This window comes from Danio aesculapii, chromosome 18 (assembly GCF_903798145.1).
Source record: "Danio aesculapii chromosome 18, fDanAes4.1, whole genome shotgun sequence".
Classification (NCBI taxonomy): domain Eukaryota; kingdom Metazoa; phylum Chordata; class Actinopteri; order Cypriniformes; family Danionidae; genus Danio; species Danio aesculapii.
The window spans coordinates 49,853,167-49,997,345 of record NC_079452.1 but is presented as its reverse complement, the minus strand read 5'-3'; the positions used below and the strand labels follow the sequence as shown (position 1 = coordinate 49,997,345).

The window sequence follows — 144,179 nt, the reverse complement described above, 5'->3', positions numbered from 1 at the left end:
TTTTGGGATCTTTAGAACCCCATTTTCATTTGGAAATGCTTGTTTAAATGGACTGAAACAGTCTGTAAGGAGCCTTTTTATTTTAAAATACAGTTTTTCTATGAAACCACACTAGTCTAGTGTAAATGGCAGGAGGAGAGTTTAAGACTCCAAGTCCAGACTCCAGAAACAAAATAGGGGAAAAAATAACTTGCCATAAACTTGATTGTCAGGAGGCCTTTATAATCATATCATGAATTACAGCATCATTAATATTTACAAATTAAAGTGATACAAAATTGTCATTAAAAAATCATTAAATGTTAATGACGCTATTATAAAACCAATTAATAGGGTATTGACACTTTTACAGATTTTTAATGACAAATTAAATTTGTTCCACTGAAAAAGTGATCAGAAAAATATTCATGACACAATTATAATGGCCTCATGACAATTATGTTTATTTCAGATTTATGACAAGTTATTTTGTCTTAATAAGTGTTAGTAATGTCAGGTTGTCAAAGACACTGTTGTGTTTTGTTATATTGGTAATGTCAAGCTGTCATGACAAAGGCAAAGACAGTTTATGATGTATTTGTTTATGTCAAGTTGTCATAACAATGACATCTCAAACGATGTCATCTTTGCATTTAAAATGACAAAACTGAGTTATAGACACTTAATGACAGCTGTCATAAAATCCCCTTCATGTGTCATGTGATGATTATAAATCTCTCATGACAGATTTATGAACCCCCACCTTCACCCTTCAAGTAAAGCATTAGCAAATAATGTTCTTAAAACTGCTCTACTACCTAAAGCACAAGTAAACGCCTATATAGCATAAGCTAAAGAGATGAGTCAGTCAGATCAGAAAGCAGCACTAGTTGCTGTCTGCTCCTCATAGGATGCATGATTCGAGAGGTCTGGAACCTGAGTAGTACCTTTTAAGCACAGTCAGGAGTCTTGAGGGCCGAAGGGGGCTCCTGAGAGCCTGTGTCAGCTGCTGGTCGTCTCACAGCTGTGCAGACGCGAACAGATGACTCAGAGCCCCTAGACACAGCCAGACAAGCCTGAGGTCTCAGACAGACCAGCCTCACATCTTCCCTGAGAAACACACACACATACATTTGTGCAAACAGGGCTGGACAAATAGGCATGCACATGTATGCATACACACGTTCTGGCCTACACCAACCCCCTCTTGCCCTTTCTCGGCCTTCTCATGTCTGCTTCTGCCTTTAAAAACATGAGCGCTTACAAGTTAACCTCTTTATGTGGATTTTACACAGTGCAAAGCTGCTCATTTCAGATGCATCTCTGCCCATTTCCAATTGATCTACACTTGACCATACATCTGCGCCAAAGATCAGCTTAGAAAGATTAAGATGGATCTGTTCGCTTTCATCTGAGGAACACATTTATGCAAAACAGGCTATTTGCAATAATAAAGCAAACTGCATGCACATGTTTTGCCCCTCATGTTGTCTTCATTAGTAAGGACTGGCGCAGGTTTGGGACGGAGACAGACAGAGGCCCCTAACATGTGACAGGAGTGTGAAATGAGACAAGCACTGCAGGCCTGTTAGGTGTGAGAAACACAAAGCTGTCGAGATTTAAGAGGAAGAATTTTCCTGTCACAGTCTATATTCTTTAGCTGATTCTCTAATAAAAGTCTAATTTAAGGTTTCAACATTCTACAAATGTAAGTTTTGCAATTTGTAATCATACAAGGTGTGATGCACAGGATTTACTTTGGCTCCGAAAGCTTATGCAATTGACTTGTTGCCTTGCTGCCCTATCAGGCAGGGACTCTGGAGGCAGTGTTTATGCATGAAAGTAGAGCTTAGATTGAGCCCAAAAAATTAAACCTGACCCTACCCAAGCCACCTTTTGTCTGAGCCCGACTCGGTCCAACACATTAACTGTAATTATGTAATTAATTAAACCCAACTACTTTTTTAAATACATGGGCTGTTATAACAGTTGTTCTCAAGAACAATTCTGAGTTGTTTGAACTACAGAAATTAGATTTATCTTACCTCACTCTCAGAGGTATGCTTGAAGAAGTGACAAAAGAGGACATTGAAGGCTGACTATCATCCTTTCAGACCATCATACCTGTCAACCCTCCCGTTTTTGGCAGGATGCTCTCATTTTTTTTTTTTTATCATCCCATTTAAGCATTTTGAAAGTAGAAAAAGTAGAAAAGAGACGATTTTAAATGTGATATAGTATAATTGTAAGAGCGGTTCAAGAGAATTGTGTTTTCACTTTATTTTGGTATGAAACCACATTGAAATGAATATAAAAATGGCTGCTTTTCTGTGCAACCTCTGAGTCAGTCAATTTATGTAATGCCTGCGGGTCTTAGTACAGATAAAAAGTAAAAATAAAAGGTGTAGTATATATAAAGATAGATAGGTAACTAACAGAGATAGATTGATCTGTGCAGTGAAATGCCTGTGCGCTGCTTCTGCTCTCCATACGCGCTGCACACAGGTGACTGACGGACGCGCTCTGTATAAAGACACTGTTCTGAAGATGAGCAAAAATGAACGCTTTACGATTTAGATGTGTTTTTAAACAGACAAATACAATTAATAATATGTAAACATGTCCGTCCTGGCCTCTTTCATTTTAAACACAAATAATTTTGTCTTAAATGAGCACAAACAGTACAAAAGTAATCGAATGCTTTCATTATAGATTTGTGTATAGCACTCCACACAATTAGGCTAATTAAGTAATAACTAAAAAAAAACCAAATGCTTGATCACGGCCTGGCCCGAAGATAGTGGCAGGAAATATTGACCTTAAAGGGAAAGTCTAAGCTCAGACTCGGCAGAGAATCTAAACTCTACATGAAAGCACCTCATAAAACCAACACAGGCTCATAGATACATACCCCTGTCTATTTCTGGAGACTGAAATACTGTATGTACCCAGAGCTACATCTGGCTACTTTTTGTCTGTAAAACAAACGCTATGGGGCAGTATGACGCCTGTTCCAGTTCCTTCATTTTCATGCTAACGCTGACCTTGTACCTCTTTATGGATGGCTTTTCCACCGTTACCAGTTTGCTCAGTAGCTCACCTCGTACAGTGATAAACTCGGAATACTGAGCGGAGTTGACTGTGACAACAGGGTTTGACTCTTGCGTAGAGCGGTTTCAGAAACTAGGTAGAGGGAAAAAAATTAAAATAAACAACAGGCTGAAATTGTGGTGAAATTATGTGGCCGCAACGGCACTTCCATTTCTAGATTGCTTTTGAAATCACTATCGGTTGGGTTTTGGTAAGGGGGTGGTGAGTCAGTCAGTCAGTCAGTCAGTCAGTTGCCAACAAGCTGGCCTGGTTGGCTGAAGTGTATATTGTGCCCTCTGGTGGATTTACGCTAGAAGAGGATGTGCAAGAGAAATTTGAGATCATCAAAAAGTGTACACATCGGCCTCTGGTGGATTTGCAAAAGCAAAAACTGCAAGCAGACGTACCCCCAATTATGTATTTTGCTGTTCCCAGAAATGTAGACCTACAGTAGGTACATATCCACAGTTAGCCTGGGTTCATACAGTACAACCCAGATTTTAGACACAATTTAATCATGTACAACTAAACAGAGAGAGCTTTAATGATAACTAATGGAATATTAGCTTATCACAATAGCAGCTTCAGACAAAAAATGCCATCAAAAGTGAAAATGTTGATTAAAAACACAACTTTACACACAAAATGATACATGAGCAGCTCTTTCAGATGCCTTTTTTATTAGCTCAACTGTCAGAAATGGAGCGCACAGGATTGTGGGATATCGAAGGAAGCGAAGGACACATCTAAGCTGCGTTCAAAAATTTGATCAAAAGAAGGTACCTCCTGAGACAGGAAATGAAGCAAAATTTGTATTTGGATGTGCCTTGATTCTGTGATGCCTGCCTGCCTTTGAATGCTGCCTCAGATGGCAGAATTTGAGAGCTTTTGGATGCATGTGTTTAAGTAAAATATATTATGTTTATATATATTATGAGTACAATATATATTGTGTAAATGTACAATATTTATATTCTGTAAATGTCTGATAATTTTTTTTTCAAATGTCAAATAAAATATTGTCATTTAAAGCATTTTTTAAAAAATTACAATTGATTGAAATCACGGTCGCCATATTGAAGGTGTATTCAAAACTGGTCACTTTAGAGCAGAGCTGCCCAAACTACGGCCCGGGGACCAAAGTTGGCTCATGATAACCTTTGATTTGGCTCACCATCCCATCTGAGAAAAGAGGGAGAATTTTGGGAAGGGCTGGGGTTAATGCTTTTAATTACATTGTCATTTCTAATTAAATGTAACCTTTCACTGGTTTATTTTATTGTTAAGCTACAAAAAAAGCAAATGCTTTAATTAAATGTTGTAAATGAATCCATTTTTTTTTTAAATGACCATACTGTTGTTTAACGAATAGGGCACAATTGAGAAGTTCTCAGTGAGCAAATCAAGACAAAGGCAGCTTGGCTAGTGTATTCGGCATTAAAACCCATTGTGTTATAAATGATGGACACTTTTTTCTTCTAAATTAATTTCATTTATTATTATTATTATTTTATTTTTGTAATTTTTAAGAAATGTTATCAATAGTTTACAGAACAATACAAAATGACATTTTACACATATCCCATTAAAAGAAATTGTAAATCTATTCAAGAGTTCACACTTAGCTGATGATTCATCAAAAGCTTGTTTGGCATGCTGTCCCGGGAGAGAGCCCCGAGCTCATGGGATCCTCGAGCCCGGGGCTTCCTCCCGTTTGCAGAGCGAGAGGGGAGCCTGAGCTCGGTGGATCTCAGAACTCCCCGTCTGCAGTAGCTAAGGGAACATGTGAGGAAAAAAGGGGGCTAGACAAATGCTTGATTGTTATGCATGATGTATATATTTGAATGGTGGGAGGAAACCGGAGAACCCGGGGAAAACCCACGCGGACACGGGGAGAATATACGAACTCCTCACAGAAACACCTACCGACCTGGCAGGACCAGGGATGGCAGTGTTCTTGCTGTGGGGCTAACAGTGCTAACCACTGGGCCTCCGTGCCGCCCGATCTATAGTGAAGGAGGAGAATGGGGAGGAAGGGGGGTTTCTTCCAAACGAAGATAAAGTGGACTGAAAACTGTGGTTATTTATAGTTGCTTATGGCTCATATGATTGGATGATACTGATTAGCTTAATACGAGAACGGCTGTGATAAATCATAAGCACGTGATCCTCTCGAAATTAGTTTATGAATAAACCTCACTTTGTTTTTTTAAATCCCTAAAACTTCACTGCCAAAAATGCTTTTTGTCTTGTTTCTAATCCAAATATCAAAAAATCCTTAAGTCATTTTTTAGACATGCAAATTTTTTTGTCTTGTTTTAAGAAATGATATTGTGAATGAAAATTAAGTGAAAGGGGTGGGAAAAATAAGTAATTTTTGTCATTGCGACACAATTATTTTGCCTACCCCATTGGCAGCTTAATTAGCTTCTTTTAAGGAAAAACTCACTTCATTCAGTTATTTCTTAAAACAAGACAATATTTTTTGCTTGTCCAGAAAATGCCTCTTGATTTAAGAATTTTTAGATTTTTGGCCTAGAAACAAGACAAAAAAATCTAAGTAAGAAAAAAATTGCAGTGACATTTAAATCCCAGAAATTTCAGAATTTTCAGACCCTCAAAATCACTTTGTTGATGTAGTTTCAGACTAGTGAGAAAGTACTGTATCATATTTTTGCAGTTATGTAGTTTAACACTGCCAGATGTGCAATAGTGTCCAGTGTTGTGCTTCTGCTGAGCACTGCCATCTTCTGGAACGCCTGCTCACAAACTCCCTCCTCCCTCCTTATTCTCTCTATCTCTTTTTTTCTCTCCCTCCCTTCTCTTGGACGGCAGCCTGACATACCAGACCCTGTTCGTTAGCGCATATTTTTACCCGCCGTTACTAAATTAGGAAGCCAGTGAGCGAGAACCATGGGTGGCTGCCAAGAGCAGAATAAGGAGGGTCTGCTGAGGGCCTTGCCAGCGCAGCCACTAGCATCAAGAGCCACTTAGAGCTCTCCGAAACAAGAGCCCTGCAGGAACCAAGGCCAAGCAGAGCCTCAAGATATCCTGGCCAAAAGACCAACCAGAACAAACAAACAAATATCCTGCTTTTTAATGAACACCTTGTCTGCCGTCAACCAGGACTGTCATCACAACCAAACAAACAGCATGAATTTGTGCTAGACCAAATTTAAATAGCCTGAAAGGAGGGTTTTAATGCATTTAAGAAAAATCAGTTAGCTCATTTATTTCTAAAGATGCTCACTTGAATGATTTTACAAATATTTATTAGGAAGAAAATTTTATTTGTACAGGTTTTTCACTTTAGAATAACCTAATTAAATGCATCAGTTTTGTCTTTTATGTCAAATAATCAATTTTAATAAATTAATTAAATCAATCTGATAACTATGTTGACTACAAAAACAAACTGTTTAAAATTGTATATAATTTACACAATCAAAACAAAAGTTGCAGGAATTGATTGGAGGGTAAATCTGTGTTACAATATTATTACAAACATAATTATTGTTGATTATTGCTCTTGAAGTGATTAATAATGTCATTTAACAGAATATTTGTGTGTTTAGAGAAATTACACATCAAATCTGGCTCAAAAAGGAGTCAAATTAAATAATCAATAAACCATGGAGACCAATAAAATGTGTTTAATTTTTTCCTAAATGCATTTTGTCCCCAATGGTTTGTTTGATATTTGTTTATTTGACAAATTGTTTGTTTTTAATTTTGAATAGTCATATTTTATTTTAGTATTCAAAAAACAAACATTTTAACATTTTACAGTTGCAATTACATTTCTAAAACTGCAGCTTAAAAAATAAAATAAAATGTTTATTTGTTTTTAATCTACATATTTACTGCTAAAATGAAAACAAGAAACATTGTGTAATTCTCAAGTTTTATATATTATCTTTCCAATCTTAACATTATTATTGTTGTCACTTCATTATTGTTATTATTATTATTATTATTATTATTATTATTATTATTATTATTACTACTACCAATGTTGGAGAAAGTTACTTTACAAAGAAATACATTACATTATTGAGTTACTTGTGTAACATTACTTTTGAGTTACTTTTGCATTACTTTTATTACTTTTATTTTCTTTCTTTTTTTATTAGAACAGTTTTGCAACAATGCACTGAATAACCTACACTTACATGTACCTTGAAAAAAAAAACACATAAAAAAAATATATATATATTAGGATAATGTTAACTGAGAACTTCCTGACCCCAGAGCTATACATGCTGTATATACAAATTAGAAAGTTTAAAGCAATATGTTCTATTGTACTCTTTGTTTTTTTAAAAAATCACTGTCTACACTAAAAAAAGGATGTTTCCTGTTTGTTCAAACTACTTATTCAAAATGAGCTGAAACAACACAATTATTGAGTTTTTTGGGGGAGAACTTAAGTGTTTTATGTTCAAAGTTAACCTAATAGATTTGTGTTGGGACAACATGAAGGAATTGTGTGGAACCCAGCATTTTTTACAGTGTATTGAGACAATCACCTTTTCCTTTTTTCTATGTGTACAAAATAATGAACATTCTCTCATTGACTAAGTGATTTATTGTGACTACTTAAATTTTTATTCAGCAACTTATTTTTTAAAAGCTAATTTATTCAACCAAAAGGTAACTTGCGTTACATTTTCAAAAAAAGTAACTCAAATATTATTACTTATTTTTTTTAAAGTAATGCGTTACTTGTTACTCACAAAAGTAATATTATTACATAACTCACGTTACGTGTAATGCATTAACCCTAACACTAACTACTACTATTATTACTAGGGGAAAGCAGGGATGAAAGTACCATTTTTCATAAAAACTGCATTTTAAAAGATAATGTTTTGGCAGAAATATATATTTTGCTGTGGTATCCAACTCGCAAAAGTGGTCTATCGAAATCAATGTAGAACAACTCTAATATAACTTCACTTTAAACAAAAGTTGCACATGCATGGTTACTTTTGACCCCAAAGGCAGGGACAAAAGTAACACACAGGTGGGTCAAAAGTAACACACCAATATGTGCTAGATTTACTGGCTTAATCTTGTTTGTTTTAAATATATCTGACTATGACCTTGTTAATGTTATATGCAAACATATTTTGTCCTTTATTTTGGCAAAAAAATATTAAACTGCATTTTCATTTTAACTTTCAGCTTCATCAAATATTTCAAAAGCAATCAAACAATGCAAAATGTTAAAATTTTCCAAAAAATTTTGACTTTTTTTTATTTTTGGCAATTGCCATTAATTTTATAAAACATCTGAATCCAAACACTCTAATGTGGAATTGAAAAAGAAGGTCTGGCTACTAGAGTGGGGCATAAATAACATCCCCACAGGAACTCTTGCCATTTTAACCTGATTTACCTTCAAACTGAAAAAATCATACATTGCAAACTTAAGCATTTGTTATTGCACTAAATAACCTGCAGATTGATGATTAGTGCGACACATATAAAGAGAACAACTTGTAACAAGGATGAACTGCTACAATAATTTACTATTTACACTTAAAAACAGAAATTTGGAGCTAATTGAGGGACATGCTCATGAAATCACTTGATATTTGGCAGCTCCATTAAGGATCGCATGCTGAATATCCTGTTATATCCTGGAAAGCAAATGTTGTCATGTTGTCAATTCCACTCTACAGTACAATTTCTTAAATTTAAACCATATTTAAATAAAAATAAACCATATTTTATTTGATTTAATATTACTCCTGTCTAAAAGGAAATCAAAAATAAATAAGTCTTCTGCATAATCTCTTAGTATCTCTTCTGCATTTTGCTGCATATTAAACTAAATTCTCAAGTGTGCAAAATTCAGAAAGCGTATACACTCTTCAAAAACCCAGCATGTTATCATGCAATCCATCATATATTTAGTTTAATTGTTCACCTCCCTTGTCTTTGAAATTGTACAGCATTTTTTGGCATTCATTGAAAGCAAAAATGCATTCTGCAATTGAAGAACTTTGACACTAACATAAACACATCAACACGCCAACAAGTAGCCAAGCATCATCAGCGAACCTCATTACCATTCTGACAAATGAATACAGTCCATGGTCATTATGTAAGTTGGGGGTCCAGTTGACAAATGAGGCTCTGACCCTTTAATTCCCAAAGAGCTGAATACAAGTTCCTGCTCATCTGTTTTTTTTTTTTCGTTCTCTCTCTCTCTGTATCTCTCTCTCGGTCTGTGTGGGCGAATCCCTTCAGTGCAAATCAATACCTCTTCACTTCCCATACATTCACTCACTCCCCACAGGTAAAACATGCTTGTGTTTCAGGTCTTTGGAGGCGATGGAGACAAGACTCTGAACATACTACAGGAATGACCGAATTTGACACTTGACGACCTGAAAAAACAATAAAATAAAAGCAGTGCAACATGATATGTTAATACTTTTTTCTTTAATAAGGATTGATGATTGAATGATGTAATAAGAAATTATACTCATGTTTAGTGAATGATGTTTTAGCATGACTTGTAAATGTTTAGCTAACTACTAAACTTACTGAAATAGCACATCCTTCATTGTGGCCAGTGTTTTTGTTGATCTACTGATCTGTTGTACAAGGGTTATGCTACTAATTTGAAACCTTCAACTAGCTTGCACGCACCATGTTCAAAGATCAAAATATCTGAATATTCCCCTCTATCGATATTCCGCTCATATACATGTATGCACACTGTATCTAGGCATGAACCTCTCACCAGAAAAAAGTCTGCTTAAATAAAAACACAATTGTTTTTTTCATTAAAATATCCAAAATCTGCTAGAACAGTGTTTAATACTGTGATAAATAGCTGATTATGTACTTACACTCACCGGTCACTTTATTGGGTACACCTGTCTAACTGCTCATTAAAGCAAATTTCTAATCAGCCAGTCACATGGCAGCAACTCAATGCATTTAGGCATGTAAACATGGTCAAGACAATCTGCTGCAGTTCAAACCGAGCATCAGAATGGGCAAGAAAGGTGATTAAAGTGACTTTGACCATGGCATGGTTGTTGATGCCAGACGGACTGGTCTGAGTATTTCAGAAACTCCATATCTACTGGGATTTTCACGCACAACCATCTCTAGGGTTTACAGAGAATTTTCCGAAAAAGAGAAGATATCCAGTGAGCGAGTTCTGTGGGCACAAATGACTTGTTGATGCCAGAGGTCAGAGGAGAATGGCCAGACTGGTTCCAGCTGATAGAAAGGCAACAGTAACTCAAATAACCACTCGTTACAACCGAGGTATGCAGAAGTGCATCTCTGAACACACAACACGTCTAACTTTGAGGCAGATGGGTTACAGCAGCAGAAGACCACACCGGGTGCCACTCCTGTCAGCTAAAAACAGGAAAGTGAGGCTACAGTTTACACAGGCTCACCAAAAATTGGACAACAGAAGATTGGAAAAACATTGCCTGGTCTGATGAATCTCAATTTCTGCTGCGACATTCGGATAGCAGGGTCAGAATTTGCCGTCAACAACATAAAAGCATTGATCCATCCTGCCTTTTATCAATGGTTCAGGCTGGTGGTGGTGGTGTAATGGTGTTGGGGATTTTCTTGGCACACTTTGGACTCATTAGTACCAATTGAGCATCGTGTCAACGCCACAGCCAACCTGAGTATTGTTGTTAACCATGTCCATCTCCATGACCCCAGTGTCATATAACGCACCGTCATAAAGTGCGAATCATTTCAGACTGGTTTCTTGAACATGACAATGAGTTCACTGTACTCAAATGGCCTCCACAGTCACCAGACTCAATCCAATAGAGCACCTTTGGGATGTGGTGGAACGGGAGATTCGCATCATGGATGTGCAGCCAACAAATCTGCAGCAACTGCGTGATGCTATCATGTCAATATGGAGCAAAATCTCTGAGGAATATTTCCACTACCTTGTTGAATCTATGCCAAGAAGGATTAAGGCTGATCTGAAGCTGAACTGTTGTGCTATCATCACATTGCTGGTAAAATGATACCTCTTGACTTTTACATTTATAAAATGTGGACATTTGTTGGCTTTTTAATAAAATCACTATAATTTAGAGTCAAATGTTTAAAGTCAAGCAAAACTGCTTTATATTATTTAATACTTTATTAGTTAATTACATTATTCATTATTTTATTATTTAATACTTTACAACATTTAAAAACAACTCAGTTTCAATTTCAGTTTTCCATCAAGTACATCCATAATTTTCTGTTTTGGCCCTGAATTTTTTATTTCAGTGCTTTTTTTATCCATCATAAAAAAAAATTATGTTACTCTTGGAATTTTAACATGGATTAGATTAGATAGATTCAACTTTATTGTCAGCACACATGTACAAGTACTCGGCAACGAAATGCAGTTTAGGTCTAACCAGGAGTGCAGTAGCAGCAAGTGCAGGATATAGGTATATGATATGAAGTACAATTATAGAAAAACTATGGTAATATTTACAGATGGATGTACTATGAACATTATATACAGGCCTTATTAGCTGTAAACAGAGATTAACAATAGATGAATATATGTACAGGTTGCTATTAATAATCAGAAGTATGCAGACAGATACGAACATAATTACAAATGTGGATATGTGCAGTGGATATGTACTATTTAAATGTTCAAATATTTAATAGTGCAGTTATTATGATCTATGTATCAAACGCATTAGTATGACAAGCATTTCCCTCGCCAAAGCTCTTTTGAATTCATTGTTATGTTTCTTAGGACTATTTTCTCTTTGCATTCCTTAACAGCACATTGCGATAAAGTAAAACTGAACATGTCTATAATATGTCTATATAATTATTTATTGTGTGCTGAATCTAAACTGTTAATTTTAATAAGTTGTCTTTTGAAATTGGCTAAATTAAAATAGTCACCTCATTTTACATTGTTTCATACCTGTCAACATTGGGATGTATAAATACATATAACCCCCATATAACTATAAACCATAAGCCAAGTTAAAACTGTTACAAATATGGGGAGAAAATTAGCTTCAAATGATAGAATACATAACAAACATGAGAACACATATATGAAAATAAAATAAAATAAAAGGTTTAGCCTATTAAAATCAATGGCCTTTAGAGAAATTAAATCAAGCCATAAAATCTCGTTCACCTTTATTCACTGTATTTAAATATTGATTAAAGTTACTATAGTTAGTAAAGAGCAGCGAATCTCTCATTTTGATCCACCGTTTTGTTAGATAACAGAGGAGTCACATTAGGTATCCACAGATCTAAAATGAAAGCATTTGATTACTTTTGTAACTGTTTGTGCTCAATAAAAGCAAAACTATTTGTGTTTAAAATAAAACACCCCAGGAAGGACATGTATACATATTAATAAGTGTATTTGTCTGTTTACAAACACACATAAATCCAAAAGTGTCCATTTTCGGTCCTCTTCAAATCGCTGATCTGGGAACAGTGTCTTTATCACTACGGAGCGCGTCCTTAAGTCAGCATCGATACATGACTGGACTGATTTGGAGATTGCCAACATAGGCTCATTCTAAAAAACGTAGCCCTATATACATTTCTGGAGATCGCGAATTATGTAGCCAGAGCTACGTATGGCTGCATTTTGTCTTTAAAATGAACACTACGGGGCGATATAACACCGTTCATATTCTCGCTTACCAGCTGACCACTTACCTCCATGTTGACAGATTTTCCGCTGTTACCAGATTGTCCGGTAGCTCGAGAAGCACAGAGGAGCTGGCCGTGACAAAGGGGTTAGAGTCCGATGAACAACGGTTTTATAAAGCAGGTAAGACAAAAGACAAAAATAATAATAATACGCAAGTAAATAACAGGGTAATAATGTGGTCAAATCTGAAAACGTGGTAAAAATCAGGCTGCCGTGAGGGCTTTTCTTTTTCTGGATTGCTTTTGAAAACACTAGTTGGGTTTAGGGATTAGGGTGCGCGAGTCAATCTGTGCTTTTTAAAACACTATTGGTTGGATTTAGGGAAGGGGGAGGGTGGGGATTTGGTGGGTTGGTGAGTTAGTCAGTCCACAGCGGCCTCTGATGTATTTACACAAGAACAGCAGGTGTGAATGGCAAATTTGATCTGAAAAAGCATTCATGGCAGCTTCTGGCAGATTCGTGAAACAAAAACTGCAAAAAATAGTACCCGCTAGGATGTATTTTGCTCTCTTCAGAAATGTATATGTAATCAGAATGAGCCTGGGTTGGAGATAGCATAGGAAGGGCGATGGTGGACGCATCGTATGGAAATGAAGTGAATGCTGGCGTTTTGATATTCATTTCAACGTGTCTTCAAGCTGAGATAAAGCACAATTCTCTTGAACAGCTCTTGCAGTTATATCATATTTGAGATCAGCTCTGTGTTGATGGTACTTTCACTTTTCATAGAAAGATTAAAAATGAAATACGGTAAAATACTTAAACGGGATGATTAAGCGGGATAGAATGGTAAAATACGAGAAAATCCCTTCAAAAACGGGAGGGTTGACAGGTATGCCTTTTTTAACTTCAATGATTGTTTACAGCTTAATAGAGATAACTCCCATAATTCAGCTAAACATCATAGGTCATAGAAAAAGGTGGAGAATATCTAAATCTGGCAACATCTGCACTATTACAAGCTCATTCACTCTGCTGTGACCTTAGTTTATTCAGCGATATGATTTTAAATAATTTTCATTTGCAAAACTTCACATTTTATTTTTGAACATGAAACATTTCAGTGACCTTGGTGACCTCACAGCTCTTGAGCCTCAGCATAAATGATATGAAAATGTATATATCTTTGCATGTTTTGTCACTGAATGTTGGAAACTGGAATAGCTGACATGATACACTGAATATACTATACAGAAAACTGAGGATGATTCATTCCGTTGAGAGGAAGAGAAAGAACCAAGGACAGATGGAGAGCGAGAGGAGGTTTTTTTTTCTGCTCCTCTGTCCTAGAACTGTGTCACTTTGCTATTGGGTAACAAAATGCTACGGTGAAGACAAATAAACAGGACAAAATAGACTCCATTGTGATCTATAAATATCCAGAGAGCCAGGTCCACGGATTTGCTTAATGGATCAGGAATACTGTGCTATATGAATCACGGGCACTTACAGGATACCTGCAGCGCTCATAAAAGCTGGAGTCATAATCACTGCGAACACATTGACATCTAGTGGTCTGTTACAGTAATGCAACTCAATTCAAATGTCCCTTTGTTTTTTTTAATAATATAATATAATATAATATAATATAATATAATATAATATAATATAATATAATATAATATAATATAATATAATATAATATAATATAATATAATATAATATAATATAATAATCTTAATTTTTCTTAAGTCAATGAAATAATGTTCCATCATCATTAATCATCCCAGATATACTTCTAAAGCAATGTAACAACATTTGTATTGTCTCATTTTAGTCTGTTTAAAAAAATAACACCATATGTATCATCATCTGTTCATATTTTTTTATATTATACCTAGATTATAAATATAGGTACAACTTTATGATTTAAAGAATAGTGCATGCTAATTCTTTACAATTAACAATTATAATTAATACACCACTTGAGCACTGCACTATGATCCCTAAAGTGTTTTTATTATTATTATTATTATTTTGTTGTAATATGTTATCAAATTATCGTTGGCTTGATTAAAAGATCATCTGCAGCTTTGCAGCATCAATTATCACAATTCTAGGCCATTCCTAATAGATCAGGCTGCACAACTTTTTTTGTCCTTTTTTTGAAAGCTTTTGTCCTTTCCAGTGGAGTATTGAAAAATCCTACGCAAGTAAAAGTAATATTAGTACTATTACTAACAGTAGAGTAAAACTATCTGTTGTAAATATTACTCTGAGTACGAGTAAAACGTAGCCCTTTTAAAAGTACACATGGGTAGTGAGTATTACACTTGGTTTATGCGTTTACATGCAATTTGTATGTGAAAACGTAACATTCTGTAGTGCCTTTAGTTATTGTTTAAGGCCGTTTTAGTCATTATACTGTAAACATCCGTCATGTTCTCATCAGTGACATGCGGTCTGAACAGTCTCAGTGTGACATCTTCTTGGACATTTTCCAATTATGTATTGAAATTGTTTATTATGATGCAAAATTATTATTATTTGATTGGACTGGAATCGCAGGACTGTTTTTTCTACTTTAGCCAATCCTCATAGACAAGAATAGTGACTGCAGGAAATAGTAGAGTAAAAGGTCCGATACAGCACTAAAAATTTACTCAAAGGAAAGTAAAAGTACACCTTTTTAAATCTACTAAGCAAATTACAATTCCTGATAAAAAATACTCAATTACAGTCATTTGAGTATTTGTATTTTGTTACTTTACACCACTTGTCATTTCTAGACTGGATTATTGCAATGCTCCTTGCCACCATGTGCAATCAAATATCTATAAGTTTTTACAAATTCATGTAGCATGACCGGTCGTCGACAAGCCCAAGAAATCCCACATTACAACTTTATCTCTACTGCACATGCTAGTAGTTACACTGAGTTCAAAAATGAACAGATTACAGAACAGCTCTTACCAGTCCACTCTGGTCGCCCGATGTTGCCTCATTGTAGCACCATGCATAATATCACTTTCTAGAACCTTCGCATTCATTGTTCCTTGCTGATGAAAACCCATCTCTTCTGATAGCACTTCACCGCATCCTGCAAAATAATAATAATAATAATAAAAATAATAATAAATATGTATGTATGTACACTCACTGGCCAATTTATTAGGTACACCTGTCCAAATGCTCGTTAATGCAAATTTCTAATCAGCCAATCACATGGCAGCAACTCAATACACATAAACATAGTCAAGACGATCTACTGTAGCTCAAACCGAGCATCAGAATGGGGAAGAAAGGCGATTGTTGGGGCCAGACGGGCTGGTCTGAGTATTTCAGAAACTGCCGATCTACTGGGATTTTCACGCACATCCATCTTTAGGGTTTACAGAGAATGGTCCGAAAAAAGAGAAAATATCCAGTGAGTGGCAGTTCTCAATCCTCTGAAAGCACATTTGGGATGTGGTGGAACGGGAGATTCGCATCATGGATGTGCAGCCAACAAATCTGCAGCAACTGCATGATGCTATCATGTCAATATAGACCAAAATCTCTGAGGAATATTTCCACTACCTTGTTGAATGTATGCTATGAAAGATTAAGGCAGTTCTAAATGCAAAAGGGGGTCCAACCAGGTACTAGTAAGGTGTACCTAATAAAGTGGCCAGTGAATGCATATATATATATATATATATATATATATATATATATATATATATATATATATATATATATATATATATATATATATATATATATATATGTGTGTGTGTATGTATGTATTTTTATGAATAAAAAAATGCATATTTGTTAATGCAAATTCTAACTTTTTAAATATCTGACACTTTTTATTTTGCTTCTTTATAACGAATTTCTCTTTTATAAGTTGCTATGTGTCCAGTGAATTCAGAACTGTAAACACAAGTATTTTAAACATATAAAAAGTCTCATGTTGCAATACTGCACAAACATCACAAAGTTTTGATTACAATAACACTGGAAATTTGATAATGTTACATATATACATTAATGTTATACATATGCATTATGTTTAGGACTAGTAAAGGTTTCTGGAAAAACACCCTGAAAATGAATCCTTCCTTGTCTCAAGATCAGCCCCATCTAACAAAGTAGCTACACTCTTACACAATGATGATCTTATTATTAAAAATATCATTAATTTCAAATATGCTTTGATGGTTATTGATTGTTTGATGGTTTATGGTTATTTTCGATCTCTTTCTCTATCTGTTTGAATTCACTACGATGTCGGTATGTTTACAGCTCTTAGAGAAAAGGTTATGATGACTGCAGGCACTGAAGTGGCTGAACAAAATCAGTTCCAGTCCATAAGACAAATTATGACTGTTTTTGTAAGAGCCAAAGAACAAAGACTCAAAAGCTTCTGTTCCCCTTTGCAATATTTACTGGCTAAAAGCTTTGTCAGAGGAACAAATTGCACAAATCACATTGGTTCAAAGCTGGATGAAAATCGAGCAAGACTGTTTGTTGACAGGGGTTATTAAGACTGATCAAAAACATGGATCTATATTTTAAAATGCTAGCCATATATTTCACATTCACAATAGAATATATTGAATAATAGACACATATATTGTGTTTAAGTGTGTTCTAATGCTTAGACTGTATGGTTGACTCACCAGAGGCAGGTTGCTTCAGGCCAAAACGAAGGACCAAGGTTTTCTGGACTTTGACCTTGATAAACACCATGGGTTCCTGGATGAATTCCCTAGCCTGGCATGTTTATTTTCTTCTGCTGAGATAATGTTAATTTCAGAGGTAGCCAAAGCTACAATTTAAAGTCAGTGCTATAAAAAATATAGCTTGTATGTCACACATCATTGAAGGCAAAGTTTATTTCTGTTTCTTTTTGTAACAATTTTATTGAATTCTGAATTAGATTATGATTAAAATAAGTTATTCCACCATCCACCATTCCACCAATAATTTAAGCATCTGAAAATTGTCTTTATTGGACATTTCTGCAACACATTTAAGTAGCCTAGGTCACAACTTCAGAAATCGAGACTCAGAAAAAAGTAAACTTCATTATGTAGCCTACAGAATTATATCAGGTCCATAAATACTGGGTCATCGACTTTGGCTCTATACCAATACAATGGATTTGAAATTAAACGAACAACATGTGCTTTAACTGCAGACTGTCAGCTTTGCATATGTGTCTCCCACTTGTTAAGGGACCAAAAGTAATGGGATAGAATAATAATCATAAATCAAACTTTCCTTTTTAAATTTTTTTTAAATACCTTTAAATAGAGTTTATTAATTAAGTTTTTCACACATTAGCATTTGCACCTAGTCAGGATTTGTAAAGGCACAGAGAAGCATTTCTCTATCTACTGTTCTGTATATGGAATGCTAATGCACGCTCAAATCATTCTTTTTTTTTTTTAATAGGCAAATATTTGAATCTTATAGAATATTTATAGAATATTTGAATGATTTGAATGATTGAGCAAATATAAATATTTAATATAATTATATAAATATAAATAAATAAATATATAATAGAGAAAATAGAGAGAGAGAGAGAGAGAGAGAGAGAGAGAGAGAGAGAGAGAGAGAGAGAGAGAGAGAGAGAGAGAGAGAATAGAATTATTAGCCCCCCTTTTAATTTGGTTTTTCTTTTTTAAATATTTCCCAAATGATGTTTACCAGAGCAATAAAAATTTCACAGTATGTCTGATAACATTTTTTTCTTCTGGAGAAAGTCTTATTTGTTTTGTTTCAGCTAGAATAAAAGCAGTTTTAAAATGTTTAACTATTAAATATAGCCTCTTTAAGCAAATTCTTTTTTCGACAGTCTACAGACCAAACCATCATTATACAATAACTTGCCTAATTACCCTAACCTGTCTAGTTCACCTTATTAACCTAGTTAAGCCTTTAAATGTCACTTTAAGCTGTAAAAAAGTATCTTGAAAAATATCTAGTAAAATATTATTTTCTGTCATCATGGCAAAGATTAAATAAATAATTTATTAAAAATGAGTTATTAAAACTAATATGTTTAGAAATGTGCTGAAAAAAATCTTCCCTCCGTTAAACAGAAATTGGGAAAAAAATAAAAATAAAAAATGACTGATGAATGGACGGATATACAGTAAGTTGGATTGCTGCAAACTGGTTCTTTCTCATCATATATCTTATCAGCATAAGGTATATGGAATTTTAAACAGGTATTGTGCTGTTGTTCAACAACATAATGGTGGTTCAGCAGCTTCCAAAGACTTTCAACAGCCTAACATGCAGTTTTGAAATTTATGTTGAAGTTGAGCACAGCATCCATTTTACCCGCTATTTTCTAATGCACTTAAGGTCAGCAGCGTATAAGTCTGCAGGGCATCCTTCTGCCTTCTTTTCTTTTCACTTCTCGACTCAACCATTTTTGCAACAGTTGGTACCCAGAGTTCTCTTCCATTCACAGTGTGCTTTTAAACCAACCTTTTAAATCTTTTCTGTTCTTCTCTCTGGAAATGACCTCTCCTTCTGACCCTTGTCTATTACTTAGTTCCACTAAATCTAGTGGAAGACTGTGCTGGAGGACCCTAAAACACAGCATTTCAAGCTTCATAAATTCCCAGCTGCACTCAAACATCAGCCCTTATGAATTACATGGCAATTTTACTGTCTTTATTACAAACACACTCTGTTTTTAAAATGTTTCAAACTTATAAATCTCATTCTTGAGGTGCAGCTGATCACAGAGAGTTGGAACAGATCTTTTAATCCCAGTTTCTTTGCAAATGCTGTTATGTGGACATATACTGTACATGGACGCAGAACTACAGAGACATTATAATAAGCTCCTGTCAATCAGTTGGTGGATGAGGAAAACCACATTCCTACGTCACGTTGAGGTGGGCCACAAAATCACTGGGATTTGGATCCTATTTAAACCAGGAAATGTTAATAAAGAGACTTCTTGTGTTTATATCACTCCAATATGACAGTGGACACACTATACCTACACACAGTTCTGTTGGAAAAAATTCCAAAAGTTGATTTTGCATCATAGATGCCCTTAAATCAACATCTATGCTTCATGTTTGTTTGAATCGAGAACATCTCTAAATGTGATCGTCTGGTTTACCCCAGTATCTGGATGCAGGCTTTATGATGCAAGCTAAGATTGCATCTCTCAGGGATGCATTGTCAGACACAATGCACTTAATGGAGCTAGTGATGTCAATGTGAGGGTTAGGGTTAGGGGTGGGGTTAGGTGAGCCTATTAAAAAGCATTGCATGCAGCTCAGATTGCATCTGCACTAAGGCTGCAGCCAGACCCCTCTCCATTAACCTTCAGCTGGTGAAGCTACAAAATGCAACATCTGCATGTGTGTATTGTTTACATACTTCATATTGTTTGGTCTCTACATGAAGAATTGCAGTTGTATTCTGCTAGTTTTTTACAATCTCTTTTTAACAAGCCTTGTTGACACAAGGCTTACTTGTTTGTCATTTGCACGAAAAGCTATTTATAGCAAATAATAATGTTTTTGAACCAACCTATAGTAAAGTAGGCTGTACTTGAATAAATCTGTTGTGCTAAGTCTGTAGTTGCTTTGAAATAAAGCAAATAGGTCATGTAAACAAACATGTAATACTGTATTGTTTTCTTCAACTATAGCATATATTATATTACAATAAACCATAGTTTACTATTCTCTCATTCACTAGTTAATGCTACTCACCTTATTCTCCGCGTATGAGCGGGCGCAGCCATTTGAATCTTTTTGGCTCGAGACTTCCGGTCTCATTCACGTCCATTCATTTTTAGAGGTTAAAACAGCTCGTATTGCTGCTTTATGTTGCAAACTAATCTTTTCTTATTATATTATTCTACTTTTTATGTATAATCATGCAAACACTTGTTTGTAGAGCGAGAAGTTTGACCGTTTTCTGCCGTTTATTATTTCTAGTCATTTCTCAAACAGGCAACTGAATCGGAAGTTCTAAAACAATCGCAAAAACGGGCGCACTTCCGCATTGTAGAATAAGGTCATTTTGCCACAGCATTCTTTAACAATGTTTCAAATACTTCAATAAACAGTATATTTACACACTGTAAGTAATCAGTACTTTACTACACTGTAAAACCCAACAGTCAACTTTATCAAATGAAATAAGTGTAGTTAACTCAAAATTTACTGAAAGTTAATTGTACTCATTTAAAACGTTTTGAACTCAGTGTTGAAGGTAATGAGTTAATTAAACACCTCATTACTTCAACCTTAATGGAGTAAGTTCACAGTATTCATATAGATTAGTTTTTTTTAACTCAAATGCTTTGTAGCAATCGGTTTCCTCAAATGGTTTGAGTTACCTTAATTTTCTGGGTTTTACAGTGAATAGTACGGTTCGAACACACTATAGTATGATACATTTACATTTATGGTAAATGACGATGCTTAAACCTGAAACACATCTGGATATTATTAATTGCACTCTCGCTCATTTCGATTTTAAAGTTAAGCTACCTTCTTAATATTGCTCAATCTGTCCATTATGAACAAAATAACAAGAAAAATGTCCAAAATAATTTGGAGGAAAAATATACAATTAAAAATACAAGTATATCCTAAAATAGTTTCAGTAAGTGCAATGCATCTTTGTCCCTCAAGGTGGCAGTCTCTGATACACAATGATGTAAGGGTGTTTTACTCAACTTATTAAAGACACAAACTTAAAGAAAAGTTTGACTGTAGCGTAATACCTCAAATAGCTTTACAGCAGAGCAATTACTGTATCAAATCTAATAATTTGTTGTCAGCTGTCAACATATTGATGTGAGAAATATGAGCCGGAAGCTGAATAACCTATATTGTGTGTTTGTGTGCTCTGAGTCTGACCAATGGCTCTGACCTGCTCACACTGAATCTTAAAAAAATTCCAGGGGGTTTTAATTTTTTAGATTTTTGTAAATACCAGAAAAGATAGAAATCTACTTGTCTGGGTCACTATAGACCCAAGTAGTTTTATAATGATTGACAAGACATTTCTAAATTCAAGACAATTTCTTCAAATTCAATTCATATATTTTTTTCTGGGGGTGGTGCGGTGGCACACTGGGTAGCACTGTTGCCTTACAGCAAGGTCACTGGCTCGAGCCTTGGCTGGGTCAGTTGGCATTTCTGTGGAGTTTGCATGTTCTCCCCGTGTTCTGTGGGTTTCCTCCGGGTGCTCCGGTTTTCTTCACAAGTCCAAAGACATGTGCTATAGGTGAATTGGGTAAGCTAAATTGTGTGAATGTGAATTTATGGGTGTTTCCCAGTGATGGGTTGTAGCTGGAAAGGCATCCGCTGTGTAAAACATATGCTGTATAAGTTGGCAGTTCATTCCGCTGTGGCGACCCCTGATTAATAAAGGGACTAAGCCAAAACTAAAATAAATGAACATATTTCTGGCTTATTTTTTAGCTTTCAGCCAAAGACCAAGTGTTATTGTTAAATCTTCAAGTACTGTAAAATGATGCCTTTTAATTTATGAGTGGACATTGAGGACCAGCCCATATTTCACTCAATTAAATTACTTGAATATACATTAATATACTATAGCAATGTACAGATGCGGCCATTAAAAATGTGTATTTTTTTACAGCGGCTCACCTCATTTTGTGCTGCGGCTTGCAATGGCTTGTTGTCAAACTCTCCTTGGAATTTAAATAAATGTGTTGTGCATCACATAATGTCAACCCAACTAGCAAGAATTCTGACCCAGATTTGGCATAAAGCAGGCGTTCATTTGGCACTGGCATACAGCATGTGGGCCAAATATGGCCCTGGTTTGGCAGAGGTTTTACCGTCTATAAGGCGGCACACAATACACTGGCTTGCATGGTTTGGGACTCGTAGGGCTTTGCATCGATGGATTTGCTCTTCAGTGTTTGAACTCTCAGCAGTGAATATTAAACCACACTGAACGCTACACAGAACTGAATTTAAACTCTGAAAACTGAACAGACACCATTTCAAATCACCATAATCTTGTATGTGAAGCTGCTTTGACACAATCTACATTGTAAAAGTGCTATAGAAATAAAGATGAATTGAATATTTGGGCCAAATGTAAAATGTAATATTTGGTCCATATGTTAATAAATGATATGGGGGCCTTGTAAGTTTGGCCTATCTTTACCCATATTTAAAATACATTTTTATTATTTTTGAATAATAAAAAAATTCTACCAAGCAGATGGCTTAGAGAAAAAGCACAATGCTTCATGGTTTTATCAATTTCATTGCAGTTGTAAAGCACCAACATATGTGGCCCAGTTATGGGTTATTAACTTGGCTGAGACTTGGCCCAGATATGGTCCATGTTTGGCCATTGTCTGGCATCCAGACCTGGTCCAGTCATGTACCGTAATTCACTGTGGCATATGGGCCAAGTAAAAGCTGATTGTGTGGGGCAGAGCAGGGCCAGAGAAATTCTGCAATGTGCGAAGGTTATCTAATTATTCTGTTGCTCCAAATTTCACACCATTTCTAACCATAATAGTTTTAATAACTCATTTCTAATAACTGATTTCTTCTATTTTTGCCATGATGACAGTAAATACTATTTTAGATATTTTTCAAGACACTTCTATACAGCTTAAAGTGACATTTAAAGGCTTAACTAGGTTAATTAGGTTAACTAGGCAGGTTAGGGTAATTAGGCAAGTTATTGTATAACGATGGTTTGCTCTGTAGACAGTCGAAAAAAATTTGCTCAAAGTAAAATATATATCTTAAAGTTATATAAAATATATGTCTTAAAGTTTATCTGTCTTAAATATAAAATAAATACATGATCAAAATTACAGTTTAAATGTAAACCTGCATATTTTAAAACAAGGTATATAATGACAAACAAGATATATATAATGGGATAACTTTTATCATGTCTCTCCAAAACTTACTATTATAAATAAAAAACGAAAGCTAAAGCGCACTGAGTCGTCAGATTGAGGGTTGTGGCAGCCTGTAGTAAACTCGCGTCTGCTACGGAGTCTGTGAATTTGCGACATCTCAGTGTTTTTAAGGCGCATTTTCAAAGGCCACATCTGTATTACATTCATGCAAGTACAATTTGCGACATAAAATGTTCTGCTCTGCAACAGATAAAGCAAATGAGTTAGCGACTGGACTGCATTCAAACATACACATACACGTTATAATTGTTTGTAACAAGTTTATTAAGAAACAGGTCAAACATAACACTTCAGTTAACAGTCCTCCTCGCTTAAAATTAAAAACAGAAAAAAGAGCTACAACCAAAGACCATGGTAACATCCCACAGTTCCTTATGGGGCCAAGGGAGAAAAAAACGAAAACAATATCAATACAGAAATACACATTTCATCATAGCGGAACCTGATAATGAAACAAAAGTATACCTGCATCAATAACTTAAAACAATTATGAAAATAAACATTTTATTTATTCATTCATTACAAAAAGAGCCATCCACTACCTGTGTATTTTGCCTTAATGCCAGCATTAAGTAAAGGGGTGTAAAAGAAAGAGGGCCAGCAAAGGTTTTTATCTATACACAGTGTAAGACACACATAGAAAGCAGAGAGTTGGACTAATTAAAGCAGGCCTGTTTTTGTGGACGCTGGTTTGGTCAAGTTCTCTGTCTCTGGCATCTTAAAAATACATCCAGACCTTAATAAACTCCTGGTGCCCATTTCTGACCACTGTGTGGTTTAAAAGCACACTCCAACTATATAAATCTTTAACGTTCTACTAAACCAACATTCGTTTTTCCTCGACACTCAAGACAACCTGAATCTGCTCTCTATAAATAACCTCTTACTTGTGTATATTTGGTTTAAGCTAGAGGTAGGCCGTAACTTCTGACTTCACCATCCCACCGATCATTCTTGGCCCTTAAATTTTTACCATTGACTGTGGTAAAAAAAATGAAATGAAATGCTGAACGTTGACAATTGTGTTAAACATGTACTGTGTTCAAAATCAAATGCATCATTTTTTGTTGTTTATACACTTTAATGTCTGTGTGGAACAAAAATACAATGCTTATTTTGCTAGTGCACATTGTTATCCTTTGGATCACAGGTGTTAAATCCAGTTCCTGGAGGGCCGCAGCTCTGCACAGTTTAGTTCCAACCCTGCTTCAACACACTAAAGCTACGGTCAGACTGAACTTTTCTCCCCATAGACTTCTATTCATACGCATGCAAATGCATCAGACCGGAAATGCAAGCTCGCACAACAAGTTTCACAGTTCGCTGCGTTGCAAAGTTCAAGATTGGTGAACTCTAACCTGTGAAAACGCATCACTTGACTGCATGAGACCAATCAAGGTTCAAAACATGACATCTCTGGACAGAAATTTAAAATATGGATCTATCTCTCTCTTTTTAAAATGTCTAACCACCTTGCTTAATTCCACCCCTTTTTGCAGTGCAGTACACCAGAATTTCGCAAGCTCAAAATCTAGAGAGACCGCAGCGTTACCTGTAGGTTTCAAGCAAGCCTGAAGCACTCAATAAAGTTGGTCAGATGTGTTTAAATAGGGTTAAAGCTAAACTGTAGTTGCGTTCCAAACAGCACACTATACAGTATGCACTTATGCACTATGTACTTATGAATCTACACACTCAACAGCATAATATGGAACAGTTTTATTTTACCAAAGCAGAAATTCAAACCATTTCCCTGATGACGTTTGATGGTTGCTAAATTAGTGAAATAAATGACCAAACTACCAAATAATACCTCCCATGAGTATAACCGCATTCGCCATCAGGAGGCGGTATAATCACTCTCGTAGCAAAATTTTGCTTTCACAATCCTAAATAGAGTAATCCAACATGTGTGCCCGGTTGCTCTGCCCCTTCCACTATGTATGCTACAATCGTTGAGTGCGTGAAGTGTCCATCATTCCACACTTCATTTTAGTGGTTGAATAAGTGCATCATCTTATTATTTTTAGAGTTTTCAGTGTGAACGCACTACTTTTACACTATTTATACTACAAAATGGTCTAGAATACTGCAATTTGGGACACACCTTGTGTCGAGCTGCTGCTCTCCCTGTACTGGATTTGACACCTGCGCTTTAGATGAACAATTATGGGCAAGTTAGTCCACACACAAAAAAAGTTTGTTTTGGTAATCTTCAATCAAACTCTGACTATTTATGTCCTGGTTTGGAGTGGCAGTCTTTCTCTGTTGACGTTTAACCACAATATTCTTAACCACGCCTCTCTCACTGTTAGTTTTCTATAAGGGAATGATGCACAAAGCCCCGCCCCCTACTCAGTATTCTGTTTCAGTACATCAACATACTGTAATGAATGTCACAGCAGCTTTAAATTGTGATTTTGGAACATTTTTGTGTGCAAAAGTGATCACTTTATCACTTCTTTTTTATTTTCTTACATGAAAATGTTCCAAAATAACATTTCAGATGTGATTTTATTGTGAAGCTCTGCTTTTTTGAGTCATATCTTGTGCATATTGTATTTACTGATTATTTAATAATTATATGTGAATTTATGATTTCTAAATATAAAATAATATATTGTATATGATTTACAAATATTACTGTCATATTACAGAAGTGTTGATTTGACGTTCTGAGTTAAAATGATGTTGTAGATAAGAATGAACTCTGATAATCTGAATAAAAATCAAAGAAAACAAAATAAAAATGTAGGCGGTAAAGAAACGTGATTTTTGCTGAAGTGAAACTATTTGAAATGATTTTTAAAAGAGTCTACATTTGAAGAACTCCAGAGTTAATTAGATTATGTGGAAAATCCTGCACTGAAACAAAATGAATGGGTAAATGGCTAACATTAATGAAAGCAAACAAGGGTGAAGAACCAGATCTCTGCCTCATTTTGTGTAGAATAACACTGACCTCAATATTCACTTCCTGCTGCTCGCTTCACCTTCAAAACTCACGTCTGTAACAGGAAGAGAGCGGAAGACAGAGCACGTGGAGAAGAAAAGACTTCCTCATCCACAGCATCACCAGCCTCTTTCGAGATCGGCCTTTTTAGACGTAAAAAAAGCACTACTCTAGCACGCTAATCTACCTAGCGACATTAACTATGAAGCACAAAGACAGACATGTTTATATATATATATTTATATAGGAAATGAAAATACAAAAAAAGTAAACATCCTGACTTTCACACACATAATAATTAAAAAATGCCATTTCATGAACAATAGGATAAAATAAGATGCCTTGCATAGGGGTGGGATAAAAGGAACGCGAGCAAAAAACATAGGCAGGAAAACCATGCATACCGAAAGGCGACACGGGGACTTTAAACTGAACGTTATCACATAGTGCAAAAATCCCAAGAAGAAACAAGGGACTAAATCAAATGCGAATGAAATCTCACATCAATACCAGCCCAGCCCAACCCAACCCAGCCCTTTCAACGGGCCGCTTCCCCCAAAACTCCCCCAGCGGTGTGGACTTTGGTGTGTCCTGTGATAAACAAGGCATCAGGAGATGAGATTGCTGTGGTGATGGAGGTCTTGTGACCCTTTCCCGGCCCACTTTGGTGAATGCCGCTAGCGCATCTTGTGATCATCAGTGTTGCCCATGTTGGAGCCAGGGCTGGGGTCCTGCTGTCGCCTGGGCTGGGTCATCACACACACGCGCACACATGCAGATACATGCACAAATGCACACACACCAACACACAAACCGAGACAGAGACAGAATATAGTTAAAACGGTTGCACTGGGATTGAGTCACTAACATGTTAGTTGTCAAACTGCAAACACAATAAGAGTAAAAAAAATCAAATGCAGCCTACATGCAACAGAGTGAGATGTTGAGCCTTCAGGAACTGTAGATCAGTCTGAAGTGACAGGGGTCAGTTCTATTAGCACTCTAAAGTTGAATTATGTTCAAACGTTTATTTGAGTAATGTATGTGTGAATTTATGTGATTTTTTTTATTACAAACTCTAACCAAACCTGAAGAAACCGTAATAGCCAATATGTGCGGTGGCAAGTTTTTTTGTGTATGTGTTTTTGTTATTCTGCGAAACTTTTAAAGTGCTCCTTTTATGAAATTTAAATGTTTTTGATTTAGTTTTAGACGTACTGAAGGTCTCAAAAAGTACTTTGAGTTTGAGGGTCAATATTGACATTGTTCATCTGCAGAGGGTGAAGACCAAAGGTAGGCATTATGGAAATATTTTACAGATATAAAAGCTTATATATAAAAGATATAAAAGGCGAGGTGAGGTTGTGGGAATTAGGACTTTCTAAGGACTTCTAAGGATTCTAAGGGACCACACACTTTTTGGGTGCCCAGAAATACTATTAGGGGTCTAAACACTTTTCCTTTCTGAAGCGGGTCACACACCGGATGCATTGCTGCAGAAATATGAACTGTCCTGAGTCATAGCTGGGTGCTGTGGACAGCGCCGACTTACAGTGCCGGTGTGTGTGCCCTGATAGAAACTTATATGTACAATTCTAAAATGCATTATGCTGTGTAGCGCGGCGCCAAGCGGCGCATCTGGTGTGCAACCCCCTTAAGAATGTGAGGCGCACTGCATTGCCTTTTTTTTGTTGACAAGAAAAAAAGAAGTGTGGTGTCTTTTTTTATATAATTATTTTTTAGGGGGGTTTCACCTTTTTTAATGTGATAGGACAGTGATGGGCAGACAGGAAAGCACTGGGAGTAGAGAGAGGGGAAGGACTGGCATAGGACCTAGAGCCAGGAATCGGACTCAGGTTGCTGTGAGCACCTTGGCGCTATATGTTGGCACACTTAACCACTAGCCTATTGGCGCCCTTTTTATGATGCTTGGCACCCACTAAATCAGCTGTGCATGGACCCTTTTCACAAGACTGTTATGATGCCTTTAACGTCATCATATTCTTTAAATCATTGAAAGTTTAAAAAAAAAAATTAGGTATGAACATTTTTATGCATTTATGAATGTATTATATCATCTTTGCATCAAATCACAAAAAATGAATGACCACTTCTGCAAGGTGTTTGTAATGCAGTGTCTATGGGGCTGTGAGTAAATTTGATGCTATTCTCTCCTCTGGCTGCCGTCATCAGTCACACACAATTTTTTTCCTTTTTCTGAAAGTCTTGATAACACCATTGTGGAGTTTTTCTTTTATTATTTCAGCAAATAGGATTGTAAAAAATGATTTGGTGTATTTCCCATTCACTGTGGTCTAAGTTTACCAAATCCTAATCCCTTCTGCTACTGAGAATCCTGGAAATGTGAAAAGGGTCTATTGTACATGAGTATTGCTGTTGATATTGTTAAGAATTGTAAGATTTAATAATATTGTTATTTTCACAATTTGTGAAATCATACAGCTCCGGATAACTCGAAACAGGAACTACTAGTTTCTCCTCCATCTTTAAACATCATCATAGTCATCTTAACAACACAAATACTGCTGTCACCTCAGCGGACACCCTGTCTTTGCTTTCATTTGATTGGAGAATGAAAAGATGGCACTGATGTAGCTCAATTTTTATACTCAAAGTTGACTTTTTTTCAACTGCAGGCGCACAGTGCGCAACGGCAAAAACGTGAGGCGCAGCAAGCAGTAAAAACGCTAAGCACACTGGGTGCATAAGCAGTGCACAAAAATAGAAACTATTAAAAAAAAAAGTGTCTCTCAATGCAAAACGTGTGTTTGTGTGATCAAGGTCTTAGGGGGCCCAAACTCTCAGCTTCCAGCTCCCAGCTCCCATGTCCCCCTTAAACATATGCATAGCCTAGCCGGGGAGGTTCAGGCGTTTCGAAAGACCCACCACCCCTTACTTTTATAGTTCAAATTTTGTCCCAAATATAAGCTCATTTGTCCTATTTTGAATGCTATGCCATCATAAATAGCGAAAATAACCAATTGAAAAAGGCTTTAACACCAAGCGGAATCCTCTGTTGGCTTTCGCTTCAGTGTGATTTCAGCTAATCAATTGTTTTTAAATGGAGTAAACATTTTACAAGTAACTTTTATTCTAAATCTTGCACCTTTTTCTTACAACAACAGAAAAAAAAGATGAATAAAAAGGTGTGAAGCACCATAGTAAAGATATGAAGTGGCCCACTTTAAAATTTATTTGAATACTAATTTGGCTACTGTTGTTAGCATGAATTTTCAAATGTTAATGACAATAGGCCACATACTTCTCTTACAGAACAGATTCTTATTTTTTTCTGATGATATATGATGTAATAAATTTGTATTTTAAAAGTTAGTATATTTTTATATTTTTATTTTAAATCTATAGAAAACATTTTTTGGTACATCAGAAAGTGTGGTTAAGATGACCATCCAAAAAACTAATTCAGCTAAAAATTGTGCTTAAAATGTCACTAAAATGCAGTATTTAAATGTCATAATTAAATAGAAAATGAGGCGTAACTGCAGAAAGGTCCACTTGTTGAGAAAAAAAGAACCACCCCTTTCACCAGGATGGCTACGGGCCTGCATACACACTAGGACCAAAATTGCTAGCGGTTCCCCTGGGTAGATATAAAGAAAGGGTGGAATCTCTCTGGAGTCCCTCCCACAAACACATATGGACAGTGAGATTGGCTGTGCCTTTCCCTGCTGTCAAATGGTAGGGTGCTACAATATGTTTATATGTTCACAGCGCCAAAACTATAAGGAAATTTTCTGAACCAGACTCAGGTGGGACGTGGACATAAGGAGCTACTTTTCTAAGAAAAGTAAGTCACTTGAAGTCCAGATAGCCAGACCACCATAATAATAGTAGTAACCATGGCTAAGGGGCTAATCCTTTTTTTGTTTGTTTTTTTTTTTATTTTAGCCTCCACAACGATAATAAAAAACAACAATCAAGATATGGTTATTGCGTCACATGTCTTCCCGTTTTCAAAAGACAAAGTAAAATCGTGTCACACTAAAATCGTGTGCTGTTCTGGTTACTTTCAGATGGAACAGAACATCATGTAACGTCTTCTTTTAGCTGAAAGGGCATAAACTACCATATAGTCTACATGCAAAAATCTGATATGCCCTTGTAGACCGAGACGCTCAGTATACGAAAACCTTTATTATTGTAGGGGTGGTGGGAGGGCAAATCTAAAGCAAAGGTAAATCAATGCCCTTGGATGGACCGCACAAATTTACGTGACGTTATAAGACGTTATAAGGAAATGTAGCATTTGAACATTCTCCATTTTGAAAAATAAAAATGTAGTTATTTTAAAGAAGAACTGTCAGCACAGCACTTAAATAGTAATAGCTAAATAATAAATGTGATGTGTCTGGATCACTGACATCCAGTCTCAATCGCAACACGAGTGAGAGCCTGCGGTCCACATGCAATGTACCTTCATGTCCAGCAGGGGCCGGCAGAGGTCAGCCTCACCACAGACGCTAAAAATTGAGCAGCTTTTTTTGGTTGAAGTGGTAGACATTAGTCATTAGTCAGGGGCAAGTCTTCAAATCACTAGTCTTAAAAATAAAGATATGACTGATGGCCTTGTCACAGATACATATGTTTACGTGCCTATGTCTAAATCTCTCCCTGACATAGATGTCTGAGCACAGACAGACACACAGACGGACAGACAGACAGGCAGACGGCGAGGGAAAGATAGACGGACAGGCAGACAGTGTGTATCTCATACAGCGTGAGCTCATCATCCGTGGAAGTGGTGATTATAGCACACTCTAACCCTGTTTTTACACCACTCGACGCCTGGGATCCCATCTTTAAGTGTGCGCATTAGCAGATGAAGCTGTTATAGCTGCCATAGCATGGCACAAAGCAGAGCGATGCATAAAGCTGTTGTAAATAATCAGCATTAGAGATGTAAGCTAGCTGTAGACTAGCAAACATAAGCATAAGTGTTTGTATAGTGACGAGATGTGTTTGTTATTTATAAACTTCTTCTAGGCCTGCATACAGCAAGGAAATTTTCACAGTATGTCTGATAATATTTTTTCTTCTGGAGAAAGTCTTATTTGTTTTATTTGGGCAAGAATAAAAGCGGTTTTTAATTTCTTAAAAGCCATTTTAAGGTCAAAATTATTATCCCCTTTAAGCTTTATTTTTGACGATAGTCTACAGAACAAACCATCATTATACAATAACTTGCCTAATTACCCTAACCTGCCTAGTTAACCTAATTAACCAAGTTAAGCCTTTAAATGTCACTTTAAGCTGTATAGAAGTGTCTTGAAAAATATCTAATAAAATATTATTTACTGTCATCATGGTAAAGAAAAAATAAATCAGTTATTAGAAATTAGTTATTAAAATTATATAATTATATATATATAATTTGTAGTTGTGAATTCCTTTTAAGAAAACAAATGCTGTTTTACATATTGTTTATATTATTTATTACAAAATGTGGAAAAGGAGAATGATTTATTTTGCTGTTTTTTTCTTCTTCTTATATTACTCAATTAAAAATAAATGAAAGTACAAAAGGTGCAATTTACAGTACCTATCCCGCATGTCTTTGGACTGTGGGAGAAACCAGAGCACCCCAAAGGACATGGGGAGAACATGCAAACTCCACACAGAAATGCCAACTGATCCAGCCGAGGCTCGAACCAGCGACCTTCTTGCTGTGAGGCGATCGCGCTACGCACTGCGCCACCATGACGCTATATTATGACATATTATAGTGTTACAAAACGGTTATTTCGTTGCTGTTCTTCTGAAATTAATAATTAAAATGCAGAACAAAAACTATCACAGTTTTTACTAATATATTAAGCAGCTAAACTGTTTTCACTAATAAAAATTATTATTTGATTTAATATTTATTAATTTATTATTTCACAACATTACTGTTATATATATATATATATATATATATATATATATATATATATATATATATATATATATATATATATATATATATATATATATATATATATATTTATTTATTTATTTTTTTATTTTTTTTCGTTCAAATAAGTGATGTTTAACAGAGCAAAGTTATTTCTTTCCACAGTGTATATATATTTAGCTAATAATAGCTAATATTATTGACCTCAGCAGTTTTTTTTATGTTTTATTCCAGCCAAAATAAAAGAAATAAGGCTTTATTCAAAAGAAAAAAAAAAATATATATATATATATTTCTTATATATGAATAAAGCCTTATTTCTTTTATTTTGGTTGGAATAAAACATAAAAAAACTGCTGAGGTCAATAATATTAGCTAATAATAGCTAATATTATATATATATATATATATATATATATATATATATATATATATATATATATATATATATATATATATATATATATATATATATATATGTAAACCAAAGAAATTAGTTATTAAACGTTTTCGGTTTAAAATTGTGTTGGAAAAAATCTTCTCTCTTTTAAACACCAATTGGAAAATGTTTATTTTAGAGAATTAATATTTCACAGGAAGGCTAATAACTTTGTCTTCAACTTTATACTGAATTTATAATATTTTAAAATAGAATAAACCTGGTATAATGTGTTTTGTTTTATATATTTTAATAATTTTATTAAAAAAAAGTATTATAATTATTACATAAATATTTTCAATCTAACAATCAAACACTATTTCAACCATATTTTGACATTTTCACAGTAATTATTTGAAAAATTAAGTCAACATTTAACATGAAAGTCATCTTTATGTAGAGGTCTTTATTTAAAAGATCTTTAAACTTTCTTTTAAAAATAAAAATATATGAAGTTTACAATACAATTAATGTTAAATAATAGAAAACAAGGCAAGCAAAACCTACATAAACATTTTTTTTTGGTCCTAACTGATTTCAGCTGGTTTCTAAAAGTTATTAAGCTGGTAAGCCAGATGGTCTACCACCCTAACCAGCTGAAAAAACCCAAACCCTTGTAAAAACCAGTCAACAGACCAGGCTGACAAGGAGAAACCAACAATGGCATTAAGATTTTTTTAGGGTAACAAAATGCAAACGATGTTAAACACAACTATATTAATTCTAAGTTTGCTTCTCCGATCTAATATCTATATCTACAGGACTTTGAAAAGCCCAGAAATAGTTGTTCTGTTTGGTCTGTATATTTGCGCTCTGTGTTGTGTGGATGAGAGGACGCGGCATCGATCATCCGGAGCGCAGCTGAAGCACTCTCCTGTACCACAAGTCAATAGTGCTTAGATTCTGCTGGCCAGACAGCGCTGCTAATGAAAAAGATCAATACTAATGATATATTAATACTTTCACTGGCCTAACATCACTCATGCGCTAATCCCACCTGCAGTAAAGGCCCGGGGTTTCATGAAAAATGGCCTATCTATTTTTCATCCATCTATCACGCAGAAGGCCATTACACTCTTCGATATCTTTCAGCTTTGATTCGCCCCTTTAGACTCTCTGCATACACAAGCAGTGACAAAACCGCATTAAGACCCAACGAAAGAGGACAAATAAGTGTGTCTACTCTTCTTTGTCTGTTTTAGATTGTAAAAAAAAAAATTTAATCCATTGTCTGCATTTCGTAAAACAAACCTGGCCCACTTTCCCAGAAAACACCGACCCAGGCTGCTATTGTGCTGCTTTTTATCCAATTACAGATGATGGAGTTTAAGATTCAACCACAGCTATGTGACCGTCGTGAACGTTCGATCTCAACAAATACTATTCGCTTTCCAAAATAAAGCCGTGGAGCTCGAAAACAAGCTTCGAACGAGGGTCAGACTCCACACCGCCGGGATGAGAAAGCATGAATTATAGAATAATTACAGGGTTTCATTTTTCCAGCGCTCAGAGTGACTTTGAGCTTTGAGGGGAAAAAAAAAACAAAAAAAAAAACATTTGGCCCGTGAGTCACAGATCGCCTGACTGCAATGAGTAAGAAATTTGATTTTCATAAGCAGCCAGATCTATTTAAAAAAGAGACCTTGGCGTGATTGATTTTGGAGGAGCGGATGAAGAGTGTGTAAAGGAGCGCCTGAGGGTGTAGATTAGGAGGGAGGAATATAAAGGCGGCGGTTCATAAGGGGAATCTTTCTGGTCATGTGCTGCCAAGCTGTGCCTGAGAGCTCCCAGAGGGCTTTGCAGTGGGCGGGGCACTGAGGAATCTTGGGATAGAAGTCTGGTCTCCATTACAGAGGTCTGAGGAGAGTGTGTTGGGGGTCTCTTTTGGCGTTTACAATATAAGACTGGCAGTCATATGCAACTTATAGAAGTTCACTTTAGTTTTTTTTTTCTCTCGAATGCATCCTTTCATGTTGATAGTGTTAGGTTTAATTAGTTATAAAGTAACCACTTACTGCATTTAAATAATTTTTCTGCTAAGAACAGTAAAGTAATGGATTACATTTTCAGGTATTATTGTTAATTATAATGTACTTGCCTTAAATATTAAACTTAAGTCCTGTATAAATCAATTGAGAGAAGCAGAATCATTGTTCTTTTGTTATACACAATTTTTTGCAGAATAAATCTATTTTCCAACTATAAAGGTTACATTTATGTTTGCACCAAGCGGCAACCTCCTGCTCTCCCCCGTGAAGCAAATACAGAAGTAACTGAAACTGCAGTTCATCGAAATTCTGCTAGTCCTGCCTCCATAATAGAGCAGATTTCTATTGAGCCCAATGTTAAAATGGCCGACTTTACAGCAGAAAAAAGGGTGTTTACAGCCTGGTACAAAGAATGATTTTGGTTCCTATAGCTAACATTACCCTTCATGACAACTGTGAGGGGGGGAATTTTTTTTAAAAGTCATCAGTTTCGTTTTTATTAAGTTATATTAAGTTTGCATAATTAAGGGCGTGGCTATAAGAATAGTCATCTAAAACGTTCACATATAGTGTTATACCTGGATTTCATCAATAGCCTTTCATTTACTAACAAAGACTATATTTTCAGTGTTTAGAAGTAATTTGCGTTTTCCTCCTATAGAAAAACATCATAAGAACAATGCTTAGTGACTCAATGTATTACAACAGTGTTTTTAAAAGATTGATATAGTATACAGCCAAGCACATGTGATCAGAACACAAACGAGTCGCAGGTAATGAAGTATTAAGCGTTTCTCCCAAAGACAAGCCAGTCTAAGTAAAATGCTAGTAGGTGTCTGTAGCTCCACTCACGCTCCGCCTCTTTCAGCGTATTTTGTTACCCCCGGTTGGAGCGAACAAAATGGCGCCAATTGGCCACGCCCACTTGTAGCTTCGTTTGTGCCCTTCAGAAAAATAATAATAAAAAATAAAAATAATAAAATAATAATAACAATAATAATAATAAAAAAATAATTGAGTAAATAATTAGTTCAAGACAATATAGGGTATACATTTAGAGAAGCAAAGCAATTGTTTGCATACTGTATGAACTGTATACATTTTTCTTATTCATATATTTTGCATAATAACCAGATTTTGTTAAACTAAAGAATGTTAGATTTGTCCAATTATTGCACATGCCTAAGAAACAATGAAATATTTTCATTTTTCGTAATCAATATGGTATGTATGAAACGTGGTGTCATTTTTTTATTATAAAACTAAAAGTTTCTATTTAACTCAAATTAAAAGAGTTTAATTTCTATCGTCTACTGTATGTGTTGCTATTTATATGGATTTTAAGAAGTGTTAAGTAAAGTAATTAAATTACTTCTTGAGAAATGAAGTTAAATTTCAGACAACGTAATCAGAAAAGTAATTTAAATACAATTCTAATGAATAACAGCTAGTAATTAATTACTTTTTGAAGTAGCTTATCCAATGCTGCATGCAATGTTTATGAATGTACAGGGTCTGCAAAATGTCAAAGTTCAAAGAGGACTCTTTATAATGAGTCTTCAGTAATTTCAGTCTTCCTGCAGAAAGTCTGGAACAAATTTACATAATACCAGCCTATGCTTTTCAATGGCTGCCATTGAACACCTTCCTCTTTTACCCTCAAACTCTGTAGTTGCAGTTTATGGCTTGGAAGAGTGATGCTGTAATGATAAGCAGTTGTTTTTTTCTGCTACAGTTGCAGTTTGTATCACTGTGAAATTCAAATGTGATTTTGTGTTCAAGGCCCTATTGTTAATCTGATCACAAGGTGAGGACACTAAATACAGATAAGGCTGGGCATTAAATCAATACATCGGTGAATATTGATAAGAACCATGGTACAGTAAATATCAAATCTGTTTCTTTCCCATTTAAAGGCAGATATTTGCTCCTTAGTCAAAACTGTAGAAGCCAGGCATTTAATTTTTGATTTACATGTATCTTTTATTGTCAGAATATGACAAAAACTTGTCAACCAGATGCATATTTTGCAAATCTGAATTACGACACAATATACCATTTGAAAAAAAAGGTAAATAATTTGTCTTTCAAAATCATGCGTGTACATAACCATAATCATATAGGTAAAACCTAAACATTACCCTGTTGAAAAGTAACAATGTGGTTTCAAAAATATGAAAAATAATAGCTTACCCTAAGCTACCATCAAAACAAATATTCATTTGTAGAATGTTCACCTGTTTGGTCATTATTAGTTCAAAAGAGTAATATCATAAGGAAACCATCATTAACTGTCCGGTTTCTTAAGCTTTTACTCAGGAGCAAAAATCTGCATTTAAACAAAAACAGATAAGACCTTTATATCATGATTACTGATACAAAAAGTTGATTGAGCTATTTCTTTGGTCATATCACACATACAATACATACAAATAGGATGAGGTGTTTTGAGTTTGTCCACTTTTAACCACTACCAGAGCAAGTTGAAAATGCATTTGATTGGATTGCTTTCATAGTGTATATGTTTAAATGTGTTCAAACTGTTTCAAAAGACCATCTACTCTCTGCCTAGCGACTGAACATGTCATCGTTATGGGATTTGTTGTGAAAAAAGATTTTCATTATTAACAAAGTACATAAATTATGATGGAAACCGTCTCATAATAAGCCACAAAAAAGTTACAGATAGATCAAATATAAAACATCTTAGATTTAATATAATATCTTATATAATAGGTATTCATCCAAATTAGCTTTAAGTGGTAGACTAATTACTGGGTTATCGGAATAATCAGAGCAAAGCATACTCTTGGATAAGCAGGGTTTAGAGGAGAGATACCCAAACTAAGGCCCACAGGCCAAAGTTGGCCCATGGTAACTTTTAATTAGGCCCGCCATCCGATCTGATGATAGAGGGAGAATGATGGGGATGATTTAGAGAGTGTCATTTCAAATTTAATGTAACCTTTTATTTGTTTATATCATTGTTAAGCTACAAAAAAGCTAACTGAAATGAAATATTTCAATTTAAATGGTAGAAATGAATCAAATTTAGTTGTACATTCTGTCACCCAATGAATAGAGGACTTTGGTGAGCAAATCATGGCAAAGGCAGATTATGCTTGACTAGCGTATTTGTTTATGTACAGTACTATTGATTAAATTGACAGCAATATTGATTGTTTATCTTTTTATTGTAATAAATTATAACTAAAAGAGTTACACTGCATGAGTTAATACGATTGAAATAATATTTTTAAGTTAATTTTTAAACATTGCAAAATGGTTTAGGAAATTACCCATAGCAACTTTAATGTAAAATAGTTTGGTATGTTTACCTTCGGTCCACGGCTATCAACAATATTTGGTTTTTGGCCCATCATAAGAAAAAGTTTGAGCATCCCTAGTTTAGAGAGACCATCAGTGCATCCAAAATTGCATACTTCCCTACTACATAGTATGTAGAAAAAAGTAAGTAAGCTGTATGTCTAAATTTATAGCATTGGAAAACAGTATGAAAACAGAAGTTTCTGGATGTCCTACTAATTTCGGCGATATTCTGAAGCACGCAATGGACACTTTACTGTCTTATAAGGCCATGGGGGAGAATGTATAAATGGGAGCAAACTCGCACAAACTGACGCAACTAACATGGTTAGGTCATGTGATAATGATAAATGACAGCTGTAGAACATCCAAATTCTATTTACACTACTCATATTCATACTATACACGTAGAACATACCTTTCTAACGTCCGTAAAGTAAATTCCAACTTAAATGTAGTACCTACCAGACTACTATGTGATTATGACGCAGCCTGGATCTTTAAATGAAGTGTTTCAGACAATGTGAGGGGAAAAAGGTGATAAATGTAGTATCTTTCAACATTAATCTGATTGTAGATGACCTCCAAAACCATTTTAAAATAGCATATCAGGGGCACTTTAAAGAAACACACACACAGTGTAGACACAATAAACACACACACAAAGGAATACATGAGGTGCTCTTCCATGCACATGCTCTTGTGAAACACACACACTCACGTACACACACTTACAGACACAGACACGGTTTAGTGCATGACACAAGGATAGAGAGAAGCAGAGGAGACAGACCCTGGTCCTTGAAGGCCATCACTCCCAGATTTTTGATGCCACAGGGTCCTAAAAAACACAATTTGGTTTTCATCTTAAGAGCGCAGTTTGGATTGATTGTAGAATGATTATATTTGAGGACTTACAATGCAAAGACACTTCATGCACTAAGCCATGAGTAAACAAGTAAAGCACTTCAATAGCTTACACGTACACAAAGTCACACAAGAGTACATGAATGCATGCATGCGTACAGTTCCAAAATTCTACCAAACACACATGCCCTCCTTCATTATGCTTTGGCTCTGAATGATTTACAGTAAACAGAAAAAAAAATCAAGGCAGCAGTTCACTACATGAAATCCTAAATTGTTGTCTTACCTCCTGAGTTATTAAATGATTGAGCTGTGCCATCGGCATCTGCTAAATGACAAGTGATCAAATCAGTAGCGCCCCAGACAAGCTGTTTAGCCACGTCAAGAGCTCTCAAGACATTAGAGAACAGACAAAAACGCACGTATTTACCTGGTCCTGCAGTGCAGTTTCGAAAGGAGACACAATGCACAACTACTTTCTGATGTAAATAAATAAATAAATGTCAAAGAAAAAGATGAAAGTAGAAATAAAGTTTGATAATGTATCAACTTTGACTATTTTATATGAACTCTTTAGGTTAAAATTATAATTAAGTTTCATAAAGATAAAAAAACAGTTCCATGACAATTAAGCACACAATATTAAAATAAATTGTATATATACATGGCTGTAATATGTGAATATGTTATATGTTACATGTAATATGTTACATCATAAGGAAACAAAATGCATGAAGCTTATGAACATTATATACTTAAGTCAAGATTATGATAAAGTCGAAATTAAGATTTCAATTACTTACTAAATAACAACTTACTGTCAAAAATATACTATTTAAATTCATAATTATAATATTTGATCTTCAAAATGACCTACATGTTCCTCAATGTTATGACATAAATATGAGATAATGTTGGAATTATGTTAGAATTATGACCAAGTTTACATTATGACTTTAAGGGCCCTATCATACATCCGTGCAAGATGTGTTTGGAGCGATTTCTTCTATTTTCAGACCAATGCAACCCTAATTATTCCGCTTTGCACCACATTGTTTAAATAGTAAATCCATTTGCGCCGCTTTGTGGACTCATGGGTGTTCCGGTCTAGAAAGGAGGTGTGTTAAGACGCATTGTTGGCGCAATAAGTCCGGCGCAGAGGGCGTTAGTTGTGCACCTTAAACGCATTTACATTGCTTAATATACACAGGATGTACAGCAATATGTTAATATCTTACATGAGAAAGATATTTAAATATCTTAAACATTTTACAAAAGAAAAATAATAAAAGGATTAAAATATTACAAAAATTATTATGTTCTACATAAAAATACTTCTTTATATTTGTTTTAATAAAACCAAATTTAGGTTTGTCCACCTGTCTGGTTTTGGAGACGTATGCATCACTATATAGGGCATAAGAATAGGAACAAAGGAAATATGTAGGCTTATGGATGTCTTCAGTGGAGTGAGTACAACACCGTTTCTTTATCCACGAAAGTAAAGAAGTAAAGTAAAGAGTAAAAAAAAGTAAAGAGAAAGTAAAGAGGCTGAATGGAGAAGGCTCATTCTTTATCCTCGCGCTGCAGATGGTCTGTTTAACTGTTTTCTCACTAGTGAACAGTTTTTCCACTTAGTTCCACCTAATAGCAAATGCACCATGGCGTGATGCAACTGACTCCTAAAGAGAATGGGAGATGAGATTTTGATTGCTTTTTAATGCACGTTATGCTCAAAACACCCATAGCTCATTAAGAGAATAAGCACAACCCTGTTAGACCATGCGCCGGGGCGCAAACGTTATTTTTCCATCCTTAAAATAGCAAAAGTGGATTCAGACATGCCCTTAATGCTTTTGCGCCCTTCGCTTTAGACTTTGCGCCTAGATTGCTAAAATAGAGCCCTAAAAGTCATAATGAGATAAAACGTGAAAATATTAAATTTCAAAATACAGAATTGTCATAATCAAAACGTTTTAAGACTTCTAAAGGCATAATCTCAACATAGTGTATCATAATTATGAATTCAGCATGTCATAATTTTAAATATATATATTTTTTATATGGCAGAAACAGGCTTCAATGGTAATGTTTAAAATTAATAAATTAATTAATAGTTTATTAATTCTTTAATTAAAAAAATTTGACACATACTTTGTATTTTGTTACAACAATTTTATACATACATGACAGGACCAATGATAATAATTATAATAAAAAGAAACTCCCCTAAAAGTAAAATGTCCAAATGCATTATAGTAATAATAACAGGTTTCAGAGAAAAAAAAAATGTGCTTAGTTGTCATGAATAAATGCTGAAATGTCCTAAAAATAGGCTTCATTTCTTTACACAAAGTACTACAGGTATGTTTATGAAGGATGATCTAGATATGATTTTGTGAGATTCACACTACCACTTCAGCTTAGACTGATAACAAAAAAGAAAATATCAAAAAAAAGAAAAGATGCCGATGGCACCACATCATCTCCCGGCTCAGGAGCTACCAAAACATTGTATTATTATTCTTTTTTATTACATTTTTTTGTCAGTGAACTGCTCCTTACAGCATCAGACATTTTGGTAGTGGCTGTCAATCAAAATATTAGCAAGAAAAATTAGGTAAAGATTATGCAAAAAAGCACATACAGAAGTATATCATACATGCACAAGTGGAAAAAAACACATGTATACATACAATATATAAACACAAACACACACTCAACAAACATTACAACTAAAACAAAAGTCTGTACTGTATAGTATATTAAGGCAAGACACTGCAGGTGAATAGGGTGGAATCAATAACTTATGCTTATCACCATACCTCCATAGATGATTGATTATATTAAAGGGTTAGTTCACCCAAAAATGAAATTGTACTCACTTATTGACTCTCCCTCAATGCGTTCCAAACCTTTATGAGTTCTTTCTTCTGTTGAACACAAAGAATATATTTTGAAGAATGTAATGAAATCAGTAACCATTGACTTCCATAGGAAAAACAAACACTATGAAAGTCAGTGGTTAACGGTTTCTTACATTTGTTAACTTGTATTGTGTTCAACAGAAGATGTTTGTGACAAGTGAAGTGTAAATGATGACAACATTTTTGGTTTCGGGTAAACTATCCCTCTAAGAAGTTTTTTAAATGATATGTTTTATAAATTTCTGTCAAAAAATTTGCAAACAATATGCATCACTTCAGTGTTTCTCAACCACGTTCCTGGAGGACCACCAACACTGCATATTTTGGATCTCTGCTTTGTCTGACACACCCATTACAGGTCTTTCAGTCTCTGCTAATAAGCCAATGATCTGAATCAAGTGTGTTTGGTTAAGGAGACCTGAAAAATGTGCAGAGCTTGTGGTCCTCCAGGAATGTGGTTGAGAAGCACTGCATTATTTAATCAAATTTACACTCATTTGCATACATTAGTAGAACAAATATTGAACACTGGATGAAATTAGGCAGCTTGTTCTAACTACTTATTTAAAATTAGCTGAAACAACACGATTATTTTTGGGACAACTATCAAATTGGACAACTTAATTTTTTATGTTCAATCCACATAAATTTGTTAAAAATGTAAAGTTAACTTAATCAATTTGTGTTGGGACAACATGAATGAATTGTGAGGAACCATGCATTTTTTACAGTGTAGGCTCAAAATTCTTGTTTCATTTACTTGTTTGACATATTACAGTCAAATGTTTTTAAAGAGAGCACTTTAGGAATCCCTTTTTATCCACATATAATTCAGAAAACAAACATTTTGAGCATAACCCTAAATAAAAAGCTTCATAATTAATGATGTAATGATTTGATTTGATTCACGATACTAATCTCACGATTCACATTTTAGTCACGATTTTTTAACAAAATTTTTCATTCATTTATTCATTTTCTTTTCGACTTAGTCCCTTTATTTATCTGAGGTCGCCACAGCAGAATCAACCGCCAACTTATCCAGCATATGTTTTACGCAGCGGATACCCTTCCAGCTGCAACCCATCTCTGGGAAACTTCCATACACTCTCATTCACACTCAATATACTTCAGACAATTTAGCCTACCTAATTCACCTGTACCACTAATGCTGCACAATTTTTGCTAAATGTAATATATTTTCGGCCATAACCAAATTGCTATTTTAAAAACAATTTCCAAAAAAAATAAATAAATAATACAAACTCCTTACTTTAAAAAAAACTAAAACTGTGACTGTGCTGTGATTATACATATTTTTTGTAAGAAATATCAGCATATCTTCTATCTATAGAAAAAAAACTATTTCACTGGGGACTGAGATGGCTGGTGTGGAGAGGAAAGCCTTTCCTAAACCAGAGAGCAGTCTACAAAGGTGGTCAATAGGCCCTCTGCTCAAGGGGACTGGCCACTGGCGTAAAATACTGATTATAAAACTACTAATTATATATTAGGATAGAGACAGGAGTTGAACATGATTATTAAGATGAATAATTATTATTACTTGTACAAATAATTAGTATAAGTATCAGTGTGATACATTAAAGAAGAGATAATCTTGACAATTTTTAAATATTCAAAAATAAGCAAATTATTAAAACATGCAAAAACTAATTTGAAAATGAGAGGGTAAAATAATCTAATACCTGCTTCTGTAACAGATCAACTTTCTCTTTGAGCCTGAAAAACATCTTCACACTTTTGCTATAAAAACACTGATGCACCGTGTGATCTTCATAACACTCATCGGAGCAAGCGGAGCAGCAAATCATCCGGTCTGAGTGGTTTGGCATATTAATAGTTTTTTGCGTATAGACATCTGTGACAGTAGTTTTTCACTGTGCTGACGGTTTATGTGCATCATATTCGTTGTTTTGTTAGTGTAAGTAAACTTCTATCTGTCTGCGTTCCGTCTAGTGCACTTCACCACTGTCATTTTACTCTGCTCACCGCTGATGTGCAGTATAGCGAGATTGCGCCTGTAAACACAGCACACCCCCTGTTCAAAACATGTATCATGATTCATTTAACATTTCAACTGGTTTGAATCATTACATATTTAAATAGATTTTCAACCGGCTCACAGTGAATCGTTACACCCCTATTCATAATATATGGTAGATATGCATTAAAATGATAAATTCTGCTCTATTTATGTGCAGCTGAAATGAAGATTTATTCTCCAGTACAGGTGAAGCTATGTATTTTCAGCCTTTTAAAAAAAGACATCTACAGACACAAATGAAAAAAAGTAAAACAAAAAAAAACACTCATAACTGCATTTCATATCTCTACATAACACTTTATAAAATAAATAAATAAATATAAACAAATAAATAATTCATTCATTCATTTTCTTTTCGGCTTAGTCCCTTTATCAAACAGGGGCCGCCATAGCTAAATGAACCGCCAACTTATCCAGCATATGTTTTACGCAGCGGATGCCCTACCAGGCGCAACTCAGCACTAGGAAACACCCATACACTCTTGCATTCACACACATATACTACTGACAATTTAGCTAATTCAATTCACCAATACCGCATGGCTTTGGACTTTGGGGCAAACCGGAAACCCACGCCAACATGGGGAGACAAATAAATCATAAATAATAAATTCAATAAAATCTTAAACATGAAAGGTTTTAAACAACAGTGTTTTTCCTGCAGTGTCTCGCCTTAAACATGCATTACCCAATCAAAACCTTCACTCATCCTCACTCACTCACTCCAGCTCTCACCTCCAAGTCCTCTCGGTGCGAGCGATCCCTGTCCTCGAAGTCACGGGTCCTCCTGCGGGCTTCCTCAAAAGCGGCCTGGGCTAAAGCGTCCTCATGCTGTGTATGAACACACAAACAGACACAAAGCCGGGCAGGGCTCAGTCATTTCTGATGTACATGAGAGGTAGATTGACAGCGCGAGGTATTTCGCTGTACCTGTGCTCTCTCATCATCATATTCCAGACAGCCCATGCCATCCAGTCGGTGAAGATCAAGCCAGCCTCTCCAGATCACACACACTCCGTTTAGGATCATAGGAGCCTTCAGGTACACCTGCACACATACATGTATACGTATTCTTGGTTATTGTGGTTGATATGATGAACACACACAATACGATAATAATCAATACTGATAAAAAGAATAATTAGATGGAAATTCTGTTTTGTTGGGGAAAAAAGTTGGGAAAATAGTTAACTGAGTGATGTCTGGGTCAGAAGTCTGGGTCATTAATCAGACACTTACTGGTTTAAATATAGATTAAATATATAATGGATAAAATATAGATTGTTATTAAAAAGTTGTTGACAATGTTATTAGTGAATTAACTAATTCATTCATCCATCCATCCATCCATCCATCCATCCATCCATCCATCCATCCATCCATTCATTCATTCATTCATTCATTCATTCATTCATTCATTCATCCATCCATCCATTCAACAATGTTTTATTATCATGTCTTCACAAATTGAACTAAAATGTCTCTCCAGAATATAAATAAATGATAAAATAGTAATAAATAAATGCAATGAAAAATAAAATTATCTACCTAGACATTCATTCATTCAATTTCTTTTCGGCTTAGTCCCTTTATTAATCTGGGGTCGCCACAGTGGAATGAACCGGCGCCAACTTATCCAGCCAATTCACTGGGAAACACACTCATTCACACACATACACACTCATTTACACACATACACACTCATTCACACACATACACTACTGACAATTTAGCTTACCCAATTCACCTGTACCACATGTTTTTGGACTTGTGGGGGAAACCGGAGCACACGGAGGTAGCTCACGCGAACACGGGAAGAACATACAAACTCCACACAGAAATGCCAACTGCCTAGACATATTTAATTCATTATCCAGGTTTTTAAATGTTTAATTAAATCACAATTGTTTTTTAAATGTTATTATTTTAAAGAATTTTCTATTTCTTTATCTTACAAACATATTTTATTACTTATACATGAAACAATTACAACATTTAGCAATTACAATGAACTCTCCCTAACTCTAGTCTGTCCACACAGACAACACTGGCCCTTGAAACAGGTGAAATGCCATAACCACCAACTCCACATTTGAAAACCCCCTCTCCACGTCACAGTCGGCTGGACAATGGCTAATTTGAATTGTAAAACACTTTGTGAGTTGCTCAGTCAAACGTCTGGCAGAGAATGGCTTCAAAACTGAACATACACACACACACACACACACACACAAACACTGAAGGCAAATTTTTTTTTTAAAAGCACCTTTGAATTTTGAAAAGCAGTAATCTTTTTGTTTAATGATAAGAAAACATACAAAATAGACTTTTAAGCATTTCATTTATGCAATTAATCAATTTTATGTTTTCTCAAAATGAGTTTTTTTCTTCAGTACTGAGCCAAAAACCTCCCCTTAACCAGCACTTGCATACACTAAACTTTACGGTGTCATTCATATCTATATTCTGAAAGGGTTTACAGAGAGATATTATCACATAATTTGTCAGATTTTACAAAAAATATATACACTCACAAGCCACTTTATTAGGTACACCTTACTAGTACTAGTTGGACCCCTTTTTGCCTTCAGAACTGCCTTAATCCTTCGTGGCATAGATTCAACAAGGTAGAGGAAAAATTCCTCCGAGATTTTGGTCCATATTGGCATGTTAGCATCACACAGTTGCTGCAGATTTGTAGGCTGCACATCCATGATACGAATCTCCCATTCCACCACATCCCAAAGGTGCTCTATTGGATTGAAGTCTGGTGACTGTGGAGGCCATTAGAGTGCAGTGAACTCATTGTTATGTTCTAGAAAGAAGTCTGAGATGATTCACACTTTATGACATGGCGAATTATTTTGCTAGAAGTAGCCATCAGAAGATGGGTACACTGTGGTCTTAAAGGGATGGACATGGTCAACAACAATACTCAGGTAGGCTGTGGCATTGACACAATGCTCAATTGGTACTAATGGGCACAAAGTGTGCCAAGAAAATATCCCCCACACCATTACACCCCCACCACCAGCAGCCTGAATCATTGATACAAGGGAGGATGGATCCATGCTTTTATGTTGTTGACACCAAATTCTGACCCTGCTATCCGAATGTCGCCGCAGAAATTGAGACTCATCAAACCAGGTAATGTTTTTCCAATCTTCTGTTGTCCAATTTTGGTGAGCCTGTGCGAATTGTTGCCTAAGTTTCCTGTTCTTAGCTGACGGGAGTGGCAACCGCTGTGGTCTTCTGCTGTTGTAGCCCATCGGCCTCAAGATTTGACATATTGCGTATTCAGAAATGCTCTTTTGCATACGTCAGTAGTAAGATGTGGTTATTTGAGTTACTGTTGCCTTTCTATCAGCTGGAACCAGTCTGGCCATTCTCCTCTGACTTTTGGAATCATCAACTTGATATTTTCTCTTTATCGGATCATTCTCTGTGTGCAAAAATCCCAACAGATCAGCAGTTTCTGAAATACTCAGACCAGGCACTAACAACCATGCCACGTTCAAAGTCACTTACTGTAAATCACCTTCCTTCCCCATTCTGATGCTCGGTTTGAACTGCAGCAGGTCGTCTTGACCATGTCTACATGCCTAAATGCATTGAGTTGCTGCCATGTGATTGGCTGATTAGAAAATTGCATTAATGAGCAGTTGGACAGGTGTACCTAATAAAGTGGCCAGTAAGTTTATTTTTCTGCCTGTTTGTAGAACTTTCTGATCTATAAAAAGAGTGTCCCAAAATCCAGTCAGTAACAATCTTGGATGTTATTATGTCAAAACTAAATAAATAATAAAAATAATCCTAGAAATATCTAACAAACATCCCATGTTCAGCCTTTTGAGCTTCGGATGTATGCAAATGGACAAATAAATAAATAATTCCACATTTTCTGATTTAAACATTTCATAAAAATTTTAATACAAAAGAAATGTTTAGAATCCTTAATCAAATTAATAAACGGGAAGTACCCAGTTAATAATTTGTAATTTTTTTTCAACCCTGTTCACCTTCAGTCTTGCCATAACCATTACGTCCTGTCCTCCCTCAGCCAAAGACTGTATGGCAGCCTCCAGTGTTTGCTTCCTGTGATGAGAGTGTTTATTTATAGAGGCCAGCGTAGTAGAGTAAGGGTACACCGATGCAGAGACAAGCAAAGCCTGTCTGAATTTATTTATACTGACGAGTGCACATGATTGCATCCGTGTGTGAGACTCAGACCATGAGAGGGACTATGTATAAGACAAGGTGGACAAAGAGTGAGAGAGATGTTGAGAATGTGGAGACAGGGGGGTATATGAGCGTCTGTCTGGCCCCGAGCCACAGGAATATCACATCTCTGCCACTGAGGAATCCGGCCTGAGACAAAAGCGTGCAGTCTGTCGGCCTGTGGGTGCTGTTTATTTCTGTAACTGCAGTGAAAGAGGCCAGCTATAAATGCAGACACATATTCACGTATCCTCTGCGTAACCCGCCAAAAACAACGCCGGTCGCCAAATAGGAGCGAAGTTCCAACGTGCCGAAAAACACAGGAATATTGGCTAGTGGTGTTGGATAGTCAAGTGACCGGCCAGACAAACACACTCCAGCCGAGCAGACACAACACCAGCTTTGTCTGACTTTACTGCCGTCCTTTAAACGTTAGTGTATGTGTGTGTGTATGTGCGTTGGCGTCAGTTCAGAGGGTGTTTGCCCTGGTTTCATATCCACTAAATTCACCACATTGACGTGAATGCTGTCTGCTATATAAATAGCTCTGCAGTTCATTTATTGAACACTAATTTTCATATGTGAGAATAAAAGGTACTTTTAATAAACGCATGCTATGTACAGAAGTGTGTAATGCACGTCATGGATGCATTACACTGAAAACAAATGACACAAAGATGATTCCAAAGATGATTTACTAAATTTGTTTAAGTTAAGTGGTTGTAAACAATTTATTTGGGCTGAATTTAAACAAACATGAATTTAATATTTGACTAGATATTTTTCAAGACACTTCTATACAGCTTAAAGTGACATTTAAAGGCTTAACTAGGTTAATTAGGTTAATTTGGCAGGTTAGGGTAATTAGGCAAGTTATTGTATAATGATGGTTCTTTCTGTAGACTATCGAAAAAAAAAAATGTTTAAAGGGGCTAATAATTTTGACCTTAAAATGGTTCATAAAAAATTAAAAACTGCTTTTATTCTAGCCGAAATAAAACACATAAGACTTTCCCCAGAAGAAAAAAATATTATCAGACATACTGTGAAAATTTCCTTGCTCTGTTAAACATAATTTGGGAAATATTTAAAAAAGAAAAAAAAAAATCAAAGGGGGCCTAATAATTCTGACTTCAACTAATATATATATATATATATATATATATATATATATATATATATATATATATATATATATATATCATTAAAGTTTTTTTCCACTATTTAAGTTTGTTCACGTTTTTGTTACTACTGTCCCTTTTAGAATTTTTGTATATTAATAAAATGGCCTTATTTTATGACTATCTGCCTCAGTTTAATATACTGTAGTTTGCAGTTGTTGCACTTTATCAAAAGTGGTTTGACTCTCAAATAATAAAAAAACTGATGTTGATATATAATTAAATGAGTGGGTCACATGTTAACATGTTCATGGTTACATCAACAATAATGATGTCTGAATGGCATGGTGTTTCCATTAATGAACCAGATCTGCCCATGTTATGTCTACACAAATGTCTGTGTTACTGACGAGAGATTTGGAACTCCCTATGAATGAAAACAAAAGTTTTTTTTTTTTTTTCCTTAAATATCCAAGTGGACTCACCACAGATGTATAAACACAATTGCAGCTCTTGCCTGGATATGTTTGCTGCTGTATAACCACTAAAAGGCCACTATTATAAATGACACTGATGAAATGTTTACCAAAATCAAAAGATAAACCACAACCTCTCTGCAGGTCTAACTAACAAAGACACGAGGCAAAGAGTCTTATTAGAATCAATGGTTCAATAAACCACTATACTGTTGGAGTCATGGTGTAGTGGTAGCATTCACAGCACATTATACTGCAGCTGAGGTGCTGTCATGCACTCTGACACTAATTTAAATCCTTTTAAGCCATAAATAAACAAACAAACAAATGCATACATAAACAAATAATCCAGCTTCATATCATTTTATTGTTTTTTAACTATTAGGGTTACTAACTTACTTTCAGGGCCATTTATATCGCAGTTGATATTTAGCCGCACCATATTGGTGTTTCGTAACATCTAGTTTTTTATGACGTCAGATGTTATCTCAACGTTCAACCTCCATTCTGGAGGAGCAGAACATACACACATACACTACAGAAAATTTAGTTTACCCAATTCACCTACCGCACATGTCTTTGGACTGTGGGGGAAACCAGAGCACCCAGAAAAAAAAAACCACCCACGCGAACATAGGGAGAGCATGCCAACTCCACACAGAAATGCCAACTGACCCAGCAGAGGCTTGAATCAGTGACCTTCTTGCTGTGAGGCAACAGCGCTACCCACTGCGCCTAAAACATATATACATTTTTATAATGTGTATATCCTCAGGTGTACAAACATAAAGAGGAGCTACTGGATATATTGAAAATTGTGATTATCTGTTTAAAAAAGAAATCATGACCCATTCTGAATAGTCAAAATAAAATAAAATAAAAAACATTTAAAAACTCTTATAAAACATCTTCAATTACAAGAACAGGACAGATTGTTAATTGCTGTGGTCTAATTAAAAACTTTTTTATACTAATGACTTGAATTAGTAATTCAATGACTTAGTCAAAAACATAAGTGCCTGCCCACATATCTTTTTCAGCATAAGGACTTTGAAAAAGTATTAGTTTAAATGTTATATGCAACTTAAACACCTTTGAGGTGAATTGCAACTTTCCAATCTTGGTTTTCATCTTAACGTGAAGTGAAGTTTACAAAAATAAAAATTAAAAACAAGTCCAAAATGTGAATTAGATGCATTTACATTTAGTTGTTAAGAGTGGCTCTGTGTAGTATTGGTAACCTAGCAACCAACAGTAAACAAGGCAAGCCTAATGGAGACAGCTGATTAGCCCCATGAGTGTATTGTTCATTATGTCAGTTTATTCTGCAAATGCATTTCTTTTTTCATTATTCCATTTCCATTATTCATATTAACCCTTTTCTTCGCACGAGTCCAAAACCAACTCAACTTTTTTGTGAAGTTGATTTTAAAAGAAATATTTGCATAATTTATTTTCTGAAACTTCAACAAGTGCATTAAAACAGGGTTAGACACTCCGCTACAGATTTGATAACTGGACAAAAAACTGCTTAAAAATAAAAATAAAGTGTCTACATCTGAACTATAAACTTTTATCTCAGAAATTCATGATCATTTTTGTGACAGAAATAATGATACTGTATAAGACTAAGTCATGAATGCAGAACTGAATATCTGAATACACTTTTTTGTCATTAAGAAATAAGATTACTTGGGCATTTAAAATAAGATTGCAATCTTATTATCATAAAACAATCAATTATGTTTTTCTGAAGAAAACTAAATAAACGTGATATGAAAGAAAATCTGTTTTCACAGCTGAAGAAACAGCAGCTATCCTGTCAGCAGTGAAGGACTTTTCTGACTCTGTTCCCTTTCGAAACAGCCTCTCTCTGCCTCTTCCACCCCCACACCTGCCCTCCCAAAACTCCTTCCCCATGTTTCCTTACAGGATGTGCTGTAGGCTGTGATCTGTGTCCCCCTCAGCAGTAAAACACAGGTAGGAAAAATAAAGCACAGCTCAGCTCAGCTCTGCGGCAGTTTGACTAAACATCAGTGAAGCCCACAAGTCAACGGTCTGACTGAAATCATATCCTCAACCACACTGGGCTTTTACTTACAACATGAAGTTGACTGTGCATACTAAAATACAGCTATGGAAAAACATGGACAAAACTATAGATTTCTTAGTTTCTCTGGATTTTATTATCGCTAGTATGAGTAAAATGTTAATATTTGTTTTATTTGAAAAAAAAAAAACCTCAGACAACATTTCTTTCACATTTGAAATAAAAATTCTATAATAAAGCTTCTTTTTCATCAAATATTAAAGGTGAAAAAAATAACAAATGTTTCAATACTACGAAGCTAAGAAAATAAGTGTGATGGTGCATTCACACCAGACGCGGATGAAGCGTCAAGCGTGAGTGATTTACATGTTAAGTCAATGCAAAGACATCCTGTGGTGTGACTCATGCAAATGAGTCGCCACGAATGATGCGATTCACGCGAATGAAGCAGCGTAAGTTGAGCGTTTTGCTCGCTCGATGCGTGCTTGATGCGCGAATCGATTGAGTCTAAACTTCAGCAGACATGTGTGCCGCATTAACCAATCTGGAACTTGCTCATGTAGGGGCATGATTATGACGTAGTGCCTGTTGTTGGTGTCTCGAGGGGAAATCCTCATCAAACTGGACTAGCACCGCTGAATGCCTCCATCATCCAGGTACATTTTCTAGAGGAGTTGATGAACTTACAGAGCTGGGTGCATCTCAGAAAGGATCTAGTGCACTCAGACACAGCACTGATTTTCACTACTCTGTTTTTCAGCCTTCCTAAAACACATAAAGCACAGCTACTGTCTCAATAAAATCCATGTTAGCCATGTAGCAATGAAGCTAGAGTCACCGAACAGACAGAAGCCCTGCCCGTGACGCGAATCTGCGTCTACTGTGAAGCAAATTTGACACACAAATGTAAACTTAAAATGTTCACGTGTCTATTTACATGCAAAAAGTGCAATTTTTTGTCACGTGCCACGTCTGGTGTGAACTCAGCATGAGTCTTAAATAAAAATATTAATATGTTACTGTCTAAAAATAAATATAAAAATGTCTGAATACACAGCAGTTTTTTTGTTATTTTATGTAAATAATAATAATAATAATAATAATAATAATAATTGTTCTTAAAGTTCTAATTGTTTTTTTGTTTGTTTGTTTGTTAAATTGTTGAGCTACAAAAAAGCAAGCTGAAATTACATTTTTCAGTTAAATGTTTTGAATGAATCAGGGTATTTTTATGTTAAAATGTAAATACTGTTACTTGATGGAAAGTGGACAATGCACAAGACATTGTGTTCTAAATGGGATTGTTGATGATTTTATTGTAAGATGTTTATTGTAAAATAATAACAATAACAATAATAATAATAACAATAATAATAACAACAACAACAACAACAACAACAATGATAATAATAATAATAATAATAATAATAATAATAATAATAATAATAATAATAACAATAATAATAATAATAATAATAATAATAATAATAATAACAATAATAATATAATTTTAAATATTGAATAAATTAGGAATTTACCAGGCAAACTATAATGTATTACAGTTTTGTTTATTTACCTTTGGCCCGCCAACCTCAATCAAGTTTGGTTTTTGGCCCTTCATAAAAAAATTTTTGGCCACCCCAGCTCTTTACTCACCCTTAAGTGGTTATGAACTTTTATAAGGTTCAATCTTCTGTTGAACACAGAAAAAATTGTTTCTATTTTTTCTATTTAGATATTTTGAAAACCTGCCACCATTGACATCCATAGTAGGAAATACTACAGGAGTCAATGGTTTAAGGTTTCTAGGTTTCTTCAAAATATCTTTTTTTGTGTTCAACAGAAGAAAAAAACTCAAACAAGTATGTAACAAATGAAGGGAGAGTAAATGATGAACTATAACTGGTGACCTATTGTTATGAAGCGGACAGGAGACAGAGGTAAGGAAACGTTAGGGTGTTTATTGAATGACAACAAGGAGCACATGAAGGATAGCCAGGAGGATCAGGAATGATGTTGGGGTCTTTTCCTCCGTGGCTGGGTAACAGGAATACACGAGGATGGACAGCACACACCAGATACAGCTGACAGAGGATGACACAGACTTGGAAGGACTGGAAGACAGGACGATTCGGGAGGACCAGGAAGACTAGGAGGAATACAAAGAGAACAGGTAAGTAAATCGTTTGTTTAGCTGAGGATGACTACGCTGAGTGGTCGCTCAGTTGTCCGCTTTCGTCGAGACGAGCCCGGACAATGAGCGACTGGAGTGCTGTGCTTTTATCTGGTGCTCGTGAATGTGATGCAGCTGTGTGCTCATTAGAAGTCAGGTGATGGTGATCTTCGTGAGTGGGGGTCGTGAGAGCCTGACCAATCCATGACAGTACCCCCCTCCCCAGGGCCCGCTCCTGAGGGCCGACACCTCCGACGCCGTGGTGGTCTCCCTCTGCCTCTAGGCGCTGGGAACTCAGGGTGGCTCTCATGAAACTCCACCATGAGACTAGGATCGAGAATATCAGCTCTGGGAACCCATGTCCTTTCTTCGGGGCCGTACCCTTCCCAGTCCACCAGGTACTCCAACTGGCCACCACGACGTCGGGAACGCAAGATCTCCTTCACTGCGTAGACGGCTCCTTCTTCTAGGAGCAGTGGAGGAGGGGGTTCCTCTTCGTGGTCAGGCTCTGTGGAGGGAAGAACAGGATCGTGATAGGGTTTCAGGAGTGATACGTGGAATGTAGGGTGAATACGGTAGTGAGAGGGTAATTGTAGTTTGTAGGTGACGGGGTTAACCTGTTCCACGATGGTGAAGGGACCAACAAATCGGGGACTTAACTTGCGAGAGGGCAGTCGCATGCGTATGTCCCGGGTGGATAGCCACACCTTTTGTCCGGGTGTGTATCTGGGTTCTTCAGACCTTCTTCTATCGGCGGTTACCTTGCTTCGACGGACTGCCCTCTGCAGATGTTGATGAGCCTCGTCCCAGACTCTCTCGCTCTCCCGGAACCAGTGATCCACTGCGGGGACATCAGATGGTTCGCCATCCCAGGGAAAGAGCGGTGGTTGGAAGCCCAGGACGCACTGAAATGGCGTGAGTCCGGTGGAGGGTTGCCGCAGTGAATTTTGGGCATATTCTGCCCAGCCCAAATACTGGCTCCAGGAGCTCTGGTGACCACTGCAGAAGGTCCTCAGGAACCGTCCCACCTCCTGAATCTTCCTCTCTGTCTGCCCGTTGGTTTGGGGATGATATCCAGAAGAGAGGCTGACGGCCACACCTAGGAGCTTGAAGAAGGCTTTCCATAGACGTGAGATGAACTGTGGACCTCTGTCCGACACAATATCTTCTGGAATACCAAATGACCTGAAGACTTGATTAAAGATATTGTCGGCTGTTTCAAAGGCTGTGGGAAGACCTTTCAGAGGGATTAGTTTGACAAACTTTGAGAATCTATCTACTATGACTAGAATACAGGTATTACCTTCTGACGAAGGGAGATCAGTGATAAAGTCCACTCCTAGGTGTGACCAGGGACGGTTCGGAATCGGCAAGGGATGGAGCTTTCCAGCGGGTAGATGACGTGGGCTCTTGGATTGGGCACAGTCCTTACAGCCCTGAACATATTGCCTCACATCCCTTGCCATGTTTGGCCACCAGAATCGTTGGGATACTAGCGAGAGAGTATTGTTGATCCCTGGATGTCCAGTGCCTAGCGAGGTATGTAAGGAGTGGATCAGATCTACCCGGTGTTCAGGTGGTATGAACTGCCGATGAGGAGGGCATCCCGGCGGAGCAGGGGCTTCCGGAGTGGCAACGACTGGAGGAGCGTTCCAGGTGATCGGACAAATGGAGATGTGTTCGGGAAGAATCTTCGTTGGGAGTTCTTCATGATCGTGATGCTCGTGTAAACGAGAGAGAGCGTCTGCTCTTAGATTCTTGGGTCCTGGACGATAGGAAATGGAGAAATCAAAACGTGAGAAGAAAAGTGACCATCTGGCTTGACGTGGACATAGTCTCTTGGCCTCTTTGATATATTGGAGGTTTTTGTGATCTGTGATCACCTGGAACGGATGTTTGGCTCCCTCCAACCAGTGACGCCACTCCTCCAAGGCTAGCTTGATTGCTAGCAGCTCCCTGTCTCCTATGCTGTAATTCTGCTCCGCCGGGCTCAACTTCCGAGAGAAATAGGCACAGGGATGCAGTCGGGGCGGTGTATCATGATGTTGAGATAATACTGCCCCGACGCCGGTGGTGGATGCGTCCACTTCCACCACGAAAGGAAGATTTGGGTCAGGATGAGTCAGGAGTGGGGCCCTTGTGAACTCCTTCTTAAGAAGGCGGAAGGCTGCGGCTGCTTCTTTGGTCCACTCCAGTCCTTTGGGTTTACCCTTGAGGAGATTAGTGAGAGGTGATGTAATCCTGCTGTAGTCCTTGATAAACCGTCTATAAAAGTTAGCAAACCCAAGAAACCTCTGGAGCTCCTTAATGGAAGTGGGTTCTGACCAGGATAGAACAGCCTCAATTTTCTTCCCATCCATACGTATACCGGTTTGATCAATGATGTATCCCAAGAAATGAATCGACTTCTGGTGGAATGAGCATTTCTCCGCTTTGAGGTAGAGGTGATGTTCTCTCAATGTGTGTAGGACCTCCGCAACGTGTTGGCGATGTTCGGCCCTCACTCCGGGAGTAAATGAGGATGTCATCTATGTACACTATTACAAAGTGGTGAAGAAACTCCCGGAGGACTTCATGAATGAAGTTTTGGAATACGGAGGGGGCGTTGACCAGACCGTAAGGCATGACCTCATATTCATAGTGGCCAGTAGGGGTCACGAATGCTGTCTTCCATTGGTCCCCCTCACGTATTCTTATCAGATTATACGCGCTGCGGAGGTCCAATTTAGTGAAGACTTTAGCTTCTCGGAGCTGTTCCAAAGCGGCTGGTACCAGAGGAAGGGGATATCGGTATTTTACTGTACCGTTATTTAGGACCCTGTAGTCGATGCATGGACGCAGCCCTCCGTCCTTCTTGGCCACAAAGAAGAAGCTTGAGGCGGCTGGTGATTTTGAGTGACGTATGTACCCCTGACTCAGAGCCTCCCTTATGTAATCTTCCATTGCCTGATTCTCTGGAAGCGAGAGCGGGTAGATCCTACCTCTTGGCAACTGGGCATCTGGAACTAGGTCGATCGCGCAGTCCCATGGCCGATGCGGCGGTAGCTGGGAAGCTCTCTTGGGGCAGAAGACATCATGAAAGGAGCTGTACTCCTTAGGAATGTGGATAGACTGCTTCTCAGGAGGGCTCTCGACCGATGTTGCAAACAAAGAAATGGGGTTCCGACCTTGAAGAGGGAGATTTGGAAAACAGGTAGGTGTACATCCAGATCCCCATTTCTTTATCTCTCCTGTGCCCCAAGAGATGATGGGATCGTGCTTCACCAGCCACGGGCGCCCTAGAATGATGTCCATATTTGCACCCTCCAGAACCAGAAATTGAATCCTCTCTTGATGTAACAGCCCCACTTGAAGAAGGATGTCTTCGCATTGTCGATGGATACGGGTCGAAGATCGAGTGCACTGGGTTATCGGTTGTATCTGGTATATATGCGAGGACGCCTCAGTACGGAGGTGGAGTTGACGACAGAGGGATTGGGAGATGAAGTTCCCTGCTGACCCGGAGTCGATGAGGGCTGTGACAAGGAGAGAAATAGAGGCAGTAGTTATTTGTACGGTGGTAGTAAGTGGTTTACATTGTTCAATATTCGTACTGAATACACTCACTGAAGTCCGAATGGGACGAAGGGGACACTCCATACGGGTGTGTCCACTGACACCGCAGTATAGACACAGACCCCGGTTCAGCCTCCTCTGTCGTTCCGCTGATGTCAGTCTTCCAGACTCTATTATCATGGGTTCTGGTTCTGGAGAGGCTGTTGACTCAGGCGATTGGAGGAGTGCAGACGAGGGGGTGATGGTGTCCTGTTGATAGGAACGGAGACGATCGGAACATCGGAGAGAATGTTGGATGAATCTCTCCAGACCCATTGTATCATCTAATGTGGCCAGCTGGATTCGGAGAGTGGGTTCCAAGCCGAGCCGGTACGTGGTCAACAACGATCTCTCATTCCATCCACTTGCAGCTGCTAGAGTGCGAAACCGGAGAGCATATTCCTGTGTAGATAGAGTACCTTGCTTTAGATGATACAGCTGCTCTCCAGCGGCTACTTCCCCATCAGAACGTCCAAACACCTCTTTGAAATACTCCGTGAAGGTAGTGATGGAATTCATGACCGGCCCGGCTTGGTTCCAGATCGTCTCAGCCCATTTAAGTGCAGGTCCAGAGAGTAGTGATACGATGTAGGCGATCTTTGACTTATCTGTGGGATATAGAGAAGGTTGCATTTCGAATATGAGGGAACATTGTAACAGAAAACCATTGCACTCCCCCGCTCCGCCTGAGTAGGGCGCTGGTCGGGCCATGGGACTGGAAGGAAGGGCCGAAGAAGAAACTGTGGAGGCGGAAGTGCTCGGTGCTGGTGGTGCGTTGGAAAGTGGAGCTGGTGGCTGTAGAATCCGCTTCAACTGGTCCACCAGCTCTTGAAAGTGATCGAGGGTGCTCATGTTGTCGTCGTTATAGGTCCGGGCTTCTGTTATGAAGCGGACAGGAGACAGAGGTAAGGAAACGTTAGGGTGTTTATTGAATGACAACAAGGAGCACATGAAGGATAGCCAGGAGGATCAGGAATGATGTTGGGGTCTTTTCCTCCGTGGCTGGGTAACAGGAATACACGAGGATGGACAGCACACACCAGATACAGCTGACAGAGGATGACACAGACTTGGAAGGACTGGAAGACAGGACGATTCGGGAGGACCAGGAAGACTAGGAGGAATACAAAGAGAACAGGTAAGTAAATCGTTTGTTTAGCTGAGGATGACTACGCTGAGTGGTCGCTCAGTTGTCCGCTTTCGTCGAGACGAGCCCGGACAATGAGCGACTGGAGTGCTGTGCTTTTATCTGGTGCTCGTGAATGTGATGCAGCTGTGTGCTCATTAGAAGTCAGGTGATGGTGATCTTCGTGAGTGGGGGTCGTGAGAGCCTGACCAATCCATGACACCTATGCCTTTAATATTTTATTTTAAATGTTTATTTCTTTTGTTTCGCTCTCCAACACATAACTATAAATATAAATCCATAGAATTTTAAGGCAGTCTCTTAATTTTTTTCAAAGATGTCAACATAATAATCAAAGAACCTACAGTAATTACAGAGCAAAAATGTAAACAAACTACTGAGAAATCACAATCTTCCAAACACACACCAAATTTAATATCCCAGAGAAACGAAAAAGCAAAAGAAAATCACCCGTTTCCTAAGAACCACAGTACAATGGTTCCATACATCGGAAATAAATGCTGAATATGAATCTCAACCTACATGTATTTTTATCATTTGGGGATTCTTTTTGCTGTCTCATTTGTCCAACTCAAACAGTTTCTCCTCCCAACAAATACAGGCCTTATAGCCATTAATAATATATTTAAAAAGCCTTTCTGGTCCTCATCCAGAAAGAACATTCATAACTCCATCAGCCTAAACACACAGTTTATATTGGGGTTGAGCCAGCAATGCAGACATATGAGAAAAGCAGTTCTTTTGCTTTCTTCCACTGCTGTTTTTCATTATGTATTTCTAGGTGATGACGAGTAGTCAAGTCACTCCATGAGGACTGGTGAAGACCCAGGTAAAAGAAGCTGGTATGAATGGGTAGCTACATTCGTGTTATGGTTTACATTTGTGGATGTTCGTTCTGGTATTAAATTAGTATCTTAGTAAAACTGCAAAGCTTTCTTTCACAGGTAAAGTCAACATGGCTTGCTGTTTTGTAAGCCATTTGTTTGCGTAATGTGATGTATTTTTGAGTAAAACATTATTAAATTTGGAAAATGCCAGAAGAGAGCCGGACATAATGTTGATTTACTCAAAACAGCAAAAATGTTTATTACTTTTAATTACAAAGCAATTATTGTTGAGTAAATTAGTATGTTTATTTAATACCATATATGTTCAACCATCCCAAAGTTTTGAGTCAAAAGTTTTAGGGCAGCTTTTATTCAGTAAAATTGTTAAATATTATTATGGTTCAAAATAATTGCTTTGGCACTCGTCAGCCATCTTTGAAACACCTCTCAGGATGAGTGGCCTGAATGGGGAATTCTCCAAAACTGCCAAGCTTATGATGAAATTACATATTTGGAACCACTAATAAAATAAAACATAAACTCCCTTATAAGTTTTGTTTCGAAAAAATCCAAATGAAACAAAATTGGCGTAATTTCAGGTTGTCCAAGCTAATGTGCATGCGCACTCAAAAGCATCGAGATCACGACACCTCAGTTATGGATATGGCCCCTGTGAATAATGATCGTCTGATCGCGTTGCTCTTCTGAAGTAATTCACAACTTGGTCTTGATGGCGAATCTCCTCCAGAAATAAAAGTTACTCTTTGTTTACAAGGTTGTGGGCGTTTGAGTAGCTGCTGTCATGTGATGTGCGGTAAACTGTATCTCGCGTTTATTTCATACCGATCACAAAACCTTTTGTTTTAAAATGCACTTGGTTCATTTACTAGTACAGATTTCAAGCTTTATAATACATTTCTTATATCTGTGAAGCAAGTATTCGCTGAGATTCCAGTGTGTTTGTTGACCACCAAACCGTCGTAAAAACACACGCCTGCTTTAAGCTTTTCCCCCGGAGAAACGTCAGTCTTTATCGATTTCTGATTGGCTCTTGTACTAGTAGGCGGGGCTTCATTCGCCATATTGACCTTTACTATACGAGTGACATGACTTATGTATTCTATAGTCTTTGACACTACTCAATGTTACTTTGTTTGTCAAAATGAGTCAATTTTGTAAAGTGTTACCAGTTTGCTATAGACTAAAAACAAAATGCTGGATTCCTTCATGTTGTCCCAACACAAATCGTATTTAAGTGGATTGAACATAAAACAATTAAGTTGTCTCCAAAAAACACTTAAGAATTGTGTTGGTTCAACTCATATTAAACAAGTAGTTTAATCAATTAGTAAAAGTAATTTTGAGCGTAGAAATCTATTATTATGAAATCACTCCACAAAATTAAACAAAGCCAGACTAATTTAGTAGACTAAACGCTGCATTATTAAAGTAAATGTGGTAATTCTTGAATTAATCCTGCTTTTAAACTGAAAGGACATCAATCAGGAATCTTCAGGGAGGCATTTACAGTATTTACCATATAAACGTGTGTGAGGGATGAAGACTGGAGCTATAGCAGACGGCGGCTGAGGGTGCGGCGACTGTAAGGATAAGACACAGAGGATCTGTGTGTATGTGTGTGTGTATGTTTGTGGAGTTGAGCAGAGGCAGGAGGGGGTGCGAAAGCACGAGTAAACACTGGGATTGAATTCAGCCGCCGAGGCTTTTGATTCAGACAGCCAAAACAATCCCGGACCCTGCACACAGCCTACAGGCCCCAGACAAGACAGACAGGTTTACACGCATCTGTTCATCTACCTCTTTCTCTCTCTCTCTATTGCTCTCTTTTCCTCTGTGTCAATTGTTAGATCAAGTAAACAATCCCTGCACCTTTTGCGCTTTATAAATGTGGGTCTCACTGATGTCTTTTATGTGTCACTACTATGCCATGACTAAGTCAGAGCGACTTCAAAGTCTGTCTCTTTTTTTATAGAAACAAAAGCGCAGTCAGAGAGACGTCTGAACTTGTTCATCCCCTGAGTTTACATGTACGTACCCGTGTGTTGAGACTCATGAGAGAGATGATGTGCACAGCAAATTTAGTTTATTAACTACAAATGCGCACACACACAGACACACACCTTTTCCTTGTGCTACAGGGAAATCTGTGAGTAGGGAGTGTGTGTGTGGGCTGATTCTCAACATGGCTGTTTCTCAATTCCAAGAACGGACTTAGAGAACGGACTTGCGTTCTTGTGGAGACCGGTCTTGCCAGGTGTCCTCGGAAGAACGAACTCGGGAGACCACGAGAACAGAGAACGCGTCCTATGAGAAATGAGATGCTGCGTTCTTCCTGATGGTCATGTGACCTTAACTCATTTTTTAATGGAAAATTATTTAAACATTACAGCATATATATACAACGATTTATTGATTTTTCCCTTTTCAAAATATATACTATGCATAAAAACATTATAAATATATGTTGCACAATACAAATAAAACAGATTTTAATACGAATTTCAGCAAACAAACACCCTTAATATGTTTATTCCTTTATTAAGATGTTCATGGTTGTTTACTTTCACCGTTTCCTTTAGGGAAACTCCTGAGGTAAATAAGTTATATCTCTGAACTTTAATAATAAATCTAAGAAAAATGCTGCACTTCCCACCACCAGTTGCAATGACTTGTGGGATTTTTGAGTGGAACCAGTGCTCAAGCATGCATCGGTGCGTCCTCGATATCAAGAACACATCCGGGAAGTTTCACACATCCTCCGTTCTTGCAGTCTTGAGTATTGGAACTGAACTTTGGCAGCTGATGATGACGTTACATGAAAACATGAGGACGCAAGACCGCTGAAGAACGCATATTGAGAAGCAGCCCATGTGTTGATGATTATTAGCATTTGATTGTCAGCTGCTCAGTCACTCCCAGCAGATAAGCGTATGGCATAAGACAACATTCAAATATTAAGGGTTTGTTGGTATATTCATACGGTAATTTTGAAAGCGGATGAAACAAGTAAAGAGGCTTGAAAAGATCAAAAAAGGCAGGTTTAAATGACCTCTAAAATGCATTGAAGACAGATACAGTATAAATCTGATCACTCAGACCACTTCATAAGGTGGTCTGGGACGCAGTGCATCTGGTTGTTGAAACAGCATATGTAAATTCCCCCTACCCCCAAAATGGAGAGGAAAAAAAACATGTGAAAGCGTGTTAGATAAATACTACCTGACAAAAGTCTTGTTGCCTATCCAAGTTTTGGGAACAACAAATAGTAACTTGACTTGAAAGGCAAAGGCCCCTAGATTACGCTTATTTTACCAAAATAAAATATGATAATGCCTTGATTTTTAACTATTTAATTAGGACATTAAGGTCTGACTTTGCCTTGACAAAAGTCTTGTCACTTAACAGAAATAATGTAGAGTACAATATGAAATCATGGTGTAGTAGAAAAATAATTAATATTGTGTATTACTCCCATGAGCTTGGAGGACTCCATCCATACATCTCTGCAATGACTCAAATAACTTATTAATAAAGTCATCTGGAATGGCAAAGTAAGTATTCTTGCAGGACTCCTAGAGTTTAATCAAGATTCTTTGGATTCATCTTCAATGCCTCCTCCTTCCTCTTATCCCAGACATGCTCAATAATGTTCATGTCTGGTGACTGGGGTGGCCAATCCTGGAGCACCCTGACCTTCTTTGCTTTCAGGAACTTTGATGTGGAGGCTGAAGTATGAAAAGGAGCGCTATCAGGCTGAAGAACTTGCCCTCTCCTGTGGTTTGTAATGTAATGGGCAACAGAAATGTCTTGATATCTCAGGCTGTTGATGTTGCCATCCACTCTGCAGATATCTCGCACACCCCCATACTGAATGTAACCCCAAACCATGATTTTTCCTTCACCAAACTTGATTGAGCACTGTGAGAATCTTGGGTTCATGTGGGTTCCAATAGGTCTTCTGCAGTATCTGTGATGATTGGGATGCAGTTCAACAGATGATTCATCAGACAAATCTACCTTCTGCCACTTTTCCCAATGATCAACTAGAAGTCAAGTTATTATTTGTTGCTCTCTTACAACTGGGACAAGACTTTTGTCAGGTAGTGTAAGAGTCAGATATAAAACCACAAATGCAATAGGCATCGCAATGCAACAGATGACAGTTTTTGTTTCATTCTATTTTTGTCCTGGTCATCAACCATTAAATGATATACATAAATTACATAAATAATGTTTAATTAATATCAAAGGGCAGCATAAAAGATGAGACAGAGATGCATGATGCATATGTACAGTAGTGATGGACACAATGGATTTACAGCGTTCTCCAGCCTCCGGCACCTAGACTGCAGCTCTGCATGAAGTTTGGCCAGAGGAGAAATGGCCGAGCCAAACTGAGCCTGGTTTCTCTCTACGTTTTTTTCCTTCACTTTTGTCAATTGGTGAAGTGTGTTCCTCGCTGCTGTCACCACTGGCTTGCATGGTTTGGGACTTGGAGCTGTGCATCGATGGATTTGCTTTTTAGTGTTTGGAATTTCAGCAGTGAAAATTAAACCAAACTGAACTGAACTAAACTGAACTTCAAATCTGGAAACTGGACTGACACAGTTTCAATTTATTAGAACTTCTATGTTAAGCTGCTTTGACAGTTTACATTGTAAAAGTGCTATAGAAATAAATATAAAAATAAAGTTCCCCTATCTCTTTGATTGGTGAGGAAAAATAATTAAAAAATGTATAGTGATTTTTTTATTTAGAACAAAGCTTTATTTTTTGGTTATAAACAAATCAATGTGAACATTTGCAGTTTTGAATGATGTGATGCAAGCATATGTACAAAAAAGATGTTATATATAGACTATCATGGCTGTAATAGCAGAGCTTGCTTTGTGCACTTGTGATAATGTTTTACTGGAACAAGAGTGAAGTAGAAAGCCTCGTGTCTCCTACATATAAAATTATTTGTATGCCAAATAAGTTAGAAAGCTTGTTTTCTTATTCATTAAATTTTTTTAATTAATAAATGACAGAGTGTATCTGACACTTTCGTCGATGTAACCAATTTGAATGTGCACATAGTTCATGATTTAAAGATAGGAAACACATCCCTTTAGCGCAGACATGCTTATGTGGCTGAATGTAAAATGTACCTATTTTCACCATTTTTAAAAAATGCACATGAACAGTAAACAGGCCCAAAGTGAACAGGAATATTTTTGCTTCAGACTTTTCATTGAAGTTGCAAAACAGACAAAGCAAAACTATTATTGTGCCTAAAATGTTAGTTAATCACTATTACCATCTTGTTTGTTGCAATTATGCTCTCTGAATTGTGGTGTAAAACTATTATAGCATACATCATTACCTCCAACCCCCCCAAAAAAGAACTGTTATTAAGTTTTATGCTCCTCTTTCTTTCTTTCTTTCTTTCTTTCTTTCTTTCTTTCTTTCTTTCTTTCTTTCTTTCTTTCTTTCTTTCTCTCTTTCTTTCTTTCTTTCTTTCTTTCGGAAATATGCAATATACACACAGGCATTATTAAGAGCAGTGAGCCAGACTAAGACCAAAAAAGGAAACTAGTGTATAAAATCTATGTCATTTGCAATCATGCTGATAGACAGTTCAAGAAAAAACTGCTCTCCAGCTCGTGATATCTAGCTAAAATAAAAATGACTGAAACATGACAATTGAAGGTTGCTTGAAGAACACAATGTGTACTCTAAATCTTAAAACCTGACTGAAAATGTGTTTGTGTAAATCTTAAACTACAGAATAAACTGTTTAAAAAATCTAAACTGGTGTCGAAATGTAGTGAAATGTAGTAATGCAAACAAGAAAACAAAACCAATGAGTAGATCTGGATCAGCAGATTCATTACATATGCGTTTAACTTGCCGTGGTTGCACCTCAGCCCATGAACAATCTCTCAGGCTCCTATGCACACCCCTGATACAAACATACACATGCCAACTACTAAGAAAAACTACTATACAAAGTTTAAACCGAAAGTTCATTAGGAGCTTGTTTATCTAGTTTGCCAATCAACTTTGAAATGCATAAGCGCTTGTATTCTCACTCACATGACTAGTCCTCCGGCATCCCGCACACACTCCATCTCCACCTTTATTTTAATTTCGACTGTGTATTAACCAACTTCATTAACCATCCCGGGGGTTATGTAGAGGCATGCAGCAAATTTATTTGTGCTTTCACAGCCAAATATCTGCATGCTGACTCATATAAAACCTGTCAGCGGGGGAGCAACTGACAGACAGAGCTTGTAATGTGGGTCTAAAATTATATATAAAGAATATTCTGATTATTAGACGGTCCCCACTGTCTGCTTCAGCTCAAAATATGACAGCAACCCAATGGGGAGAGCTGATAAACTCCACCTGAAGGTTTAATCGCTGTAGGAATCTTCATTAAACAGGCTGTAAAAACACTAGATAAGACAAAAACAGAGATAGGGAGATCAAGAAAACAGGAAGTGCAAAGTCTAACATGCCACCTAGTGGGTGACATCCTGTTTCCCAGCATGCACCTCTCTAGGGAAACAAGGGGGGGAGGGGACGCATCAGTGGCAGATGTGCAACCAACAGCCATGTGGAAATGATCAATGCGACCAATTAGAGGCAGAGAGGCGCGATACGCACCCAGTACGCTTCCTTCGTGCTATTATACACGCTTGTGCACTACTTAGGCAACACACAGTGTACATTTCCAGTTCTGACGTCCATCCCACTCGAAAGTATTTCTGCAAAGGTAAATAAATAATCCGGAATATATTAGAAAACGAAAAACAGGAGCTGAAAGGCGTTGCCAGATGTGGAGCGGAGCGAGTTTGTTTTTCTGCTAGATGCATGAGCGGTCCCACGTTCTTGCAGTTTTTGCTGGGCTATTTCTAGCCTGACTAGCACAGGGGTTTCATTTACGAGCGGGCCAAACCCGAGGCCTTCCCAGGGTGCTTTGGGGCAAGGGGAGGCTTCGGCGCGCTCTCATATGGACCTGAATCCCACGCTTCACAAACGAAGCCCTGCCTCCCACACACACACACACTCTTTCTCTAAAATGATTTCCACATCTGTAGAGACAGCCAGACGTTTTTTTTAAGTGCAGCTACACGGAGAAGGAAAAAAAGCAGAGGGGAGCGTAGAAAACGGCTTGACCACAGACTTCCTCCTCAAAACGAAACGTCAGCTCCCACATCCCCCACACCCTGGTGTATGACACTCAAAAACGCATGCACTGCCAGCCCCCGATACACGTTTACCAATAAAAGGAAGATGTTTGAAGTGAATAAATGGACCCGTTAACTCATAACATGCTATTATGCCAAAGTCACATAGCGCTACTGATTCTAGGCTACTTCATTGTCCGCACATCTACGCAGGAAATGAGATGAAACCAGCAGAACGTTACTTGCACAGCGGCCAATAGTGGCAGCCAAGTGCCGTCTTCTATTCAGAGAGAAAAATAGAGTGAAAGGGAGAGAGAGAGAGAGAGAGAGAGAGAGAGAGAGAGAGAGAGAGAGGGAGGAAAAGAGGCCTTCATTAGACGTGTAGGCCACACACAGCACCCCGTCAGATCGACTGGGACTGTTTAGGCACACACACATTGCTGGTAGGCCTAAACAAATGCTTTTAATTGGAAGGCACTAATTGAAAGGAGAGTTTAAAGGACTTTGAAGGGAATTACTCTGATTGAGGATTTGTTTACCACTGTTACGGCATCTGCTGAAGGCTTAAAAGAAACATATTGAGAGTTACTGGTACAACGCTCACACAAGACCAGATCACTTCAATTTCTACTTTAATTTCTACTTTATTCTAAAGATGTTTCTTTAAAACCCGTTTTAAGACCTTTTAATCTGTTAAATCTTAATACTTGTTTCTTTTATTCCTGTTTATGTAAAGCACTTTGAATTACCATTGTGTATGAAATGTGCTACAGTGCTCAGCATATACAGTTGCAATCAGAATTATAAAACCCCATTTGAATTTTTTTTTCTTTTATAAATATTTCCCAAATGATGTTTAACAGAGCAAGAACATTTTCACAGTATGTCAGATAATATTTTTTCTTCTGAAGAAAGTCTTATTTGTTTTATTTCAGCTAGAATAAAAGCAGTTTTGATTTTTTTTAATAAACATTTTAAGGTCAAAATTATTAGCCCCTTTAAGCTATATATTTTTCTCAATAGTCTACAGAACAAACCATCATTATACAATAACTTGTCTAATTATCCTAACCTGCCTAGTTAGCCTAATTAACCTAGTTAAGCCTTTAAATGTCACTTTAAGCTGTAAGAAGTGTCTTGAAAAATATCTAGTCAAATATTATTTACTGTCATCATGGCAAAGATAAAATAAATCAGTTATTAGAAATGAGTTATTAAAACTATTATGTTTAGAAATGTGTTGAAAAAAATCCTTTCTCAGTTAAACAGAAATTGGGGGGAAAATTAAACAGGGGGGCTAATAATTCAGGGGGGCTAATAATTCTGATTGCAATTACACCCCTCACAAATCTTTCTTTTAAATTCATATTTTTATTAGGAAGCTATACAATATTATATCTGTGCATATACATTAGATTAGTCAGTACTGAAGCCAAATCTGGAGCTTATCTAACAAAATAACTTACGATAACGGCCCAAAAACTAGTACACCCAAATGTATATGTTATAGAAAAATATTAAATACACATTTTAAAAAGAGGTAAAATCAAGAGAAGCAAAAAAAAAAAAAAAAAAAAAAATGGAAACATTTAGTTTAAATTTTGTGTGGTTGTGTTTATTTATTTATTTTATTTAATTGTATTATCTTTTCAATTTCTAAAATGTTTGGCAGCTAAAATATTATTTAAATAAATATATCTGTTTAATAAATCTGTTTTGTTTAATTGCACCAAAATACATTTCCTATATTCACTGAGAAATGGATAAAAATATTCATTTTCAAAATGGGGTGAACTCAATTATGCTGAGCACTGTATATAAATAAACTTGCCTGGCCTTTAATAGAATTTTATAAAATTATGTACATTATTTAAATTTCAACTCAAGAACGATAGCATTTTAGTGCCATTAATTTGATTTTGTGTACAAATCATAACTTTTGCAACTAAAGTAAACAATTTGAGAAGAAAGTTATAACATTAAAACCAAAAATATTGATTCAAAGTTTCAGATTTAAAAATGATCATGTTTAACATTGACACATAAATTATTCCCAGGACATTAACAAAGCTAAGTCAACTTCATTTTAAATTAGTCAGTTTTTACCAAATATTATTTTTTCCTTTGACAAGAAACTGAAACTTCTAAGAACATACATTACATGTTTCCCAATGCAAAGGCATTTAATACTATATTTTAAATATAATAAATGCAGATTTTGTGAGCAAGTTATTTCAGAAACATAAAAAGTCTATGGAACTCATATCCAAATGTCTGGTTTTTGGCCCTAAAATGAGCCTCTTTCTACTTTCCATTAATTTATTTTATTTCCTTAAGGTCTCAATATTCTATCAGAACCCACAGGTTTTAATACTGTTTTGCATTCATACAGTTTATACATTTTTGACTCTCGAAGTCCCGGTAACCACTGACTCACTGAGGAAAAAACGTATCTTGTATGGCCTGAGGGTGAATAAATTAACAGCAGGCTTCATTTTTTGGTGAATAATCCCTTTAAACAAAAGTTCTGTTCATGTAATCTCCTTGATGTCTGACTTTAACAAGTCTCACTTTATTGGAAATTCACAGCTTCAGCTGGGACTAATATGCATCTACTTGTTCAACAATATACTTGACATTACCAGAAATAAAATGGACATGAAACCTGAAAGTTCTAATGACTTAACCAAAATGTGAACCCGAAAGTGAAGTGAATTGAATGAGTGGGGAGTGGGAGACCCATTTCTGGTCGCTGTGGCAACAGTGAGCTGTGTGTGGTGCACTGGCAGGCTGCCCCACGTTCACACACGTGCCAGGCCATCAGCAGCAGATCTGCACCATGAGATGGAAAAGAAAACCAGCAGAGGAGCATCTGAAGCCAAGGGACGAGGACGAACAACACACACACACACGATCACTGACAGAGGAGCATTGTGTCCCCACACCTCATGAGAGAAGCTTTTTGTGAATAAAAGTGTGTGTGTTTGTGTGTGATCCCACATGAGTGCTAATTATGCAGCGGTTGTTGATCACTGGATCATTCACGCATACAGACACAATGTGTCTGACGAAAGTGCATGTGGGTGTTTGTGTGTGTGTTTGTGAGTGTAAATGTATGTGTGTATTTGTGTTTGTGTGTTTCTCAGGCATCTCTTTATATGAGTCAATGCCTTCAAAAGGTCTTTCCTGGACTTTCCCTCTTTGTTTTCAGAAGAAGAGAAAGACACTTTTCACATGTGACAGAGTAAGTGCTGTATCAGCTGTGTGACTGATTTGTGTGAGTCAGAAAGCTGTGGTAAATCAACAAAGACAGGTCATGGCTGTGACCATATCTTCTTAAAGCCATTATCTTATCTTACTAATGTTCTGAATGTATTTTTCCTTCCCGCTTAGCTTATCCACTGACAGTAGGACACATTGGCCGAGTCTATTTAAGCACACTTAAACTCTCTCTTGTCCACACAACAGCTGCCTCTCTGCCAGTCTTATGACTAAGCTACTGAGGAAGAGGAAGTGACACGACATTCCATTGGCCAGTTTCATGTCAAATGACCCAAACATGACCAAAAAGGTTACACAAGCTGCACATGTCTAGTCTACCAACTAGGGGGAAAAAAGCTAATTGAAGACAAGCCTTGCATATGTTGATTGGTGGACCAGCTGTTAGGTAATTGGTTGACCAATAGTTGGTTGACATAAGAAGTGGATCTTTAACAAAATTTGCTGATGATCAGTTATGCAGATTTAAGTTTTAACAAACAAACAAACAAAAAAATACATATTTTATATTATCATTTGAAGGTTTTAAAGGTTGTACTGTCACAATCACCAGCAATCCAGACTTGTAGATCGCTGAGAATCATTCACTTTCACTCAGAACTACAAACCACCAAAAGAACTACAAATCCTGTCATGCACCACACACTCACACCTGTTCCTGTTTCACCTTGATTACACACACATACACACGCACAGCCAGAGGAGCATTATGAACTGATTACTTGGACTTTGAAAGCAGCACAGACACACACACACACACACACCCGTTGGTGAGTCTTGTTTATCTGTGAGCATTACGATGCGTTTTCCTTGTTTAGCCTAGCTGTGTTTTGACCGTTTGTTTTACTTTGTTTGGTTTGTTGGACTGCTCTACATGTACCTGTTTGATCCTGTTGACCATTGCTTGCCTGACCATTCTTGTAATAAACTGCACATGGATCCTCAACCCCGTTGTCAGTGTCCATCACATTACAGTTACATTTTTAGGCTAGGCTCCCTCATTTTAAAGTGCATTCATCAACAGTGTTGGGGAAAGTTACTTTAGAAAGTATTGGTTTATAATAATGAGTTACTCCCCCAAAAAGTAACGAGTTGTGTTACTTAGTTACTTTTAATGGTAAGTAATGCATTAAGTTACTTTTGAGTTACCTTTACTCACCTGGCTGAGTAAAGTCATTAATTATCAAATAATATATAACAATTTAGATAATTTCGGATGTTTTACTTCTAAAAAACTACCTGACTCCCTTTAGCTCATACTGTACATGTCGTATATGCAGATTAACGAAAGTTTAAAGCAATGTATTTGCTACCTTTTGTCTTATTTGTAATATTACTGTCTTTTGAGACAGTCCCCTTTTCTTCCATGTGTTCGAAATAACAATACTTCCCTCACAGAAATGTGACGTTCTGCCATCCTGGTTTCTCTCTGTAAGTGCATGATTCAACGTGACTATGCTAATTTTATTTGTAGCAATTTATTTTTTAAAAGCTAATTCAATTAAAAAGTAACTCGCATTACTTTATTTAAAAAGTAACTCAGATATCAATATGATCTCAGTACATCATTATTGCATTGACTAAGCTGGCCAATCAATCAAAGAATGCTGGACTTTACTGTTCTCAGATACCAAACATGATTATCAGCAGCCCAAAAACGTAAAGATCAAATGCCACTGAATATTGGAATGATGATCAGTGACAATTCTGATTTATATTATCAAATATAACAAAACTGAAATTGAAAGTATGTATATTTTTAGGCAATAAATCTCTAATAAATAAAACTTGTAATATTGAAGTATATTCAAATAAATTTAAAATAAGCCCTACAATCAAAAATTTTTGTTGCGTTGGGCTGCCACATTGCCATAAGATTCAAATCTGAGTGCCAGCAAAAGCACCATAGCCCAATAGATCATTAGCATATGTGCAGAGACCCCCTAGTCGAGTACTGGCTGATCGGTGTGAGACTGGCCTGACTCACGGCCCTGAAAGCAGGATCCTCCTCCTTAACAAAGACATGACATACGACTCTCCATCCAGACTGACTCATATCACTGTGTGTATGAGCAAGAGCAAAAGGCAGCTGTTCTTTCAATAAAGATATACTAACAGGCCCCAAGGACACACACACACACACACACACACACACACACACACACGCACGCACACACACACACACACACACACACACACACACACACACACACACACACATACAAACAGATACAAAGCAAATCTAGAGGAGGGAGAGAGTGAAGGTTAACATTTAGAAGGAAAAACTGACACACACATCCATCTCCCTCTATTCTCTCTTATTCTATGTGGAATACCCAATATATAGTTAGTATATAGTACAATATATAGTATTACCATTGTCAATTATTATCCATTATTGGCCATGCAAATGTACAGTATGTGAATTATTTTAAACATCCATCCATCCGATTAATAAATAAATAAATAAATAAATCACTATAAATAAATGTATCACTATAATACCACTGAATGTGCCATATGGATAATATCTATCTATCTATCTATCTATCTATCTATCTATCTATCTATCTATCTATCTATCTATCTATCTATCTATCTATCTATCTATCTATCTATCTATCTATCTATCTATCTATCTATCTATCTATCTATCTATCTATCTATCCTTCCATCCATCCATCCTTCCATCCCTCCATCCTCTAGTCCATTCATCTGCCACTGCTTTTAAAGTTTTTCAGTCTTGGTGTCATTGTGCAGATTGCACATGCTGCAAATGTGAGTGAAGTCGAGCTCCTACAGACACACCCACACACACGCGCACACACACACACGTACAAACAGGTGCGGCTGGTGCAGGTGTTGAGCAGGCCTAGGCAAAGCAGCCGGAGAGATAGAGCAGGCTTCTCTGTGTAATCAGAGACAGGCAGAAACTAAACGTTTGCAGTATTGTTTCACGCACACGCACTGCCGACACTCCCACGCACACATATCCAAATTAACCGACAAAAGCCCTCTTTTGTTAATGCAGGCGCTCAGAGGAAGGCGTAAGCCCCACAGGCCTGAAGATCTGCCCACGCCACCTGCCACAAACACAAACACAGAGACCTGCCTCTCCATTAGGGTCACTCTGGCTCTCACTCTCCACCCACAAAATTACAACCTACAATTAGGCTACACCTTTCTCCAGCAGGATAAAGCCCCTCTGGTTAGCTCTGAAACATACTGTACCAAAAACGAACACTATAGCTGCGTTTCAAATGGCACACTATACAATATGCACTCATGCACTATGTACTTATGCAGTTGCACACTCAACAGCATAGTATATGTATGTAGTGTCGTCTCAAATGGAACACTAATGTTTTTTTACTAAGCGGAAATTCAAACCGTTTCCCTGATGATCAGTGAAATATATGACCAAACTACCCCAAAATACCAGCCCTGAGTATAGCTGCATTCACCATCGGGAGGCGCTATAATCACTCTCGTAGGAGAATTTTGCTTTCACAATACAAAATAAATGAAGTTATACAATATGTGCGCCCGATAGCTCCGCCCCTTTCGCTAAGCGAGCAAACCTGCGGTCGTTGAGTGCGTGAAGTGTCCATCATTACACACTTCAGAGTTTTCAGTGTGAACACACTACTTACACTATTTATTCTACAAATTGGTGTAGAATAGTGCATAATGCGATTTGGGACGCAGCTAATATATATTAAAAAAAATAATTTGACTATGTACTCATTTGTCTTTGATCTTCAGATCTAATCATATTTTTTTCAGTTTTTTCCTGCATTCGAACTGTTTATTACATTAAAATGTTATTATTGGGAGTGTTAATATGAATGTAATAGCAATGGATTCAAAACAATTTCATCCAAATGAATGCTTTACCTTTAATAAATATCTCTAACAAATATGGCCTAGGACCTCAATACATTACAGATACGCTCACTGTATACAAACCTGACAGGTCACTCAGATCTTTAGGATCAAATGAACTAGAAATCCCAAAGCTTCAGTCAAAGCAGGGTGAATCGGACTTCAGCGACTGGGCCGCCCGCTGCTGGAATCAGCTTCCAGAAATGATCAGATGTGCTCTAACATTAGGCACATTCAAATCAAGACTGAAAACACATCTGTTTAGCTGTGCCTTTACTAAGCACTGTGCTACATCCAACAGATTACACTATTGTGTCTTTCTTTTCTTTTTCATTCTTTTAAAACCTGTTTTAACACATTTGAATCTGTTTTTAATCACTTTTATTATTTGTTTTTATTTTCTTATACTTGTCTCTTTTATTCCTGTTTTATGTAAAGCACTTTAAATTACCATTGTGTATAAAATGTGCTATATAGATAAACTTGCCTTCCCTAGTATTACATACTTTTTGTGTGATTAATTGTGATTATAATGAAATTAAGCGTACAAAAGCTTGGTGTTTTAAAAGATTTTGTGGTTTAATTTAACATAAATATTGTGAAATATTACTACAATTAATTCTCTAATGTATTCTAATATATTTGAAAATGCATTTGTCACTTAGATATCTTTGAAGGAAACTGAAGATTTTAAAATGATTTTATTGTATTTGGCAATACAATTATATTTTTGTAATTTTCATTTCATTTTTAATTTAGTTTCTGACCTTCAGAATTTCTTTTAACATTCTAGTATGCTCTAAAGGAACATCTTTTTTTGTGTTGGAAACAGCTGCTTATTATTTTTCAAGAAAACCTTGAAACTTTTTTTCGGATGTTCTTTTATGAACAGAAATTTCCAAAGAACATTTTATTCATCGTTAAAAGTATTCATGTATTTTTTTAACTAACAGCCAACAAGCAGGTTCACTGGTAATTGAAATATTAAATATATAAATAAATAAAATGGAAAAAAAGAAGAAAATAAAACAAATGCTTGTTCGTTTAAGAGGTATTGTCCACGTAACTGCTTTAAAATGACACGGGAATCAAACAGTGGCTCGCTCTGTCTGTTCAATTCTCTGAACAATAGAGTTTCTGCTGACGCTGATGTTTGTGATTGTAAAAGTGAATCTTGGAAAGAAAAAGTCCAGACCGTGGCAACATGACCCAGCCACACTGTCTCTGTTTCTGCTCTTTTTTTCTCTCACTCTTTCATCTTAAACTAGGAGTTCTGAGATTAAATTTAACTTAAGAAACTTACTTACAGATTGGACAGGTGCACTGGGAAAATACACTGCAATTCTGGTGTAATTCAATTCCACTTGTACTATTGCAAAGGCATTTGTTTCATATTATCATATTATCCACGTGATCTATGTGGATTTTTATGCCGAGTGATAGATGTAGATATTGAATGGAACACAAATTGTACTTCGGATACAAGACATTTTATTATAATCATATGCTGCCATGGACAGTGTTTAAAAGCTTTTTAAGCACCAAAATCAATGCTGAAGGTCATTTGATAGAAAACAACTGACTGATAACAGAAACAGAAACAGATTTGTTTTCAAAAGTTTGCACTTCCAAGGCCCTAAAACCCTAATATCATGTAAACAACCTCCAAATGGCCAGTTTTTAGTTGAAATACACTTTCACTGCTTTGAGCTCTTTTGTCCAGCTCTTTACAGGGGATTTCATTACACATCAAAAGTGCAATTTTGCTAACGCACACAAAAATGCATATAAATGTTTATGGTTTATAAAACATACCATTTTTTATGTAAAAGTAGCCTATTTTACAAATAACTGAGAGCTTTGCTAACTATGTACTTCCAGTGTGACTGCATGTGTTATATTAGTTTGGTTGATACAGGAATATTTATAAGTCTCTATAAGGCCTCTATAAAGTTATCTATACTCTTTGGATATTTAAACTTTTTAAAAGCCCTTATCTGTTGTGTCTCCTGTTGGTGTAAAAATAATAAACGCTTGATAAACTGATTTTAATGCTACAACTACAGTCAGCTTTCATCCATCTTTACTGAATTTCAATATTGTAGCAAAAGTGTAAAGCTGATTGGATGATTCCTGTCACATGACCCGCGTTGCATTTTAAAAATGTGAAATGTTTTATTGTCATTGTAGTACAATGTGTCAGAGAACATGAGGACATCACTTATTTTGTGAACATGCACAGCGCACATCTACTTAGAAATTAGTATTAAATCTACACCAGACCTGAGCAAGTGATAGATGCGACATGTAAATGGCCGGAACTGATAAAGTCAATTTTCAGAATTTGCTTTAAAAATAGAAATTAGGTTAGAATTTAACTTATATATGTGATCACGTTTGCAGAAAACTGAAATGTTTTCTGGATTTTGGTGCATTTTTCAGTATATCTGGGTATAAAAAAACACAAAACCAGCCTTTGTTCTAAAACACGTTTTGACACAAAGTGAGCGTCTACCTGTGTGGAACATGCAAACTCACAAATGCAAACACAAATAAGTATGAACATGTAAGGCGAGAGTTTAGAGTACAGGGAGTGGGCAGTTGCCCACCTGTGTCCTGCTCTTTCCTGGAATAAGCCAACAGGAATGTAAAACCACACAGAGCTGCTGTATTTCTCACCTGGACCACTGTACAAGTGCAGAATTAAACAACCTCAACCCTAAAAAAGATCTGGCCCAGTCAACACTACTGTCAGAGACATAGTCAGGAGCCAAGGGCTCTCACAAACACTCGAGATACCACCAACACTGAGGCTCCAGCCCCAGACCTGTCATTCCCATACACATCTGCTAATATTATAACAACTATGAGCCTTTGTTTGCCCATCTGTCTTTTCTTCCTTGTTTTTTTTTTTTTTTTCTTGCATGGCATACAATTATGAACTACCCTTTTTTGGTAAACTATCAAGGGGGTAATTTACATTATAAATAGATAATGATATTAGGTATTCGTAAATTTTAAGCATTTTTTATATTTAAGGTTTCCCAAAGAGTTTGTGAATGGATGAAAAGTAAATGATTAATTATATCGCAAACAAACTGATAGGCAATACATTGAGGATGTAGAAGAGTGGTTGTTGCTAGATCTGTTACGGTTGCGGCTATAAGTTGTGAGAATTATTTATATTATTTATTAAATTTCCCATTAATTGAATTTTATTATTATTATTATTATTATTATTATTTAAACCCAACCATCACAGTAATGTAAAAACAGTAGTTGTTTTATGAAAAACAGTAGAATTATTCATGTTATTTATTAAATTGTCCAATAAATTGTATTTTTATCATCTACCCCTACCCCAACCCTAAACCCAACTGTCACAGTACTGTAAAAATATTAATTATTGTCACAAAAATGATGCTATATTGATGTGAGTATCCGCAGCAGTATCCTATCTATACTTTACCACTGCAAAACTTAACATGCATGGACTGCGACATGCAAATTTTACTTTATTAACAGAATTCTTTTACATTTTTGTGAGCAGCATTTACAGCACTTAATTCACGAGGGATCTTAGGGATTTGAAAGTTCATAGATTTGAACATTTGAACATATAATTATTAATGCAGTAAGCTGTAAAACAGAATGGTCATTAACATTGCTATTATTATTATTATTAATATTATTCATACATTCATTTATTCATTTTCTTTTCGGCTTAGTCCCTTTATTAATCTGGGGTCGCCACAGCAGAATGAACCACCAACTTATCCAGCATATTACACAATGGATGCCCTTCCACCCGCAACCCATCACTGGGAAACATTCATACACACTCATGGACAATTTAGCCTACCCAATTCACCAATAGCACATGTCTTTAGACTTGTGGGGGAAACCGGAGCACCCGGAGGAAACCCACGCCAACACAGGGAGAACATGCAAACTCCACACAGAAATGCCAACTAACCCAGCCGAGGCTCAAACCAGCAACCTTCTTGCTGTGAGGCGAACATGCTACCCACTGTGCCACTATGCAGCTATTATTATTATTATTATTATTATTATTAATATTATTATGTGTCCGTTTTAATTTGCCAGTACAATTGAAATTTACAAAATTATAATTTTTATTACAAAAAAAGTACAAAACTGTATTTTTATAATTGTACATTAATGGTATAATTATTTAGTTAAAACATCTAAAGGGTTCAGCTGACAAATGGATTTAGGAACTCCTTTCCCAGTGCTTCACATGCAATATAAATATACATTATGAATAAATGCATTTTGAGGAACTGCACTCTCCACACAAAACATAAATATATACCTTAAATAAATACATTTTGGAAAACGTTTCTCTCACTGCAATCAATCTTTCTCAATGCCAAACCTGAAGTAAGAATGCCAACTTCTCAAGGAAAACAGAACATTCTGAATATTGTTTTGAAAGAATATCTTTGGCAAGAGGAGAAGCCTGCATCATCACCAGGAAAAATAACAAATTTTGCATTACATCCAGAAATGGGAAAATATCTCTACCTCTTTTCTTTTCCTCTCTCCTTCTCACTTTCCAACAATGATCCAACCCAAACAGCAGAACTGGGTTTCTGAGCAGACCTCCGTGTTTCCGAGGGAAAAGAGATGGACCGTGTTCAAAAAATAACAGAGTAGACGATTTCTACCACACACACACACCTCAGTAGTAACAAATGACCTATACAGCAGTTCAAAAGGTCAATCAAAAATGTAGCAGGCCAGCAAAAATTACTATATCATTTTCTTTGAAGATGAAAACAGTGACATCCCATGAAATCAGAGAGTCATGAGCTGTGACACAACTCTGAATGTAGATGTTATGTGAATATGTAAAGTTTTGTTGAATAAGAGTCACATTACACTGTAAAAAATCAGCTAATTAACAATTTACCATGTCTTGTGATACAAGTGTTTTCTATATCCTTTCAAATTGCATTAAATGACCTTGAGCTCTGCTATTACAACTAAAAGGTTGATTATTTAACACTGCAGTTTAATGAAGTGTGCTTTATTAATATTTTGAAATAGTATAAAGAGTAATGACAAAAATCTCTTTCTTAAATTTTCTGTTTTCAAAGATGTTGGAGCAGAATATTGGATTGCATAATACAATTCAAAGCTATAAATAAATGGAAAACACCTATAAGTCATTTAGGATTAATGAAAAGATTCTTTATGGTGTAGAGGGGAGTAAAAAAGATTTTAGATAGATGTCAGCATAATTGTATTCATTTTTCACAGAGTCTGTTTGCAAAATTAGTTGACTTTGGTGATCTTTTTTGCATCACATATAGTGGGTGTCAGTTTAAAAAAATAGGGAAAGAGCAACTGTGTGCTTTTCTCCCAAAGTTTGCATATCTGTAACTCAAATATTGCAATACCTCTTTTATTCTCTAATAGAGTTATTGTGATTAAATTTGAATCCCAATGTGGCTCCATGAGTAAATTGTGACTGGCCATGGTCTTATGTCGCACAAGCATATTGGTAAAATCCAAGATTTTAATTTTATGCCAAAGAGCTTAATTTGGACAACTTTAAAGGCAATTTTCTCATTTAAACAAAAAAACCCTTCAGATTCTAAATGTTCAAATAATTATATCTCAGCTAAATATTATTCTGTCTGAACATCAATGGAATGTACATTAATGGAAAGTTCATTTCATTCATTCATTTTCCTTCGATTTAGTCCCTTTATTTAACAGGGGTCGCCACAGCAGAATGAACCACCAACTTATCCAGTATATGTTTTACACAGCAGATGCCCTTCCAGCTGCAACCCAGTACTGGGAAACACCCGTACACGCTTACATTCTCACACACACACACACACACACTCATACGCTACAGCCAACTTAGTTTCTTCAATTCACCATTTACCAGCGGTCTTCAACCACCAGGCAGCGGACCGGTACCGGTCTGTGGATCAATTAGTACTGGGCTGCACAAAAAAATCATAAATTATTTCCATTTTATTAACTATCGGAGTCTGAATGAACTTTTATTTTGAAAAGTCTTTTATTTAGAAAAAATGGCCGTATTCTCTCAGTTACATCTCGGTCACTTGAGCGCCCAAATTTAACCCTCAAGCAGCAAAATGAGTAAGAAACAGACGTCTTTGGAAAGTTTCTTTGCTGAAAAGGCCCAGTGAAGGACCCACAAGCTGCTAAGAAATGGATCCGCAACCCATTTATCAACAAATTAGGTGAATCCACCATGACTGTGCAAGATGAACTGATGGAGATCCCAAATGACGGCGTCCTTTTGGAGTCCAATTGCATATCGCATCTTTTCTAGAGTTCGCGCAAGTTCGTTGTTTCCAGTGGAGGTGTGCAGTTTGCGCAAATGAATCCCGTGAGCGCACCACGAGTCAGGTGACAAGAATTGACAGATCACCTTAAGCTTGTATGGAATATACACATTTCTGTAGACTAATTATCTCAGACAAAGACAGAACACCCAAACACTGCAGTGCTTTGTAATTTTTTCAATAAATAAAACAGCAATGTTTTGTCAGCAACCGCACCCCGGGCCACGGTAAAATTGTAAAGCATTGACCGTTCCGCTGTGATAAAAAGGTTGAGGTCCACTGCCATACACTATATGTCTTTGGACTGCAGGGGAAACCGGAGCACCCAGAGAAAACCCACATGAACAAGGGGAGAACATGCAAACTCCACACAGAAATGCCAACTGACCCAGCCAGGATTCGAATCAGCGGCCTTCTTGGTGTGAAGCGACAGTGCTAACCACTGAGCCATTGTTCAGAAAGTTAATTTAGTTTTTTAGCTTTAATATAATGTATAGATCTCAATTTCCAAAAGTTGACTCTTATTACTGGCTTTATAGTTCAGGGTCACATTTGTTCAATTGTACTAAATGTAGGCCACTTTCCACACCTTTACATTAACATCTTTTCAGTTTCGTTTAGCTAAACATGGAGAGATAGAAACCTCTCAGGTGTAATTAAACATCTTCATTTGTGTTTAATATATGTTAGAATGACAAAACGTTAACATTTTTACTTTAAAAATGTCCTGTATGCTTGATGAACACTGAAAAAAAACTCAGGCTGATACACTTAGCCCCACAATAAGTGTCCACAATGGGACATTCTGAAATAACGAGATAAGTGTGATACGGGAGCAGGACGGAGAGAACCAGACCATACAGAATGTCCAGAAAGAGAGCAATATGATGATGATGTGAGTTTTTCCTGCAGATCTTATTGATCAGAAGGGTGTGACTGGACGCCTGAGAGACGGGCCTGAGAAATCCGAGCTGGGCACTATAATTGAATCCCTATGAGGCAAGGCAAAAATACGATGGACAAAGCCTCCACCCTCTGATTGCATCCCACTCTCCTCTCAATCTGTTCAGAGTTACGCTACTGACGATCTTTAAGAGAATGTTGCATGGCCAAACACAAAGAAGCCATTTTTTTCCCCTCCGACTTCAAACAAATGGAGATCAGATCAGAGGCACGTGAGATGGAGGCAGCAGGAATCAATTAGCGCAGACGCTTTGATGATGTCATTGACAAGTAATCGGTGAACAGACCAGCTTCCGTTTGAGATTGCACGAAACATGAGCCTCTACCACAGCCCTATGCATTTTTAAAAGAAACCCTAGTTTATCACCCTGCACGTCTCTACAAACTTAGATCAGAGTTCTCAAACAGTTCATTAGCATTAGCCAAAAATTAAATGGCAGGATACTGGTGCTGCTGGTACTGTCCCGAAAAGCACCATAGCAATATAATAGCACTTATTCTTAATATTGAGAATAATTTCACTAAAATTATTCAATTAAATCATAGGTGTCAAAGTCAATTCCTGGAGGGCCGCAGCTCTGCACAGTTTTGCTCCAACCCTAATCAAACACAGCTAATGCAACTACTCAAGGTGTTCAAGATTCTTTTGAACGCCTCGATTATTTGGATCAGCTGTGTTTGATTAGGGTTGGAGCAAAACTGTGCAGAGCTGCGGCCCTCCAGGAATTGACTTTGACACCTATGATTTAAAAGATTCATTTCACTCAGATGTGATGTTAGCATGCATTCTGTGTTCAATAATTTATATTATCGGTGTTTTAAATTAAACTTAAACTTAATTAAACTTTACTCTTTACTATTTAAAAAGTGAATAAACCCCATTGCCTTGGAATTATTAACTATTAACTATAACTAATAAATTAACTATGTGCTGAATCATAAAAATACATTTAAGTCAACTTAACAGTTCAAAGTTTTAATGTGTTTACTCACTTTTTGAGCAAAGTCAACTTGTTGCTTTTAGGGTAAAGGGTTTACTTGATTTTTTTTTAAGTATATCTAATCACTTTTTTACAGTGTTTAGACAGTTGCAATGTGTCACCAGTCTTGTTAACAAAAGCTTTGAGAATCAATTTAACTGACTCATCACAAAGAACTGGTTCAAATAAAGCAACAAGCCACAAAAAGATATACAATTCAATGTACAAAGCAAAATTGATGTCTTGTATATGACAAATATTACTTTATTTTAATTCATCTTACATTTTAATTACTTCAGACCTAAATGGGATTGATAAATGTGTTTACATGAAGGCTTTTTAGTCTATCTAAGCCATAGATATTGCATATGGACCCTGAGCATGCGTCAATAGTGCCGCCACATTTGTACAGTGCTCCCTGGACAAAAGTCATCCACTGCACTGGTCAAGACCAAAGCCAATCTGAAGATGCTGGACTATTTTTGCGCTGCGAATGGGTGAAATAACGAGCAAACAAAGAAAACAAAGTACAAAGGCAGAACATTTCATAGGTAAGATTTCGTTTTTTATGATTTTGTATGTTACAAACCTTTGTGCTAAACAAGTAACGTTATTGATGATAATACAGTCACTTACTGCACTGACCATGAGGCAAAGTAGCACCAACTTGAACTAAATTCTAGGCTTATGCTAGTTTTGTTGAATAAAATCAGCAAACAATGTAAATTAAATATGACAAGAAGACGCCTCTGTGCCAGAAACTTGTATTATTGTCGGCTAAGTTCACGAACGTTAGTTCTTTAAGTAACTTATAAGGGAGCCTGATAACATAACAGTGCCTGCGCATCAGTGTGCGTACTGTCCACCCTAAATTATTGAATATTACAAATACTATGTAGATCATGAAGGTGGATAAATCATTGTATATTATACCATTTAGATTATAAAGGTGGATATCCACATTGAGATGCAGGGATATCCATGGTTCACACGAGACATTCATAGCGAAGATTAATTTACAAATTAGCATTAGAAATGAAAGCAGGAGAGGGGGTGTGTTTCAAGACATGGATTAGATCAAATGTAACAGGGAGGGAGGATAATATAATTCCATGCACACAAACACATGCTCTTTGTCGGCAATTCCCATGCATTCACTTATATATCGAGTTAGAAAAGTGATGTAAAATTATGATCTTCGTAATTAAAAAAAAAATTTGAATACTGACCACTGGGAAAACTCCCAATTGTATAAATGTTTACATATCTATAGCTCCGGATGGCCAGTCCTCCACTGCACATTGGTCCCACATTCATTTCAAAGGAGTGCTACCCTGCACTAAAATGGCGGCTCTATTGGCGCACTCCAATAGACAACACCTCAGCTGACTTCTCTAGATGTTGAGGAGCAGCGGCTCTACTCTGAGCTCCTCCCGTGTGTCAAAGCTCCTCACCCTATCCATAAGAGTTTGCCCTGCCACCCAAGGAAACTCATTTTGGCTGCTTGTATCTGAGATCTCGTCCTTTCGTTCATGATCCAAAGCTCATGACCATAGGTGAGATTAGGAACGTAGATTGACCGGTAAATCGAAAGCTTTGCCTTTTGGCTCAGCTCCTTCTTTACCACAACAGACCGGTACATCGACCTCATTACTGCTGCCGCTGCTTTTATAAATCAGTGGTATTAAAATAACTATTAAAATACATAAATAAAAAAATCTGAAGTTTATTGTACTAACATAAGCAACATTCCAAACAAACAATTCATTAGCCAAGTGATAAAGTTCAGAATCATAACTATGCTAAGCTGTTTGTGGTTTCCAAGCGTTGTGGTACAGTATGTGATGTCACACTTTCATTTAATTGGAATTCAGATTTAAATCTATTCGTTATAAAAAATCATCTTGAGAATCAGACAACGATGCTGATTTCCTATTCGAAAACCACCAAATAACGAGTATGGCTCCACTTCAGCTGTATTGCAGAAAGAGAGAGCAAGACGAGAAACTTTGGTCTGCTCCTCGATTGATTTCCTCCAGTGAACATCAGCACTAAGCATGGCTCCATAAGCGCCCCCCCCCCCCCTCCATGTGCTCTGTCTTGGAGTAAACTGTCAAACTGGCGCCACGCAGCTCCACAACATGTTCGGCGGCACATGAATATGGAGATCTGCTTGCTAAGCGTATCATGCAGACGCATAGGAAAGTGTATAAAAAACAGACGCACGCGTATACAGATTAATGGATAGTCACCAAACCCACGTAAACACACGTACTAACACAAACAGGGGTGCAGAATGAAGCGTACACCCACATCGAGCGTGAGTCAGAGTCGGCATCTCCATACACACGTTCGCTTCAGACTTGGAAACATGCTTAATAGTTTTGGAAACGCAAAACTATTAAAACACCAATTCCTGTGGTGAGGCCTCAGACTGCAGGCCCTTTCATAATGGAGTCATTTAGTCCGATTCTTCCCTGCGTTATCTGCCCCCGAGCGAACATTCTTACACACATTGACGTGCTGAAGATTTACAGCGTCTGAGAGAAAAACACCACGCCTCAGTGTGGCTCCGGCACAGGGGCCTGCACACTGGCACTGTATCAGACGCATACACGTACTGTTGCATTTTTCATCACATAAATATGTAGAATACAGACAAACAAGTTCTTTCCCTATGCCTATCGTGTAAACTCAGTACAATTCAAATCACAGACTGCTTCAGAGTAAGTAATCTTCAAGTTATGGGTTGACTCTGTAATTGTTTTGCACCAGATACACTGTAAAACCCAACAGTCAACTTTATCAAATGAAATGAGTGTAGTTAACTCAAAATTAACTGAAAGTTAATTCTACTCATTTGAAAAGAGTTTTGAACTCAGTGTTGAAGGTAATGAGTTAATTAAAAACCTCATTACTTCAACTTAAATGGAGTAAGTTCACAGGACTCATTAGGATTAGTTTTTGAACTTAAATGGTTTGTTGCAATCGGTTGCCTCAAATGGTTTGAGTTACCTTAACTTGGGTTTGGGTTTTAAGGTGTAGTTAAAAAAAATTGTATATTTTTTTAATTCAAATGCAATCATATGCTGTTAAAGCCAGCATGATTTAAAACTTGTATTGGTCATGCAAGGTTTACTTGTTTTAAAAAAGTACTATGCATAAACTGCAAATATGGCAGACTATTTTTGGGGGAAAAGGGTTACTAGACAAATGGATTCAAAAGCGTTTTGCAGATTTTGAAAATAAGAAAAGAATTATAATATGAATTCACAAATATTTTAAAATATAATACATTGTTAAATATATGAAAGTTAGAAATGTAAAAATAACTGTAAGGTTCACTTAAATCTTAAAGCAATAGTTAACCTAAAAATGTCAATTTACTCACAATTTACTCACACTCACATGGTTATAAACATTTCTTTCTTCTGTTGAACACAGAAGAAGATATTTTGAGGAAAGCTGACCATAGTAAAAATAAAGGTAACACTTTATTTTGATGGTCCATTTGAGTATTAGACTGTCTACTCAATATCTGTTGATACTGCTCCTTCAACAGACATATAACTGACTATAAGAAACTTTGCAAGTACATGTCAACTTACACTATCCCTAACCCCAACCTAACAGTCTACTTATAATCCAATGAGAAATAGTAGGCATGTAGAAGCAATGTAACTTAAATTCAACAAACAGACCATCAAAATAAAGTCTGACCAAAATAAATACAATGGAAGTCAATGGTTAAAAGTTTCCAGCTTTCTTCAAAATACCTTATTTTGTGTTCAACAAAAGAAATAAACTCAAACAGGCCTAACAAGTGAACGGTGTGTAAATGATGACAGAATTTATAGTTTTGATTAGGGCTGCACAATATATCATTTCAGCATCGATATCGCAATGTGATCATCGCAATAATGCAATGTTAAATTTGTATTATAATTTAGAATTTGCATGTGTTTTTGATGCCTGTAATTGTGTAATGATTTTAAAAGCATTCAGGCATTAGAAATAGTAGCATTTGTGACTTTATAAATGATTAACTTTGATGAATTACTTTTATTTTTATCTTTTAATTACTGTTTTTGAATATTGCTAGACTCATAAAATGATAAAACACTTTATTTCAATTTAATCTTTTTCTTTATTGTATTTACAGATTGTTTATCGGATTTTATAGAGATGCACTCCCACTGTAGAGTCGATCTAACATTATAAATTCTTTCCAAATAGAGACATTAAGAGAAATTGTTTTCATATATATTCAATATATATATGGCAAAATAAAAAAAATATTGAAATGTTAGATTTTGCCAATATCATACAGCCTTAGTTTTGAGTGAACTGTCCATATAAGCTAGAACAATGTTTCACACTGTACTCATTTTTCAAGACAATACTACTAATAATAATTTACAATAATAATATACATAATTTTTTTACAATATTTTATATATTTTTATATTATTATAATTCTTTAAAATTCATAAATATGTGAAGATAAAAAATATATTTTTGAGGATAAAATGCACCTCAAATTTGATAAAAAAGGTTCATCTACACTGAGAGATACTGTTTTGTAGCACTGCAGTGTTGACTGTTAAAAGGGAGGTATTTGAAAACAATTTAGTTCAAGTATTTGCATTGGTAAATCCAATCTTACTTTTTTTTTACAATCTTCATATTACATTCTGCAAATTGCTGTTCTGTAGCAAAACATGTTTCAGATATAGAACATAAGAAACAGCAACTGAGAGCAACCTGCAACCATCAGTAAATGGTTAGTTTTTTTACTAATACAAATGATTGCGCCAAAAGAGCTAACAGCTCAGGTTGTGTTCACACTTCTCTGGTGTCAGAATATAATATATTTACTTTGGACATTCGCTTAGCATTCACTCTGTCATTTAGAAGTGAAACCAAAAATGTGTGAACCCAAAAAATGAGTTTTAGATGTATATTTTGCAACTTGCTAAATATCCAGAACAATACTGTGTTGTATGTTTGAGCATGTGATGGTATTTTTATCAGCCGAAATCTTGTGAAGTGCTTATAAATGTGTAGAGGATTATAGGATTCCCTCTGCCATGCACACAAATGAGGATCTGCTGCACAGAGATGCATTTCTGATGTCTGTATTGCAGAGTAATGAGAAATAATGCAACTATTCCAAGAAAAACAGGGTATGCTTGAGCAATCTGTCCATTTTATCTTGTGACATGTCAAGTTTTTGGTTTGCTTAGATGTTTTTGGTCTGTGTTGCATTTATATTTCAATCTAACTGCATCAAATTTTTAAGAGGACTGAGACATGTACATGTATTTTCATTGGTCGCTTGTTTGGGTTCAGATGGCAGTGTTCACACAGCAATATGCACACATCTGAGATTTTCAAAGGCAGGTGCTCACTCAAAGCAAACACAGTGGAAAAAGTAAAAAGAAAACCGGCACACTGCAACTTTAGCTCTCAAATTTTTTTTTACATTGTTTTGACCTACATGGTCTTCATGGACAATCCTTTGTCTCAGTGGGGGTTTAAATTTGGATTTTGAATTGAAATCTTTTCTGTAATTGTATGTATGTATCCCATATTGTCATATGTATTCTGTTCTGCTTTTCCCTTGTTTACTGGGTTGTTGGTTGATTGGTGTGATTATAGTTTGCATGTGTGATGTGTAGAGCTTGACTATTTCTTGAGTTCTCCTGTTTTCTTGTTTAACCCGATGTAGACCATGTAGGTCGAAACACTGTTACAATAAAAAAAAAATTGAGAGCTAAGGTGGCAGTGTGCTGATTTTCTTTTTACTTTTTACACAGCATTCACACATACCCCATTTCCACCAGCACGTTCAGAGCTGACTCCTCTAGCAAGCCTTCTAAAATTTGCTTTGCTTTTTCACCATACTTTCAAGCTGATGATGTTAAACACGTCATCACCGTCTTGTAAAAGGGTCCATAACCTGTCCACGCAGAGCACTATAATTTGTATAGAAGGACAATAAAAGGGAGAATAATGTGTTTGCGCAGCATGCCTAATTTGAATAGACAGAGAATTGGATTGATGATGTGTTCAACATTATGTTCCACTGCTAGTTCAAATATGGCGCTCAAAACTGTTTCTGTTATACTCTTTGATCACGAAAACCCTGCCCTCAGCCCCTGGCACAAGGGGTTCTTACTTCTCGCCCAGAAATGTTTTTGGCGCTATTAAGAACCACTTTTCCTATTGGAAAAGGGGATCGCCAAGTTCATTTCAATCAAACTTTAAAAGTATGAACATACCGTCATTGAGCTTTTCTTATGTTTCAGTTCTGCGCAATAATATGAATTTAGCACTTTCCAACATTTTAAAGTGCACAACAACTTGAAAAACGCTCAAACTGATAATGTGGACAGATATTTTAATATAAAAACTTATATTTTTTCTGTTTCAATTAACTAGCTCTCAATCTGTCACCCTACGCTCTCAGAAAGAAAGGCGCAGAGCCGTCAATGGGGCAGTATCTTTTCAGAAGGTGAACTTTTCAGAGACTAATATGTACAATTTTAGTACTAACATATACCTTTAAGGAACCAATATGAACTTTTTATGAATAAATATTCTCCGCAGTGACTGCTATTACATTTCTGAGGTTGTGCGCAGTCCAGAGTTACCACCTAACGCACTGTGGAGGGTCTCGGGCAAAAGCTGGCGGCTGTTAGGATCCCTCTGCCAATCAGTTTACAACTCTCTTGCTGCTCTCCCTTCCGAAGTGGAATGACAAACCAAAGCCTCTTGGCATGACCCGAGCAGACGGACCCAATTTCTGCTTTGCATAAAAAAAAAAAGTCAAAACCACACACGAGCGCTACGAATGAACAGAGGAAAGAAGGAGGAGAGGAGGAAATAGCGCCAAGCATCAGATCTCCTTAAAGCCTTACAGCTGAAGCCTCCATCTCAGAGGAGATCACATTTCAACAAGATTGAGTTTAAGTGGTGGAGACAGAAGCTGCATGAAAGGGAGGGAGGGAGGGCGAGAGTAGCTTTCTCTAGTAATAGTAGAGAAGGAAAAAAATGGCACAATATAGTTTACAGAGAGCCAAAAGCTGAAGTCTAAAGCATAGCGTTGAGCCATTTTCATCAAATAAAGAAGCCAATATTAAAAATCATTCACTGAATTCCCTCTACTTCCCTTCACATCACATTTTACCTTGTCATATGGTCAATAAAGTACTTATTCGGGCTGATTTTAGTCTTGCTGCACAGGGACCGTTGCTCTTGGCTGGGACAGGGTTAAAGTCTCCTCCCTGGGTTTGTGCCTGCTACCGCTAAAATTAAACCTCCCCCACAGCTGGTTCCCATTAGCCTGCAGTGACACTAGGAGCCTGTACTTAAGCTGTGCTGCGGGGGCTCCGCCGCCCCGCTCAGATAATACTACTGTCCCCCCTGCCACAGGCCAAGTATAAACTGGCCCGGCACAGCTTCTGCTGGCAACCGCTGTGTTTTCAGACCAGGAGAAAAGAAGAGGAGAGAAAGGTGAGAGTTATGGAGGCAGAACATTAAGGAAAAGAGCCCGTCTCTGGTGAATGGAAGGGAAAACGTTGAGACTGTCCTCCAATTTAAGTTCATCATAGAAGAAAAGACATTTATTTAACAATGTGAGGAGCAAAATTATGTGAAAAACAATATACAGTTGAAGTCAGAATTATTAGCCCCCCTTTGATTTTTTTTCCTTTTTAAACATTTCCCAAAGATGTCTAACAGAGCAAGGAAATTTTCACATTATGTTTGATAATATTTTTTCTTCTGGAGAAAATCATATTTATTTTATTTCAGCTAGAATAAAAGCAGTTTTTAATTTTTTTAAATCCATTTCAAGGTCAAAATTATTAGCCCCTTTAAGCTATATATTTTTTTGATAGTCCACAGAATAAACCATCGTTATACAATAACTTGCCTAATTACCCTAACCTGCCTAGTAGACCTAATTAGCCTAATTAAGCCTTTAAATGTCACTTTAAGCTGTAAAGAAGTGTCTAGTAAATATTATTTACTGTCATCATGGCAAAGATAAAAAAAATCAGTTATTATAAATGAGTTATTAAAACTATTATGTTTAGAAATGTGTTGAAAAATATCTTCTCTCTATTACACAGATTTGGGGAAAAAAATAAACAGGAGGGCTAATAATTCAGGGGGGCTAATAATTCTAACTTCAACTGCTTATATATATATATATATATATATATATATATATATATATATATATATATATATATATATATATATATATATATGCACTTAGAATTGTATTAGTTATTTAAGTGTTTTAGTTGGTATCGTTTTAACGTCAACCTGAGTAGGACATGTTTATGGATTAACATCTATGATCCTGGAACAACATTCCAATCAGCCAATCAGAGTTAAACAATATATTTACAGTAATATCCAATAGTTATCCAACTATTATTCCGCTTTGATTTGTGGAATAATTTAGTTATGGTTGGGTTTAGGCTATGGATTCGATTTTCAAACAAAAATTATGCTCCAGGACCAACATAGATTTTAATTCAGGATAGCGTTGTACTTGGCAAAATCATGACCTGCTTGTTTTAATTAATGCTTTTAATTAGTTTTTATTTTAGCTTTTAAAAAATTTAAAGTTTTAATATTTTTCTTATTATTTAAGTGAAATTAATTTATAAAAATTGCACATATTTTCTTGGAACATCTCTGATATTAAATAAATCTTCATAAAGATTTCATTTTTTAACATCTACAGTACATTTCAAGTGCTGTAGCTAATAAAAATATTTGTATTTTGTATGAATTATAATAACTCTGTAAACCATAATAACCCTGGCCTATCAGATCATTCCAAAACTACTAGAAATATCTTCCCTATCTTTATAACTTCATTCCATATCTTCATTTTTGGATTATCTTTCAATTTCTAAATATGTTTGGCGACTAAAATATTATTTTAATATCTATATCTGTTTTGTTTAAATGCACCAAAATACATTGCCTATATTCACTGAGAAATAGATAAAAATATTCATTTTCAAGATGGGCTGTACTCAATTATGCTGAGCACTATAACTGTATTCATTTCTAAATCTTTTTAATATTTAGATGAGTTTATCACTGTATAATGCTTAAAAGTTCATCTTTATTTGCAATTTAAATTATATATAATATTTAACTATAGACCCACAGGCAAACAGAGAGAGAGAGAGAGAGAGAGAGAGAGAGAGAGAGAGAGAGAGAGAGAGAGAGAGAGAGAGAGAGAGGAGAGAGAGAGAGGAGAGAGAGAGGGAGAGAGAGAGAGAGGAGAGAGAGAGAGGAGAGATGAGGAGAGAAGAGAGAGAGAGGTTTAATTATTATAAAAATATTCAGTTTTTTTTTTTATTCTTTTGCTTAGAAGAAATAAATGTGTGGTCCTCCAAAATAACACTCTCGGTTAATAATGTAGAATGAACAACTTGATCCCAAACAGTTCAAACACTTGCCTCATGGCACATTTCAAAGTTAATCTAATGATTTCGTTTCTTTTTATCAGGCATATCATCAGACGGCTGCGAGTAAAGCCATATAATTAAGATGATCTTGCCTCGCTGTGTCTTTTATCTCTAAATTACTTTTACAGTTTGGGAGTCTGGCAGTGAAACAGTGCGGTATCATGAGCAACGAATGAGACGTTGCTGACTGATTTACGGTGTGAGAAATAAACCAATCTGCAGTCTTGTAAGGACACTACAGCCAATAAGCAAACAGCACTCGCACATTCCTGATGACAGGCAGCACATATCGCACATGGTTTTGTATGCTGGGACCAACTGCAAGTCTGAACGCTTTCCGGTTCGGGTAATATTTTAGCCGTAGTCTATTAAAACCATAGCTCTTAAAGAGGGATCTGTTTGTGGAAAAGGTTAACAATCAGTTTAATTAGGAGCAGAGGCTGGGGCGCACGCATGAACTCTCCCGCTCTGACACTCACCGCTCTATAGGGAATTCACCATGTCAGCCGTTCACCGTGTGTGTGTGTGTATGAGGGGAAAAAAGAGAGAAATTAAAGGATGAAAGGAAAACAGAGGGCATGTGAGTGAGGAGGAGGAACAAAGTGAGAAAGGAAGGGAGGACAGACCTTATCGGCAAAGTTTGTCCATTCAGGATTTCCTTCCAAACAAAAGAGAAAGGAAACTCCAGCTCTCAAATGTGTTACATGGATATAAATCTGTCAAGAGCACTTGTTCGGGTCATTGTTTTTTTCAAGATTTAAGAAGTTCTAAAACTCTGGATACATCTCTAACTGAATATAATGATTAGGATGAACAAGACGTGAGATAAATTACACAATTTTGGCAACAACCAATATGGGTGACAATTTGTCAAAGTATTCCTACTGTACATGTCCAGTGCTTTTAAAATGACTTTTACTGATGAAACCAAATTAAAGCACATTGATTCAGACAGCTGATGACAGACAGTGTAAATCTCACATGACTTGCCCCTGAGGTTTAGGTTGCTAAAATAATAAACATATAAATAAAGGGTTAAAAACAGCTTATCAGAGATCAGAAGGACAAGCAGAGGTGTTCCCCAAGGCTGTGTTTGGTGCCCCAATTTTGTTTACACTGTTGATGTACAAATGACTGTGTAAGTCATAATTCCAGTAATCTTATAGTAAAATACTCAGATGATAGAGCTGTACTTAGCCTTTTGTGTGAACACAGTAACCCCTCAGTCTACCATTTAGAGGTTGAAACGTGAATTGGTGCACTTCAAACCATCTTTTTATTAATATCAACAAAAATGAGGAATTGATCTTTGATCTGAAGTCAACTGGAAATCATTCACCTTTGGTTATTGACGCAGAGCATATTAAACAAGTGTGCTCTAATAAATATCTTGGTGTTCACATAGATAGTTTGCTTACCTGGGGTCCACATGTAGACAGTATTTGTTCTCGTGTGCAGCAGCGACTGCATTTAATATGGAGATTGAGAGTTTTGGGGGTACAGCAAAAAGTTTTTACTTTACAAAGCTGTGATTAAAAGCATAACATGTTATGGATTTACTGTGTGGTTTGGAAACATTATACTTCAATCTAAAGCTAAGCTTGGAGGGCTGGTGAAGACAGCCATGAAAATCATAGGGAAAACGGAATATCGATCCTTACAATCTCTCTATGAGCCATCAGTTCAGGATGAAGCTATTAAAATATTAGCTGACCACTCGCACAGTTTGTTTTGTGAGTATGAGTTACTGCCTTCTGGACGATGATACAGGTTGTCTGTATGCAGATAAAATCGCTTTAAGAAATCTTTTTACCTACATCAATTAGACTTTTAAATATGTCATATTTGTTAATGATTGAATGTTTGTGTTGATTTGTGTTTTTGATGTCTGTTTCTGTTCAGTCTATGCAAATGTGGGCATAGAGTCCAAGCCAAATTTCCCCATTGGGGACAATAAATTGTAAACAAACAAACAAACAAATAAATAAATAAATAAATATACAATTCTTAAAAAATAAATTGCATTAAAAATTCAAAAACTAGTTATAGAATGAAATATTAATACTATAGACTTTCAAAATATATTACAATACTAAGATTCAACAGTGAATATGTACAACAAGAATGTACCGTAAGTGGTATGCACTGATTATCTACAAATGAGCATTGTATGGTAACATTACTGACTTTTTGTCAAGCAAAAAAAAAATAATAATAATAAATAAATAAATAAATATATATATATATATATATATATATATATATATATATATATATATATATATATATATATATATATATATATATATATATATATATATATATATATGTGTTAGGTTATATGTTAAGTTGACTTAACTTTTTTTATTATGCACACAGTTCAATTACCAATTACTTCATGTAAAAAGTAATCAGATTACTAATTACTTTGAAGTTACTTTTAAAACATATAAAATATACCTATAAAAATACAATATAAACTGCAGCTCTTTCAGTCATTTAATATTCACTGAAAAACATTACAATGGGTTGAACGCAGCAGCCTGACATATTCAAAAGACTTATAGAGATCACCCAAAATATAAAATGCTCTCATCATTCACTTGTTCCAAACCTGTTTGTCTTTTTTAACACGAAAGAAGAAAATGGGATACCTGTAACCATTGACATAGTGTGAAAAAGCACTGCAGTGTTTGGCTGAGGTAATTAGTCTACCTAAATGTGTATATTTCAAAGTATAAAGCTGATCGGTCAGTTCTTGTCAGGTGACTCTTAGCTTTCAACTGGTGCGCCTGGGAAATGTGCAAAAGATGCAAAAGCAGTCAAAAGTTTTTAAGGCTGCAATTGACAGCAATATTTTTGTTTTTACGCTCAGTGAAATCAAAGTTATGTCTGGATTTCCACTTGAAGAAGCAACACTCTCGACATCAACCATTACAGCTTGCGTTCTCCAGCAATTTAAAAGCTCATGCTTATTAACTGACTTTGCAACAGAAAACGTGATTTAAAAGAAGCATTTTTTTCTTTCAAAAACTATATTTGTAACGTAAGTAACACAACTACTTTGACTTTAGTAACTGTAATCAAATTACACAAATTTAAAATGCAATTCATTACATTACTGCGTTCCTCAAAAATGTAATTAAAATCCAGTAACGCGTTATTGTGGAACGTGTTACACCCAACTCAGCAGGTATCCTATAAATACCATAACACAACGCCATCTGATACCATCAAAGTATACAATAAGATAAGTCTTGAATGCCTCTGACCAACCAATAAAAAATGTTAAGATATTGCATTTAAAATGGGTAAAGAGTACTAAACACAAAGTTGCAACAATCCAACACATCTAAGCACAGCTGTATGAGTGTGTGCGTGTCTGGTAGTGTCAGTGTGTGTTAGTGTATGCATGGCTTGGGCTGTATTTTGAAGGCAGACGGTGTGAGTCTCATTAAAGCTGCATGGATCTGCGTTCTGGCAGAGGTGACAGACAGGTGGATAGGATTACCAGTGAGCCCGAGCTCAGAAACACGCATGCTCGGGCCACAATCGACGCACACACCCTTCACGCCTTTTTAAATAATTAACAGCCAAAGATTAGTCCGTCAGCCTCGGGGCCAAAAGGTCCATTGATTTCTCACGGATGCATTTTTAATGAGCGCATCTCAGTGAGGCAGCGTCCGTGAAGAGAGGCTTCCTTGTCCACAGCAGCGCTAGAAACACCGGCAGCTTTGCGAAAGGGGCTTGTGGTAAAAACACAAACAAAGCCAGTAAGTGCTTCTCTAATGTCTTGCACTACACAAAGGCTTGAAGGGAAAGGCCTCAGGGGTGACCTTAAAAGAACCTATGGCAAAATGCTATTTAATCCGGCCCGAGCGTTTCCTTTAATTGGTCTTGTGCGACCATCCATAAAGCTGTTAGCCGGCGGCGTATTTCCTAATCAGCCTTTATGAACTGTAAACATCTCGGCACCAGGCTCTTTAAAGCATTAGAAGACTTGAATTAAATTTGTAGCACATTTGGTAAGTGTGATAGACATGGTAAGAAAGTGAGCGTAAAAGAATGTCTGACGGTGTTGATTACGTATTTCCCTTTCTGTACAGTATGTTTCACAGGAGATGCAGTGAGAGAAAAGTCCACCTGTGAATCTGATTTACTGTACATTCAACAAGATTCGTGGAAGGGATTAAAGGAGTTATCAGCCAACCAATGAAAACCGTGTGATCACTTTCTCCACCTTGAAGTTTCTTTTCTTTATTTTGTCCATTTTTAAAACATGTTTTGTGTGTGTTAGTCATCGTGGATATGATTTACACCAAAAAATATGGAAAACATGGAATCATGTATCCTGTAAAAAAAAGTACAAGCTGTATAGCACGGAATGTCAGGGAATTTGGAAAATTGTAGATGAATCAATAGTACTGATGTATATAAATTAGTGTCTGCTTGTGTGTGTGTGTGTGTGTGTGTGTGTAAAATATATATATATATATATATATATATATATATATATATATATATATATATATATATATATATATATATATATATATATATATATATATATATATATATATATATATATATATACACACATACATATATACATTCATTCAGCGGAATGAACCACCAACTTATCCAGCATATGTTTTATGCAGCCACAACCATAACTTGGAAACACCCATTCACACACACTTATACACTACTATCTATTTTAGCATACCCAATTCACCAACCACCTTTGGACTGTGGGGGAAACCGGAGCACCCGGAAAAAAATCGACGTGAACATGGGGAGACCATGCAAACTCCACACAGAAATGCCAACTGACCCAGCCGAGGCTCGAACCAGCAACCTTCTTGCTGTGAGGCGATCATGCTACCCACTGCGTCACAGCATCACCATATATATAAAAAAGTCAAAATTATTAGCCCCCCTTTTTTTCTTTGTTAAATATTTCCCAAATGATGTTTAACAGAGCAAGGAAATTTTCACAGTATGTCTGATAATATTTTTTCTTCTGGAGAAAGTATTATTTGTTTTATTGGGCAAGAATAAAAGCAGTTTAATTTTTTTTAAAACCATTTTAAGGTCAATATTATTAGCCCCTTTAAGCTTTTTTTTCGATAGTCTACAGAAAAAAACATCATTATACAATAAATTGCATAATTACCCTAGCCTGCCTAGTTAACCTAATTAACCTAGTTAAGCCTTTAAATCTCACTTTAAGCTGTATAGAAGTGTCTTGAAAAATATCCAGTCAAATATTATTTACTGTTATCATGGCAAAGATAAAATAAATCAGTTATATCAGTTGGTGGGGAAAAAAATAAACATGGGGGCTAATAATTCATGGATGCTAATAATTCTGACTTCAATTGTATGTATATATATATATTAATAAGTAAATGTAATTAAAACTTTCACAGGATTTCTAAACATTTCGTTTTTTTAACTCTTAATAAAATATTGTTAAATTAAATAAGATTTATAATTTAAATTATTTTGACATGATTTTTGTTTTTTTACAAAAGTATATGTTGGTCATTAAAACCTGTAAAATGTCATTTAGAAATAAAATATCAAAATTTGTGGAAAAAACTTAAGAGCAAATAAAAGTTAAAATAAATATAATCTAGAAAAATTTAAATGGAAAAAAAATTTATTTATGGGGGAAACTAACTTGGGAAATAAATGAATAAAATCAATTACTCAGAGACCTATGCAGGTTTAGATCAACATAAATGTGACTAAATGATGACTTCATTTTTATTTTCAGGACGGGCTATTCCTGTATGTTCTCAGCCTTTCCGTACTGACTGAATGTGCTTGTTAAAAGTCAGGAGCACTTATGGATATACTGTATGCCTCTGACAACCTTGTCAGAAATAAATCTATAGTTTAATAGTGGTTATAAAAGGGAAAAAGACGATCACTGCAGTACTGTTTTATCTCACATTCTTATGGTTTAGGGAGTATATGCATTCCTTAATCCAGAGAAAGAAGAGGGAGTTGTTGAAAGACCTATTCAAAAATCGAAAACCGATGAGCGTGTCTGAAATAACACTGCTGCAGAAATAAAATCCAATGTTTAAACATAAAATGGAAAGCCATGCCATGTTTCATTCAAGAGAGACTGTTTTTCTTGCTGTCTGCAGTGTAATATTTCAAGGGTTCGTTTTTCCTTGAGATGTGTGAGAGAGAAACGTATCATTATGGAAAATCAAGGCTTTTGCCCGTCTAAACCATGGATACGGCTGGTTTGAAAACGCGACACACTTCCTCTGCAGGAAGGAAAAGACGAAAGAGAAACAGAAATGACTTCTTCAATCATTCCTCAGATTTCATAAATCATGTATGTGGCTTTTTTTTACTTACAAAAAGTTTAGCATGTATAAATGGTGTGTGTACATTATGAGCTGATTTATTTTTTAAGGGAGATGACGGGGAGTGAGTTAGAGTTTAAACAGGAATAATTGCAAATAAAGTCAAAGAAAGAGTGTCAGGACTACCTTTCCCGTCTCCCGCTCGAAGTCCACATATTCTCGGGTGGGCGCCTGCCGCTGATCCCCATGAAGGTTGGCTGGGAAGAACTGCAGCGAGAGGTTGGTGCCGGTCGCCACAAAAGCCTTTTAGAGGGAAATCAATACAAACAGGATAAGAAAGCCAGGCCCGAGCATAAATTATGCAGCCCGTCATTTCTGTTTTCACATCAGAGAGAAGAAGAGAATGCCTGGAGCCAAGGCCAGCGCTCAAAACATCAGGAAAAGAAGGGAGGAGGGGATGGGGTGCGCAACTCAAAGAGAGAAAAAAACCCAAGTCATCATTTTCCCTATTTGAGGTATTGAGTTACACACATCTGATTCTATTTTACCAACGCTCAATGCTGGCAAAGCGCGCTGCGCCAAACTGAGTTTGAGAGGAGACAGAACGCAGGAGTGAATGAGTGACAGAGAGATAACAGAGACCGAGACGAGTACAAAATCAATAATTGTTTTAAATTCAGACCCTCACTTACTTTAATAGCAGCAGGGCTGCTGTAAAGGTTTTGAATTATGGTTCTATAATTCAATAACATTCTTAAGGAACATGAGCAACAAATAGAGGTTTAAGCTAAACTGGCTTGCAGAATTTAGTTTTGTTTTAATTATGTCTCCAAAAAAAATCCCTCTTATGTCAAGAATAATTATACATTATATTAACCACTGCTCGGCATCATCGCAAGGGCTAAATTAGTCTTTGTAGCTTTGTGCAGACCTGTTCCCATCTCTGAACCTCAACATTTAATCTACTGTTGACATTAAGGGCAAATAAGGCCAAACGTGACCGCGTCTTTCTGATTAAAGAACTAAAGTGCACCACATGCGAGTAACAACACAGCTAAAGTGCATTAGCATTGAAAGCATGGTGACAACTTTGCCTCACAAAGCACAGATTATACAAACAAAAACTATTTTGTATTTTATATAAGACTTTATTAAGCATTTACTGGAAAGATAACAATCATCAAGGCTTTGTAAAGTGGTGTGTTTGATGAAACTGTGACTAAAATGGAAGTAAATATAAAGTGACATCAAACAGAAAAGCAGCAATGGCTTTTATTGTATCTGTCTGGTCTGTTCTAACGTTATAAAAAGCTGAATATATTTATTTTGAATTATTCTAACAGTTGTCTCGTCTATTCTTAGAAACATTAGGGGCAGCTAAATACAATCTCAAAACAACCCTGAAGATATGAGATTTAAAAAAAGAGATAAACAAGCCTCTATCAAACCATAGTGCGTAACTCTAAAATATCTAGTCAACAGCTAACATTAAAATGATAAAAAGCTAAATATTATGCAACTAGATCTAATAAATAGGAGAACGACTCTAAATGCATTCTGCCTGTTTTAAGCAGACTGTAAATTAGACACGTCCGAGTTCATCTGCACCCGTGAGACGCGTTTCTGATTACAATTAAAAGCCGACAGGCATTTTACGCATTGTTGAATTGTTTACAGTTCTGACAACTGAGTCAATTAAACACACGTATAACAATTACACAATATGGATCATACATGTTCTCTTTGTTGCTTTGGCGCTCAAAACATATGAGGAAGTTTCAGAACAGTTTTTGGGTGACAGAGTTTCAGATGCATGTTCACGGCAGTGTTTAAATACTGCGTCGGCTGCATGAACGCAGGGTCAGTGTTGTAATTGCCCGGTGCTGTGAGGTGCGTGTACTCACTATCTCTGAGCGGCCGTCACGGCACGCGTTCTGGAAGCGCGCCTGCCTCTCCTCGTGCGGCCGATCGCGGAAACCGGTGTATTTAATCTGTAAACAGGAATGAATGAGGCACAGAAGAGAATGTTATTAGCACTATATAACAAAATTTCTTGTAACTTGTCACAAACGTGTCTTGACGCTTAGTTTTAAGATTTCTTTTAATGTCTAAACAGCATTTTTAACCAAACTGGAGAGAAGAAATAGATTAATATATAGGCTATTTATTCTTTCACATTCTGACTTTGGTTTTTAACTTTTAATGGATTTTATAAAGCCTGTATGACCTGAGGTAAACTAATTTGGTCACCCAAATGAAAAAAAAAAACATATTTTTAGGCTATACAAAACACGATGCGCCCTTTGTGAGATGTTATCAGTTGGAATTAGAAGTGTATAACAATTATGCCAAAAGCTGAGGTCACTGTTATTTGTTTCTTTCTGTCAATATGCTTCCGATACAGCCTAAAGCTGAAACAGCAGTGAACAGAAGCTTAAAAACTTCTCAGCAGTCAGTATTACCGGTCGCTACACAGAGCTCGTTAAAGAAAGAGGCGATGACATGCTTGTTTTCATGTCACGCGAGAGGTGCAACTTTGTTTCCGCCACTTTATCAAATGTCTCGGATGAATCGAGCTCACCTCGCACTCGCGGCTGAGTTTCCTGAAGAACTCCTCGTTCTCGAATTTGCTCCTCTGATCCGGGACCACCCGAGGCATCTTGAACGCGGTTTGATCAATTTTGTTAATGGTATATTCGTCTAAACTTGCCAAGAAGAGTAAAGCGTTGCCTTGAAACTCGCCAGCCCCGCTCTTATTTCCTTCCGTCTTTTTTTCTTCTTCTAATGATGGAGTGTGTGCAGTGAGCTTTGAGCTTTTTAAAGTGTAAAAGCTCCTTTGGAGTTGGCTTCTTGTATGGTCCGTGAGCTGAACTGCACTCGGTTTGGCAGTAGTTTCCAGTTGGCTTGTTGTTCTTCCTCACTCTCGCGCGTGTGATCTCCGACTGCTGACAACAGACGCTCGCTCGCGCTACTTTATCCGTCGCTTGAGCTGCATGGCTCACAGTTACTTCCTGGCTCCTCGGAGTCCGACTTATGACTGTACACCCAAAATACTCCCCCCATTCACAATTCTCTCCACTATGGACCGAGTGTGCGCAGGCGTTAAATACATTAGAACTTCTCTGAGCGAGATGCACGCTCGTTTTCTTTCTGGTGGTATGTTCAGAGAGAGGTTAAAGTTGTTACCTGTGACAGAGATGATGCAACATGGTATGTGTAAACGCATAATGTTAAGTAATTCTCCTGGAACACAAAGACATGTGATAAAATATATATGTTTACACTGTTACAATTATGTGAACTACAAATGTAAAATATTGTGGGCATATTCTTTTTTTTTACATGTATCAATTTTTAAGCATCCACGTCTGTGTAAAAGATGCAAAGAACAAATGAGATACTTTATAAATATATGGTCCATGCTTTATATAAAATCCAATAGGTTGGATATGTTGTCAGATGTGTTGTACGGACATGCATAATTTTGACAGACAGACAGATAGATAGATAGATAGATAGATAGATAGATAGATAGATAGATAGATAGATAGATAGATAGATAGATAGATAGATAGATATTTTAGAGTGAGACAGATGAATACATAGACTGACTGACTGAAAGACTGACAGATCAATTGATAAAAGAAATGTCTTGGAATGAGACAGATGGACAGATAGACAAACAAGCAGATATTATTTTTTACATGAGGCAGACAAAAAACCGAAGACAAAATGAGACAAAGAGAAGGGCAATTATGGGATGCATGTACAGATATTTTAGTGACAGACAGATATCTGACAGAGATAGATAGACAGACAGACAGACAGATGAGTGATATAGACAGATAAGCATAGACAGATAGATAGATAGATAGATAGATAGATAGATAGATAGATAGATAGATAGATAGATAGATAGATAGATAGATAGATAGATAGATAGATAGAACATTTTAGAGTGAGGCAAATGAATAGATAATTGAAAGACTGACAAAACAGTCGATCAAAGAAAATAGACAAACAAGCAGATTTTATTTTTTACATGAGGCAGACAAATAAACAGAAGACAAAGTGAGATAAATAGATGGGTAATGGGATGTATGGACAGATCTTTTAGTTACAGACAGATGTCACAGACGGACGGATGGACATACATACAGACAGACAGAGGTATTAGAGTGATATTGACAGATAAATAAACATACAGATAAACTGACAGACAGACAGACAGAGGTATTAGAGTGATACTGACAGATAAATAAACAGACAGACAGACAGACAGACAGACAGACAGACAGACAGACAGACAGACAGACAGACAGACAGACAGATAGATAGATAGATAGATAGATAGATAGATAGATAGATAGATAGATAGATAGATAGATAGATAGATGCATTTTTACACTTTTACAATGTAGACCGTGTCAAAGCGGACACAGAACATAGAAGTTCTAATCATTTGAAAATGTGTCAGTCCAGTGTCCAGAGTTGAAGTCCAGTTTAGTTCAGTTCAGTGTGGTATATTTTTTACTGCTGATAGTCCAAACACTGAACAGCAAATCCATCAATGCCCAGCTTAACAAGTCTTAAAGGGCACTTATGGTGAAAAATTTACTTTTCAAGCTGTTTGGACATATGTGTAGGTATAGTGTATAGACCGTCATATTGGCGCGAAATAAACACACCCAGTCCTTTTTTTTTCCAATTTAACAACATAAAAATGGTGGACCAATTGGAGCGGTTTTCAGACCGACTGCAACTTGACGTAGGAGTGCGGTCCCCCTCGCCCACCAATGTTGGTTGACAGGCGTGCATTACCATAGCCTCAGTTTGTTGTTTCACATCCTCCATTTTCAGCGTGTGAGTCAAAGTGATGTCACCAAAGAAACACTCTTGCTCTATTTTTAGATGTAAGGCTCATTGGGTTCAACACAAGATCAACATTCACCACATGATCGCTCTCATCAGTGCCATTGTTTGTAACTTTAGGTGGGTTTGCAAACGTGTACTTTCATTGCGTCTTCCTTAAACTTCAGCCGTTTGCATTTCCCGCGGTCACAGAAGTTCCCTGTGATCTTAACTAGGTGCAGCTGGAAAGTGAGAGCACATTGCCTCACGTGCGGGTCCCTTCATTAAAAATAACAAACTTGCCTTAAGCAGGTCGCACACCAGAAGCGCTGCTCGGCGACGTGCAGCATCGCGCTACGCAGCGCCATGCATTTTAGAATTCTAAATATGGGTTTCTATCAGGGTACACACACCGGCGCCACAAGTCGGCGGCTGTCCACAGTACCCTGCCACGACTCAGGACACTGTTCATATTTCTGCCACGCCACAGAGTCCCATCTGGTGTACAAGCTCGGAACTTTAAACTAGCACACAGTTGGCTGTAAAACTATACAAAGACACAAATGATTTTGTAACTGACACATTCTGGCATGTTAGGAATATTGATTCCTTAACAGTAATCTCTGTTTGGTCTGTGTCCGAGTCGTACATGTATGGCTGAATGCTGGTCCTCTCACTCATGTTGCCTCTCTCTGTCTGCCTGTCTGTTGCCATACACAAAGTGAGGGAGCTCTTGGCTCCGCCCCCTTGTTAAGTTGAGCAGGAAGTCGAAACTAATTTTTATGTGAAGCAACACACCCCTAAAACAACGACCTGTGTACACACCCTCAAAATGGCACTTTTTAACATATTATAATAAAAAATCTGAATTGTGTTTTGACCTGAACCTAAACTGGCACACTCAGAAGAATCATAATATTAATATTAAATCTTAAAAAAGGGGTAAACCAGGTGCCCTTTAAAACCAAGTAAGCCAGTGGTGACAGTGGCGAGAGACAAACTGCACCAATTGACAAAAGTGAAGGGAAAAAACCTCAACAGAAACCAGGCTCAGTTGGGCATGACCATTTCTCCTCTGGCCAAACTTCTTGTGCAAAGCTGCAGTCTAGGCTCCAAAGTTCTCAGAAGATAACATTATCCTATATGGTTTAAAAAAAATCAAAGGTAAATGAAGGTTATACAGTGTGTTGTTAACTGCAGAGCTCCTCTATTTAAAAAAAAAAAGGAGAAAAAATTCCCCCTGCAAGTTCTTAAAGAGATAAAGTCTCAGCCAGGTCAGAAAAAGTAAAGCAAAAGTAACCTAAAAGTAACATAATGCATTACTTGCTATAAAAAGTAACTAAGTAATGCAACTAGTTACTTTTTTGGGGAGTAACTCAATATTGTAATGCATTACTTTCTAAAGTAACTTTCCCCAATACTGGATATGACCCCTTAGAAACAACTACTTCATATAATGATTTTATTAGTTTCTTGGGAACATTAGTGTATTACAACATCTGTGGTAAATATTTGGGTGTTGAGACATATCTTACTTTATTGTGCATGTTTTGAAGTTGCAACTTCCCTCAGGACAGAGGGGGAGGTAGAGAAAAGAGTCAGAGAATGGGGAAGTGAACAGTACCAGAAACATCCAAAGGCCTCCAAGCCCTGTCAGATCTAGCAGACAGATTGCATCACTTTTGTGCGGCTTACCACAGCTAGCGTGTGCGACTTTCAAATATGTTTTAAGCATTTCAACTGTCAGAATATCACTGCATGTATGACATGACAGTTAAAAGTAGTTAAGCTATAAGCTGATGGAGAGGAATTTGAAGCTTAATCATTTTAAACTCGGGCTGAGTTTTATACTGCTTACACTTCCTCCTTTTTGGGCAGACATTATAGATTCAGTTCAATTCAATTCATGTTTATTTCTATAGTGCTTTTACAATGTAGACTGTTTCAAAGCTGCTTAACATATAAGTTCTAGTAAATTGAAAATGTGTCAGTCCAGTTTTCAGAGTTGAATTTAGTTTAGTTCAGTTCAGTGTGGTTTAATTTTCACTGCTCAAAGTCCAAACAATGGAGAGCAAATACATCGATGCGCAGCTCCACAAGTCTCAATCAAGCAAGCCAGTGTCGACAGTGGCGAGGAACAAGCTTCACCAACTTAGGAAATTAAGGGGAAAAAAACTCGGGAGAAACCAGGCTCTGTCAGGCACGACAATTTCTCCTCTGGCCAAACTTTCTGTGCAGAGCTGCAGTCTAGGGGGCCGGAGGCTGGAGAACGTTGGGCATCCATCGCGGAGAACTGCAGGTGTGAGTAGGTCACTGACGGGTGTTCAGGATGAATGCGGAGACTCGTCTGTCACTGTGGTCCTTTAGGAATCAGTCTCACGCTCTCCGCTCCTGCATGACCACCACATCATCAGCTCAGGATACGACCTGGTCCAGGATTATGGATACCTTGGCAGTCTTGGATGGCATCAATGCCACTGCATAATCTGTAGAGGCCTCAGGATAAGTATCCCCAGGTGGACATAGATAATATTGAAAATAATTAGCATAGCTGCTGTTCATAGTGTATTTAAACGAGATGGAAAAATGAAGTGCTATAAATGAAAATAGCAGTTATATATACTGACATAGAAACATGTAAAGCATATGAGTGTTCCTAACGAAATGTCAGGTGCATTAAAACAGGAGAAGTGTGTCCTACAGATGGTTATAAAGCCAGCTCACCTGCATGGAGCACTCTCATGCACCATACGTTATGTGATGCATTGTGTGTATGCTTCACTAAAAAGTTCTTTAATCTAGCTTTGAACTGAGAGAGTGTGTCTGAGCCTTGGACATTATCAGGAAGGCTATTCCAGAGTTTAGGAGCCATAGATGAGAAGGCTCAACCTCCTTTAGTAGACTTTGCTATTCTAGGTACTACCAGAAGCCCTGAGATTTGAGATCTTAAAATGCGGGTTAGATTGTAGCGAGACAGATGTTCGGTTAAATAAAAGGAGCTAGATTATGAGATTTATAGGTAAGAAGCTATATTTTATAATCAATACGGAACTTAACAGGCAGTTAGTGTAAGGAGGATAAAATTGAGGCGATGTGATCATATTTTCAAGACCTGGTAAGAACTCTGGCAGCTGCATTTGGCACTAAATTAAGTTTATTAATAGAGGATGCTGGGCAATTAGTGAACAGAGCATTACAGTAATCCAGTCTAGAAGTCATAAAAGCATGAACTAGCTTTTCTGCATCTGATAATAATAGATAATAGTTGTGTGTTCTTGGTAATTGTTAAAAATCTGTCAGATGTGAATACTGTATGACATAATTCCTGCCTAATTTAATTGTGTTGCTAGTGTGCACTTACAAAATCTTGTATCAAAAAAAAATCATATTAACTTAATTATAATTGTAAATTAAGCGTACACAGTGTGTGTGTGTGCGCGCACGTGTAAAGGCCCATGTAAAAGCTTACATTACCCAAGCAATTATTAGTTTAGCACCCATTAGCGCTAACTGGGTGCACATATTCCCTCAGCCCGCTAATGTATGTTCTCATATTAACACTCCTCTTGTGTTGTAGACCTGCATTAGTGCCATTAGAGTTGTATAATCTCCCTCTAAAATGTTTTGAAATTTTTGACAAGCACCATAAAGTATAAAAGATGACAGTATGTGATGGGATTTTGCGCCCCATATACGACTCCTCACAGGCTGCATGTGATGAGTTTTAGCTTGTCTCTGTTTTTCTCTCGTTTGCTTTCTCATGCATCAGATTGAGATCTGCGGTGAGTTAATGTGTTAAAAGGCTGTGCTTTGGGCCAAATGGGGCGTGTGAGTGCTTTAATAGCACCACATAACGCTCATTAATTAATGAAATATTCTGTGGTTACCGTCTGAGACCCATTCTGACAGAGTGCTCGCATATCTAGCGGCTAGGTGTCTGTTCCAATAGGTTTCAACTGAATGGACACAGAAGGTTTTACCACTAGAGATCCACTTAGGGGTCACTTGAAAACTTTGGTAGTAAAATTTCTCTTTTTGCACCGGCTATGAGAGGGAAAAGTTTTGTTTGTGTAGTTCTCAGCAGTTTTGCACCTCGCTGTTTCTAAATTGTTTGCCGCACACAGCTGCGCTGAAAGAATGCATAAACAACAGATCAAGAATTCCCCCTGATTTTTTACGTCTTCAGCTCATGCAGTATCGCAAGTGATGTGTTGATTTGAGAATGTAAGTAGGGTAATCTTTTGTTCAGGTATGATATTAAATATTAAATTGCATCAGGCAAACAAGTCAGACACATAATAGCTCTGCTGACTGTACAACTTTGGCTTTGTTGGTGTGTGTCTGCACACTGAATGAAGCTCAGGTGCTGTCGAGATAATGATGTGATTTAAAAGCCTACCAGCCATTTAGTGAAGGAGCTAAACATAGCTCTGAAAATCTGACACACATTCTGCTCTTACTGAGAAAAAAATAACGATAAATAAAAGCATGACCTTATAAACCATCTAAAATGTCTGGGACGAAGCTGACATTTAGCCGATTGTTGATAACAGGCTCTCTGGCCAGCCCAAAACATCTGTTTGTCTGCCTATCTATCTTTATGTTTGTCTGTCTGCCATTTTATCTATCAGTCTGTCTATGTGTTATCTATTTATCTATCACTGTAAAACGTTGGGTTATACACAATCGATTTGTGTTGGGACAAGATGAAGGAATTAACCCTTATGTACTGTTGGGAATGTTTTCATCCACTCTGGGGTGATTTTGAGTCTTAATATGGCCACAATTTTTTTCTGTGTTTCAGCTAGCAGAATGATTTTTGGTGACAAATTTTATCTTAACACATATTTTGAGAAAATTCTTTGAAATTTTTTAAAGAACTCAATCGTATGTGGATGAAAACATCCACTGAATTAAACAGCTGTAAATATGCATCAGATAAATATATTTTTTAAATGTTTGCAGAAATCTGTTAATAAACCTCAGTTCTGATCAAAACTACTAAATTGTTTAATTAATTACCGGATTTTAACTCTTTAATTGCCAAACTCATAAACGATGTCACTAATTTGGTAAAAAACACTCAAAATGATGTATTTTAAATATAAAAGTAATTGTGGACTGGATTTTTTAAACCTTTTATCAAAATCTTGGACATGTGAAACAACATTGCGTTTTTTTTTGGCTGCAAAACCATGACACCATATAGTCATGCATTTTTGATTGTCTTTTTCTCTGTTGGGAAGAAATAAAATTTGTCATTTTTACTGTTGATCATCAGTTAAAACCATTAACCCTTTGGATAGGCCTGTGCAAAAAAAGCTTAGTTTCTGGATTGTATATGGAATATAACAGCAAATTAAAGTGTGTGTACATGTGTAATAGTGTGAGAGTGACCTTTGCGCACTTACTTGACGTGTCTGAAAAAAATTTAAATATGCATCTCGGCTCTCAGAGCATGAAGTAAACGAAAGCAAAGACTGTGTATTTATGCACCATCAAATGTGGTTATAATGAAAGTTAATTGGGCAAAAACAGCCACTAAGAGTAAATTGGGAGGAAAAAATTTAAATCTAACAATGCAACAATGCATCAAAGCCAATGTTGTTACTAATCATTCACATGTCCAAGACTGTGATAAAAGGTAAAAAAATAAATAAATAATCCAGTCCACAATTACTATTTTTAAATTGAAAATAAGTCATTTTGTGTGTTTTTTTTCATCAAATCAGTGACGTAATTTGTGAATTTGGCAAACATTTGGTGGGGTTGATTAACAGATTTATGCAAAAGAAAAAAGAAAACATATATTTATCTGATACATTTGTACAGCAAACAAACATAACAAAAGGGTAATAAATTTAAACAATCCACAAGGGTTAACTTAAATTTTTTTTTTACAAATTTCAGTGGATTGAAAATAAAACAATTAAGTTGTCCTGACAAAAAAAAATCAAGAATTGTGTTGTTTCATCTCATTTTAAACAAGTAGTTTGAACAAACAGCAAACATATTTACGAGTGATCCACCCATCCATCATAGGGTTTAATATGGAGTTGGCCCACCCTTTGCAGCTAATACAGCTTCAGCTCTCTTAGAAAGGCTTTTCACAAGGTTTTGTGGTGTCTTTATAGGATTTTTTTTTTCTCAAAGCACATTTGTAAGTTCAGGCACTGATATTAGACAAGTAGGCCTGGCTCCACTCTAATTCATCCTAAAGATGTTTTGTTGGGTTGAGGTCATGACTGTTTGCAGGCCTGTCAAGTTCCTTCACCCCATGTCATTGCTCATCCTTGTCTTTATGGACCTTGCTTTGTGCACTCATGTTGAAACAGGTTGTTCCCAAACTGTTCCCACAAAGTTGGGCGCATGAAATTGTCTAAAATTTACTTGCTATGCTGAGATTTCCTAACACTGGAAAAGCAGGGTCGAGCTCTACCCCTTCATCTGATGCTTTGCATTAAATTTGGTGATGCCTCAGCATGTGCTGACCCCTCTGTGATTTTGTGTCTTACCACTTCATGGCTTAGATGCTATTGGTCCCACAGAACGTTTAATTTCAGTCAGCCCGCCCCAGGGCTTCCAGTTAATTGTCATCCCATATAAAATCACTGCATTTAAGATCTGATTTCTTTAAAAAGACAGTCATCTTCACTGCCTGGCTGAGAACCGATATAAAGTGGGTATCAGACTAAACAAGAAAAACTGCATTAAATTATTTTTTTTCCGTGCCATGTATGGACATTCATTTTACCCCAGTGATTTCAATGGAATATCTGAGCTAGCCTGCGGCTAATGATCGCACCTCTCTTTTTACGCTTGAACAACTAAATGAATGCTTAAGTCTACTTAACTGAATGTGTTGTAATTACATTACCACATCGATGCTGTAAAAGGAGCCTTATGAAACTGAAAATAATCACATAAATCTTTCACCGGAAGTTTATCATTGGCTAAAAAACACTGTGCATACAGCCCATTGTCTCCTCTTTGTTATAACACTAACAGTTGGCCATGGAATATTTTGTTATCATTCTTTGATAAAATGTTTGCAGAAGCAGTCTACATGCCTGAGTGCTTGATTTTATATACTGTACCTGTGGCCATGAAAGTGGTTGGAACACCTGAATTCACTGATGTGGAGGGGTGTACAGATCACAAAATATTTGGCAAAATAATGAATAGGGATGTAATGATTCACAGTGAGCAGGTTGAAAACCTATTGTGAAATTAAAATAATGTTTTAATCTATCTATCTGTCTGTCTGTCTGTCTGTCTGTCTGTCTGTCTGTCTATCTATCTATCTATCTATCTATCTATCTATCTATCTATCTATCTACCTATCTATCTATCTATCTATCTATCTATCTATCTATCTATCTATCTATCTATCTGTCTATCTATCTATCAGGGATGTAACGATTCACCATAAGCCGGTTGAAAATCTATTCAAATATGTTGCGATTCAAACCGGTAGAAATGTTAAATGAATTGTGATACATGTTTTGAACAAAAGAGGGCGCCGTATTTACAAGCGTTAACTCACTCTACCTGCGCATCAGCGGCGCAGCATGTAAGAAAAAAAATGAAAGGGCTCTTAAATTTGTTTCAAATAATTTTGTTCAAAAATTGTGACTAAAACATGAATTAAGATTAGTATCGTGAATTGTATCGAATCATGAGTCAAATGAATTGTTATATCCCTACGATCTATCTATCTGTCTATCTATCTATCTATCGGTCTATCTGTTTATCTATCTATCGGTCTATCTGTTTATCTATCTATCTATCTATCTATCTATCTATCTATCTATCTATCTATCTATCTATCTATCTATCTGTCTGTCTGTCTGTCTATCTATCTATCTATCTATCTGTTTATCTATCGGTCTATCTGTTTATCTATCTATCTATCGGTCTGTCTATCTATCTATCTATCTATCTATCTATCTATCTATCTATCTATCTATCTATCTATCTATCTATCTATCTATCTATCTATCTATCTATCTATCTATCTGTCTATCTGTTTATCTATCTATCTATCGGTCTATCTATCTATCGGTCTATTTATCTATCTATCTATCTATCTATCTATCTATCTATCTATCTGTTTATCTATCTATCTATCTATCTATCTATCTATCTATCTATCTATCTATCTATCTATCTGTTTATCTATCTATCTATCTATCTATCTATCTATCTATCTGTTTATCTATCTATCTGTTTATCTATCTATCTATCTATCTATCTATCTATCTATCTATCTATCTATCTATCTATGAAAATCTCTAGCAAATAGTCCCTTGTTGAATTTTGTAACCTGTTATAGGCCAGTTGCAGTATTTAACTTTGCCTATTTAATTATGAATTGCATGACACTTTTATACACACTAAAGCATTGTGGATAGGTAGCTAACATGTGACTTTGATTCATTAACATTTTGACATTTCAATTCAAAAAGTCAAATTGAACTGAAATTGAACTAAAAGACATGCAAAATTTGTTGCAGAAAAGATTTACATATTGATCATGTGACAACCAAATTATTGCACGACAACTATTAAATATACTGTAGGTTACAACATATTGTATCTGATTATTTTGACTGCTTTAAACAGGTTTTAGATTAATTGAGAATAATGTGTCGACACACACACGTGCATCTGTTAGCCAGTTTGGTCCTAGTATCCTTGACTAGAGTCAGTGTCGTCTATCAGTGGGAGTGCATGTGCTGTATTTACACTCACTAGTTATTAAGCTGATCTCAGAAGGCGACGTCAGTGACTGAGAATCGCCAGCAGTTTGAGCGCCTGAGATGATTAACGCTGTTACCGAATCTCCGCGGCTCTCCCGGTTCTCACGCGTAAACGGCGCTAGACGCGGGTGACAGTTGTCGCGGCTGGACTCCTGCCCCGAGGAAACCGAAGGGGGTGCCGCAAGGTCAGACGGCGAGACCTCCCGTGTTTGGCATCGGTGTCCGTGAGTCAGTCTGGCCGGCTCGCTCATTGAGACAAAGCAAAATAAGCACAGCTGAAGCGCGCTCAGATTTCAGGCGGGAGTATTTTTCCCGCCTGAAACACGAGCGTTCTTCAATGTTGTTATTTGCGAAGAGGCGTGATGTGAAGTCTCGCCTTATTTCAGAGCAGACACAAATTACTTCACGTCACGTTTGCTGTCTAAAGAGGCCAGCTGATTATGTCATCCGACATTTACAGAGAACTAACCCCATCGGCAAGCATAACCTGCTTTTTTTATAGGGAGCTGTGAATTCCGCGGTTCACACGTATGTCTTTTTTTATTTACCTGTATATTTGGAAAAGAAAATAAAACAACTATGGCTGTGACTGTCTCGGAGAGGTCAAGTCGATGGGATTTTTCGATTCTGTCCACCAGAGGGCGACCTTGATCGCCTTTTTGTTTCTTTTAGCCATTGTGATTTGCAATTTTCCCTGATAATTATGTCATGGAGTTCATTTTTCGTCGTGATAAAAGGTGTTTTTTATTAGTCTTTTAATTAATGAATAACGTCAAGTACATATCTGAATGCTTAGATTATTTCAAAACATATTTATATTCTGTGAATTAATTTGGAAAGCATTCGTTTTTGTAAAACAAAATGCATTTTATTGTATTTATTTGTTTATTCCGGTAGCCACACATTTTTTGATTTAGTTATTATGCTATTCTTTTGTTTGTGTGTGTATTTTTTATTGTATGTTTGACGACACAATGCAATTTTAAAAATTGTCTACTCTCAAACCAAAACTGAAGGAATTAAATTAAACTAAATTACTGTAAGTATAATTAATTTTCATAAAAACTTTTTATTGTATTGTATGAAATATCATTAGTCACAATTTTATAAAGTATTTATTAATCAGTATATTTTTATTTTATGCTTCTCTTTCATGTGTGTTTACCAGTATTTTTTATGTTTAGATTTTTTCTGTATAATTCTTTCATATCAGACAAGATTAGAACACTCTGTTAATACAATTCTTAAGCTCTCCACAAAAAATACAGTTAAGTCTTTTAGTGAATATTAAACTAAAACAACGCATCAAACTTCCTGTTTATAAACGAATTTGTTATTATTACTAATTAATTTTAACCTATTTTTCAGCTATTATAAACAAAATAGATTTTAAACATGGCAAACAGCCTGTACATGTATTTAAATATCACGTTAAGCAATACATAAACAAATACCCTATTTTAAATCCATTATAAACATATTAAACCCATTAGAAGCTGTTCACCTAAGTGGTAAGCAGCTACAAAACATTAACTTATACTGTTCTGGCCTACAAATACAGTGATTAAATAAATGATATAACTTTATAAAATGTCTAATGTCTAGTCTAGACCAGGGATGTCCAAAGTCAGTCCTGGAGGGCTGGTGTTCTGCGTATTTTAGTTCCAGACCCAATTAAACACACCTGAACCAGCTAATCAAGCTCTTTCTTGGTGTACTAGAAACTTCCAGGCAGGTGTGTTAAAAGTTGGAGCTAAACACTGCGAGATAATTGGCCCTTCCAGGACCAAGTTTGGACACCCCTAGTCTAGACTAAAGGAAACACTTGAGTGACTTCTATGGAACTTAAATACTGAAATAATGTTTATAAAATCACTTCCTTGATTTCTATTGATCTCTATATTTCAAGGACAGACATGGAGGGTTCTGCTGTTTGAATCCTGATTAAGTGTCAATGTGAGAGGAAAAGGTAAATTGCACTGAGCCAAACAGACAACATCATTCCAACAGTGAGTAAAAGATACGGTTTCCATGGAAACAGCGACACTGAGGTCTTGACCTTTATGACATAAATTTAATCAGCATTTTCTGTTGACCTTCTCATTACTCACCATCACTACACACACACACACACACAGAAAGAGAGAGAGAAAGAGAGACCACTTCCTTTATCTCCAACACTCTTTCCCTTTCTTTAGCACAGTGTCTGTTATTATCCTGCAGGCTGTCAGCTTAATGCCTAATATGTTTTAAACAAAGAGAACATTAATTTTGAATTGAAACACGGTAGTATTGCACAGTCTGAATAGTTTTATGCAGTGTGAAAACAAATTCACACTATAAAATTTGTGACAAAATATATAAAACTACCAGTGATGAAAGCATTGGGTATTGCATGCAGAGGAAATCTGCACCAGGCCGTATCCTAGCAACAGGCAGACGATGTTGCTGCACTATAAATAACTTAGAGTGTGTATGTGTGTGTGTTTGTGGAAAATAGCTGACAGGGACAAGGTCCTGAGATTGAATTTTAGGGCATACCAAGACACTATACTGACTCATCATTGTGAGGTTACAAGGCTGAAATGTTTAAGCGTCACAAGGAACTATGTGCAGCTATAGAGATCATCAGATATCATGCTAATGTAATGTCAGAACGGGGAGAAAAAGATCAAATGAATTTATCTCAGTTACTTACATGTTCATGTAATCAAATGATTGAATGAATTAGTGGCAGCTAGCTGACAGGTGACTGCAGCATATTTTGTTGAAGGTTTGGTTGAAACCTTTTAAGTAATATAGTAATTAGACTAAAATCTTCACTGGGTCTATTTAGCAGTTCTACAGCAGTCCTGTTGGTGGTGCCCATACGCCTGGGACAATCTAAAACTATGGAATACCCATCCAGAATATATGGGTCAGAAAAAAAAAGAAAATTATTTCTATATACAGAAAGCATATTATCTGCAAATGCCATTAACTGTGAATGAAACAACATTGTTTCAATTTCAAATATGTTTTGTAGAAAATAAAATAATGTTCTGTTGTTATTCAGCAAAACCTGAAATGTACAGTGTGTAACGTAAAACCTATTCTATATGCTTATTAAAATAAACGAATAATTGATCATATTAAATTGAAAGCAATGTAAGCTTTTAGAATACTCCTGCTGAAAGTAGTCAATTCTGGTGGTTTTCAATGTACAAAATATAAATAATGTTTTTTTTTTCTTCTAAATATCTAAATGTAAGCCTAAATCTAAATATACGCCATTTTAGTAGGAAGAAATAGAATGTTGAATGAACATCCAGGTTTTATTGTAGTTAGAAGGAATTATTTCAAATTATTTGTAAATAATACTTTCAAATATGCACACATTGACTGTTGTAGTTCTGGCTAAAAGGGCTAAAGCCACATCACGCTGCAGCCCAAGACTGGTTGCTCACTGAAGCGGTGCCAGGCCAGTACCTGTATGGGAGACCACATGGGAAGCTGTTTGAAGTGGTGTTAGTTAGGCCAGCAGAGGGTGTTCATCCTGCGGTCTGTAAGTCCTACTGCCCCAGTATAGTGATCAGGACTCTATATTCTCAGTGAGCACCATTTTTCGAGTGAGACGTTAAATCGAGGTCCTGACCCTCTGTGGTTAATAAAAATCTCAAGACACCGCTCTGTGTGAGTCCTCATATATATATATATATATATATATATATATATATATATATATATATATATATATATATATATATATATATATATATATATACACATACATATATATATATATATATATATATATATATATATATATATATATATATATATATATATATATATATATATATATATATACATTTGCACATTACACAGTTCGACAAACGAGCAATTCTGCCACAATTGCCACAGTGGAATGAACCACAAATTGAACTGGTATATGTGCTCATACCGGCAATTTTGTTTCTGCATTCATACAGAACTAAATTTCAGGAATTTGCAGGTAATGTACAATACAAATTCTCTTTTCGAAAAATTGGAAAGTGCAAAACGTTTTTGAAGTATGGCAATACACAATAAACATAATGCTAAGCTAAACGCTTGCTGCCTCATTGCCCAATAAGAAATTATTATTTTTCGATTCAAGATAGCAATTTGATGAAATTGTAAAGTAGGTTGAATTAGTGTATTACTGTCACTTAAACTCAGCATAAAATGGATGTCAAGATTATCCCATATTGTGAAATACATCCAATTGGGTGAGAAATGACAAAAAAATGTAAGTCCATGCTAAATTTCATCCTTTTGAAACTGATTACATTGTTGAAAGAAAGGCATTGCTAATAAAACAGGAAGACTGGCGAATGGATGAATGAATAATTTTGACCTTAAAATTGTTTACAAATTTTTAAAACTGCTTTCTTTCTAACCGAAATAAAACAAGTAAGACTTTCTACAGAAGAAAAAATATTATCAGACATACTGTGAAAAATTCCTTGCTCTTGTTAAACTTAATTTGTGAAATATTTATCAAAGGGAGGCTAATAATTTTGACTTCAACTGTATATTAGAAGAGTACATAACAAATGGGGAAAAAGGTCATTTATTTAAAACAGTTGCCATATATTAAACATTTTTCTACTTCAGTCTTACCTCACTGTTCACTCTTTCTGCATCACTCACTCAGTTGATGATTTTTGTTGAAGTTTTTGCTTGAAGAATGTAAACCTCGCCCACTTTAATGTGACTGGCTATCTCAGTCAACTTGCCACTGACGACTGCTGTTAAGGCTAACAAGGCAGACAAGTGTAAACACATAATGAATTAAGCTTCTTTTGTCAACAGGAATGTTTGCAGATAAATTAAAATATTGAAAGGCTAGAGGCAATTTGCCTATTTATTATCAAAATAGTAGTTATCAAGCTGCTAAAAATGTCTGACAAGATTTTTGGTAGCCTATAAAGTATTTAACACTGATAAATATTTTGTTGAGGGTCTTCTGTAAATCTTAATAAAAAAAAATTGAACTTTAAGAAAAAATTTAAATTGAACAGGACATTCTATAAAAAGTTGTATTACTGAGGAAAAAGTCCTTGTCCACTGTAGCTATATATGAAACATTTGGTGGACAAGAGTCGATACCAATTACCACTGCAGTTTCCCATCATAGTCTACATTTCATCCTCTTATCTCAACACACACCTCTTCCTCTCACTTTATCTCTCTTTCTCTCCCTCCATTCCTCCCTTTCTCTATCCATATGTACAGCTCTCATTGCAATTATCATCCAATCAGACTGCCATAAAGTGGCACTTCCTCTTTTGAAGCTGAGACAGTGACGGAGCATCTGTTTCTTCTCTCTCCATAGCCGTCTGGCTGAAGAAGCACAGAGACATAATTATTTCCCATAGGATTCAACAGCACTTCCTCCAAGTACCCTATATAGCATACTATAGCATTGGCAACTTTGTTTATTGTAAATATAGCACACATTGCTAAAAGGATGCAATATTTCCTGCTGATTACGTTATATTTAACCAGTCTTTCTGTGCATTTATTGAAATGGCCATCTTTTACAATAAGTTTCCATTAGTTAATGTTCATTGATGCAGTTACTAAAACTAAAAAGAAACAGCACTGGTACAACATTTATTAATTATAGTTCTACATTTACTTATGCATTCTTAAAATCCAAGGTTATCTTTGTTAACGTTAGTTAATGATAACTAACATCCACATTATTTTCAACAAAGATTATTAAATATTATAATAAATGTACTTGTCATTGTTTATTTCAGTAAATACATGAACTAACAGAACCTTAATGCAAACCATTTAATTTAGCTCAAGACATTCTCGCATCCATTAGTTCCAGTGCTGACTGATGTGTATTAATCACAAAATAAAACTCTTCAAAATAAAAGATAGCATTTACTCACCCTCACGCAGTTCCAAATGCAGAAGGGTTTGTACATCTTCATAATGCAAATAAAGATGAATTTGAGATATTTCTGTGCCTCCATTTAATGTCTAATTACCTTAAACTTGCACAAATGAGGAATTTGTAAAGAAATAAAACTATATGAACCAAGCTGTTCAATTCAAATCTGTCGAAACTGAATAAATACATTCAATGTAGACTTTTATTGATATGTACAGTACTTTAACAGAAGACCCCAGTAGGCACAGGACGTCAACATGACGTCAGATTGACGTTGTGGGGACGTTGCATTTTGTTTGGAAATGAAAATCGGGTTGACGCCAGAACTCAACGTCAGACCTAAAACCAACCAAATATCAATGTCTAATGATGTTACAGCAGCTTCACATAAAAGGTCATAGTAAATAGGAACAGTGTAGTTCAGTTTGTAGTGTTTAAGTTCAGTTCAGTTTAGCTCAGTTCAGTGTGGTTTAATAATCACTACCGAGAGTCCAAACACTGAAGAGCAAATCCAACGATTACCGTTTTAAAATATATTCTTTTTAAATGTCTGGGTAAAAAATAAAACCTTGTTTCTGCTTTGAACACAATGTATTTTATTTTGAGAAACGTCTAAAATAAGTTCTCAAAATAAAGGTTATCAGGGTAAATAATTAAAATAAATCATTGACTTTTGCTGTCTTTCAAAAACACAGATTTCATTACAATTTAAAATGGTATTTTTGGAGATTTTTTCTGCTGTAAATACTGTTGTTCTAAAAACCTTAAAACAAAACGTAAAAAAAAAAGGTTACATATATGTAGGAATGGCTGAATAACTGAAAATTTGGGAGATTTTAAAACTTTTTCTAAACCGTGGTATACCTTGAAAACGTTATCGTCCCATGCCTAGTGGACGTTACCACTAAGATGTCTATCAGATGTTGAATTCTGGTTCCCAAACATGACGAATAAATGTCAGTATTTGACATCAATCTGACGTTGGTTTAAGATGCTGGTTCGCCATTGGATTTTGGTCACTTTCCAAAACAACCTAAAATCAACCACTTAACAACGTCATTTGATGTCATTATTGAACATCAAAATAACGTTGTCCTTAGACGCTGGCTAGACATCCTGACCTGACGTCACAAAAAATCCAACCTAATATTAATGTCTAAATCCAACCTAAATCCAACCTAATATGAATGTCTTATGACGTTGTGTGCCTGCTGGGACCAACCACATCTCCTTGATCCAAGAGAACAAATCTCATTAGTTCTTGAGAAAGCTCGATCATGTCATGTGAGATGCCACAATTAGTATGAATGGTTAATATTATATAATAAAATGATTAGATGATCAAATGTGAATTTTATATGTGAGAAAAAACTTAAACAAATATATATTTTTTCAGAAGACATACAGACTTATTTTTGATCTCTTTACAATTGTTTTAAGCTGTGGGAGTTATGCTGAAAAAGACTATCAAAGGAGGCACAGAAATCTCTCAGATTTGGTTAAAAATACAGTAGCTTGTCTTGTTTTTCCGATAATAAATTTCTCAAGGATTTTAAAAGAGCAAATGATACTTTTCATACTGTGAGAAACTAACCATTTAAACGCCATTTTGTATGCTTCCTTCATTATCAAGTGAAATACATAACCAACAAAGCAGGAATGAAAAACAATCAGAAGCGAAAAGGTCCAGGTTGTAGTCATGAAAACTGTGGCTTTTAATGTAAACACTACATTCGATTGGTTTTCCAGCACGAACATCCCACATGAAAGAACAACCATTCACTAAAGAAGAGGGAGAAAAAGCAGCACAAAAGCATTCACTTGGAGAGAAAAAGAAAGGTTTAAAAAAGAAACGAAAAAGGGAAGGAGAATCCAAATCAACGGTGGTGTAGGTTTTTTTTTTCTCTTTTTCTTGAATTTCAAACCGAAAAGGCAGAGAGGGAGGAGAGATACATCTTTCCAAATCTACGTGTGATAGGTGAGAGCTGTGCTTTTCTATGCAGACCTGGAAGGTGTTTGAGTACAATTCTCAAAAAACCAAGAGAAAGCGCATGAATCTGTACAGCAGTGCGCAGCTCCGCCCTCTCCAGCACCGGGGGCGGAGCCACACCTCCAAAAAGTGGTTCGTTCAAAACAAAAACAAAGAAAATAAAAGAAATAAAATCAAATAAATCAATACATATACTGTAATTCAGGCTAAGTAAAGACATTGCAATGCAGGGCGAACAGGCAAAAAGAATCGGTACAGTTCATCAACATCAACATGGGTAAGTCAGTAAGAACGGTTCAAGAGTGGATCACAGGAACCCTTGCAAAATTCTTTTTTTTTTTTTTTTTAAAAAAGGGGGGGAGAGGGGGAAAAAAAGTTCTGTAGCTACAAAGCACAAGAAATATACCTTTAATAATATTACAGAATAATCATTGATATTGGTACTGTAATCATCGTCATCATCGTCTTCATCATCGTTTGTTATTATTGTCATTCTTATTTTTTTTTTGTTTTTTTTCTCGATTATTTCTACTTGACTCTAGAACTGGAGGATCTACAGCTTTCTATAAGACTGACAGCCCAGTGACCTTCGTGTCTGCAAGCCTCCACATCATCTCCCTGAGCCCCACATCTACCCACCCACCCGCAAAACCCCACCCACACGATGCCGTCCGTCTTTTTTTCCCAGGTTTTTTTTTTTTTGTTCTTTTTATTTCGAGTTTTCTTTTTTCGTTTTGCACTATGTGAAGCAGTTAGCTGTTTCTTTATACAAAGGCTGAAGAAGGGGTCATGCTATCAGTGACGGGGACTCCATTACCCAGCCAACTAAAACAGGGAAAGAGAAGGAATGGGAAGGGGGACAGCGGACGAGAGGTAGAAGAATGGACGAGGTGTAGTAAGTACAAAGGAAGTGTGTGGGACAGATGATCAATAAATAAATTAATAAATTAATCAACAACAATACAAAAGTAAAAGTTCCTTACAAGACAAATGTTAATAAGTTTTCATAACAGTGACCTAGTGTTTCTAGTACTATTCCCAGACACGTCATTCTCAGAAGGTTGGCACTGACATGACACTTGCGATCGCTGGACTGGCGTCGAGCGTCCCGGGGACCTCTTTCTCGCCAGAGATCTGACCTACGGAAGTGACGGGGATGGGTCGAGACGTAAGAAGCAATCCTGGGTGTTTTCCATTCTCTACGATATGTCGAATGGTACTACGGTGATTAAAAATCCAGAGATGGGGGCACACGCTACAACCGACTTGAACCGTAGTGCTTGTGAATTTTAGCTATTGTCGCGTAAGTAAATTCAGTAGCCAGGCAAACATGTACAGGTCATCCCCCCTGACTGATATCCGTGTAATAAATATACATACAATGACACAAAACATAAAAAAATAGTAAAAGAGAGACATTTATCAAAACAAACAAAAAAATGAGGGTTGTTTAGTTCAAACGAGAAAGACACGGTGGAAAACAGGGGAGAACGAAACGTACGACACGCACAAAAAAAAAAGGTCCCAACTTTGTTCTAAAACCATAAAGGCTGGGTTTCTATAAGAAATCAGTTCTGTTGGCAGCTCTTTGAAAGACAAACTAAAAACATTTCATATATATATATATAATATATTTATATATTTGTATATGCCTATTTTTAAAATTATCGTTATCATTATTTACCAACTTGCATTTTCAATAATAATCATTTCCAAAGAAGTGGCTGGAGAGGGACGGGACGGGCCTCAGTACAAGCCGCAGCCTCGCAGGTTGTTGGCGATGATGATGTCGGTCACAGCATCGAACACCACCTGGATGTTTCCTGTATCCGTGGCGCAGGTCATGTGACAGTAGATCTCCTTATTAGGCGAGCGGTTCTTGCTTTCAAATTGTGCTTGGATGTAAGCGGCTGCATCGTCGTAGGTGTTTGGACCTGCATGCGGAGGGATAAAGAGATCAAATGAGTTTGTGGAAAGACATTATGCCCAATTTACGGGGCCATGGATATGGTAGTCTGATCTTGAAATCATCGCCTTTGTGATCATCGCTCTAGATGCTCATTAGCCCAATATTTCAGATGACCCCTGTGACCTCTGACATTTAGAAATGTCTCTTCTCTTCTGTTGTCTTCTCTTTGCATTTTTGAAAATGTAATCTTATGAAGCGAGTGTCACATGTAAAAGGTGCTGGATTCTTTGTTGTGTGGGTGAACATCTAGACCACAGTTTTGAAGATTCTGGAGAACATTCACCATTATATGGTTATTATTATTTAAATGATCTCTAGATTTAAATTATTAACTGTTAACTTACATATTTAAGTCAATTACAGACACTGAGTATGTTTACATGGACACCAATAATCCGATATTAATATGATTAAGACAATACTCTGATTAAGAGTCTACCATGTAAACAGTGATTTTTGATTAACTTAATCTGACTAAAGTTATAATTAAAACTAAACAGAAATGGAATTAAGAGGTGGAGTATTCCTATTTTAGTCACACTATTGAAGTGCAGTACAGACATGTAAACACCTTAATCAAACTATTACTGTCGTGTAGGATTTTCGATGCATTTTGCAACAGGATAGCCCGTACACACATGGCTGTTTGACACTATTCTCACCAGTAAAGGACCACAGACACCTTCATCTTAAAATGTGGAGGTTTTTTCCCATATGGGAGGCAGGATCAAATTCCATTAAAACAACACTCTTTCAGCAGTTCATACTCACATTCAATATTTTGTTTGTCACAGGGGCATGCATGAAATGAAGCTGAATGAAAGTGAAACTGCTGAACTGCAGTTAAAGTCGACAAATTAAAAATGAAACATCCGAAATTACATGAAACTCCAGAGGAAATGTGGATAGCGTGGTGACGCAATGATGTTAACTGAATTATGTGCTATAACATGTAAAACGGGATCATGAAAAGAACATTCAAAAAGCAACTTTTGTAATCACCTTAATCATATTATTGTCTTACTCAGATTAAGGCAAATAATTCACTTACAGTGATGTCCATGTAAACATAGTAACTGTTCAAATACTTGTTTTTAATTTTGAGCAATATACATAGCAAAATGGTAAGAATTTGTATGTGATCAAATATTTAAATTAATTAGATTTATTTATATTTAATAACTACAAAATATAAAATAAAATAGCAAAAAATATATATTTCAAAATTTATTTTCGTTTAATTGCAATATACATAAACTATAATTGTCCAAAAAGCTGTCCTAGTTTTTACATTTTCAATTTATATTTAATAAATCATATGTACATTATTAAAATATGTTTATTCTTATAATCACTGATATAATTTAGAATTTATTATATACAGTTAAAGTCCGAATTATTAGCCCCCCCTTTGAATTTTTTTTCTTTTTCAAATGTTTCCCAAATGATGTTTAGCAGAGCAAGAAATTTTTCACAGTGTGTCTGATAATATTTTTTCTTTTGGAGAAAGTCTTATTTGTTTTATTTTGGCTAGAATGAAAGCAGTTTTGAATTTTTTAAAAACCATTTTAAGCTCAAAATTATTAGCCCCTTTAAGCTATATTTTTTCAGATAGTCTACAGAACAAACCCTCATTATAAAGTAACTCGCCTAATAACCCTAACTTGCCTAGTTAACCTTATTAGTCCAGTTAAGTCTTTAAATGTCACTTTAAGCTGTAAGGAAGTGTCTTGAAAAATATCTAGTAAAATATTATTTACTGTCATGGCATAGATAAAATAAATCAGTTATTAGAAATGAGTTATTAAAACTATTGTGTTTAGAAATGTGCTGAAAAAAGGATCGCTGGTCTCACTCTCTCACGCGCGTAGTCCTAAATCCGACTATGCTTAGCAAGCCATATGCAAGCCATGTGCTAAGCCATACTTACATGCTATTTTAGATCGAATATTCAAAGTAGCAAGGTAAACAATACAGGGAATTATCGGTCTGACAAATTTTAATTGGATGAGCATTTTTTAGTATTATGCCTGATACCCAGAATATAAAAATACCAGCCTGATCTCACGAGGAAACGTAAGTATTTTAGGTTCTGTCAGTTTAGTGGCTAATTTGTCCGAATTCGTACAAGTTCAGTCATACGAAAATGTTCGATTTTAAAAAGGAGGTGTGGCACCTAACCCCACCCCTAACCTCAACCGTCATTGGGGGATGAGCAAATCGTACTAAATTGTATGAATTAGATTGTACGAATTCATACGAATTAGCCACTAAATCAAAAAGTTACGAATTGCCGTGAGATTGTGTTTTACTTTACTTGTACTTTAATCATTACTATTAGAATGAGACTTTCAACCAGCACAACAAAAACTGTTTCTGAAGACAATCACCTACTGCACCTTTGACTTTTAACAGTATATCAAGAAATTGAACACTTAATATTGTAATTAAATGATAAAGTGCATTAAAATTCAACTAAACTATTTAATTACATACACGGTAATCTTATTTCTTACTTTTGAACAAAATATCAATAATGTAAACATCTACTTGCTAATTTATCATTATTCTTAAATGCAATAAACCTCAATAAAACTGTTCTTCTTCAATAGTGTATTTTTTTGACTAAATAAAATTTGATCTCCAATGAAGTATATAACATCCAAACCCATTTTCGGTTATGACTCCAGTGTTTAAAAGGCAAGTGGAAAGTGGAAACCTCTAACACAGGCAGCCAATTGTATCTTGTCGAAAAAGAATTTGACAGAGCCGCAGACATCCCTCTGTGCCCAGCTTTCACCCATGACTGCACATGATCCAGCTACCGCTCTCCGTCCTTTACCTCTCATCTTACTGTGACATCAAAATGAAGAATGGCCTGAATCTACCGTTTATGCGAATCCAATCTAATGACAATCTGACCTAATCAATCACAAACGTTATCCTGATGCCACAGTGTTACAAGACTTAACATATGCACTGTAGACTAGCCTGTGCGTCATAAAAGTCTTACCTGTGTATTCAGGGAAACAGATACTCAGGGGAGATTTCTTGATCTTTTCAGCGAACAGGTCTTTCTTGTTGAGGAAGAGAATGATGGAAGTGTCAATGAAGAATTTGTTGTTACAGATGGAATCGAACAGCATAAGAGACTCGTGCATGCGATTCTGCAAGAGGAAAAGAAACCAGAGCAGGGGACAGACAGAGAGAGGAGGGAAAAGAGAAAGACAGAAAAACCAGAGATGTTTAGTGGAGAAATACTAACAGCAAGAATCAGGATAAGCAACAAGCTGAAGCACACAAGCAGCAAAACATCAGCTCTTCATTCATTTTTCTTCGGCTTAGTCTCTGATTTATCAGAGGTCGCCGCAGCGGAATGAACCACCAACTAATCCAGCATATGTTTTTATGCAGCGGATGCCCTTCCAGTCGCAATCCAGTACTGGAAAACACCCATGCATACACACACTCATACACTATGGCCAATTTAGTTTATTCAATTCACCTATAGCGCATATCTTTGAACTGTCGGGGAAACCGGAGCACCCGAAGCGAACAGGGGAAGAACTTGCAAACTCCACACAGAAATGCCAACTGGCCCAGCCGGGACCTGAATCAGTGATCTTCTTGCTGTGAGGTGACAGTGCTAACCACTGAGCCACCTTGCCCCCAATATCAGCTCTTCACAAACTAAAAGACATTGGGCTCTATTTAAACATCCAAACTCATGGCACAGGTGCACTTAGGCAGTGTCTAAATACACTTTTGCAGTGATCTAAAAAGATTGTCCCTATTCTCTTAATAAGTTTAGGGCATAACATATATCAAACCAGTCAGAGTCTCATCTCCCATTCCCTTAAAAGTGAGTTGCTATTACACCATGTTGCTATTTACATGGCAGACTTTGTAAGAGGAAAACCTTAATGCATCACTAGTTAGGAAGTCTTCTACTGAACGTGCTGATTCCACCTGCGGTAAAGAGGGCATGGATGAGGTATCATTCTTTATATTTATGTAGACATTTATGTGATCTTTCACATTTGTTAAATGTACTATATGTTAAAATGTTTGTGTGCTGCTGCGCATCCATGTGTGCGTAATAAGCAATGTGTTTTCTCATTGTGGTTTCATCAGCATATCACCAATGCGCTCATTAAAAACCTTAAAAAAATAAATAAAAAAACTGTACCAACGACTTAAGGCCAGCTTTTAGTTGGTCAATGGTGCAGTCTAGTTCAGTTGCCTCAAAATAGCAATGCTACAACAAATGCACCTGCTATTTAAACAATGTGTCACACACAGGACACAATAAAATGATACTTGCACTGGGCTGAAACTAGCAAAAAACAATTGTGTCATGCACCAGATGTAATATAAGGCCCATTGTTTTAAATGATATCCCAGATATCAACACTTGGATGCATGGATTAATAATGGATTAATAAAACATAAATGATGTCTCTTAATGAAAACTATTCAGTAGAAACCCAATAAAAAGATATACACTGTTTAAATAAATCCACATTTGTTATAGTCTATGGGGGTCACTGTTTTTTTAGGTGCACAGTGTGTGACATTAAATGGATGCAGGCGGTAACTCAACTTGAAAAGTTAAATGCTGAAACAATGCCAATTTGAGCTGCTTCTTATTTTAATTTAATATGATCTTTTATGCGAAGCTGCTTTGACGCAATCTACATTGTAAAAGCGCTATACAAATAATGGTGGATTGAATTTATTTAAATTTTCAATCAAAGGAATGTTGGTCTTCACTACTGTTGACTATTTATAATGTTATAATGATTATTGGTAGAATTGTAAATGTTTCCAGATATCATGTGAAATCCACGTTGAGAAAAGGCAGAGAAAAGAAATGCTAGACAATAAACAAGCTGAAGCATGCTTATCAGCATCAGTCATCTTTTCATTCTTTTCTTTCGTCTGATCGCTAGAAAAGCGGTGAAGATATATATTGCTTTTCTTTTTTGAGGTTGTTTGTCTTAAAAAGACAAGCTTAAGCCAAACAATGGGACATTGTATCAGTAATTTGTATTCCCAACATGTTTATAATATTAACAGAGGAGCAGTACAGTTTAATGTCATTGGAAAACAACGGTGGCCCCATAATCCAAACTCTTAAAAAAAAAACCTAATTCTGTCAAATCTTTCTCTACATGTTACACATTAAAATAAATTATTATTGTATTTAAAAATACAAGTCTTCATATACAGGGTTCTATTTAAGAGACAGTTTACCTCAAAATAAAAATTGTATGCTAATGCTATGTTCGTAGAAGAACATAGAAGATTATAGCTGAAACTGAAACTGTGCTACTTGGTGATTCAGAATTTCAAATGCAAATCAACAGCTATCAGCACTTTGAGAGTCAAGAAAACACATACAGGCAACACTATAATACTCATGGCTCCTAATGATACACCATTGTCTTGTGAAGCAAAATAATCAATTAGCGGGGAAAAACTGAACTGTTTTAAGGATTAACTATCATGTTTGTTTGTTTTTCTCATGGCTCTGGTACAGTAGTCATTGATCTACATTTTATAAATCACCAAAGTTTTGGCTACAATTTTCTTTAAATGTTCTACTAAATAAAAAGGGGTGAGAGGTTGAGATGAGGGTGAGAGTGACTAAATTGACATTACATTTTTTGTTGCTCTGCAAATGTGAGCTTTAGATGAGGATGAAAGGTTTCATTTATTTTTAATTTAGTCAATCAAACTTGTTACCCCTAAAAAAAGAAGTGACTTCTGTGTGTGCCTTGCTTTGTATATCACTTACTTTTCATATATAAACCAATTACTTTTTGCTCATGAAATTTCCCTGCAATTTCACTAATGCGATGAATGTCGAAGTACTGTTTCACCCCTACAAAATGTAATCACCAATTAGATTAATTTGACGACAAGTCTTGGTAACAGTTTGGTGAAATCATTACAGGATCTGCTTTCTCCATTAATAATGATTCACCACAAACATAGGAAATAACAAGCAGAATTCATAATCCGTGTTTATTTTTAGAACACGCAAGACTCAAAAGAGTGCCACACGCCGGATTTAATGAGTACTTTATTCATTCATGTCATATAAATAGACATCCATTGTTCAATAAATAATCACAGCAGTGAGACACTCGTACAAACAATAATTACAGCAGTCTGACAAAAACAAACAAGAAGTGATGAACGCTGGGATTACTGTAAGATGTTTTATGGAAGATATGGAATCAAATGAATGCATTAAACACTACAGTATAAAATATTGCTGTGTTTTAAATTTCAAGTACATTACGATACATTAGCAGAATGTACTGTTTGAACTTATTACATTAGTCAGTCTGATGAAAGGGCCCTGGATATGTCACCGACAGCTATTCCTACAAGCCAAGGAACAAATTGGCCTTTGTCCCTCAGCAACGGACAGACTCAATTACCCTAGAGTTTCTTTACCTTGGCTGCTGACCTAATTACCCATGTGTCTGAGCTGACAATTGATGTACATTAGCCATCTGTCTAATTCTTTAAAATCATAATCCAAATTTTATGGCCTATCGAATTTGGATTAAGGTCAAAGGCAATTGCTAAAAATCGTACCGCTTTCCCTTTAGGCTCTTTGGTTGGCTGCAAATGGATGCCGCTATATGTCAACACATATGATCTCTAAATATGTAAACGGACCCGACCAATGGTTAAATGGCTTTCATTTATTTTCCTTTGGCTTAGTCTCTATTTCAGAGGTCACTACAGCGGAATGAACCGCCAACTATTCCAGCATATGTTTTATGCAGCAAATTCTCTTCCAGCCACAACCCAGTATAAGGAAGTTGAATGGCTTTCACTGGCCTTAATAGTAAGCATACTACAACCATAATTTAGCATGTAACTTACATTAAAGTGTAACTTTTGGTAAATGAAACCATTGTTTGCTCAGTTAATTCAATAATAAGCATTTTCAAAAATTTTAAAGCGCAAAATAAAAATATTAATAATTTTGGTAAGCAATAAATAACCCAAAAAGCTTGATCGTTTCTGCACAAACAATGCTAACTATAAGTGCGCATGGTAGCAATATACAGTTTGGCTTTATTTAAAGTGTTTATGAACTAGAATATTAAGACATACATTCCAATATTAACATGAGATCAATGTACTAAAAATGAAAAGGTTTTCTCTTTAACCTTCATTTTCGCTAGTCATTTAGTTTGCATGGATCCCGTGCACACATATGATGCTGTAATCTGACATGTAGCTTTTCATGTTTTCACAAATGACATTCTTTTTTTGCAGTTGACTGAAATTTAAAGGACAGTATTTTCAAAAACCTGCACTTAGAAACCCATTTGTCAAGTTTTGTCATATTATTTGTTGGTCATTTGTAAGTGAAGTCAGTCATCTGATGCCTTAAAAACAATATAAAGAAGATAGAGAAGATAACGCATTCCATTATATAAAATGGAGTTGGAATCTTCTGGAATAAGGTGGATGTGAACTAATTAAATGTAAAATGAGACGTTGTAAATAAAACAGACTAATAGTAAACAATTTCAGCTTCAACTTTTAAATTTCACTCTTTATTTACTTTGTTAAATGTAATCGTTTCTGAGTAAAAACAAGTTCTGTAAATCGTGTACTGTTTTGGCTTTTCCATATGAAAGGAATCACTGTCCTGTGACAGTCTGAAGCAAATGATTGAATTCAGTCACATTTCTCATGGATTAACAGAAGAGGGTAACTTATTGAGGTTTAAAGGTCAGACGATATGATGATTTACAGAAGTCAGCCGTCAAATTATTAAACTTTAACCCCCACAAAGACAGTCAAAGGGAGACTGAGGGAGTCTCAGCAAACTCCTTTAGTAATTTCAGTCATGCTGTGCACTACTGGAGCCGAATGACAATTTACTAAGTTATTAAATAACATAAGATATATCAAATTACAAAAAGTATTAAAACACCTTTAAGCCTAAACATATTATTTAACCATATAATAAAAATAGCTAAAACTCATTTCGAAGTTAGCCTTTAAGAAAAGCTGTTAAGCAAATAGCAACAAACATTCAAAGCAAACATGGCACTGTGAATTATTGTCAATTATCATTTGCATTTCCACAAACACAGAGAGCTAAAGCAGGCCTAATGGTCAAAGTCTCTTCATTGAAATGCACGTGTTTGCTTTTTGTCCATTCGGTCTATTCAGCATCCAATATCTATGCACTGACAAATAAGCACAGTCTGTTACTCTTGTTTTATTGCTAGACATGAGTAGCATGACTGTTTTCTGTTATCTAAAAATCAAGCAAAATCTAATAACTAGACTGAACTATTGATAAAAACAACGTGGTGATGGCCTAAAAACATAACTATTTTTCATTGGCAAATTCGTATAAATTCATATGATTTCATTCAACATAAGATTTTTTAAAAGTAGGTGTTCCCACAAAACTTCACCCACAAATAAGTCATTGGGGGATGAGTACTGAGTATATTGTGTTAGGTGAGGCGGTGATTCAATCAGTCATACTGATATGAAGTGATCACTCTAGTTGTATCATGTATGTGATTTTTGTGTCATTTATATGTGTATCTTAATAATGTTTAAAAGATTTAGAGTCAGTAACTTTTTTTAAAAAAAATAATATTTTAATTAAAAAAAGATGCATTAAGTTTATCAAAAGTGACTGTTAGGCACAACTTTTATTATTATTTTTTTTTATATATTTCCCAAATGATGTTTAACGGGGCACAGTATGTCTGATAATATTTTTTCTTTTTGAAGAAAGTCTTCTCTGTTTTATTTCAGCAAGAATAAAAGCAGCATTTATTAAAAAGAAAAACATTTTACCAAAAAAGGTCAAAATTATTAGCCCCTATATATTTTTTCTCTAGTCTACAGAACAAACCATTGTTATACAATAACTTGCCTAATTACCCTAACCTGCCTAGTTAACCTAATTAACCTAGTTAAGCCTTTAAATGTCACTTTAAGCTGTATAGAAGTGTCTTGAAAAATATCTAGTCAAATATTATTTACTGTCATCATGGCAGAGATAAAATAAATCAGTTTTTAGAAATGAGTTATTAAAACTATTATGTTTAGGAATGTGTTGAAAAAAAATCTTCTCTCCGTTAAACAGAAATTGGGGGAAAAAACAGGGGGCTAATAATTCAGGGGAGCTAATAATTCTGACTTCAACTGTATGTAGCTTTGTGCAGTATGCATTAAAAGAATATTGAAAGAATATATATCACAGTATCCACAAAATTGTTAAGCATCGTTGATGAATGTATTTTTGAGCACCAAATGAGCGTTTTAGAATGATTTATGATCATATGACCCTGATCACTAAAATATTTATTAAAGTAGAAAGCAGCAAATTCAAATTGCAATAATATTTAACAAAATTACAGTTTACAGAGTTATTTACACTTTACAATAAGGTTCCATCCATGTTAACATTAGCTAACCACATTAGTTAACATTAACCAAACATTTACATTTCTCATGATGCAATCATGCATCTTAGTTATTGATCATTTTAAAATCAATTGTCATATCTGGTAATATTATCTAATGGATTTAAGCTAATATGAACTAATTATGAACATCTGCATACTAGTATACCAAATGTAGAAGTTCCTTATTTTTATTTTATTTATTTGTTCATTTTCTTTGCTACTATTTATTGCACTGTAAAACCCATCAGTCAACCTTATCAAACGAAATGAGTGTAGTTAACTCAAAATTTACTGAAAGTTAATTCTACTCATAAATACCTCATTACTTCAACTTAAAAGGAGTAAGTTCACATTATTCAATATAGTTTTTTTTTTAACTTAAACGGTTTGAGTTGCCTTAACTTATTGGGTTTTACAGTACTCAGTTGGTTTGAGTTCTCTTTATTTATTGGGTTGTACTGCTCAAATTGCTTCATTTACTCAAATGGATTAAGTTCACAGTACTCATTGGGATTAGTTTTTGAACTTTTTGGGTTTTACAGTGTGTATGCAACAAAATATGATTTTAACTTTATGGTTTTAAATGTGCAATAAAAATTTAAATAATATTATTAATAATAATAAAAACTTACAAATCGTACTGACCCCAAGCTTTATTGATACTGTGTTTAAATATATTCAATATATTCTGTGTGTACATATATTCATTTATTGTAAATCTGTTCATAGCTAATACAACCTGTATATAATGTTCATAGTACATCCATCTGTAAATATTACCATAGTTTTTCTATAACTGCTCTTTATAACTTATACCTGTATCCTGCACTTGCTGCTATTGCACTGCTGGTTAGACCGAAACTGCATTTCGTTGCCTTGTACTTGTACATGTGTAATGACAATAAAGTTGAATCTAATCTAATCTAATCTAAAATCCGATGCAGAAAGATATGCACTCATTCTCCCTTCATAAATCAGCTTTGTCTTGTTTTCAACTAAATTCAAAAAGCTTCCCGAAAAAAAAAAAAAAAAGACTTATTTTGCATCTTTGGAATGTCCTGGGTGTCTGGTTTAAAAGGTCCAAAATCCAATTTTGAAGAGCAACACGTTCTGTTGTTTTTTAGGATGCTAGGAGGCTAACATTTTTTGTGGTTTGGCTCAGGGCATTGGACATTTGCACTCTCTTCTAAATGCCAAGTAAATGTCAAGCCTAGTGTTTCATCAACACTCGGAGATTGCTGCCAACTCAGAACACATGTAATATGAGCCAGCTTGTGAATATTCCTGGAATTCATAACCAAAATGCATTCATCTGAAATACATAGAACATCAGAATAGTGCCACCTACATAGTCAGTGGATTTTAAAATATTGCCATATAACCTCTTTGAATCTGCTATTACTTTGCATACTGGCTAATGAGGACAATATAGATGGGGTCTTAAGGGATTACACTGATGATACTGTAAAAAGGGTTGAATAAACCCAGTTATAATGCTTTGGTTGATAAGAAACATTTACACTACCTGACAAAAGTCTTGTCGCCTATCCAAGTTTTATTAAGAACAAATAATAACTTGACTTCTAGTTGATCATTTGGTATCAGAAGTGGCTTATATATAAGGCAAAGGCCTCTAGATTACGCTTATTTTACCACAATAAAATACGATCGTGCCTTAATTTTTTATTATTTAATTAGAACAGTAAGGTCTGACTTTGTTTAGACAAAAGTCTTGTCACTTAACAGAAATAATGTACAGTATAGAATATAAAGTCATGGTGCAGTGGAAAAATAATTAATATTGTGTATGACTCCCATGAGCTCGGAGGACTGCATCCATACATCTCTGGCATGACTCAAATAACTTATTAGTAAAGTCATCTGGAATGGCAAAGAAAGTGTTCTTGCAGGACTTCCAGAGTTCATTAAGATTCTTTGGATTCATCTTCAATGCCTCCTCCATCTTACCCCAGACATGTTCAATAATGTTCATGTCTGGTGACTGGGCTGGCCAATCCTGGAGCATCATGAACCTCTTTGCTTTCAGGAACTTTGATGTGGAGGCTGAAGTATTAGAAGGAGCGCTATCCTGTTGAAGAATTTGCCCTCTCCTGTGGTTTGTAATGTAATGGGCAGCACAAATGTCTTGATACCTCAGGCTGTTGATGATGTCATCCACTTTGCAGATCCACTCGCAAGCGCCCATAATGAAAGTAACCCCACACCATGATTTTTCCTTCACCAAACTTGACTGATTTCTGTGAGAATCTAGGGTCCATGTAATAGGTCTTCTGCAGTATTTGTAATGATTGGGATGCAGTTCAACAGATGATTCATCAGAAAAAAATAAATAAATACAATAAAATCGACCTTTTCCAAATGATCAACTAGAAGTCAAGTTTTTCTTGTTTGCTTACAACTGGGATCAACGACAAGACTTTTGTCAGGTAGTGTAGTTATTTGATTAATATATATATATATATATATATATATATATATATATATATATATATATATATATATATATATATATACACTTTTTTTTTTATTTGTATTTTGTAAAATTAGCTTGTTTCAATGTGCAAATGGTCCATTATTTAATTAAATGCGTGCCAATTTCTACCACAAAAATCTAAAAACCCGAAGTTCTAAATTCTTCTTTAATATGACATATTAGACAATCAAACATTTTTTTTCTTAAAGGGGGACTTTTGGAATCTCTTTTTATTATTCCATAATTCGGAAAATACTGCAAATTCTAGAAAAATAAATCATTTATTTATAGAATGTGTTGTATATAATCAGGTGAATTATATATGAACACATTGCTCTGTAAAAGTCTTTAAAAATAAATAAGAGTAAAACTATTCAGTGTATGCAAAATATGTTTTGTAATTGAAATCAGAGGACACAAATTGGCTAAGTTCAACAAAAGAAACTCTTAAAAGTGTTATTATGGATGTTTTCTTTACATTAGTCTGAAAAAAAAGACATTGAAAGCACCAAAAATAGAAAGGTGCATAAAAACGTTTTTGCCTGCAGTGTCTTGCCCTAAATGAGAAAAAAGTAGATAGAAGTGGAACTTTGGCACCATTTTCCTCTTCAAAATATCTCCTGATCTCCAGGAAAGTGTCAGGGAGGACATTCCTATATTTGTAACATACTTCCGAAATCAATAAGTGAGTTCAGACCTTCGGTTTAAATTTAGCCCATAAATTAAAGAGCCTTTCTATGGGAACTACTACCAGATTGAGTCAGTTTGAGTCACCTTATAAAAGCCCTGCTGGACATGGGGAAAGTATAAAACAATGAGAAAATGTCAGATTGTTCGGAGAACAGTGCGTAGACTCAGTAGAGGCCACAGAAACGCAGGTTGTTGGCGATGATGACGTCAGTGACGGCGTCGAACACAAACTGAATGTTGTCTGTGTCTGTAGCGCAGGTGATGTGCGCGTAGATCTCCTTTTCTACTGACTTGTTCTTGCTCTCGTATTGGGACTGAATGTAATCCACCGCTTCCTGGAACGTGTTCAAACCTGCAGAACACAGTGTGTTGGGTCAGAGTGGAAAAGCAGCAGATAAATAAGGAGAGAAGTAAATAACAAAAAAAATACAGAAATGTAGACAATGTATAAAACAGGTACATTTTTTTTTAAATGAGGGCAATTTGTAAAGAGTATAAAAGCTTTGGTGGTAATTGTAAATTAAAAACTCAACAATTAAGGAAAAGCAAACATTATGATGTGCATAATATGGCACATTTATATGTAAATATTATTGAATACTTTTATATGGTATTCTTTCTTTTATTTGTCTAAAATAAGATGAATGTTTTTTAGTATATGTTGAAAATATTGAGTTTTTATTATATTTAGATATTTTCTTATCTAACTGTTTTAGGCATTTATTTTTTCTTAATTTTTTATTAAATTATTATTATTAGTAGTAGTAATAGCAGTAGTCGAAATCAAATATTATTGTAGTTTACTTTTTATTGTTTTTATGTACTTTATTAATTAAAATTATTTTTGTTTCTCAGATTCTCATTAGTGTTCTTCTTATTATTATTATTTATAATAGCAGAAGTACTAGTAGAAATCAAGCTAATATCATGAGACTAATAATTAGTCATTGTTATTTTAATACTAATATTGATTTTACTGAATATCTTTATACAGTATTCATTCTTGTTTCTGTCTAAAATAAAATAAGTGTTGTTTCAGATTTGCTTAATATTTCTTCTTCTTCTTCTTCTTATTATTATTATTATTATTATTATTGTTATTATTATTATTATTATTATTATTGGTAAAAGTAGTTGGGGTGCCAGAAAAAAATACATGTAAAATAAAGGCCGTTAAATTAGAAAAATTTACAGGAAATTAAAATTTAAGGAAATTTCTGTAATTTTACGATAAATTTTTATAATTCAATGGCCGCTATTTTACGTTTTACAGTGTTGTAGAAATTAAGTTATTGTCATGGCATTAGTCATTATTTTTAATACTTATATTATTGATATTACCTGACATTTTATATGGCATGACTTGTTATAGATATCCAAAAAAAGGTGTCTGAAATAAAAATTGTTTTTAACATCTAATAGTATTGTCGTTATTTTTGTTTACAATTTTTAATACAATTGTAGTTTACATTAGAAGTAAAAATTATAAGTGAAATTTTTTATATAAGGAAAAAAGTGAATACAAACAAAAAAATGTAAGAACATGCCCTATATATCTTTCTGTCTGCTTAACTTATTTGTGGCTGTTTGTGCAACCTGTCTGCCATTTACATCATTCATTATAATTGCCGAAAAATTTTAGGAGTATATATGGAAACTGAAGAGCTCAAATCTACCAAAATAATTTGTTTTTAAAAAATGTGCAAGAAATAACAGGTGACTGTTTTGGCTGGTTTCCCCTCTCAGTGCTGGAAAATAAAGAACCACAGACTGCTCCGATTATGGCTGTGAATACAATGACAAAAATAACAGAATGCATCTTTTCCTGAAGATTTATTGTGCTAATTGGCTTCTGGAAACAGGGCTTCGACATTCCTCTCCTCATCAATTATTCTGCCTTTTTCTATTTATCCTTTTTTCTTTCTTTCACACATACTGCTAAACTCCAGGTTAATGACTTTACCTGTGTATTCCGGAAAGCAGATACTTAAGGGAGATTTCTTAATTTTGTCCAGGAATATATCCTTCTTGTTGAGAAAGAGAATGATGGAGGTGTTTGTAAACCATTTGTTGTTGCAGATGCTGTCAAAAAGCTTCATGGACTCGTGCATGCGGTTCTGCAGGAAGAAAAGGAAGACATTAACTTTATTTACAAAAATGCAAACACAAACATATAAGCATTTACTTAGCTTTATAAATTGGGAGATATGTATATATACAGTTGAAGTCAGAATTATTAGCCCCCCTTTGATTATGTTTCTTTTTTAAAATAATTCCCAAATTCTCTTTAACAGAGCAAGGAAATTTTCACAGTATGTCTGATAATATTTTTTTCTTCTGGAGAAAGTCTTATTTGTTTTATTTCGGCTAGAATAAAAGCAGTTTTTAATTAAAAAATTAGGTCAAAATTATTAGCACCTTTAGGCTATATATTTTTTCGATAGTCTACAGAACAAACCATCGTTATAAAATACCTTGCCTAATCACCCTAACCTGTCTAGTTACCCTAATTAACCTAGTTAAGCCTTTAAATGTCAATTTAAACTTAAAAATCTTCTCTCCGTTAAACAGAAATTGGGGAAAAAAATAAACAGGAGGGCTAATAAGTCAGGGAGGGATAATAATCCTGACTTTAACTGCACATTTATATAACATATTTTTAGAAGTTATATACAAATTTTAGAATTTATGCTGCATTTTTAAAATAAAAAAAATATTTATTTTATTATATTATTTATTTTATTATATTATTTATTTTATTATATTACTTATTTTATACATATATATATATAATTCTCAATTTCTCTGTATTTACAATTAAATTTTCTAGCAACGTGTTTGAGTAAAACAATTTTTTTTATTCTTATTTTTTCTTATTTATTATTCTGTAAATTAGATTTAATTTTTTTAAATATTCAGTAAATCTTGTGGAACTGAGAATTTTCTTTTTGTTTTCCATTATTGTAAATAAAAAATTGAAATGTGTGACACATTTGTATTTATTTTTCTTAAAGAATTTAAATACACCAATTTTTTTTTATCTGGTTCAAATGTATTTATAAGTAGGTTTTGTCAGATATGCTCACCTAATGATCCCCCAACTACAGCTAAGTAAAGCCACACAGACACACTTCACTCTCAGACACTCTTATCAACACTCACATACACACACATTCAGGTGCAATAACACCTTGAGTGCAAAATTAGAATATGAAGCAAGACTAGTACAGGAAAAAAAGGGGAAATTTAACAAACAGCCAAGAAGCCAGAAAAAGAACAGAAATATAATCTGCTACCTTAAGAATAAATTACTTATCTGGTCATGATGAATCTCGTTTAAATTAGAAAGGGAAAAGAGTACAGATATACACTGTCCTTATTTCCATATGCGATTAATAAATCATTATTCCGCTCATTATTTGTTTGTCATCTGAATGGTAATGAATTCAGAGTTGGAAGCAGTGACTCGCTCTTTGATGTGTCCCATCAATTTGAGAGGAAACAAGGTCAGTGGATCATTTTTAGCTGGCAACAGCCAATTAAAAAAATCAGCAAAGATCTGATATAAATGAATGACTACAACAAGGGAACACTTAAATAAATGTTTCACCTAATAATGACAAAATCTGTCAAAAATTGTAAATCTGTATGACAATCAAAATGTCCTTTGACATTCAGTTGACAGAGTAATATTGCAATTTTATGTTAACTAGTGGTCATCAAAGTATTACAATACTGCCTAGTTAGTATATGAAAACGCTTTGTTTTGATGAAATTACTTGACATTAGTAATACTACATACAATTTACCCAGTAAAATCTTTATGATCAAAGTACAATGAAACGGAGGACATCTGTACTTTCTGTAAAGAGAACCTTAGTCATTTATTTTTTGAATGCAACGTTGCAAACTGTTTCTGGAAGGATCTAGCAAAACATATATTTTTTAAATGACAAAACTTAGTCATTATTTTACTTTAAAATTATTATTTTTTTATTATTAAAATAAATCCAAAAAAAAAAGTCTTGATTATATTGTTAATTTCTTTATTTTATTGGCTAAATTTCACATATACAAACAGAAATTTGCCAAGTTGTCTCACATATTAACAAATTTTTGTATCGATTTTGATTTCATTACTACTGTCAAATTGTTGAAAAGAAAAATATCTATTGGCAAAAAAAACTATCAATTATTATAATAGTTTTTTTTTTTGATTTCCCTGTTATTTCTTAAGATCATTTTATTTATTTATTTACAGTTATTATATTAGGTTTTTTTATGTTCACCTTTTATATTGTGTTGTTGTATGTATGTTCCTGATACACAGAAAAAAGTGTTGCATGCAAAACTGTTGCAAACAATTTATTTGTGTTGAATTTAAACAAACAAATTAAATTGAGCAATGTTCAATTTAATTGGTTTGTTTAAATTCAGCCCAAATAAATTGTTTACAACCACATAATGTAAAAAATTGAGTAAATCCAAGGAATCGTCTTTGAATATTTTTTTTCAGTGTAGTTCGTGCAATAAAAAAAAATTTGACTAATGACAGCAGAAGAAAATCAAAACCCTATAGCAACAGCAAATGACTTAGTTGTGTTCGTCCATCTTAGATACTTTCGTAAGGATGCAATGCAATCCCAATCAACATAACTTTCATCCTAGTGTAGAATATTAAATATCATATTTGATTTAATACACTGTAAAACCCAACAGTCAACTTTATCAAATGAAATGAGTATAGTTAACTCAAAATTTACTGAAAGTTAATTCTACTTGAAAAGAGTTTTAAACTCAGTGTTGAAGGTAATGAGTTAATTAAATACCTCATTACTTCAACTTAAATGGAGTAACTTCACAGTACTCATATAGATTCGTTTTTTTTTTAACTCAAATGGTTTGTAGCAATCGGGTTCCTCAAATGATTTGAGTTGCCTTAGCTTATTGGGTTTTAAAGTACTCAGATGGTTTGAGTTCTCTTCATTTATTGGGTTTTACTGTGCTCAAATTGCTTCATTTACTTAAATGGATTAAGTTCACAGTACTCATTAGGATTAGTTTTTGAACTTAAATGGTTTGTTGCAATTGGTTTCCTCAAACGGTTTGAGTTACCTTAACTTTTTGTGTTTTACAGTGTATATGATGAGCCACATCAGTTAACAGAAGTTAGTTATTTCTACATACTTTTAGTCAACATGTACTTATAGTCTAATAGAGACCTTAAATTAAATGCAGCCAATATTTAATTATTTTTTAGCCCCAATAATTCAGCTTAAAATTAATAAGTGACACCCTTTATAAGAAAATCACCTTTTCCCTAAAATGTCACTGAAATGATAACACTATAACCCCTTTTTTTTGCATGTTACTATACATTAACATACATCACAGACACACTGTTTCCAACTCATTTAAACAGGATGATATATTCTGAAGATAATTTCGTACCTTTGGAAGGAGGCCGGTCTGTAGAGCTGCGCTGGATTGTTTAGTGATTGGTTAGAGAAGAAAGCCGACGGCGAGAGATGACAGGAGAGCAGCTGAGACGTTTTTGAAGGAGAGACGCAGATGCAGAGGTGGCCGCTGGAGGCCACAGGAGCAGCCGAGCGGAGCTGGACATGCACCAGAACCCCACATTTCACCACTTCACTCACATTTACCACCCCCAGATAGCACTGCTCTTCACACTCTCACACACACACATACACTGAAACAACAGTGGAGCAATGCAGATCAGTCCATGCATTGTTACAAACAGGGATGCACAATATTATCAGAGCATTCGATAGAGCAGATGAAAACTGCTTGAAATGTAAATATCGGAATTGCTCTGACATGGGAAATAATGCTGATATGTCTTACCGACCAAACAATGTGTTGATTATTAGCCTATTTCTGCTAATTTATGGAATCAATATTTGTCTGTATGGTTTCAGATTATGCCTTTAAAAAAAGCCCTGTAAGACGACTAGATAAATGAAAGTAAATGACATAAATAACACTGTTATGTTTTCAAATCATGAGTCTGAATTAAAGATCAGAAATAAGACTTGTGGATTCTGTGATAAGGACCAATCGTACACAGCTTTATTCAGCATCTGCTGTTTTTCTTTATAATATCACTCCGAAACAGCCTCCCTTCTGGGTCCTAGTGCCTGTCTGAAACGAAATTTGATTTATTGAGAGGCTGTTTTGCCACACTACTATAAGTTAACTAACTAATAAGTTAATTATGCTTAGAAATTAAACATTAATTGGCGTCATGATTTGTCATAAGTCTGATTTGATTTGGCAAAGATTAATTGCGATGAATCAAATCCAAAATAAAAGTTTGTTATGACAATATACGTGTATATAAAATATATGTGTATTTTATATATAACACATATATAAAAACAAAATTACACAAAACTTTGTCACATAGATATTATAATGTATATATAATTTGTATCATATATATATATATATATATATATATATATATATATATATATATATATATATATAAATAATTTTTTTCAAATATATGCAAGCATGTATGCATTTATATATATACAAAATAAATATACACAGCACACAAACATATATTATTTCAAAAAAATATATTTTGGATTTGGTTAATTGCAATTATTCTTAGCCCCGTCCTACTTAATACCCATCCACAGGGCAACGAATTTAGATCAATCTGCAAAGATTTACTATCATTATGATCTTTTGTCCAAACATGGGTGTTGTTGGTGCACTCAATGACCTTTTTGGGTTTTAAAAAAACCTCAAAACGCTGCCCCTCGCATAGCTATATTGATGACACTTTTTGAAAACTATGATGTCACCACGTGACCACAAGAAGAAGGAAGTACAAAGCACCTAACAACAACGATGGCGGATTACAGAGCTGTGTTGCAGATGCTGCTAAGATTATCACTATTACAACAAAACCTGGTCATGCTGTGTCAACTAGATGACCAGTGGAGAGATGTTCAACTAAATAACATGTTACATGTGTTTTGATTTTAGAGTCTCCTGCAGATCTGTCTGTTTGATTAAAGTGCCACAAATACACTATACCTGACTAGTCTTGTCGCCTGTCCAAGTTTTGGAAACAACAAGTAATAACTTGACTTTTGGTTGATCATTTGGTATCAGAAGTGGCTTATATATAAGGCAAAGGCCTCTAGATTACCCTTATTTTACCACAATAAAATATGTTCATGCCTTGATTTTTTATTATTTAATTAGGACAGTAAGGTCTGGCTTTGCTTAGACAAAAGTCTTGTCACTTAACAGAAATAATCTACAGTATAGAATATAAAGTCATGGTGCAGTGGAAAAAGAATTAATATTGCGTATGACTCCCATGAGCTTAGAGGACTGCATCCATACATCTCTGCAATGACTCAAATAACTCATTAATAAAGTCATCTGGAATGGCAAAGAAAGTGTTCTTGCAGGACTCCCAGAGTTCATCATGATTATTTGGATTCATCTTCAATGCCTCCTCCTTCATCTTACCCTAGACATGCTCAATAATGTTCATGTCTGGTAACTGGGCTGGCCAATCCTGGAGCACCTCGACCTTCTTTGCTTTCAGGAACTTTGATGTGGAGGCCGACGTATGAGAAGGAGCGCTATCCTGCTGAAGAATTTGCCCTCTCCAGTGGTTTGTAATGTAACGGGCAGCACAAACGTCTTGATAACTCACGCTGTCGATGTTGCTATCCACTCTGTAGATCTCTCGCATGTCCCCATAATGAACGGAACCACAAACCATGATTTTTTCTACACCAAACTTGACTGATTTCTGTGAGAATCTTGGGTCCATGTGGGTTTCAATAGGTATTCTGCAGTATTTGTGATGATTGGGATGCAGTTCAACAGATGATTCATCAAAAAAAAATCTATCATTAGCCACTTTTCCATATGATCAACTAGAAGTCAAGCTGTTATTTTTTCTCTTACAACTGGGATCGACGACAAGACTTTTGTCAGGTAGTGTAGGTGTGCCACATGTTTTATAGTGTTTTGCATCTGGACGCAGACATTTCTTGAAACAATACATGTATGGACAAAAGAGTCACAATCTCCAAAAGGATAAAACATGATCCTTGCCATCTGGATGTAGAATTAGTGGTTTGAAGCTACTATCTAGAATCATTTGTAAATTAAGACTTTTTAATAAAACGCACAAAGACATCAGAATAGGCTATTGACATAAATTAGTTATAAAATGTCAGCTTATCGGATATCAGCAAAACATCCAATATCGTGCATCTCTAGTCACCAATAAAGAGTCACTCACATAGTCTCACATGGACAGGTCCAACTTGAAGAAATGCACAGTGTTTGAAGGAAATAAATGCATATTTGTGTTGAAACGGAGAAGGAAAGGCCACAGGGTGCAGAGGAGGGAATGTCTGGACAGAATGTCAAATGCGTAAACACTGATAGAGCGCTGAATGGACGAGCAGTGACAGGAGACACGAGCGGCGTGTATTCATAGCATCTGTAAGTGTGTTTATCTCAGTCCGTCTGTTTCTTCAGGACTTTCTTATACAGCACAATAGATTCTGTCTTCTCTTTTATCGCTTCCATAGATCAGCCAAATATGGCATTGCTGTAATAGTTGCTGTATTTACGGTCGCCCGCTTTTCTAGCCGTAAAAGCCCTCCTATGTCCAAAACACCTCACCGTAAATCCCTGTGATGTTGTAAAACTGGTCTTATCAGAGTTTGTTGAGTGTGTGTGTGTGTGTCTGGGCAGATCTGAGGTCCAAACATGACTCATCGCACCTGCCATCATTCAACCCACACTCACAAAGTCAATCAATAGTATGCGGACATAAATAATCCTTTGTTTGTTCTGTTTTAAAAGACATTGTAATAGTGTTTAAACAACTTTATATATTTTTGTATATGGTAAAGGCTTATTTTTGGTCCTGTGTGTTCCTTTTTGGAACTGTGTGTACTTTGCTATATTAAGTATGCATTCACATTTGCAAGGTGATAATTATTAAAATTTGCCTGTAGAGATTAAGTGGCCTTTAATAACTTGGTAGAACTTTATACACAGACTATATTTAAAATGCATTATAAAGGTACAGTACATAATATATGCACAATGGCTAATAAACAAGGTTATAATGTGGCAGTTTTTATCCAGAATTGTATCCACTTAAGTTATAATGTTGACAAAGATCTGAAAAAAGATTTTAAAAATACAACAAAATATATAAATATCTGAAGAAAACAACAAAAGTTCATCTAACTAAAACAGAAATACAGTGCTCAGCATATATAAGTACACCCTTCACAAATCTCTCTTTTAAATTCATATTTTTAATAGGAAGCTATACAATATTATATTTGTGCATATGCATTTGATTAGTCAGTACTGGAGCTAAATCTGGAGCTTATGTAACAAAATAACTTACGATAACAGTCCAAATACTATTACACCCAATTTTGTGTGTTCTAGAAAAAAATTAAATACAATTTTTTTAAAAGTTGAAAAAAAATTGAGAAGCAAAAAATGTAAAAATTGTTGAAATTTTGTAGGTTGTAATTTTTTTGCAATATTTTGCTTGAATTTGATTATATTTTTTTCTAAACATGTTTGATGACTAAAATATAATTTTAATAAATATATACGTTTAAGAAATCTGTTTTGTTTAAATGCATTGCCTATATTCACAGAGAAATGGATAAAATAATAAATAATATGAAAATATATAAAAAATAATAGT

At 35.8% G+C, this 144,179-nt stretch overlaps 2 protein-coding genes across 12 annotated transcripts in view; both read right to left on the bottom strand.

The window, feature by feature from the left end:
• Positions 1-23,915: 23,915 nt before the first annotated feature.
• cbfb (core-binding factor subunit beta) lies at positions 23,916-101,404 on the bottom strand. 10 transcript variants are annotated; one of them, XM_056477829.1, is made up of 8 exons: positions 100,855-101,404; positions 100,178-100,264; positions 98,460-98,576; positions 45,107-45,223; positions 44,912-45,007; positions 39,471-39,512; positions 39,111-39,158; positions 23,916-27,369 (listed from the first exon to the last, which is right to left on the bottom strand). In XM_056477829.1, exons 1-7 carry the CDS (start codon positions 100,930-100,932, stop codon positions 39,129-39,131), a joined length of 567 nt encoding a protein of 188 aa, XP_056333804.1. In that variant the 5' UTR covers positions 100,933-101,404; the 3' UTR covers positions 23,916-27,369; positions 39,111-39,128. The 10 variants fall into 10 exon arrangements, with proteins under 10 accessions (XP_056333804.1, XP_056333801.1, XP_056333802.1 ...); XM_056477828.1 differs by having other exon boundaries at positions 27,285-27,374; positions 100,855-101,403; XM_056477832.1 differs by having other exon boundaries at positions 27,285-27,374; positions 39,471-39,509; positions 100,855-101,402.
• Positions 101,405-119,509: 18,105 nt separating this feature from the next.
• The window catches only part of gnao1a (guanine nucleotide binding protein (G protein), alpha activating activity polypeptide O, a), a 180,779-nt gene continuing 156,109 nt past the window's right edge, over positions 119,510-144,179 (bottom strand). The window contains exons 7-8 of one of the 2 annotated variants that reach the window (XM_056477869.1): positions 124,791-124,944; positions 119,510-121,742 (exon numbers count right to left, since the gene is read on the bottom strand). In XM_056477869.1, the coding sequence (XP_056333844.1) occupies positions 121,555-121,742; positions 124,791-124,944 (342 nt within the window). In that variant the 3' untranslated portion in view covers positions 119,510-121,554. Of the gene's footprint in view, positions 121,743-124,790; positions 124,945-134,200; positions 134,787-136,397; positions 136,552-144,179 lie in introns of those variants that run through there. The other variant, XM_056477867.1, reaches the window with a different exon arrangement.

Excerpts from the sequence above, each read along its gene's own strand:
- cbfb (XM_056477826.1), bottom strand. The coding sequence starts at position 100,932 with ATGCCTCGGGTGGTCCCGGATCAGAGGAGCAAATTCGAGAACGAGGAG. Across the intron at positions 39,513-44,911 it reads CGCACCGAGAGGACTTGGAG|CAGATGCCGATGGCACAGCT; the intron begins GTGAGAGCTGGA and ends CTTGTCATTTAG. Across the intron at positions 27,375-39,470 it reads ATCATTTAATAACTCAGGAG|CCCAGGCGACAGCAGGACCC; the intron begins GTAAGACAACAA and ends GTGATGACCCAG.